Below are 144,179 nucleotides of genomic sequence, written 5' to 3'. Positions count from 1 at the left end.
TTTGTATGAGTAACAGGAGCATAAGGGGGGAACCCCACAGCCCTGTGTAAGTAGCCAACTACGCCACCCTGGGAATTGCACCCAGAGAATATTTAAACTAAATGTTCTAATAGGCACCTCAGCCCTTACACACGCCACACAAGAGTCGTGAATTCAAGAAGATGTTTATTTATTATAAAGATATGTAATAACCTGTCTAAAACCCTCTCAGGTTTTTCTACAATAGAAGGAATCCCTTACTGATAGAAACACTTCTAAATTTGCTAGATTTCAGTTTTATCCATTTCACACTGTCAATCAACTTGGCTAACAGCTAACGGATACCCCCATAGAAAGATAGGAGTTTGGGAGTAACCAGTTGCCATCCTGCAGCCTTTCAGTCTCTGCCTTCTCTCCTTGCTTCCTGAATTTGATGCAAACTCATGTTTCAAGCACCCAGAAAAAACAGGAATTCCTGCCTTCTGCACCGAAATATCTATCAAGCTATTTGCCATCGGATAGGAGACCAACATCCCTGCTACTATACGATTGTAGCCTGTGCACCAGGCTAGGACTAGGTTCCTTTGGTCTCTCTCTCCTCTGCGCGCTCTTTTTCCAGTGCCAATCATGTCACTAATTGGGGGGTGGAGTGGGCATTTAGTACAGCACCTAAAGGGTGTAGAGGTAGGCATATACAGCCGCGGAAAAAATTAAGAGACCACTTCAAAATTATCAGTTTCTCTGGTTTTACTATTTATTGGTATGTGTTAAAGTAAAATGTACATTTTTGTTTTATTCTATAACCTACTTGCAACATTCCTACCAAATTTCAAATAAAAATATTGTCATTTAGATCATTTATTTGCAGAAAAATGACAATTGGTCAAAATAGCAAAAAAGATGCAGTGTCTTCAGATCTTGAATAATGCAAAGAAAACAAGCTCATATTCATTTTTAAGCTACACAATACTAATGCTTTAACTTAGGAAGAGTTCAGAAATCAATATTTGGTGGAATAACCTTGATTTAAAATCACAACTTTCATGTGTCTTGGCATGCTCTCCACCAGTCTTTCACATTGCCGTTGGGTGACTTTATGCTACTCCTGGCGCAAGAATTCAAGCAGCTCGGCTTCTTTTCATGGCTTGTGACCATCCATCTTCCTCTTGATCACATTTCAGAGTTTTTTTTATGGGATTCAGGTCTCGAAATTGGGCTGGCCATGACAGGGTCCTGATCTGGTGATACTCCATCCACACCTTTACTGGCCTGGCTGTGTGGCATGGAGCATTGCCCTGCTGGAAAAAACACTTCTCAGAGTTGGGGAACATTGTCAGAGCAAAAGGAAGCAAGTTTTTCTTCCGGGAAAACGTTGTACTTTGCCTGGCTGAGGTTTGTAAAAGACCATAAGGATTGAACCAAAGCGGACTGGACGGTCTCCTAGTTCGTCTTCTCTGATGAGTCCAATTTCACAGTAGGTGCAAGACTCTGTGGCTTGTAGGCCTCTCCAGGTCTCCGTCTAACCATCAGACGACCATGTGTTGGGCAAAGCTGAAAATTGGACTCATCAGAGAAGACGAACTAGGAGACCCCCCAGTCCGCTTTGGTTCAATCCTTATGGTCTTTTACAAACCTCAGCCAGGCAAAGTACAACGTTGTCCCGGAAGAAAAACTTGCTTCCTTTTGCTCTGACAATGTTCCCCAACTCTGAGAAGTGTTTTTTTCAGCAGGGCAATGCTCCATGCCACACAGCCAGGCCAGTAAAGGTGTGGATGGAGTATCACCAGATCAGGACCCTGTCATGGCCAGCCCAATTTCGAGACCTGAATCCCATAAAAAAAACTCTGAAATGTGATCAAGAGGAAGATGGATGGTCACAAGCCATGAAAAGAAGCCGAGCTGCTTGAATTCTTGCGCCAGGAGTAGCATAAAGTCACCCAACGGCAATGTGAAAGACTGGTGGAGAGCATGCCAAGACACATGAAAGTTGTGATTTTAAATCAAGGTTATTCCACCAAATATTGATTTCTGAACTCTTCCTAAGTTAAAGCATTAGTATTGTGTAGTTTAAAAATTAATATGAGCTTGTTTTCTTTGCATTATTCGAGATCTGAAGACACTGCATCTTTTTTGCTATTTTGACCAATTGTCATTTTTCTGCAAATAAATGATCTAAATGACAATATTTTTATTTGAAATTTGGTAGGAATGTTGCCAGTAGGTTATAGAATAAAACAAAAATGTACATTTTACCTTAACACATACCAATAAATAGTAAAACCAGAGAAACTGATAATTTTGAAGTGGTCTCTTAATTTTTTCCGCGGCTGTATATAGACACCTTGGGTCTTTACACCGGGATGTGGTCAATCTGCTGATTGCACTGGTGTGATGAAGCCAGGTGGTGGGTGCTGACGTGAAGTGCCAAGGTATGTCGAGGCGTTTGCCTTCCCAATGCTGATTTCCCTTTGATTCGCGTTCTAAGGAATGTTTGTTTTAATAGTGTGTGTGCGGGAGCAGACGCGGATCGAACTGTGGTGTACCAGTGTTTGCGTGGCCGTCAAGGTACAATGTAACGCCAAGCACAACTGTTGTCGTAGACTGTCTTTAACTGACTGATTGTAATGTGTATTTATGTTCCACCAGCACCCGTTGGGTATTGTGGCTGGTTTAGGTTACCTGCTACAAATGTAATGCTTTGAAAACGGTAACGTGAGCGGCAGGTACGTCTTTTGAGTTGTGCTTAATTTCTCTGTGCTTAATTGTCTATGTTTTTTTAGAGTTGTTCAACTGCAACCAGCATTGCTAGGTTGCTGTTCTCTACATGTGTGATTGTGGTGTTTATAGTCTGACTATCCTTTGTTACCTCCGCCAAGGAGGTTATGTTTTCGCCCCTGTATGTTTGTTTGTCTGTCTGTCAGCAGGATTACGCAGAAACGCATGGACCGATTTCCATCAAACTTTGTGGGGCGATTGGGTAATATAATGGCAATAATTTATTAGATTTTCAGATGCCAAGGTCAAAGGTCAAGGTCACAAGGCGGAGGTTTGCATTCTCTGAATGCTCCCATTCTTATGTTTTGTTTTTCTTTAGCTGTTGATATGATTGGTAGTGAGTGCATTAAGTGTACATCACAGGCTAGAGTGGTTTCTTTATTTTCTTTATTCTTTCGTTTGTCCCCCCTCCCTCTCGTGTAGCCAGCCTCGGTGGTGGTGGAGCCAGGGTAGCAGATGGGACCCTTTTGAGAAGGCAATCTCCATAGTTCCCCCTCTTGCACTCGAGGAGTAGCCTAGACATTGGAAGTTGCGGTGAAGTGTCCTTATATCAAGTTTATCAGAGCGGCATTATTTTGCAGTGTGTCTATTGACCGTGAGCACGTGTGTTATTGGGACCCTTACCCTTCCATGGGTGTCTCTCATTGGACTTCTGTCTCCTGTGCCGTTCGCTTGGCGATTTTTTATTTTTTTATTTTTTTTTTTTTTTTTCCCTGTATTAAGTTGTTTATTTATTTTACTGTTACCTGTTGACCAACCAAACCAACACATCTCATATGCATTAATAACGCTTGTATTTTTATACTTTCATAAGAACCTGTGTTTGTACAGATTATTGAGACAGAGTTCCCCTTGCTCTGGCATTAGCACAGATCAATTTAGATCAAGGGGTGGCGAAGTCCGCTGTGTACTAGGGGGCGCTACACTAAAGATCTTTCCTTCCTCATTAAGAAGACTGATAGGTTGGAATTGGCTTATGTTCATGGCATTCTTATCCTTTGGAATGAAAATACCACCTGCCAGACACCACATCCTAGAGATTATAATTTTTTTCCATACAATCACCAAGCGCTTCTGCAGATATTTCAAAACATCATGTGCTCCTTTATAGACATGATGGGGCCGGGAGAGGATGCAGCCTTTGCACAACCTCTTGTGCCTCTCCACCTTGGCGGCCCATCAGCCATCAATGAACCAATCTCCAGTTGGAGGAATGTATGCCACATGAGCTCCACATGCCTCTGATTGTCATTTAATGTAGCTGTGAAAATACTCAACTACTTGAGTGAAGAAAGACTCAATGCAAGCCTAGCTTGTTCTTCCTCCTTGGTATGAGAAGCTCCGCCCTCCTTAACGTAGCCAGTCTACTCTTCACATCTGCTAAGAGCGGGTTGAATTCTCTAAAGGTTTATGTAAGCTGCTTCAATTCTTCCTTTAATACATCCTTTAGCATAGGGTACACTGGAGCATCATTTACGAAAGAAAAGGAGAAAACTGCTCCACATTGCCTTGGGCCAGCAACAACCCAAGATTCTCTGAGCACGGCTGTTGGCTTTTCCTGAATAAACTTCCTATGGGGGAGCCCGGACCGTAACATCTTAGTGAGGTAGACCTAGTCTCTGGCAGGGCAACATGCATGAAACACCCTTTTTGTGCCATGGTGGAAAGGGGGGATTTCACCTTTTCACAGCTTGCATAAGTATTCAACTTCTATAAGTAAATACTTGATAGAAAACGCTTTTGCTGCAATAGCAGCCTTAAGACTTCGGAAGTGAGACTGTACCAGCTTTGCACATCGTTCTGCAATTTTGTAGAAAATCTAGGTTGATGGAATGGCGGTCCTGGACTGTAGTCTTCCATCTCTTCAAATCAAACTATAGGCAAACTATATACAGTTGAAATGTCACATGTCAAATAATCATCATATTAGTCCATGGTACACTTTTGGTACACATGGTACACACGTGCAAATAAATTTATAAGTTAAGTCTGAATGAGTATTGTCACCAAAAAAACATCTATGTAAGTCCCTGATTTAACATGGCTGTTTAAGGCTAGACTGGATACGCTAGTGAACATTGCTTAAGTTGACGTAATGTCATTTTGTTATTCTAACTACAAAAATCACCAGAAATGCAGTTGTGAATGAACAAGCTTTTGTGGGTTTGAATATTTTGAATTAAACTATTTAAAAAATGAAAATTTACAATCATGTTTAACATTACTGTAGAAACTGAATCATATCCATTATAAACAGCATATGAGGCACCTATACTGACCCAAAAATAACAACTGTGGATCACTTAGCAATAATATAATGTCTTCTCAGAATAAGCAACTCAGAAGTTTTTACGACAGGGTTTTGCAATACAGGCTTCATTCCTTACAAAAAAAAAACCTCTTGACTTATGAAACTGATGTAGTTGTAGGCCTGTGGGTTGTAACCTACCACATAATCGCATTTCTGTGTGGTTTATCTCCCCCAAAAAGAAGCTCTACCTACATCACATATGGTGTCAGAAATAGGATGCAGCACTAAGCCCACTGGTGGTATGACCAGTGAACAGCATAGATCTAACGGGATAAGTGAACCCCTGTGCAAGGGACTCCAGTGATGGGTGGAGCTATGGGTGTATGTAGGGTGTCTGGTGCATCACTTTGAAAAAAGTGTGTCAGTGATATTATGGGGTGTGAGAAGCATAACTGGGACTCCTCAAGAAGGGGAGGGCAGTGTGACAGAGGGTCTGACTGTGTATTTGAGTATGTGCTCACTGCTTTGACGGCGATACCAGTGAGGTCTGCCAAGGCTTTATGCTAGTGCCTGGCGAAAGAGGTCCCCACGTAGCAGGTGGACAGGTTCACAGCTCCCATTTGATCTGGTAGGTTCGTTGCAGCTACAATATTTACACCCCAATCATACACAGACCATTTAACGCATGTAAAAACAATCATGCACACCCACCCACAAGTAATTTTTTAAAGTACAATATCCACCCTACTCATATTTGCCTGATCTCTCAGACAATCTGTTTGTTAGTCTGCGAGTCCATTTGTCTGTGTATCTTTAAAACATTTGTTTGCTTATTCGATGTCAAATTTGTGAACACAAGAAGAGTGTGTTTCTCTCTTCACACCTCCTCTTTCTATCTTTAACTCATCCATGTCTCTCTCCAGATCTCACACACAGAATCCCCCCCATCATCATAGTCATTATGGCTTTTTCTAGACATCCCCATCATCATTATGATCATCACACATTCACCACCCTAAGGACATATTCCATTGCTCTGAGACCATAATCTACATGATTGCGTGCAAATGGGTTCCCACGCACACACTGTCCTTATTTCACAGTACATTACATCTGCAGGTGCGTAGGGTTTTTCTTCTGTTAACAGGTGTGGAGGACACTCCCATCTGTATTTTGTTATTCAAGCTCCTGGCCATATATGCACCTTGTTTTTTCCCCATTCAACTCTGGTGGTTCAACCTAATCGAAAGGTGCAATGTTGACTTTTGTTAAAAATATGTGGGCTTTAAAATTAAACAAGAATTGTAAGATTCACATTTATTTTCTGGTACACAAATCGACATAACTACCAGGGTTTAGAGGAGTAATGACAATCTTATTGTCAGTGCCTGGCATGAGGATTTTACATTTTTACACTTAAAAATATGAAGATGCAGTACAGAATACACAGAACAATCAGTTTAAACAACCCATTTTATTAATTCCCACAGGCTGCTTTCAATCATGCGGACGTATGGCCAATCTTCATAGGATCCATATGATTACCATTTGTGTTGAACATCAGCATATATACTGACATCAATCAGTTTCTGTTTTCATATTCCCATCCTTTGCAGGAGAGCTTCAGAAGATGGTGTTTCAGGATTCACTTTAATTTGCTTGAGCTCTCGTTTCTTCAAGTAGTCTGTGTAGTGTTATATTTAAGCAATAAGGTTCGAGAGTCAGTACTGTATCGTCAATAATGTACTTGTTCGAGGGTGTTGTTAGGCCCGACGCGCAAGGGGGTTTTTAGGCCCTCGAACAAGTACATTATTGACGATACAGTACTGACTCAATTACCTTATTGCTTTTATAACACGGTTGCCAGCGACTTTATAAATATTAAGTAAAATTAAATTATAAACAGTAAGCTGCCTTTCAGCACAAAAAAGTTCTAACCACCAAACATTGTGTATCGCATTTCAGTAGCCTAGAGAAAATAGTCCCCCTTTTTGTGGCTGTTGCTATGCAACAGACAAACAGCATTGGGAACGTCTGTCGGCCTAGAACCAAGTTTGTTGATTTTTAGGTAGGAGATCGACATAAAATAACAAAAACTACAATGGGACACTTTCAACTTTGTTAATATTTGTTTATATTGATTTGGATATCGCCACTAACTCGCGTGTGAGAGCTACGTTATACTTATTAGCAGCGAGGCTAGCTAGCTACTATGTATTTCAATGGATGTTTGGTCTAAGCGTTAGCAGCCACCTAAAATTCATATTCGAGACTTTCAGTTAAGACTTACAATACTCTGCAACATTCGTGTAGCACAGAAACAACTAACCGAGTCAATGTAGACATATAAAAAGTCGTGTAGATAGCTTAATTCACATGAAACTTTTCCCACTAACAGGCTCTCAACAAGCCGCCATCTTGGTTCGATTTTTTTTTTTGAGTGCGCACTGATATGGAATGCTCAGGTAGATGTAAACAGGTCGTACAGTTACTATATCGCTGATTAAAGCTCACCCCGGAACTCACTCTCAGAATGCTTGATTTCATCTACCCGTGTTATTAACTGGGGTGTTCTATTAGTGATTCTCCTTTGTACTGTGGCTGTACAGAGAAAGAGCCTCATTTGCTGGTTAAGGGCCTGAGGAGGAAGAGATTTTTATAGTAGAAGATCAGGGGATCTGAGCAAAGACGTGACTAATGCTCACGTTGTACAGTTGGAGAGCAATTGCCAAGGTACCAAACCATAAACTACTATTTTTCCCATTCGTGGTCTCTGTGCTTATACCCCTCTACACATCCACCCTTTCACCCTTATCAGTGAATAAAATCAGAATTGACCCAATGAATACATCATTGCTACAAATCTGTTACTGCCTGTATGAACTTTCATTGTGCTATGTTTTAAACGCTTGACAGAAATAAATGTATTCAGTGTCTTAGAAAGTCTCCAGCACTTTCAGGCTGGGGAACATTAACCTGAAACAAATGCCATTTATAAAAGCTTGAAAACATAGATAGACACAGCAGGACATGAATATGTATGAGCTCACATACTGTAGATTATCAAACTTAATATGAATTTTTAATTTGCAGTCCAGACAACACGGCCACTGATGGCTGCATCTGTTCAGTATTTGCTGACAGATTGTTTTCAGACGTGTGATCTGACAAAAAATTATCACGCACAATATTGCAAACTACATCTTCACTGTGTGTGAGCTCTCTAACTTGGGGAACAAGTTGTGAAAAAGTGGATCTGTCACAGCCTGCCGAGGCCAAACGCAAAACTCCCACACAACAGATGTTGAAAAGTAAATGAAATTAAATGAAAGCCACTCAACAAGCCGATAGGCAGAACTCGAGGTCAAAAACAGTCCAAAGTTTGTTACACAAAAATCCATCAGAAAAGAGGAACGAAGAAGTAAACAAAATCCAAAATGAAGACACGCCAGTGGTCAGATACCAGGGGTTGCGACAATTTCACAGGGTACAGGGAAGAACATGGACTAGGATGTGGAGGTACTGGGCTGAAGCTTGAAACTCCTTCAGAGTAGTCATAGGTCTATTGGTGGCCTCTCTTACTAGTCTCCTTCTTGCACGGTCACTCAGTTTGTGAGGACGGCCTGATCTAGGCAGATTTACACATGTGCCACAATCCATCAATTTCTTGATGATGGATGTAACATAATTCCAGGGGATGTTTAGTGACTTCAACATTTTTTTGTATCCTTCCCCTGAGTTATACTTTTCAATAACCTTTTCTCTGAAATTGCGCCTGGCAATTTGTTATTGTTTAGCCTAAATGCACTTATCGTAGCCTGCTGTTGTTTATCTGTAACGTTTTAGTTGGCTAGGTTACTTTTTCCAGAAGGGATCATAAAGCAGTAGACTATTAGCCTGGATACCAGACCGATCCCCGCCCACAACATTTTTTTGTATCCTTCCCCTGAGTTATACTTTTCAATAACCTTTTCTCTGAAATTGCGCCTGGCAATTTGTTATTGTTTAGCCTAAATGCACTTATCGTAGCCTGCTGTTGTTTATCTGTAACGTTTTAGTTGGCTAGGTTACTTTTTCCAGAAGGGATCATAAAGCAGTAGACTATTAGCCTGGATACCAGACCGATCCCCGCCCACAACATTTTTGGTCTGGAAGTTCGGTCTGGCACTAGTCCGTTGGGGAGAAATTATCACAGATCTGAAACTGATCTAGCCAATCAAATTGTCAGGACGGGCTTTATACGATGATGGACAGATGGCTTGAGTTGAATTAACGGTAGATTCGAAATTGTACCAAGATGGCGGCGTCTCGGGAGCCTGTTAGTGGGAAATATTTTAAGGGAATGAAGCTATCTACACGACTTTTTTATGTCTACATTGACTCGGTTAGTTGTGTATATGCAACACAAATGTTGCAGAGTATTGTAGGTCTTAACTGAAGCTCTATAGACCAGGGGTCTTCAACAGGGGGTCCGCGGAGGTACTGCAGGGGGGTCGCGAAATCTTTGGTTGATAAGACAATTTTTTTTCCACAAATTTAAATGTCTTCCGAATCAGAATTGTAATTATTCTTTTTAAATTTACATTAACATCAATCCAACATATTGTAGCGAACGTATAAATTGATCGAGAATATGTTATCGTTTAGTCCAATCGACACATTCAGCTACCCACAGGAGCTCTCTCAAGCTGGGCACCGGTTCACTCACAGCACCTTTCATGCAAATACGACAGCACAGGCACTAGCCAATCAGATCGTGTTTCTGCTCAAGTCTAAAGCACGCGAAGATCAAAAATAAAAGATGGCGGACCAAACTCCATAGCTGGTCTTGTTTGTACCTATAAATTGTTAGTTTGACATTTTTTTGCTTAGATTTAAAAAAATGAATAAAGAGAAATAGACACTGTACAAGGTCAAAAAACGTTAATTGTAACTGAAAAATAAGTCTGAGAGGATTTGCCAGGTGTATGAGCCCCCTAGCTAATGTTAGCATGCTACTACCTACAATCTTAACAACTTGCTAGCGATGTGATTGGTTTGTTGACCTGTCAATCTCACTATAACATCTATGTTGTCAACACAACTCCATGCGCCAGACTCCTCCTCCTCCGTCATCCGTTGGATCGTGTCAGTCAGGAGTTATTGAAAAGAAGATACATCTCACTAATGTGGGAGGATGTGTGCCATCGACAGATGCTTGAGGATTCACTGTCCATTTTTTATGTATGATGAAATAAAAACATATATCTGTGAATTATTTTAATAAGTTGTTATTAATTGTTAGCTCAGAGTTGGTTGCAAGATGTATGTTTAGAAATGGCAGTGGCACGGCCACCCTGTACCTTTCATGTTGTTAAATGTTAAATTAAATTCAATGTTAAAATTTTTTAAGTTAAATTCGTTGTTCAAAAATGTTAGGTTAAATTCAATGTTAAAAAATTAAAATGTTAATGAATATATTAACCTTTGTATTATTTGAATAGCTTAGTATTGAATACACAATAACAGGGTAGCTTTGCTTATTTGGCACTAGGCCCAGTATATTATTAACAAAATTTTATGCAATTTATATAGTAGGGGGTCCCTGCTCATCTCGCCATCAGTTCTGGGGTCCCTGGCCTGAAAAACGTTGAAGACCCCTGCTCTAGACCATTATTGTTAGGTTATTGCTAACGCTTAGACCAAAAATCCATTGAAACACATAGGAGCTAGCTAGGCTCGCTGCTAATTAGTATAACGTGAGCATGCATATCTCACAGATATTGACAGCGCATTCATTTTGAAAGAGGAACAGAGAAACGCGGTTCAGGCATTTGTTGATCGAAAAGATTTTTTTTGCCGTCCTTCCTATGGGATCCGGTAAAAGTTTAATGTATCAGATGGTCATACTACGTTGCTCTGATTGGTTCTAGGTATCCAATTGAGCGAAGAGGTATTTTCTTTTCTGGTTCGTTGAAACACACGCCACAATCACAGCTCAATGGAGCAGTATCAGACTCATTTCCTGACTAGAATTATGAGTATGACATCGTCAGGCTAGTAGACTATGGCACTAAGGCGAAATTTTGATATTAAATTCAAAGAGAAGGTGTATGCTGAAGAACATTTGGGAGAAAAAGCAGCAAAGCAGTTTGACCTTGACTCAAGACGAATTCAATACTGGAAGAAGCTAAATAATTAACTGAATGCAGCCAAAAAGACCAGAGCTCGACTAGCAGGTGGAGGTAGAAAAAAGGTTAGCCTGGATATGGAAACCAGCCTCGTTGAATGTACTTTTTCAGTCCACGATAAGCATAATAGAGTGTCTAGAAAAATGATTAAAAACAAAGCTTTTCCTCCGTGGCTGACAGTGGAGACCATAACTTCAATGTTTATTGTGACGTTGACACTGCACATAAAGCGCTATGTGATGTGCAGCAAGTGTTGAACGCATATGCAATGAATGATATTAGCCTACTGTAATTAACGGTATTCCCATTATTTGATTTAAATTATAAAATTCTATAACAGAAGATAAATACGAAATAAAGGCCTGCCCCAAATAAAGGCAGGTGCGCTGTGCAGCCTAAGTAAATAAAAGCCCTGGCCACAATTTGAGGATTTACGGTATACACTTACATCACCTAAATTGGCACAACTATTTTTCTACCTCCATTCAGTATAATTATAGAATTAAGCAAAAAATTGCCAGACTGACCTTTTACATTTGATTATAGGAATGCAGGTGGACTGTGCCATTTAAAATAACCCTTAATCAATAATGAATGCTGGCTCTTATTAAATCTAAGTGGTTTAACCTTAGAGTCTTACTTTGTCATCACAGTAGCACACAGAGCATAACCTTCTAGGGCTGGAAAGATAATTATTCTGCCTGCAGTCTTTTATCACTATCACTCTTTTCACTCTCTCCCTCTCTGCTCTTTTTCCTGTGCTCTGCTTGACTGTGTCAATCAAGGAACCCCTCAAAAGGTCTGACTCTGTGGCCTGCTCTTCAATATTTTTTCACATTTTTTCTGAGTTTCTTGGGGGTTTAACCCAATGGTCCGGGTGCCAGACCTGTAATGGAATGGTTGCACGTTGGAGTCTCATGTGGAAATGAAAGGAAAATCAGGTTTGAGTCTAAAGGGATGAAGGGGTGATGACTCATAGAGATGGTTGCTGTTGCTGAAGCCTCGAGAAAGCTCAAGGGTCTTCCCTATCATCCATCTTCCTACGCCATAAATCTCCTACTCCAGAGCATCATTGAAAACGACATCAGTTGGATCCTCAACTGGCCTTCTCTGCTCAGATAATGAAACAGCACACCATACTTTTATATATAATACGTTGAGAAATACTTTTTTCTCATTTGCTGCCAGGAGTCCATTAATTTTCTATACAAGACACCTATACAAGATCTGGTGAACAAAATGTAATCATTATTCTATATTGATGGTTACTATAACCACCAACCATATTAAATTAAGGTTGATTGAAAAATGCCCATCGACAGAGACTACTGCAGTGAGTGTGTAGTCAGGCAAGCTAATAAATGAAAAAAATAAACATGATGGTCTTGTTTTTAAACATATATGGAGAACTAGCAAGCTGGCAAGCTAGCAAACATATTGAATCTTTAACAATGATTTATGACAGAGAAAGCGAAAATATTGGTTGAAATCAACACAAAATTAACACAAAATTGTATTGTATTTATAGTTAAGTATTAATAGCCTACTCAACGCTGAACATGAAATCATATCACATCAATTGTGAAGTCATGCAATTGTGAGCAACAAAAAAAAATTGATACTAAATGTTCGTATCCAACATATCTTGTGTGAAGGGTTCCGTACCCAAAAGATTTCAAAAGGGTAGGAATAGCCCTGGGAAGAGTCCAAAATCGCACACTTCACGGACCATCACATCCCCATGTGTTTCTACCTGAAAGTAAGCACCTGTTGTAAAATGATGTGTGATGTTTAGGTGTTTAAAGTGAGGGCATCCAGAGAAAGACAGAAGGGAAGCGGAATGCAATCTTGACCATCAAGGTTAATTGTATTTACCTACTAAAGAATAGGATACACTCCTTTGTTCATCCCAAAGACATCCATCTGAATCACATATCTCAAGAGCATAATTCTATATCTGTAATTAGGAGTTCACATGCATGTCAACTTGACTTTGAAGAGGGGCTTTATGACATTGCTTGAATATCAATTGATTGTTTTGAATGATTTTTTTTTAATAATTTCACATAATAACATATGAAAAGTGTAGTGAGTAAATGTTCCCTTCATATCACTCTGAGATCATGCAGCACCCCTCAATGAATATTAAGGGGTCTTTGATTTAGAAACTAATTTCTTAATATATTTTCTGCTTCTTCATCTGGAAAATAAGTTGCAGGCAATCCATTCAATCATCACTGAATGTATGCAGAAATCAATTTCATTCTGCCTTTAAATGGGGTTCTTATTCATAGATGGTATGGTACAAAACAGTATCTTCCACATTTTCTTTTTTTCAGAATGGAGATTATATACCTCATATGGTGTACAGCAATCTCTTGTGCTCGATCAAGAGGTCATCACATTGAGATAGAACTCTGATTGCTACTCCCCAAACACTGCACTTATGAGGCCTTTCCTTCTTGAGGGATTTTCCCCTCAGGATAGTTTCCATGCTCCATCTCGGAGATGTGGAGCTCATTTTGAACTCTGCACACCAGGGAAAAGGCCACATACGGCCCAGATTGACACTACCTTAAAACTCACAAACAAAGGAAAATGTGGAGAGAGCGAATCAAGACCTGCAGTATATGCCATCTGATGATGACCCTGTGCCCTCAACCTATTACCCTCTCACCCTTCCTTAATCTGTTCTCTGTGGGAATCACCAAAGTAGTCCTCCCGCAGACCTGCCTGCACTTCAGGAGCCGGCTACTCAACCCAATTTACAAGAGTTTCTGAATGGAGAGTTATCAATCATTCTTCTGTGGAATTCAGTAATTTTTTAAACACATCTGTAATCATAGTCTTTCCTTACCCTCCATGCATGTCATCATAGCATTCACAGTTCTGTCTTTCAATGGGAAAGTGTAATCATCTTTTTTGTAAGGGATGGGTCTGCTAAAAGGTCATCTTCAATGTACGTTCTGCACATTGGCTCACCTTCTCTAGGCGATTTTCTGATTTGTTATTCAGTATTCGCAAAGGTGCAAATAATATCAGCGAGATTGTCAATGGCATCTTCTGTAACCTCAAACTAAATTCTATCTCCATAGTTAAATCAGTCCTATTCAGATGAGTAGTGGTGTTTTTGCTCAGAATATTCATTAGTATGTCTTGTTTGCTGCAGAGCCAGGTCTTGTAAGAACTAATATGTGGTGCAATTAAACTGATCACAGCAAACAATTTTGCCCACTCTTTAATTCACTAATTATTAGCCTGCCAAACCCTCAGTTGATTTCATACATGCAAAAGTTACACCTGATGACATCTGCTGCCAGCAAGTTCATCCAACGGCGTAATGAGTGCTTGTCCAAAATTGCCCAGTGCCGTACTAGTCATCCCACTCATGCGTTTGGCACTTTGACAGAGGTTCATGGCCAACCCATTCGCCTGATTATGTTGCAATCAAAAGCCAAGCAGATTGCTAGTTAGCAGCAGGACACAACAAACGATTTATACATCAGAATATCTCAGTATGCATGTTTGCTTTAGGAAACACTTTCACCTCCATAGAGCTTCCAATGTTGTGCAAGCCATTTCACCCTGACAATTATCTTTTTTTCTGCGTGACATTTATGTCCTCACAGCCACTAAGGAGCACAATTACCGTGACCTGCCACTGTGCACTAATTAACATTTCCCCTTCGGTGTGATTTACTGCCCAGTGAAAGGAATGGACCCGAGCTTAAAATCAAATGGATAGTGAGTCACAGTCAAAAGTTACACCTGATGACATCTGCTGCCAGCAAGTTCATCAAACGGCGTAATAAGTGCTTGTCCAAAATTGCTCAGTGCCGTACCAGTCATCCCACTCATGGTTTGGCACTTTGACAGAGGTTCATGGCCAACCCATTCGCCTGATTCCAAGGTGAGGACAAATGCCCACTGGGTGAAGTGAGCTCTTGGTTAAAGTCATGAAGGTTCCTTCAATTAATTACAGTGTGTCTTCATATCTGTGCTGCAGTATTTTCAAAAGGCTTACAGTCAGTGGTTTCACATGGGTTGCTACTATTTTAATAGAACCCAATATGAATACTACAAAAAAACTCTCTCTCACACATTCACACACACACATCGTTGCACACAACACACACGCCAGTGTTATTATATGAAAAACGAAAAATTATGTTGTTAACTGAAATAAAATAATTCAATGGAACATGAACTTAAATGAAATAGAATTGCAGGTAAAAGAAAATGTATTTCCCCCTTGATTTGCACTTTTTGGTTGCTTGTCCTGATCTGTTTCACTAACTAAAACTCAAGTGAAATCAAACACCAACCTAAAGAACTAAACAAAAATATAGAGAAAATGTCAAAACTACAATAATAATGAGTCATGAATCAGTTTGATCGATGAAATACTGTGTTCATTGGTGTTTTCATGACAACATATTGTAGCAACCCCTAATGTGTATTGTACATCATGTACATTGGCCTGCATCTCGCTAAATTGCATTATCATTGTTTTCACCTGACATTACAACGGTAAGGGGGCCTATTAACATAGTTTGCACTCGGGCCCGTCAAGTCACTGTTACGCCGCTGGCTGATGCTCAGTACCTCGTTTCTTTCGTACCCCCTTCACAGTCTGGCATTTGTCTGGTAAACTTTGTTGATGTCAAGAGAAGTGTTAAATTGCCAACACTGTTCTATGTCCTATGTGTATTAGTATTGCATATCCCGAGCCAATACCCTGGTGTTTCCAACGCCGTTTTGCAAAACAAGCCAAAACACAATTTGTGGTTTTCAACTTTTATTATTCGAATGGGATTTTCAACACCTGACAATACACTGCACAGCATATTGTAATGCAACGTTGAATGGATGAATATCTTACATAAGGGTACCCAGCACTTTTCAAACCACACTCAAGCTTATGGTTATTGTCCCCACCACTTCTAAAAACGAACTGACACCCTTGATTATGACACACAAACAACTCTAAAGAATTGCAATTTCATAAACTAAGCACATTCATCTATTCATTTTGAGTTTTTGTGACTCTTGAGTGCCATATCTTTATATCCAGACTCTCGCAGGTACACAGTAATACGTCACTTCAGTTGAAAGACTCCTTCTCATGGTTGCCAGGGCACCAGCCAGGTATTATAGGCAGGGAAATGGAAGAGTCTGAACACACAATCTTACAGAAAGTGCCGAAATTCTTAAAATGATCAGAGCATTATACCATCACCACAAGTAAAAAAAGCCTCACTCTGCATGCCGTAGATACAGTATGTATTACCAATAGATAACTACTGAGGACAATGTACTAATCAGGCTTTATCATCTTCAGCTTTAGGACACAGTGTGTTGGATTTAGAGCGATATAGCAGAAATGGAATGTAGTATTCATAATTATGTTTTCAATAGTGCTTGATCACCTGTAATTTGGAATCGTTGTGGTTTCCTTAGCTTCAAATGAGCCATTCATTTCCACATAGGGAGCAGGTCCTCTTTCATGAAGCCATGTTGCACCACAATGTTTCTACAGTAGCTCACAACATACAACCATAAGACTGGCTCTATAGACTATAGAGGGGGGGGGGGGGGACGGAGGGTATTCATTTGGATGCAATCTGCAACCTCGCCACTAGATGACAATAAATCCTACACAATTCACCTTTAAATATTTCAAATAAACTAATACAAATGTTTAAATATCACAAACATTAACATAAACACTGCACTTAAAATCATCAACTCCATTATTTGTCCAGTGATTTCTGGCATCAGTAAGACAATGACCAAAAGGGTTTTGACTGATTACATTCATTAAATCCTTGTGCTAAAATTACTATCTAAATGGAATTTGAGGGATACCAAAACAATCGTCAGAATAACAAATGGTACAAGAGGCTTGACAAAGTAACAGATGTGGTCCCACCATTAGCCAATCAGCCTAGAGTGATTTGTTGCAATCATCGTAATTGGGACCTTTGTTATTGTGTGAGATGCTGGAGACTCTTGTGCTATCAAGTCCATTGTGATTGGCGCGCAGGTCTATAATCTGACAGGCTGTTGCGTAGGTACAGCGGAGGTGATAGCAAGAGGGAAGAAGTGATGGATGACACAGGCAGGGTGATGCCGCCAAGGACACTGCACCTCACTGCTCTTTGAAGAGCCTCATCTCTTGAACAGTAACACCAGAGAGACGGAACAGTGAGAAAAATAAGAAAGCTTTAGGAATTCATCATAAACTAAATATAAAATACAGGTTCACTTCAGCAACAAACACTAAATGGACTGTATGTTTAAGAAATATAAAAAAAATACTAAAATAAGTGCGTGTATTGTATGTGTGCTGATGGTACACTCAAAGTATGCGATGAATGCTGTGAATGCAATGGATGCGATGAATGCTGTGGATGTGATGAATAGGGATGGGAATCGATACGATTTTAACGATTACAATTCCATTTTCGATTCTGCTTATCGATCCGATTCTCTTATCAATTATCATTAGGCAAGGGGGGAAAAAAGAGTACAAACGGGTTTATTAAGATTCATTTTTTTTTTAATATAATATATCTCTTTATAGATGATGCACAGCATATACAGTTTGTACACATTTACATATTTTAAATAATCAAAAACAAACCTAAGAATAGTTCTATAAACTCTCAAAGTGGGGTCCAGGGACCATAGCCTAGGGATCTTTGTCCTTGATGGGGTGCCAAGGGGTCCCCAGAAAGAAAAGAATAATTAGTTTTGACTATAATTCCAACCATTAGTACATGATCATGGCAATTACAGTGATGTTTTTTTTTTTTTAAAGTGTATTCACCCTGAATGATGATGAGCTGGATACAATAAATGCGGTGAATTTTGATTACAGTGACGAATGCGGTGAATCTACAGTACTTTGAGTTTGTTTTGTAAAGATGTTTTGGGGTCATTAGAGAGATAACCCTTGTAAAATAAATAATTACATATTTGTACCATGCCTTAACAGAGAACAGTATTTTTCATGACTGTTGACATGTTTGAGCTCACCTTATCAGATCCCCAGTGAAACTCAACACTCTTATAGTTTGCTTTGTCAAAGGTGCAGCTGAATAAAAATGATAAATCGGCTAAACCTACATATAAAGCATGTCAGACCTGTAGAGAAAGTATCACTCCTGTAATTATACTCATCACTCCTGTAGTTAAACTCATCACTCCTGTAATTAAACTCATCACTCCTGTTATTATACTCCTCACTCCTGTAGTCAAGGCCCTTCGTAGTGTGGTCAAGTCTGCGGAGTTCATCATCGGCAGGGAGCTCCAAGCCCTGCAGGACACCTACCACACACGATGCCTCAGGAAAGCTGGCAAATTTTTCATGGGTGCAACCCACATATTCAGCTCTGCTTCTCATCCCACAAATTCATGTTCCTTACAAATGTGGCACCATTTAAAAGGGAACTAAACAGGCTGTGCAACGGTATAAGATTTATTGCCAAGAAGCATTGTTACAACAAAGAAATAATCTACCAAACACAAATTTCCTTTTTGTGCTATGTTTATTTCCTCAAGAAACATAACTTTCAATGTCCTTGCAGATTGCTGCTGGCTTCTTGAGTGCAGCCACGTTGCTGAAGCACTCCCCTTTAATTTCATAATTGAAATCATTCTTTACTCCTTGGTGAATGGATCCGCCAATTTTCCACTCCCAGCCAACACTTAAATATTGAGCTGGTGAGATTTGGGCACAAAGCCCCAGTTGGGCTAAAACTCTGTCAAGCTTCAGAAAGGTTGTATCTGTAATTATATACTGTTTCAAAATTTGGGGTGCTTCAATCTTTGAAATCTTTGAAATATAATTCAATAAATTAAGAGCATCCTTGAGCTACTTAAAAGCATTTTGTTGAAAAAATAAATAAATACAGGTCAGAACAAAATTAGGTGACATACTGTTTGTCATATGGCTAAACCTACATAATACAGAAGAAAACATTTTCACACAAAATCCTTTCCTTTTTTCTTTTTATTTCATCACTCTATCACAATGAAGACATGGAAAAGAAAGTTAACATTCAAAGCACAAGGAAACATTCAGAAAGTGGTCTTTGATGTCCATGCCGCTGTTACGACGCTGATGAAAGGCAAATTGTCCAGAGCAGTTTGAAACAGAGATGTCTCCGTTCATAGTTAGTTGAAATGATGGAACAACAATCTAATACATATTCCTACACACTTGCTCCATGTAAACTGTAAAAATAGGATCTGGATGTGTGCGTGTGACAACTTGGCAGAGCCTCCGAGATGTCCCTCACCTGGTGGCTGGGTAGCGCACCCTACAACACCTATAAATACAACACTGTATGCATTATGCAGAGTCATCAAAAACAACTGCACTGTTGACTGATAGACTTGTGATTTCAGCTGGCAGCAATGAAGTTTGATGAGGAAACCATGGCTAATATCTCATCAAAGTCATGAAACACTGTCCTCACACACTACAAATACAGTAACACATTGTAATGACAATAGGCACAAGATATTTTATTAAGCAATATTAACCACTTTAAAGCGTAGCATTTCACTGTCCCACAAGCAAGATAAATAGTAAGTCTAATGGAAACCCAATCTGAAATTGAAGGAATTAACTCTGAATTAACTGACTGAAAGCAAAGCCTAATTTATTTAGACAAGATGTTTTTATCCCAAAACAAAACGTTGATCTTAAGTGTCACTCAGTACCTTGTATTGGGTGCTCTAGGGACATTCAGAACATGAGACATTTTTTGAATGAATCTGATGCAGAATTCACCCACGTACCTGCCTGTAATTAGTTGAAGTCCCTGAAGTGATGAAGACAGAGACAAGGACTAGGAGATTGTCAGAGCATCTTCAGGTGTTGCCGTTGGAAAGAAACCAGGTGCATTATAAAACATCTCCTTGAAGACTTTCAAGCTTCAATTTTTATAATCAGTGTAGCGTTAACAATGAGTCACATCTAGCTAAGAACATATTCTAAGAGTGATTTACAGGACTCATTCATGCAGTGGTCAGAATCATAAAACACCACACACGTTCCATGGAGATTACACTTGTACACCAAGTTCAAAAATATTCTACTCTTTGCGTAACACAGCATAATCACGGTCATCATAGCAAACGGTTACACTCATTACCATAATTGTTATTTTATAGCATGGTTTCTTCCAATCAGTGCAGGAATATAGTACATAGCCCAGTCTGTTGAAGAAAAAAGGATTGTACAGATGGAAAATGTGCTGACAAAACAGCATTTCTCCTCTTCAGTAAACTGCCCTGCTCTTCTCTTGTACATGTCACCCAACTCCAGCTAAACATGAAACCTGACACAACTATACAACTACCTAAGATAGAAGCTTGCCTGAAAGATGTAAAATCATGGGTAGCTAACAATTTCCTAAACCTTAACACTGCTAAAACTGATGTTATGATTTTAGGCCCTGGACACTTTAGAATGACACTGTCCAGTCATTTACTCACACTTGATGGCATCTCACTAACATCCACCACAAAGGTACACAATCTTGATGTAACTATTGACCAAGACTTCATTCGACTCACACATTAAACAGTTCTCAAAGGAATAGTTTTTCATCTACGCAATAATGCCAAAATCAGAAAAATCCTATCCCTTCAAGATGCTGAAAAGCGATTCCACGCATGTATTACTTTGCCACTACAGTACACTACTGCAATGCACTCCGACTGGATTTAGCAACAACTTACTAAAGAGCTTCGAACTCATCAAGAACGCTGCCGCTCGTACACTTACTACATGCCTCACCTGTACTGGCCTCTTTACTCTGACTCCCTGTCAAAAGTATTATTGATGTTAATGTACTCCTTCTAACGCACAGTACAATGCTCTAAATGGCTTTGCTCCAAATTACTTCAAGGAATGAATTGTCCACACCTGCCCACAAAGACATCGTTTGTCCCAATGTGCAAGTCTTCTTAGAGTTTCACAAGTACCAAAAAGCACAATTGGAGGCACTACCACCCCCAGCCCCTTCCCCTCCCTACCCTAACCTGGGTCTGTATCAAATTTCTCCCCTTACCCGAATCCAGGTTTGTATCCCTGAGGGTGTTACCCTCACACCAAGCCGAAGCCAACGTTGCAGAAGCATGGGCCGGCCTTTACCCTGGATAGCCAGTGGAATGGTGTACTGAGATTGATGTTTAGATAATAAGGTTGTTGTGTATGTATAATAATATTCTGTTTACTAACATGTCTCTGCTCTCTACTATATAGCAGGACCTTTGCCAGCAAATGCTGATGACTGTGATTACATTACTCCTCATCACCATAACCTGTAATTATACACATATAAGGCAACCTAGCTCTGTCCACTCACTTTGTCTCTTCTCATCCCCTACTGCTCTAGACCATCTCCACTGTGGGATGCTGCTGCGGTCTTTTCTACCTGATCCACTTACAGAAACCCTCTGCTTACAGCTACTTAATGCTATTCACAATTTCTCCCCTGTTTATGATACATCTTATATACATATTGTTTGCCAGCCTATTTACCCTTAATACAATGAAATGCCATCATTGACATACTGTAATTTTCTGCTTCACAGCTTTTGGTAGATCCTGATGTCTGGTCACAACATCTGTGTTGACAAAGAGTTGACCTACGGTGTTAAATTCATTGCCGTAAGAACAGGAGCAAAACTATGTATGTACTATGTAAAACTATGCAATTACTAGAATGACAAACTGAATTCGTCTTCAACTAACAACTTTTTTTCAAAGAAGTGACACCATTGTTGGGTTGGAGGTTAAACTGGAGGTGTGTACTCTGTTAAATTCAGCCCTAAGGGTCTGCGGTTGAATTGCTGTAGTGAGTGCCACAACCCCCAAGTATTCCTGGAATAGGTGCCAATGCAATACGTGTTGTGAAGCACAAGGCTGATGTATAGGGCATTGGGATGAGATTCACACCTCCACCTTAAAATACGCGTACATTTCATAATAAACTGCCTACATATTTTTTCTGTCACATGCCACAATATTGGCATGCGACCCAGAAATAACAAGACTCGCAGAACACAGGAAAAAAACACCACGCATATAATGTAATTACAATATGCCCACACACAGACACTCAATGCACATACACACAGCCAGAAACTGGCATGCACACACTCATGCACACACCCGAGGTTCACACAAAAAACAGCAACCCAAAAACCCACCCATACACTCTACTTGTAAACACACCATAACATTGTTTTGATCCATGCCCTCACCCAAGGCTATGCGTTGCTTCCTTTGTTTTAACAACAACTCTAGCATCACCTTTAAACAGGCATTTTGCAGACTGAACCCATTTTATGTCCCAAAGTGCTTTTTGGAGAAAATTATATTAATTTTTTACATTTCTGAAAGGCTGAATTGTTCTTCACCTAATGGCTCATTGTCCTCTCATACACTTAGTACTTTTCTTCATGTGCTTGTTCTCAGTAGTTTGAACGGGGAGAATATGACAAGATATAATAATTCCTTAAGCTGCAAACAACAATACTGCACTGGTCGAGGTGTGTATATTTCATCTCAATGACACTTTGTCTTTGTGCTTCTACACACTTCATCAGTCCTTAATGGTCCCAGGCCTGACTTATTCTGGCACTGTTTGGGCTCATCATCTCTACATTCTCAGTCTGAGGACCTTTTTTATTGTTCGTGTCACTGGCTCGAGAGCTGTCCCCTGGCACTGTTTCCGACTCGCCATTCTCAGCGTATCTCCAGGGTTTCTTTTGTGGCTCCAGCTCGATGTGCACCGACTCCTGCAGGTCCTTGCCGGTGTGCACTCGGTTTCTCGCTGCGAAGTTCAGGGCGTTGGTGTTAGTCGGCATGTTTCTCAGGCTGTAAGCTTTGTTGGCTTGGCCCCCCTCTCTGCTGTCTCTGGGCCTGAGCCCACTCTGCAGGGGGCAGCAGCAGGAGAAGTTCTGGCAGATGGCCTGGAAACCTCTTTTGAAGTTCTCGTTGTAGTAGCCATAAATAATAGGGTTGACACTGGAGTTGGAGAAGGCCAGCCAGTGAGCGAATGGGAAGAAGTAGCTGGTCAGCAGCTCTAGCTGGTCCTTGTTCAGGTCGCCGTAGTCGATCAGAAGCAGCAGAGTCCACAGCGGAAGCCATGACAGCATGAAGAGCAGGGCCACCATGCTAAGCATCTTGATGACTTTGATCTTCTTGTTGGACACCAGTGGCCTGGCCCCGTGTGGCTGAGCGGGGGGATCGGCCGGCGTCTCGTGAGGATCCCCGCTTGACACCACGGTGGTGGTGTACAGCTTCACCCCGATGCAGCTGTACATCAGGATGATCAGACTGAGCGGCACCAGGTAAATGTGAGCAAACAGCACCATGGTGTAGATTTTGTGCATCTCGGGATCGGGCCAGTTCTCAAAGCACCTGTACATGGGGTAAGTGTGGTTGTAGTCTTGATTGTGGACCATGTAGTGGTCCTCCATTCGCTCCACAGTCAGCATCACCGCGGATGGACTGATTATCACTATGGCCAGGACCCATATCATTCCTATGGTTGCCTTGGCAACAAGCAGAGTTAGTTTAGGCTGGAAAGGGTACACAATACAGCGGAACCTAAGGGAGGGATTGGAAAAGATTGAAAATAAATCAATGGGGATTTCCTCAGCATATATATCAAACTCTAGAGCCAAGAACATGTAAGTCAATGCTGTTAACATATGTATGCTGTGTCCTGAGAAGTAAAGTGAAAAGTACTTGGAAAATACAAATAGCAGGCAAGTGTTTCAGAATAGCCCTTGATCCAAATCAGCATTCCAGCATGTTCAGGGTTGAATTTAGAACGCTTATAACTTGGCCTTCAGAAGCTTTAAAACACCTGGAAGAAGTCTTTGTGTCTTGGCTAATCAGCACAGCTAAGCAAAGTATCTAAGGCAGCAAGCTCAGCAGCAAACCTTTGCATCCCCATCTCAGACCTGAAACTCCGGGGCTCATTCAGAGAGTTGAGGTCCTCCCTTCATTTCCGTCAACCATCTACACGACTACATTACATTTTTGAATCAGGAGATAGAGGCAATGAGCTAAAGGGGCTTGCTCAGTACAAATGTGAAGCAGACTGCACAGTTATAACACACATAATGTCCTCCTCTACTGAATTACCTGCTTTCCAGCTGGAGGGGATGATGTAGTATGATAATGATAAAAAACTAAAAGGCCAGGTTTGGTATTCCTATGCCTTGGCTCACAAAATATGAACTGATCTTGTCTTTGTTCAAGATTCTAATACGTCTCTGTTAATCTTCCCAGTTCCCATGTGTGCACACACCTTTACCCATGTAATCTTTACACAATTCCATCTCCACAAACCTGTCGACAGCGATGGCCACGAGGGTAAACACAGACGCTGCCACAGACATCCCCTGCACCAGGCCACTTATCTTGCACACCATGTTGGAAAACGGCCAGCCTAGAGTAGAGGTAATGTAAATATCACTGATAAAGTTTTCATTGGAACAAAGCCTGTCTCATAGAAAGATGAGATGAGAGTTATAACAGCAATTTCTAGTGGACTGAAATGGTACAATAGATAGATTGTTTGCGAGGGCCTATTGTTTTCTGTGCTTGTTTTAAAACATGTCATTGATCACTGGGCCTTTTCTATTATAGTTGAAGATATGCTGTATACTATGTCTGTCTAAATCTTGTCTCACAAAACATAGGAAAATTGCTTTACGGAACTCAAAAAATTCCACTGGGTGAAAAAAAACTGTTGCCGTGCTTCCCTAAATCTTTATCCTTTCAGCTAAACAACTAAAATGATAATGAGTTTGTCATTCTCTGTTTATTATTAAATGTTTCTCTAGACCCAGTATTCTTTTTCAACAATGGACAATGAACACTGCAAACAGGACATGTAATCTCTGTCTACCTTTATAGAGTCTAACTCTGTCCCTCATGTGTAGCTTTTTCCAAAAGTATGTGATTAACTAACTTAGCTAACTTCCCTCGTCCAGCACCATGGGCCAATGCTAAATCCTGGCCATAATTATGGCAATTTGCTAGTTTTCCCTTCATATTAGTGTTTAATGTATCTCTACAGGATTTTGATTTTGTTAATCTACATTTGTTCACATGTAGACCACAAAAACAAAAGCTCTGCTAAGAATTCTTGAAGGTCAAAGTACCTTTTTACATGCTGTGCTTCAAAGGAGAAAGGTTTATTGGTTAATTGAGTCTGGGCTCCATTGTATTACAAGGAGGAAAGGTAAAGGCTTAACGTGTTCAAAGTATTTCCCAAGTTGGGAGGAAATTTTCTAGCCTTTAGACTGAATGCAAAGTGTTTCACTTTTCAATTCTTCCCATTAGGCACATTTGCAGATCAAATAAATTATAACTTCACAAATAGTGAAAAACAATAACACATGTAGATATGCTGAAGGTGGAAGTTTATTTAAAAAAAAGGCAGTTATTGGCATGACCTCTCATAGTGGCCTCTCATGGTGACCTCTCCATATTGTATAAGCAAACATTGGGAAGCTGTGTTTTATTCTTAGGTATAACTGTTTTTGCCTTTTTCTGTGCTATACAACTATTGTTACATGTCAATTGTTTCATGCTTAGCAAAGGCAAAGTCATGTTTTGGTCTAAGTTTATATGTTTTGGACCACATGTTTGAAGGTTGATTTGTGTGAGGTACAGTTCCATACAGTTCTCCTCACATCCAGGAAATGGCAGCTTATGTGAAAGTTCTACCAGGAAGAATTTGTTGTTTGTGTCCGTCCTTCCTTATTTCTGACCAATTTCAATTCCTTCCCTTAAAACTCCTGCCCAACAGGCCTCTTTGCTGTTTTCACAATGCCGTGCTCATTGTCCTGATAACTGGAGTTCGGCTTTTCACAGCTGACGGCAGGCTTTCATAGAATGGTGTAACCTCTCATGTGGAACCAAGGACAGGGCCCACATAAAGCACACATATCTGTTTTTTTTATATTTTGTAACATCCTCTTTCAGATTAAACATTCAAATCAATCAAATCTGCCTCCTGAGTCTTTATGGTAGAGTTGGGCTGAAACAAAGCAGCTGGATTTGGATTGTGGGATTTCTCTCACATGGTTTTCTGATGAGTGCCAGACATCCCTTCATCTCCACAGTCTATTTTCCAAATTCAGGCGGCAAAGGGCCTGATTCAAGGTCTGCGAGTCCATTATCTGAGTAAGTGGGTTGAAAGTGTTCCCCCTGGCAGAACTAAACATGTTTTAAATGTCTCATATCTGAGCTGCACCTGCACTGAATGGCCAGGATGCTTTTTCATCCATACAAGCGTTAAATGTGCCCTTGCTGGGATCTCTCAGACAAGACATGAGTGTGGTTCGCTCAGCATTAAGGTACCATTTATGCATACAAATACTAATCTTCTGCAGAGCTAAAATTCCTGGTATTGGCACTCACATAAATTGTGCCAAAATGTACTGGGGGCCCTATCTACTTCTCACAAGCATCAGGTGGCTTTTTCTGAGAGGTTGAAACAATGTGACAGGGACTGAGTGGGTGGTTGCAATGTGCCTCCAGTCATCTTAACAGAGGAAGGTGACTTTTTTCATTATTAGCTTTTAAAAAATGACCCTCATGATTACCTGTGATGAGGTTGTCCACAAGGGTGGTGGGTATGCAGAAGATTCCCACGAGCAGATCGCTGACAGCCAGGTTAAGGATGAAGAGGTTTGTGACGGTTCTCATGCGCCGGTTCTTCACCACGATCAAGCACACCAGGCCGTTTCCCACCATACACAGTAGAAAGATGAAGAGATAGACCAGGATCAAACTGGCTGCCACAGGAGGGGAATGCTGATAGTAAGGGTATGGGTGATCGGAGCTGTTGCCAGCGGAGATGTTGCTCATTGAGCCATTGGTAACGTTCCCAATCCAGGAGAAATGTATATCAATAAGGGGCACCGCAGGGTCTAACCAGGCATCCATCTCCAATGCTACTTCATTCATGTTGTCCCCAACTTTGAGAGTTTCTCAGGGTGGAATAGAGAGATGGCACCGCCTGTGCATGACGAAGAGAAAGATCAATCAGATTCCTCAGGCAAAAGACATACGCACTATAGTAAAACAAGCTAGTGTTGCTGTTTATTTCAGTTATAATGTCATTAGCATTTGTATACGTTTTATAATAGCACTGTGACAAATCTAGCGAACCAACTAAACAATAATCAAACAACTAAACAAGTCATCCATCTGCCTATCAACCAGTTTAGAAAGCATTAAGATAGCAATGATCTGGACAGGCATTTAATGCATGATATGGCTTCCTCCTCAGTATAAGTTCTTTCCTTCTATGTCTTTTAAAATAAGTTGTTTTCACAGAAACTTTGGTGTGCATATATTTTTCTCAAAATCATGATTAGAATGACTTATTGTTGGGAAGAAGAGTTGCTTTGGTTGATCACACATAAATACATATCCAAACCATCTCATAATTATTTTTAAGATTTTGCCCCAACGCAGCACTGGTGTTAAAATCAAATTATCAGATCTTTCTGGGATGTTCTTATTTGTCATCCCAGTGCCAGTTCAAGTTGACAACAATTTAGATTCACAATACACAGAAGCCTCTGCACCGACAGCTTCTTTGGAGAAAACTTCGCAATTGATTATACAGAATCGGGAACAATACCAAAATTGTACTGTTGCAACTACCAAACATCATTTTGTCCCCCATATACCAGCTAACAACCATTATATTAAAGCTAATGACCATACTATAAGTTTACAACATGTGCAGAAAACATCACTGTGTTATTGATTTCCAGTTTCAAAATAAGACATTCACATACTTTGATTGATTTGTATGCAAGCAGGGACAGGTGAGAGATTGATTGAAGTTGATTGTTGTCATTAATGTTAGTATCCCCTATGCTGGGCCAAGGGACTCCGGCTGCCATGTGCTTCTTGTGTTTGGTTGTTATACCATGTGCTCTTGTGTTTTTGTTGTTATGCTATGTGCATTCTTGTTTTGCCCTGAATTCCTCCCCCACCTGCCTTCTGCCACTTCCTGGATTTTCCCGTCACCCTCTACCGCACCTGGGGGGTATTCAGCGTAAGGGGCTTAAGTTAAGTTGATTAATTGTCCTGTTAGCCAGTTTGAATTACCAAGATGATTAAAAAGTGGATATTTTGGGACATTGACAGCTTATCCGCGGTCTAACCATGTAGTTAATTTGAACCAGACTAAATGTATGTATCAAGTGCGCGTGCCCGTCCTACTTCAAAAGGGGGCAGGCTCGATCACCAGAACCATGTTTTTTTAAATGGTGCAATGGCTTCTAAAGAGCCTCTTTTTTTTCTCCGCTGGCGAGCAGGAGATGATCATGAACACTAATGAAGAATATAAGACCATAATCATGGCAAAATCCAACACCGCCACCGCTGCAAGAGCGAGACAAGAAGCTGAGTATGGGTCTGTGTATGCAGGCATGTCTATGTATGTATACATTGTTGCAAATGTGATATTGTACAGTGGGTATTGCTGTTGGTTAGTAGTTGCAAGGTTGCTAGTTTGATTCCCCTCATCTCTTTACCAAATACATTTTTACATTTCCTTGTAAGTCGCTTTGAATAAAAGTGTCTGTTAAATGACTTAATGTAAGTTTATTAAAAAGAAATTCAAAAAAATTGAAGCAGTGAAAAGAAATTGTGTGTATTTCTCTCTTTTCTTATCATGAGTCCACCTTAATCATTTTCTACAATAATGACATGCTATGTTGTACTAATACACTGTCATATAATAATGAGTGCTTTGTTCTCCACATCGCAGACATTAAAAACATGTATCCTACTACTCGCATAAAGCGCAAGACAGTCAATGTTCAGCTGTGGTGTTTGCAATAAATGTCTCGAGAAGGTCCACAAAGGAGGCTCTATTTTCATAGTTTGAATGTTTGTCTGTCCGCAAATATTTCGCAATAACTACCAGGCCGATTTTCATGAAATTGGGAGGGGTGAAGCATGGACCAAGGACCAAGGGGAAAAAAACACCAAACTAAGTAGCCAATGCAGATCAAGGGGACAACTATTTTCACTTTTGTAAACTTTGGACAACATTTGGCCTTGGTGGAGCTCTGCGCTCTCCGAGTTTCTTTCCAGTTTCAGCTGAGGAAACATGCCAAAGCAGCTGCTGTGACTACCAAACATATGGTCACCAAAATCTTCCAAATGGTAATCTTGTCATGGTAACAAAGAAAAAAGGTTCCCACTCTGTAATGTATTGTTCTGCCACTAAATTCAGTGACTTTCAGTATCTTACACACTCTGGAATTGCTCAGACACCTGGGGCTCAGGAAGAAAAACTGAGGTATGAGCGACAGCCACAAATTGTAGTATGGGAATGGAAGTAGGCAATTGAGAATCATCCTAGACGGAGGGTCAGAGAAGCTCAATTATCAAACAGAACCACAAAATGTTGCCAGAACTGATTGCATTAGAAGCATACAGTAGGTAATTTATGTTCACATTCCAGGAAGTATCTAAAACTGTATGGCTAGAGTTTGGGAGGTTTGTATTTCAGACCTACACAGCTGAATCCAAAGTATGTTCCACGTGCTTCACTGCTGCTCTTTATTGGAATGAAGACAACCACAAGAGAAATGTCCTCTTTTCTTACAGCTACACTGATGTGAAGATGTTGAGAGAAGCTTTGAAATGAAAGTAATTTTCTGTACCAAGGAAGCTACAATTAGACAGTCAAGTTCAAGTTTCCGTCATACTTCTCCCAGAAGAAAATTAATTCAAAGAGCTCACTGGAGCTCAGACATTTTTGATCAAGAGGAGGCGTTCGTTTTTTTTAATTTTCAGGTGCCTTGCACTTAACCATGTCAGCATCTGAAACATGAACAAAAAGAGTTTTCACTTTGAACTTAAATTCTGCAGTATCATCATTTACCATGAGCCTTTGCTCTTAGTCGTGACAGTGAACAACAAAGCCTCCTTTTTAATGGAAACTACTGAAAAGGCACTAGATCCCTTCTCCAAAGGAGACACATCTCAGTACACAATTTCAATCATTCAGAATTTGAATTAATATCTCTGCGTGGTGTTAATCTACAGCACTTTTTAATAGGCCTATAGTTTCATCTGCTCCTTCATAACTGTTTACTTCTCTATCTAAACAGCAATCCCTACCTACCTTAAAATACTGTCATATTACGTGGGTCTTCCTTAGTTTTATTACTAAGGAGCAAAAATACTAATACAAATGTGCATCTGTGCTAAATGATACATAGCCTAAATAGATCTAGTTTTGTCTTTACCCTGATCCAGTGCTTGAAAACTTGCAAGCACATGCACAGTCTGCGCTGACTCAAAACTCTGCTGAAGATGAAATTTGCGTCAGAACGAGTCTGCAGGAGTATACCAGCCACCTTTAGCAGTAACTATTTAATGGTTTTCTTCAGGAAGACAACAAAAGTGATGGTTGGAGTTGCACATGTCTGTTCCATTTGGCGCTCCATACACATGAGACCTGAAATGCTAAAAGGTGCATTGGAATATTGATTTGATCTCCTGATGCTGAAATCTGAATGCAGATGATTTCTGACTTGACTTTAGGCCCTTACAACCCTGGTTTCTCATTACAGTAAGGAAACAATCAGTAATACATTCAGCCAAAGTCATAATGCTGCATTGCATACAACCTTATAATAACACCTATCGTTACTCATTCAGACACAGAAAGTCTTCTACTACAGACAATATAAAACTATCATGTAAGATTGATGACTACTAAGAGCACACTTGATTTTATTAACATCTTTCGATGACAAACGCTCATACAATAGCTTTAAAGAGGAAGTCTAGGTTCACATCAAACCGTCCAGAGTATAGCCCCCTTCAATCAGTCATCTAGCTACTAATAACGTGACACAGCTCACGTGCTAAACCACAGTTTTGAGGAACACTGCTGAAAAACCATGAGTTTCAGTTGGAGCTAAGGACACGTTTTTACAATTGCATTGTTTTGGAGCTTTATCAATAAAATTGAATTGAATTGAATTAAGTGCATTACATTTAGTCATTTGGCAGACGCCTTTATCCATAGCGACGTACAAAGGAGAGGACAATCAAGTATTGGAATACTTTTCCCTTCAGTTGATAGAGACATGGGTCATAGACTCAACAGAGGCCCCCTTTATGCCATTCCCTGTGAGCAGATAGCACTTGATCATACTGTTCACATTTGACCACATTCATCCAAATTACCCTTGCAAATTTGTTTTCTGTGTTTGAACCGATGAATTACATGGGTAGAAAGAGTTTTTGCGCTGGTCAACACAAGAAAATGTCAGTGAATCGTCTAACCGCTACTAATATTAAAACAGCTATATGGCATTTCTCTCCTTCATCATTTAAGAATGGTGCCCTAAAAGTTTAATCAGAAACGACATGCACTCAATGTATACTAAAGATGTTTTAAATGTGTCTAAAATCACTAAACGACATTTCTGATTGCACTATTTCTAGCTGTAATTGATATTCAGCTTAAGTATACCCAGATACAAAGGCCTTGTGCTAAGGGGGTCAGAAATGAGATTGGCAGAGAAAGAATTGGAGAAATGTGGAATAAAGGGCAAAACTGTATAGCACTTTAAATGGTTTCAACACATCTTACCACAAACTTGTGTTGACTACCTTGGCCTCTATGTCTGAATTGCAGTGGCTTTTGTGTTGCTCATTCTTCATTATTCATAATTGTAACAACTCCCCAGTTCGATTCTTTACAACAACAGGAATACCTCTTTTGTCTGAAACAAACAAATAAGTATGATAAGATTGAATGCGCTTGACCGCCTTGATATCCTGAAATAATTTTTAAAAACACCAACAAATCCATGGACTTGGAGGTCAAACAATTACTTTTGTAAAAATGTTCCACTCAGCCATCCTTTCACACAAGACAGTCACAGTCAAGGCCTTTTCCACTGTATCTTGGTTTCTGTACCTCACCTGGATAAAAGTGTCTGCCAAATGGATGAACGTAAATGTTAATGTGTATAGTTTATGGGGACTGAAATTAATTCATGATTTTGTGAAACTAGGCTCTAGCCTTTTTGCCAGAGAAACACACAGACTGACAAAAATGACATCCAAACGTCTGACAAATGTGAAGGTGCGCTAAATGGATAATTGATTAAGTAAATTAACGACGTGATTGCTATTAAATGTGTTGCTATACAGCCAAACTTACGAATGGACACAGGACGAGACCATGACTTACTTGAGAGACCTTCAGTTACATAATTGAAACAAGAGCAACATACTTCAAATTACTTTCTCAAAAATCTCCTAGCAAATTTTGGTAAAGCATACAGTCTGAAATGCAACATCCCTGTTAGTGAGGTATTTGTTCAGACAGATAATAACTGTGGTATTCCTACATCATTAAACTGATGAGTTTCCTGCTGACTAATTAAGATCTTGGCCCTCATTGGGAAATTTTTTGTCAAACATGTCAGTTTTGTTTTTCGTGGGACAGTTTTTGAAACACCATGTTAATTTACACACTAATTACACACAAGCTGTATGCATAGTAGGCTCAGAATCTCAATATGTACACTACAATATTTGCTCTCTCGCTCTCTCTCTCTCTCTCTCTCTCTCTCTCTCTCTCTCTCTCTCTCTCTCTCTCTCTCTCTCTCTCTCTCTCTCTCTCATATATACTGTATGTGTGTGAAGTTAAAACTCAAATAAGCTTTAATGAACGTACATCTGTCTGTCAAGGGCAAAGCCTAAAACTATTTTAATGACTACCTGTCCACAAGTATGTGGTCTCTCAGCATGGGCTTAGTCAATATCTTCCTCTGCTTTGTATCTTCGACCAAGATCATAAACGTTGCACTTTAATATTTATTTTGCTGATTTCAGCTCTTTAAAGTTCCAAATATTATTTCCCCTTCTAAAGTAGGCCTACCTAATAAGGACAGACCATTCTATTTCATGCATTTAGATCAGTATCTATATGCCATCCCCTGAAATGTCAAGTGTTCGAATTTAGAACCATGACTCAAAAAAACACTATCCAACATGGGACAGATACAAAAATATCCCCCTGAAAATATTTCAGTTGGTTCAACATTATAATACTGAGTTACCAACTGCCTGCAACAGCAGGGTCTGGGCCTCGTTTCCCGATAACGACGTATCTTAACGGCCTACGTGGACTTTCGCGACATCGTACACTAAGTAACACTTTCTATTTACGTGCGTTTCCCAACCATCAACTTAAAGTCAGGTGCACGAGCGCAACGTGCACGAGTTCTTAAGTAGCTCTTAGGAGCTGTTTACGTCAGGTTAACCTGTTTACGTTAATTGCTGTGAAATTAGCTAGCCTATGCGTGCATCGAACATGCAATGTGCACTGAATTCGGGGCAGGGATAGTAACGCCATCTCCAGCAGAGTAGCCTATTTAAACTGTGTTCCCATTGTAAGGACATTTATTACGATCTGTCTGAGAGTGGGCTGTCAAAGCTAGCATCATCGAAGTCATACAGTACAGTAGGCTACATACATTCAATAAAATTAACCTACATTTGAGTCCAACTGCATGACCATTCTTACCCTAACAATAAAGAAGTGATCCTATTTCAACCATAACTTCATTTTAAATAATGTCTTTCTTTATGACATTTAGTTTATAGTTTAGACAGCAACGTTGACATCTACAGTATATTCAACTGCATCCACTACATAATCTCAAACTTTATTTGTTGGTAACTCTCCAAAAAGGCTAGCATTAACACATTTCTTAATGAAAAGGAAACATGCATCACAATAATACTTCAGTGTAACCTGTACCTATGTGGAGTGCAAATATGTCTTGCCATTACACTACCCAACAGCCCTACGTCTGCTAACACTACAGAATGCATAATTCCTACGGGCACTGCACTAGTTTTGTATAGCCTAATCTTTATTTTCAAATACTCAATATTCTTTATTTCTGTTTTGATGGGAATAGGCAGGTGAAACAATGACATTCTCATGATGTGCTATACACAGAAACATCGTTTGGATTTCTTCTACAATAGGCCGAACGACACCCCTGGATAAGGTGTCGAGGGGTTTGAAGCGTACGTCATGCGTGACTGTATGAGCTATGAAACTAGCGATTTAAAAAAAGTTTCAATGAAGAACATTGCAAATATATATGTATACAACCATCTAGCTAGACAGCTACCATATAAGCCAATGGAGTGGTGGCATAAGCACTAATTGTGCCATAAAACTACTGTTTGAAAGCTTCAGTTAAGACCTACATACTCTCCATTGGTCGCGTAGCACATTTCAGATCAAACCGAGTCATTATAAACATATAAAAAGTTGTGTAGATAGCTTTATTAATGTAAAATATTCCTCGCTTCAAGTAGCCATGTTTTTTTTTTTTAATTCCCCTTTCTTCCGAACGACGGTCGAACGACGCCCCTGGTGGATTAAATCGCTAAGTGTGAAGTTACTACTGGTCCTGACCACACGTAGAATTCTTCTCAACGAAAGATACACTTAAGCTAAGTGCGTCGTTGGGAAACCCGTCTGCAACGTAGGATTCCTCTTACTACGTCTTAGCTTTTTTTTCCCTCTTACTACGTCTTAACTTAGCTTTTTAGGCTAAGTGCGCGTTCGGGAAACGAGGCCCTGGTTTCAGTCAGGAAGAAAGGATATTGAAAGAGCTGAAATCAGCTAAATAAATATTAAAGTGCAACGTTTGTGATCTTGGTCGAAGATACAAAGCAGAGGAAGATATTGACTAAGCCCATGCTGAGAGATCACATACTTGTGGACAGGTAGTCATTAAAAAATAGTTTTAGGCTTTGCCCTTGAAGCACCTGTAAATACATTATTTCCCTCTTGTGGCAATATCATGAACTGACATGAACTATCATTAAGGAATATTTGGCTGTATACTGATCATACATGTCCAATGAGAGAAAAAAAGCGGATATAAAGTCACAGTTGAGAGAAATTAAAGTGACAAACTATTGTTTGCAACAGCTTTTTCATGGATTTAAGAGTCCATGCTGACACGTTTCATGATGTATCTGTACAACTAAAGCAATTTAATCGCGTACTCCACTAATAGACTAAAAGCAGCCAAACTCTATTTTAATAAAGGTGAGCGTTTATATGAGACCAAGCACACAAAGCCTACCCGACAACCACCCCTCCCGAAGAACAGCCTTAAATGCTTATTAATTAAGTCCAAAACGTTCCTAGCGCATGGATTCATAAAAAAAGTCATCTCGACTCTAAATACAGGAGAGGTGTAGGCTACATATGTTTTAACAGGAATTTGTTGAATATCAATAATACGCTAAAGTCGGCGCTGCCGAAAGCTCCAAGTAATAAGTGCCAGGAGAACAATAAAAATAATTAGCAACTAGAACTGACAATAACGACCACAAATAAATGTGTCAAATGAATTAACTCGAGGTGCACACATTCCATACAGATGTTGTCCAAGCTAAACCAAACTTACCCACAATTATAAACGTAGCAGTCAGTATTATGTGTAAAACTATCAAAATAAAAAAGTGCCTAAATTCAAGTCCAGACGAAGATTTTGGCTCATTCTGCGTTTCTTCTTGACTGAATTCGTAGAGTCGATCCAATTATCGCCCATGTCATCCAATGGACCGATGATTTTTCCTTCTGTCCTCCTCATATTCTCCCCCTCTCCAAGTGTTTTGCGTCACACCGGACCATGCGCTACCTTTCGCCCCCTGCACCCTAGCAATTTCCTCAGAAAACCGAGACACATGCACATGAATCTATAGGCTACTGATATTTCCCCCACATAAGCTACTTCAGAGACTTGTCGGAGCTTCTTCTCAAGTCATTTATTTTGCGTGCATTCTGAGTAAGCTTCAACGTCAATCTTGCATCATATCAAAATACACATCAACGTAATTACATTTTAATGTGAACAAGAAGGCGAACTGTCTGCCGTTAACTTTGTTAGAACATCAAACTGAACATTCAACTTGGGATGAGCAACTGTTCTTTCTTGAATAGTCAGTATTGGATATATTTTTGGAAATCTAATTCCCCTCATATATTTACTAAATGAGGAACAAGATCTGAGTTAAACCCAGCAAAAGGGATTTCCAAAAGGGAAGTCCATCAATTACAAACGTTATCCCCACAGGAAAGACAAACGAAACCAAACATATAGTTGAATCACAGATATTTAACAAAAGTGTTCCCTTTGTGTGTCCTGTTGACATAGACTTTACTGTTCGGAATGCTTTAATCCCATCCCTATACCTTGAATGACTTTAATGCTCTGAATTCCATTGCTGTTTCTTTGACAGAGGACGTAACCATGCTGTGGAATCAAGTTAATCCATGATGAGGACTCATTTCAGAGGAACATATCCGACAATTAAACTAGTTATCAAAGCCATAACAAGGACAGTGCCCTGGCTCAACACTGAAAACCAAGGGCTTCAAAGCTAAATAGACTTAGTTATGACATGAAAGCAAAATAATTAAAATGAATGCAACTGGTTAACTAAAACTAGAGGAAGCATACTTTAAAATTTAAAATGTGAATAGCAACTATTCTGTGGTGTGGGCCATCCTAAAAACAGTTTCACAAAAAACAGCGAACGAAGACTTTATTTTTTTTTCAAATAACCTTTTGGATCCAAAACTCAGAGATGTTGTCAGAGATGCACTGAATCATTTTCAAGTCTTCTCAATGATGGCTTTGTGTAGTACAGTAATTTCATCGCATAATCATCCAAACACTCATGCAGGTTTGCCAACCAAAGCTCTGACTGTTTCAACCTCTGACTAAAGGTGTTGTCTATAAATAACAGTTACAGGTTTATCCCTATAGACATGAACAGCCATTATCGAGAGCCTTTGTTAGCCTCCATCTATACTGCCCAGTGGGGTGCTCTTACACAGTGTGAAGTCTCTTCTTCACGAGAATGAAAGGCAAGGAGATTTGAAATGTACTCCCAGCTGAAAACACCTGGAATTGCAACTCAGGGTTTGTATGTTGTATGTTAGTGCAACATACTTTACATTAAACCCAATGCTCTTCTGTTTTGAGATAACTTAACCTGAGCTGCCAACAGTGGAGCTATCATTTTCTCTGCATGCAAGGTCCCCAAAGGATGTGGGTTGAGACTAATTAGGCCTATTTGCTTCTGCATGCAGCGTGCTCCCTGTAGTGGTGGAAGGAACGCTCCATATGGGTGGAAGTCGTCTATCAGTGTTTCAGTTGCTAGGATGAGATGATGGCAGACAGAGACCCTCCTGTCCAGAGAGCAAATGGATAAAAACACCACCGCTTTTGAAATTTGATGTGAAGCATACCCACTCAGGGCTCAGATACACATACGCGTTTTTGTAAAAACGGGACGCGAGCAAATGCATTGATTCCTATGGTACGGCGCGTTTAAAGCGTGCGCCCCTTCTCCACCACGCGTTGCGTCTTTGAAGCGTTTTTTAGGTGCGCTTAAAAGTTTAACTATTCTCAACTTTCCAGCGCAAGGCAGGGAAGCGCACCGCTTCTGTTTTGGCCGCTGCACTTTGCCAAGGCGTTACTGAAGCGTTTCTGCCTGAAAAAAGACGCGTATGTGTATCTGAGCCCTCAGGGTCCTTGCGGTTTGGACAGTGGAAGGTTATTTGAATCTGAATCTGAAAATGTTATTCTCCAGAGAACTCACTGAATGCCACTTAAGGTTATTGCAATACGTGTTTACAGTTTGTCCCCCTCTCTACCATCGTGATAAACCATTTGCTCAAGGATACATTGCTGTTGAGTGGCACAGAAAAACATATGAACTCTCAATACAGAAGAAGCTTCTACCATAACAACTAAATGTCCATTATTGTGTTTGTTGCTTGCATTTTAGACTTTATATTCTTTTAACAGTAGCTTTGAAGAGGAAAAAGAAATATACTAACAAGAGACAATGAGAAGCACCTGTTTAAGCAATGCTAATGGTAAAAATAATACCAACACTAATACAACGTCTCTGGTGAAGAACCATGAAACTTATACTAAGAACTCATTTGATGAGGCATCTGCAGAATACATCAGAAGGCTTTAAAATTGTGTGGTTAGACCAATAATCAGCTTTGTTCAAATTTTCATATGAATGGAAATGTCTTCAAACCATGAGAGAAACCCAAGACTGTTTCAGGTGGACTACGAAAATGTGACAAATCTGTAAGGCTTCTCCTTATATTATAAGTGAAGGCAATTTTTGGGCCCTGTTACACTTGGCTAATGAGCCCATAGAGAACCAGACACGAGGCAAGCACCTGGCTGACCCTGGTACCAAGAGCTCTAGCCGATGGAGAATGGGGTGACAAGTCTTAATAACATGCAAAAAAAGATTTGCCTGGTGTTAGGGAAAGTGATATGAGACAGAGAGAGACACGAACCAGGGTGACTTTTTGCTCAGATCTCAGTCAGGGGAATGAGAAGGGGCCAGAGTGTGAGATGAGGTGACTCCCTCGTGCAGCTGGGACGAAGAAGGCAGGTCATGTCTGGAAGAGCATCTGAGTTTTGTTCGCACAGTCTGCAAGAGAACTCGATTCAGTGGGTAAACCCTTACACATTGCCTTATGATGAGCTTGCTAAAGCTATACAGTTTAGTCCAAGGCTAAGTTACTGAATCCGCTGAAGTTGATTAAAGATGTTCAGTGGTTTCCAATTCAGTGTGCAAGGTTTTCCTATTTCATTTCTTACTGGACAGACTATTCACAAGGTCAAATGTCATCACAAGATGTCAGAAGACTTCATAACTACTCATCTAGTCACTACTCTTTAGAACACATAGAGTCGTGGTTCATGGGCATGCAAATTTTGTCATTCAACAAAGGCTACCTTTACACTATTTCCTGTGACCAGATAGCACCTTCATTCACCACATTCATCTAAATTACACTTGTAAATGTGTTTTGTGAGGAATGACATGTGTAGAAATAGTTTTTGTGTTGCTGTGCATAGTGAATCTAGACACAATTCTTCCGCAATCTCCCTCGAACTGCATATATCTCTTGTTTACATACAACTTTTAACCACTACTAATATGAAAACTAAAGCTATATGGCATTTCGCTCCTCCACCATTTAAGACCAGTCAATTAAGAATGTAATCACTAAATGTATGGCTTGGAAACTATTTCTGCAAGGGGTAAATGCTATTCAGCTTAAGTATACCCAGATACAAAGGCCTTGTAGTGTAACCATTACAGATGGTCCAGAACAGGGCGGCGCGTCTGGTATTCAACCAACCGAAAAGGGCACACTTCACCCAGCTACTTATTGAGTTCCACTGGCTGCCTATAGTTGGTCGCATTAAGTTCAAGTCACTTATGCTTGCTTACAGAGTGATTGCTAGTTCTGCTCCCACTTACTTAAATGCTCTTGTAATGGCAAATGTTACCATCCCCCCAGTTCTCTCCTTTGAACGTCACTTATGATATCAGCATCTTCTAAATCCTTGGCCTCTATGTCTGAATTGCAGTGGCTTTTGTGTGTCTTATTCTTCATTCTTCATAAATTTAACAACTCCCCAGGTTGTTTCTATACAAGAACAGGAATGCCTCTTTTGTCTGAAACAAGACAAGTATGACGAGGATGAATGCCCTTGATTGCCTTATCAACCTGAAGTCATTTTTTAAACACCAACAATTCCATGGACTTGGAGGTCAAACAATTATTTTTGTAAGAATGTTCCACTCCGCCATCCTTTCACACAAGTCAATCACAGTCCAAAGACAAGTTTGTATATCCTCAGGAAGGTGTGCTGGCATTTAAATGGATAGTTGATTAAGTGATTTAATGCTGTGATTTCTATTAAAAGTGTTGCTATACAACCAAACTTAGGAATGGACACAGGCCAAGGCCATGACTTACTTGAGACCTTCAGTTACATAATTGAAACAAGAGCAACATACTTAAAAGGACTTTCTCCAAAATCTCCAAGCAAATTTAGGTAAAGCATACAGTCTGAAAGGCAACATCACTGTTAGTGGAAGGAGAACACAGACATATAACAAAGTGAGGTATTCCTTCAGACAGATAATAACTGTGGTATTCCTACATCATTAAACTGATTGGTTTCCTGACTAATTAAGATCTTGGCCCATATTGGTCAAACTAGTCAAACACGTCAGGCAAACATATTTGTTTTTGTATTTTGGAACTCAATGTTAATTTAGACACTAATTACACAAAATAACTGTATGCATAGTCTGTAGGCTCAGAATCAATATGTACGCTCTCTCTCTCTCTCTCTCTCTCTCTCGTTAAAATTCATAAGTTTTTAATGAAGGTACGTCTACATGGCTAAGTCTGTTAAGGGCAAAGCCTTAAGCCTATGCAACAATAATTATTGACTTTATTCAGTATCAGTCTGTTTTGCACTGAATGAGAAGGTACTCCTGCATTCTCATGTCTGTCACCGGCCAAAATATTCCTTACTCTTTTAGCAAACTCTTTTTGTGACTATCTGTTTCCACAACAAGTCTGTGGTCTTCCTTTGCTTTGTATCTTTGACTAACATCATATACTTTGCACTTCGATATTCTCTATAAAGGGCCAGGTAACTGTTCTCTTTTCTGTCCTTTGCTGCTTTTAGCTATCCAAATATAATGTTCTATTTCTGTAGTAATTGTCAGATTTTTTTTTTAGTAGGTCGACCTAAATGTGAAGTGTTCAAATTTGGACCAACAATTCCATTATCCATACATCATTAGACAGAATGACAAAAACCGTCCTCTGAATATATTTCAGTTGGTTTAGCTTGATTATAGCACTGAGTTACCAGCTGATTTTAACAGCCGCGTATGCTTTCAATCAGGATGACAAGCTATCATACTGCTCATGACATGGAAATAAATTCCATATTGCTGTTACATTGCTTAGACTGATCCGTAGCTCTATGTATTTTAATTTAAGACTGTATTATAATATGGTGGGGCTGAGGATGACAAGGCGTAAAGTGTTTCCATACCCATTTAGTAGGGTCAGAAACCTCAGTTCCGTGACCATCCTCTGGCTAAGATGTTTTGACGACTGATTTTACTTCTATAAACCCATTATAAAAAATGTAGCCCCCATGTCCCTCACAAAAATGTCGGCATTTTTTGCTAGAGGGCCAAATCAAAAATGGCAGCAGGGCCTATCTTGTAAAAGAAACTTTTTTTACCAGAGCATCTAGATATGCCAAGTAGTTGGCACGGAGGCAGTGTTGGCGTAAGCTATCTTCATCTGGGGGTAGACGGATGAATGATTTATTTGTCATGCTCTTCCACTTCACTGCACGGGCCTTAACCATGGTGCTACTCTTGTGGTCACCATAGAAGACATGTCTTGTGAACTTGAATAGATCCTGTAACACCTCCTCCTCAAGGTCAAGGCTATCTCCGCACTGTGAGAGCTGTTGTCGTGCCACTGTGCTCTTCGCCACCTGGTCATACACTGACTTCTGACCGTTGCCATAGAATCCAGAGTTAGCATCACATCCTGTCATAGAGTGAAGCTGCACAATGCAGTCTGCCATCTCGTCAGTTACCAGATCACTGCAGACTACCGTCTCCTGCTTTCTCTTGATGTAGAGCATACCAGGCAGTTGCTTTGAGATTAACGCTGCTGCGACATACATACATACATTTAACATTAGCACGCTGGCCTACGTCAGATAGCCTAACGTTTCAGCTTCACACGTAAGATGTCTCAAGGCAGACACCTGTCTTAACGAGATATCAAGGATTAAGACAGCTATTAAGACAGCTACAGTTTTACGAACACAGCCCATGTTTTCGCTCTACCAGATGGCGGCCATCTTGGATTTTGGGGTCAAGATGATGTCTAATATCAAAATGATGTCAGAATCACAAACCTTATGTATAATTTACCACAAAAAGTGTATTCATAGCCTACATTATTGTAGGTGTTCTGGTAAAAAAGTTACTTTTACAAGATAGGCCCTGCTGCCATTTTTGATTTGGCCCTCTAGCAAACAATGCTGTCATTTTTGCGAGCAACATGGGGGCAATTTTTTTTATAAAAGGTTTATAGAAGTCAAATCAGTCGTCAAAACATCTAAGCCAGAGGATGGTCACGGAACTGAGGTTTCTGACCCTACTAATTAATTCTCTCTCTTGTGGCAATAAAGCAAACTGACATGGACTATCAGTAAGGAATGTCTAGTCTTTGGCTGTAGACTTATCATTAAAATATGAAATGAGAGAACAGTTCAGATGCAATGTGATGCAGTTGAGAGAAATTATAACGACGCCCAATTGGTTGCAACGTATTTGGCACGTATTTGAGAGTCAGTGCTGATGAGGCTTATTATGCATAATTCAAGCAATTGAATCCTCAACATTACTCTTGGTCGAAAAGGCTAAACTAAAAGTATCTGAACAAACTCTATTTTAAGAAGCAAAAGGTAATACATTTGAGCGTTTATATGACACCAAACACTCAAAGCCTACCCGACCACACCAGTGTCTTGTCTCACATCGTGACCACGAGTCGCGAGCGCACCTGTCGCCCCCGGCGCCCCAGTCATTTTATCAGAAAACCTGGAAACAGGCACACACACACACATAGTATACAGGTGCATTAAAAAAAAATATCACTTTCATATATTCCACAATCATTACACATAAAGTGGCATGTTTCAAGCCTTTTTATTTTAATTTGGATGATTACGGATTTCAGTTTATGGAAATCAAACATCTTATATCTCAAAATATTTGAATAACACATTTAAAATACAGAAAGGTCGAACTGAGAAGAGCTTTAATCAGCTTTTTAACTCAAAACAAAAAAAAGTATGTTAATGTATTCACTCTTGGTCAGGTCTCCTAAGGTGCTATGGAAGCCAAGGTTGCTTTGATAGCGGCCTTTAGCACGTCTGCATTGTTTGCTCTGGGGAATCAAAACATTTTCTTGATAATACCTCATATTCTGTATGGGGTTGAGGTCAGGCCAATTGACTGGCCAATCAAGCACAATAATACATGGGCAGAAAACCAGTTACCAGTCGTTTTGGCACTATGGGCAGCAGGGACGTGCAAAGGAATTTTTAAGGGCAGTTGCTCTGCCCTGGAAAAAAGGGGCACACATTATATTTTGTCACAGCCGCTGCCACGCCCCCGTCATCTGATCGCAAATTTTGCCAATATCATTTTAAACCCTCACTAACCGCAGCTGCCACGCCCCGTCCCCTGATCGCAAATATATATATATTTCCTTCGGAGGGGCAACTTCAGTTGAGGAGGGCAAACGGGCAGTTGCCCAAGCAACCTAAGCCCACTCCTGTGCACGTCCCTGATGGGCAGGTGCCAAGTCCTGCTGCCTAAACTCCGCTCGGCCAAGGAGACTGCTATCCTTATGATTGCGCATGTTTACAAGAACCATGGCTTGCCTGTGGATGTCAATTCTGACCGTGGCCCCCAGTTCACATCCCACTTCACATCCCACTTCTCAAAGACCTTCTGTTCTCTCATTGGTGCTCCTGTCAGTTTGTCCTCAGGCTTTCGTCCTCAAAGTCATGGCCAGACGGAGAGGGCAAACCAACAGCTTGAGACAACTTTGCGGTCCCTGGCGTCTGAGAGACCAACCTCCTGGAGTCTCCATCTACCCTGGGTTGAGTACTCCATTAAATCCCTCCCGTGTGCCTCCACAGGACTCCCCCCTTTGAATGCTGTCTTGGCTAACCCCCCCCCCCCCCCCCCCCCCCCCCCCCCCCGTTGCCGTCATACCTGGAGGAGGACACGGACAGCGCTGCTGTGTGCCTCAGCCAGGATGGCGCGTCAAGCTGAGGGTCATCGCTCCAAGGCCCCCCCTTATCGCGAGGGTCAGCGTGTTTGGCTGGCAACCTGGGGCATTCCACTCAAGGTGGGGTCTCGGAAACTGGCTCCCCGCTTCATCGACCCTTTCACAATTTTGAAAGTCATCGGCCCTGCTGCTGTCCGACTCAAACTCCCCCCCACCCTCTGCCAGGGTTAAGCCCTTCATCTGCAACCATCTCTGCCCTGCTCCCAAGCCCCTTCCTCCACCACAGGTCATTGATGGCTCAGAGACTTTCACAGTTCATCAACTCCTTGACGTTCGCCATCGGGGTCGTGGCCTTCAGTTCTTTGTGGACTGGAGGGTTATGGCCCAAAGGAGAGATGCTGGGTCCTATCTGGGTACGTTGTGGACAGCACCCTCGTTAGAGACTTTCTAAAGACTCATCCTGTTGCCCCAGTTAAGGTGCAAGGAAGAGCCGTAAAATGGGGATACTGTTAGTAACTGTGCTATTTGAGTTCCTGTTTTTTGGGCAACATTTGCTTTTTGTTTACATTCTGATTATGTGGTGGTGTCAGGTGCTTTCTGTTTTTGCTTTGAAAAGCCATGTGGCTCTGACTCCACCCAGTCCTTTGGTTGTTTTCCCACCATTTTGTGTGCACACCTGATTCCAGTGTGTTGCAATTGGTTTGTGGGTATTTAAGCCCAGTGTGCCTTTCAGTCTCTGCCAGATCGTGCCAGTTTTTACCTGTGCCTTTCTAGCTTTATCCTGTCTGACTGAGTTTTTGTCCTTTTGCCTGTTTCTTGACCCGACCCTGATTCTGTTTTTGTATACTTCTGCTTTGGACCCTGTTTTGATTATAGGATCTTTGACCTTTGCCTGCCTGTTGACTACGAGACTGCCTTTTCCATTTGATTGTTGCCTGAGAACTTTATTAAAACTCTGACACTTGAGCTGTGTTGTTTGCAAGTGGGTCCTTCACTACTGAGAGTCGTAACACAATGGGTGCAGTGACAAGAAGTAGTGGAACAGTGGGTGTTCTTTTTAGGCACACAGTTTTAGATACCTGAAAGGCTACTATAGAATATGTGTTTGCACACTGACTTATGCTATTTTCAGCTTATACAGATGTCCTAATTAAAGGACCAATATGTAAAACATTTCCTGTACTCAATCATAAAATGACCATGATATGTCATCAGAGATTTAGGAAACATGCAAAACTAAAATACTTGCTTCTTCAACAACAATGCTACAGCCAGCATATTCTCCTTTTAGCTAAAGCAACACTGGAGTGGCTCAAAAACAATGAAGAGAATATTGTAGAATGGCTCAAAGTCCTGATCAAATTCCTATTGAGAACTGTGGCACTAAAGTCCATGACGGCCATCCCATCAACCTAGATGTTATATTTCAATTCAAAAATGATATTTATTTACGAAAAAGGATGGGGGAAAACACTCCTGGACAATGTGCAAAGCTGGTACTGTCTCACTTAAGAAGACTTAAGGCTTCCCCCTTTCAAGACTTTTTCGATCTGCGCAGAGGGAAATTGGATATATTTTGGATGAAAAAAAGATGAGAATGTTAGATGATACGCTGTGTCCTTTGCAAGAACAAATTTGACACACTTTTATATACATTATTTGAGATATTGTATTGATAAAACATCTGTGGAAATACTTGTCTGCCTAGTCAGAAATAGAGGTGGGGTGCATATGAGTGCCTGTGCCTCTGATCTTAAAACCAAGCACCTGTGCAGTTCCTGAAGTTCTGCTGATCAGATTCCATTGACTTTGCCTACTTTGTGTGCAAGTGCAATATGGTAAGATATTCTCAACACATTTAAGCATTGTGTTAGGTGTGGCAGTGACACAAGGAAAAATAGTTCATTCACTACATTTTAGGCAAGGAGGTAGTGTATATATAAGGGGAAAGTTAACATATTTAGAAGGGCAGACATTTGACACAGGTCACGTCACTACATAACTTCTGGCATGTCTGTGGCTCCACCATGTGGACACACACGTGCATGTCTGTAAACTCAGATAACTGCAACTGCTCAAATATGTCATGGTCTTTCTTATTATTGTGGCAGAGCACATAATCGTGTTTTGTATAAATTGGATTATTTTTACCGTAAGGAAAGATCTGCATTTGGCCCAAATGCAATGTGTCACTGAAATTGTGTACATGAGAGCTCAAAATGGATGCTAGAAAGAATATCAGAAATGTGTTCATTTTGATTCCCTGTTCCTACTCTAACTTCACAATAAAAAAAGACGACAAAGGTTAAAGGAGGGTGTACATACAGTACATATATCTAATTGCACATATTTTCAAGACAAGACTTAAAAGCTTTAAACATTTCCTGCTGGATTTGTGGAAGGATTTTGTAGGTCTGATGGACATGAACCACATGCATACCCACCTAAGGAATTCCAACTGCCTGCTGGTTCTCTCTCCTTCCCCATATGAACACTCATGCCTATTCATCTGATCTGGTTGTCATGGAACATTGTCCACTCAGTCCGGTGGAACTACATTTTCTTGAACTTTTTCTGCACATGGCAAACATTTCTAACATGCATAATATTCACTATTTAGGTTTATTAAATGTTTTCACCTTTAGATCGCCTCTTTCTTTTGTTTTATGCTATTCTATCTTAAGTTCACTGGTTTCTCCTATATGTGGTTTGTAGTAACTGCAGTACTGAGTTCTACAACAAGAGGGCATCAGCGGGTTGGGTGCTAAACAGCTCCCTTGAGAACGGCAGCTATTTACTGTAATAACTATACAACTAGTTGAAATGCTGATATTTCTGACCATAAAAGCTGCCTGTTTCTGTTTTAGAATGAAATAATGTCAAATATATATGTATGTATACTCGCATTCTTTAAATTGATTATTGTTTGGACAGAAAACTATATAAATCACGTATTTCTTTTTAAATTTTCATTTTTATTCTTTTTTTTACTCATTATCGCAGAACATAAAACAATACTGTGGGTTTAACCACATACACTATATATTCACTTAATACACCACACAGCTACAATGAGAGAGACCGAACAAAAAGAAAACACTTTTATACATACTGCATACTTGGCATTAAATAATAATAATAAAAAAACAAAAACAGAATCAAGAACAATCTTTAACCCATAAAGGAATGTAGCTGCCAGTTTTCTTATGTATATTTGTTTATAGGTTATGATCATAGCTCCGACCATGACTCCGCTAAGAATTTCGAGAGGGAGGGGGGGGGGCACACTACATAATTGAGGAGAAAGTGTGACAGTGTATGTGTGAGTGCTTGTGGATTCATAATAACATAAACAGTTAAGGGTAACACGCTAAAAACAATTGTCATGTCAATTTCTGTATCTAATTCACTAGAACATGTTTTTGTTTAACAGTCTGTTCTCTTCAATAGTATAAGAATCTTTATGTCTACCTGCCAAATGTAATCAGGCATTCAAAGTCTTCTTCAAGTACCATATTAAGTAAATTAAGGACAGACTGTATCTTGGAAAGAGTGCTTTTTATAATGATGAGTATTTTTTGATTCACATGTGATAAACAGTTTCCATTACTTTCCTTAGAAATAAGATCAGCACCAAAGACATTTCCTACAGCACACTGAAGGATGGAAACAATGGTTCACCATTTGTAAGAGCTCAAAAACAAACTTATGAAAAAAAGAAATGGCTTCTTGTTCTTTCCCATTATTCCACAGTGAACTCCAGGGTTAGCACCATAGTACTGGGCCTCTGCAGCCATGTTTTTTGGGAGAGACCTTTCTGTGGCATGATCCCATGTTTTTTACCATTCTATCTTCGATCTCCACATTTCATGGAGAGGAATACAAAAATGGGTGTTAACTGGAGAATGCCAAAAAGAGGGGGATGCTCATGCACAAACGAGTTTAAACAGCGGTCAGAATATCTGATGCTGACAAAATGTCCACTGAGTTCTACTGTTGCTGTTAATGTTTACATCAAACTCTAGAAAAAAAGGTTTAATGATTTAAAAACCTGGTGGAGAGTGAGAGTGCTGGAAACCTGCCATGAAAAGTGCTGCAATGGGACGGGGGGATTGATTTGGGTATGTGATGGGAAATAAAAACACATGGCTGCACAGCCATATTGACTTATGGGGAAGGGCTGTTCGTCTGTTTATACAATTTATGGTTCATGATTCCAACATAACCGCTGTGGATTTTCTTTTTTTTTTAAAGAATGAGCAGTTCTTCACTGTGTACATTTATTTTTCGTTTTTCACTATCATCCTAAAACAGTCTTGAGTTTTAAACGGGTGTTTTGTAACCTGGTTCATAGAGAGGGTTGTTGAGGAGAGGGAGCGGTTTGTGTTAGAGGTATTGGTGTAGTACAGTACATATGAAGAGCAGGACAGCAGTATAAGGTATACATGTTACAAACCAAACACATCAGGTTGTCTTTATCTGTTGTTTTAAGGGCTTGACGTACTGACAATTGTTGACTAGAAATCACGGAATCATTCATGGTGTAGTCATGACACCGCACCAGTTAAATAATCTTACCTAAATATTTAAATATTTACATTTCTATCTCTCCCAATAAACTTCCATTAAAAGAAAAACTTTGTTTCAAGTTATCCATAATCCGCTTTTTTTCTCAATTAAAATCAGGATTAAAAGTGCTTTTATAAAATCTTTTTCTTCTCTATGTACAATTTGTCTTAGTTAAAATGAAACATTAAAAACAAAATGGAAAAAACAACCACAATAAGAATAATCATTATTATTATATAATAAATAATAATAATAAAAAAAGATCACAACGTGTATGTAGGCAGCAAGCACTCACTCTGAGGCCTCTGCATGTTTGTAGCATGCTATGACTAGTGACCAGTGACTCTACAACATGAGGTATAGAGAACTTCTCACTACCGAAAAAGCACCAAGGTCCCTATTAACGGTAAGCACCATGCAATGTCCAGCCCTCCGTAAACCAGCTGTAGCCCTCGCCATACTCCTGACAGATGTGGTCAAACACACTCCCTCCCACACAAACAGAAAGCCTCAGGCACTCGGTCATACACACACACAAACACGCACACACACTTATCTAAAACAAACGCAAACACACGGACAGACAGACACACGCACAGGCTAAAAGCTAAGAGCTGAGATGTCATGGTTTGCTGATGTGTGGTAACTGGAGGGCTTCACCCGTCTAAACCTCTGCCCAAATCTCCAGTGAAAGAGTCCGAGGAGTGGGGACATAATGCCACCCTCTCTGATGACAAAGTAAAGAAAACAACCCTTTAGTCTCAATAGCTGGAGAAGACTGAGCAGAAAATGAGAACTCCTACAATTCCACGTGCAGAGTGCTCAGAAGGGAGTGCCTGATGGTGTGTGTGTGTGTGTGTCTGTGACTGAGTGTGTGTTTATGTGTGTCGTGATTGACAGTAGGCCATCAACAGTCGCTGCAGCACCGATGAGAGAACTATATGAGCACCATTTCACTGGAGAGACATGAGACTCTTGCTCATTCCCTCACTCCATTTAAGACCCTTGCGGCTGCCGGAAGGATGTGCCTGATTGAAATCTGCTGTTAGAGAGAGAGAGAGAGCACCGTTGATGTAGCTTCAGCTGTAGGCCAGTGCAGCAAGTAGGAGACACAAGTGGGACTCGTGTGCCCTTTTGGAAAACACGATGAAGAAGCACCGGAGAGGAGAGGGGAGCCGATTTTTGAGGCCTTCCTCATTAGGCCAGCTGAGGCACAGAAAAAGTGCTCCTCCGGTGGCGTGCGTCAGGACTTCTCCCGGTTTTGGTCACATGCTCCTTTTCTGTTTGTTTGTTTCACCTTGAAGTCTTTTTATCCTTTTAAGCAAAGAAGGTCTACATCGTTCTCTCTCAGTTTCGTTGCAGTTGCACCTGTGTCTAGCCATTGTGAAAAAAAAAATCCTCTACTGTTCCAGAGGTGGACCGATGGAAAGAGGCCAAAAAGAAAAGCAATAGAAACTCATGAGACGTGACAGAGAGGTCACTCATACATGACCGTTTAAAAAAGGGTCTAAAATATTAATATCAACATGAGTGAAAACAATAATATTAAAATAAAAAACAATCATCTTCATTATGTAACAACAATACCTGCAATATCGACGTTTACAGTAACAATAGCAATCGTAATATTGATAATTATAGTCATAATAATAATTAGGGGATCATTCAATGAAGGTGAAGGAACAATGAGATCCTCTCACGAAAGAGAGGAGAAGAGCACCATGGGCAGCGTGTCTGTTGAGAAGATACCCCAACTGCCACCAAATATGAGGTAAAAAAAAACAAGAGCAAACAAGTCAATTTCCCCTTCCCATCAGCCACCTGTTTGGGTGTGCTGGAAGGGGATAGAAGAGCTGGGACAAGAAGCAGAAGGAGGTACAGGGTTACAGCAAGACCTGTATATCTTCCCAGCACTCCTTTATGCCATCCTTGACCACGTCCAAAAGTCCCAGAAAGCCTCCAGCAGCTGGGCTCAGACCAGTCGGCTGTATGGCCCCGTGAGCTGTGTGTAGGCGTAGGATGACACGGTGATCAGCGAGGAGGTGTTCATTGTGGGAGCGAGTCGCGTTGCGACCCCCCCCCTCATGTCCTTGGCTGGCCCGGGGCTGGGACTGGCTGCTCCCGAGGCCCACTTGCGCTTCTTGCCGAAAGCCTTAATGTCCTCTGGGGGCAGGCCGAGCAAGACAGCCTCCTGCTGCCGCTGAAGTGCCCTCTCAGCCAACAGCTTCATCTTGGCCTCCCACAGCGCCAGGCCGTGGGCGGGCTGGTTGAGGTTCTTGTGCTGGTAGAAGACGAGGGAGATGCGCGACGGGTGGGAGCGGTTGGGCCGCCTGAGCGGGGTGGTGGCGTGCAGCTCGCGCCGGGCACATTCGATCAGCACCGAGCCGTGGGCAGGAGCCACTGCCACACCACCGATGTTTGGGTCCAGGAAGTTGTGCTCGCTGTCTGAAAACACCCCATCGTCATCCTGCTCACGCTCTCCCTGGCTCTCTGCCTCGCTCTCTGCCTTACAGGGCATCCAGCTGCCTTGGGCATCTGGCCGCTGCAGCATGTCAGGGAACAGGCGTCCCTCTGGGGTTGGGGATGGGGTGCTTCCGGCAACGGAACCGCCGCTGGTCCTCCAGGCTTTCTCCTGGAGCCCAAGTGGAGTGGAGCCCCGACTCTCGCCTACCCGAGAAAGCATCTTATCTGGGAAACCTCCGGCGGGGTTCTCAAGTTTTACAGCTGGGCTGAAGCCGGCAGATCCTGCAGGCCAAGCTTTGGGCTGACCACTTGGTGATGGACTTTCCCAGTGCCGTGGGGTGGAGGGATGAGGAGATGGTGCTGGAGAGAAGCCCTGCGTGAGTGACGGTGATGGAGAAGGGGCTGGAGAGGCCATAGGGGTATTACGGCCATGGAAATTGTTCCACTGCTGTTGTTGTTGCTGCTGGGGGTAAGGGTATTGAGGGTGATGGCTGGGATTCTGCTGGAGCATCTGCTTGTCTGGGGTGAAGGGAGAGTTTGCAGCACCTGGTCTGTGTGGCATCAGGCCATTGGGCTTTTGGCTGGGCCAACTCTCGGAAGGCTGCGGGGTGGTGCTGGGAGTGCCTGGACAGCTCTGGGAGCCATAAACCGGGACATCCATGGGCTCCTGCTTAATGATTGGTGTGGCTCTGCGAGACTCTGCTGGGGAAGTGGGAGTGTGGCTTGCGCGGCCATGGGGATGTGGGGTGTTGGAGGAAGTAACGTACCCACGGGCAGCTGGGTCTTCTGTTTGCTGATCGGGGTAGGCATGTCCCAGCCTGGCTTGCAGGCTTTGAATGTCTGGCTTCTGGTCGATGGATGTGGCTGCTGCTGCCACTCCTTTGGGCCATGATCCACCACGGCCCTCATAGCCCATGAGCTCCGGAGGGAATAGTGCTTTAGGGGGGTAGTTGCCATAACCGTAGGGCAGTGCAGGAAGATTCGGGTGAAAGCCGTTGATGGGCGCTGCTGCAGGAGTCTGGCTGTTGGAAGGGAGGCCTCCTCTTGCATAGTATCCAGGGAAGGAGTAGGCGTTGTTCATGCCCCCGTAGGGCTCAGCTGTCTGGCCGTTCCCTGGTGCTGGGTAGCCTGGTGGCAGGGCACCATTAAAGGAATGGTATCGATCTACAGGCTCTTTTTTGATGATGGGCTTCATTTCTTGTTTTGGGATTGCTGGGATAAAGAAGGGATGAGAGGTTAATTATCAGGGCTCCATTCTGATTTTCCAAACTAAAAGGCATATTTTGGTGTGTTTTGCTTTCAATTTTTCTCTAGAACAAAAATATATACATTTTGTTTTGGTGGTGAGCTTGAGAATTATTACAGGTCCTACAATCCAATATCAACTAGCACATTGCAATTCTTATACCATCCCCTAGGGGGACAGATTGATCCTTACTTTTCTTGTTTTAGGCCTTTTTGCGGGATTTTGGCAACTGGCAGTCAAACACTGCCCACACAGTTGCCCCTTTAGAATACTTCCATTCCTACCTTTATTGCCTTGCTGGGGGTGTGGGGATCCGCTTTGGATCGTCTTAGTTTTGACGGTCTTCTCTGGTGTCTCTGAGGGCATCTTCTGCCCCTTCTTCTTCTCCATCGCCGCCTTTTTGGCATCCAGCCGGCGCTGGCGGCAAGACTTGGCCGGCTCAGGGAGCTTCCGGACCTCCCGTCGAAAGTTGTTTAGCACCTGGATGGCCCCGGTCTGCATCTTAAGGCGCTGGTTCTCCACGCTGCCGAACTCGTCGGCATTGGAAACCTTGTAGAGCGGAAGCACGTGCAGCTGCTCGTCTTCTGGGAGCTCACACACCGTCCGATTGTCCTCTCTTGTCAGAGTGCATACCTGTGATGAGTTACAAGGCATGTGAGGACATGACCAGAGGCTACCTTACAGCTATGCTTGACTGTTGTGGACAGAGGGACTTTTACCTAAAGTAAACTAGGCAGCTAAGCATGGACATTTTCTTGGGGTCTTATAGCTGAAGATGATTGCAACTACAGATGGCCTACCACAGTGCAGCCGTTGTGCAGGTTGTGCTGGTCTTTGTGGGCGTGGGCACAGAAGTCCATGCAGGCCGTGACTCCAGAGAAAGGCCTCCCTTCCTTCAAACCGAGTCGACAATCTGAACCCTCACTCTCATGCAGACACTGAAGGATAAAAAAGCAAAGAAAACTATTACTTGCATGAAATATTTAGGTATGCACTGCTTTAATTGGCAAAAACATTCGCCATGATAGTAGGAAATACATCTTACAGAAGACAACATGAGCACATTTAACAAGGTTGATATTGATGTCATCAACTCTTCCATCCTCTGTTTTTATATTGTGTTACATAGGTCTGAGATAATGTTGCCTTTTTAATAACCCATCTGTCTATCTAAAATCCAATACAAGAAATGAGAAGGGAACATAATGAAAAACAAAAACCTTTGCCATGTCTCTGCCATTGCCATTCTAGGCAAACACATTTTCCTGCGAATACTGGGTGGTCATTCAAGAAATACACCTTTGCAATGACATATTTAGCTTGTGCAAGAACATTTTATTTCAATATTATCAAGAAATGATGGTCATCTTGACACAAGAAAACAGCCCGTGACTGGGTTATTGGAGAATGTGAGGTTGTGTTTTGGCATTAACTTTCAGATACAGAATACTAACAGTCACCAGCTTGCATTTCAGCACCCAGTATGCACGTCAGCCTAACACTGATTTAATTTGCATTACTTTACTTACTACATGCATTAAACTATTGTAATGTTGTTGTGTTGTATGTTGTCCCTCATGCACCAACAGGAGTAGCACTCCAAATTATGTTGTATGCAAAAACAATGACAATAAAGGCTTTTCATTTTTCAATTTCATTTCATGAGTAATCATTGGGGTGGCAGTGGCTAGCTGCACTGTCTCTCAATGAGCTGTTTCCAGGTTTAAAGATCACAATTTCCACATCACAGTCTCCATATTAGCTGTGCACCTCATGCCAAACACAAGCAGGAAAGAAGGCCAGAGAAAGCAGGATGATTGAACTACAGCTCCCCAGCCACACCCATATCTCGAAAATCAGGTAAAGACAACATCTAGAGGTCCTCCCTTAAACCCACACTAGCATGTAACGTTATGGTAGCATATTTACACATATACACATTTGTTGCCAGTGCCGTGCGTGTGACATGACTCACCTGGTTGCTGTACGCCTTGGGGGCCAGCTGCTTGTACAGGGGAGCCATTTGTGTGGCCAGATCCTGGAAGTTCTCCCCGAGATTCCCTTCCTGCACAAAAAGGAGCACATTATCAAACCATACAGACACATCATACTTCATTTTTCTTCATTAACTGTTTTGCTGATGTTTGTATACCTCATCGGGACGGTCTCCCTGCAGTCTGAACTTGCGGGGAATCTTGCTGCGGGCATACTTGCACCCATTAAAATACATGCTCCAGGAACACCCAAAGGAGAAGGAGGCACCGCAGGTATCAGGGTCCTTCCCCTGGCATGCACAGGTGCGACTGGGGGGAGAGAGATAAGCCACTCACTTCAGTAAGCACTTTGGGTTTAGCCCAAACATTGTTATGAGGATTCTGACACTTTAATAGCTAACCTCAAGACCCAACAACACGGTACTGGACATATCTTTAATCCAACAACTTGACAACTGCAGTTCTGTCTAAACAATAATGAACCTATAATAATTTGGCTACCATGAAATAAACCAATGAAGCAAAAAAGCAAAACATCTGTGCACAGATCAGGAATTGTCACTCACTCATCATTGAGTCCACAGCGTCGGCTGGTGGGGTTGCCAAACTTGGTTATTGTCTCAGTGAGCTCTTGGTAGAGCTTGTCGGCGAGAAAACGGGGCACACCATCCCATGCCATGATGAGGATGATGATGACGGCGTTGGCGCAGTGGTGCCCTGCCCGGTGGCGCACCAGACACATCAGCTTCTCTTTCTCTCCGCTCCGCCGGATCACCTGAGAGAGACAGATGTAAGGAGACGGGTAAGGAGGAGGGCGAGAAAGAGAGGGAGGGAAAGAGCATGAGAACAGGAGAAGAAGAAAGTTTGATCAAAGTGATGGAAAAATAGGGAGAGGCGGAGACATAGAGAAAGAGGAAAACAAAGAGAGATGCAGATAATTAAAAGGGGAGGATCACTTTAAGCATAGTTTCCTAGTAACACGACCTTGTTGCAACATTGTCTTCATGCATGCTTGCTTTTCCCTGCAATGTAATCGTGAATCCTCCCGGGCACCAACACAGCAGGCAAGGTGAGTGAGTAAGTGAGTAAAAGGCATTTGTCACAGCACACTTTCTAGTCAAAGCGATGCCACCCACAGCGCTGTTAGCTGTGACACTGCAAGCAGGGGCCATAAATCAATTAGCGGAGTGTGAGTGAAGTGGAGAGTGCAGGACTGCTGGGTCAGCACACTCTCCTCCCATGGCCCCCTGCGGCTTTACAGTCAGGGGGGTAACGACGATCGCACCCTGCCTGGCAGCTCCATGTGTCATCCACCTCCGACACCCCTACCCACTTCTCACAACCCGCCACTTGGAAACGTCTACACTTCACTGAGGCTGGGAGCTGTTAGGAGACACTGCACTAACAGACCTCTCTCTCTCTCTGCCTCCCTCCCTCCCACCCCACTTTTAACAGACTTCATTTAAAAAATATGTCTGTGCTTTTCCTCCCTCCTGCCTCTCACACTTCCATTCTCTTTCTCCCCCTCACACATAACTACTCATGCAGACACACAAACACCTACACTACCACTGACCTTGGGGCCATTATTCACACTCACACTTCCTTTACAGTGCAGTCACAGTGCACCGAGCGCAAGCGATGATGAACATACATTACAGAGGTTGCAATCACAGACCCAGCACACATTATACGTCTCCATCCGAGGTTCATCAGGTGGGATGCACTCAAACATGTGATGGCACATCACTTTTGAACCACTGCACCAAATGTTTAAAAAAAAATCACAGAATAACCACCATACTTTTTTTGGTATCTTGTGTAAAAGTGTAATCTCAACTTACCCATTTTGCAATTGGGCATCCCTGAGAACTCTTCCCCTCCCTCCCAGTGTAAACCACTTTCTCGATGCGGATGGCCTCTCCCTTTTCTCCATACCTGTGCGTGGGCAAAGAGACAGACGTCACAAAATGGCAAGCAGTCATCCAAAAAATGCAGTCATCACAAAAATTGTGCTTTGTTATAGTTTTACACATTCATGGTTATCACTGCTCTCAAAAAAAAAACCGAGCTTGAGTAGGAACCTAAGAGATCAGTTTTTGTTAGAGTGATGGTTGGATTAAAGATGTTTTCTAGATACAGTAAGCGTCTCCTCGGCCTTTGGAGCCCGGGGCTGTTCACAGGCTACTGCAGAGAGTCACACCAGTGTGGAGGTGAGGGCCTGCTGAGTTCATCCCAAACAAACTGTAAAACTAAACACTATCTCAAATACGTGTTTCCATGTATGCCTCTGTGCCTCTGTCAGTGTGTGTGAGTGTGTGTGTGTGTGTGTGTGTGATTGTGTGTGTGTGTAGGCATATTTATCTGTGTTTATGTGGGTGAAGGTTTGTTTGCATGGGGGAGGGAGTGGAGGTGGGGGTTTGCGGAGCGGGGGCTGGATCTAAATTAAAGTACTCTCTGAGCCCTGACCCCTCCTCTCCTCTGCGCTCCTGTCTCCCCAGAGCGTACCTGTCATTACGATAATGTCACCCCCTAGCGTGGGCCAAGCGTGGTGACCACATGGGGCTCCTATGAATACAAGAAGCCTCAACAATAATCTCTGAGGCCAGGGGGAGACGGGCGGGTATCCACAGGGGTGGGCCGGCGGGGTCAGAGGGCGTGCCAGGGTCGGGTCAGGCTTTGGCTCTTATGTCATCCAGCCAGCACACAAACAAAAGGGGCGACCCTTCCTCCTGACCCCCGCCCCCACTCCACTCCCTTTCTGGGGGGAATGATGAGTCATTCCTCCTTTGGAGGCTTTTGAAATGCAGGCACAATGCAGTCAAGCGCCCTCCACTCAGAAAGGCCACGTGAAGACTGCGAGAGCGGCAAACATAAGATTACTCAGCATCTGCTGAGACATGCCTAGTGTGTGAGATGACTCAGACCCCACCATTCACTTTCAGGTACATGGATTCATAGTTTGGGACTAGAAAAATAAAGATTAAGGGCCAGACATGCATAAGATTTACGAAAACCCCAAAACTTCAGCTGCTGTTAAAAGGTGACTGTTGTGAATTAGCATTTTAGCGCATTTTATCTCATCATATAAGACAGGCATTCTCTTGTTGTTTAGATTTTAGTTGTAAAACACAAAGACTATGGGAAGATAACAGAAAAAAATGCTCTGATCTGATAAACCTTGAGTTGTTTAAGTAAAATAATTGTTGTTGCATTATTTTGTGCATGTAAAAGTGTGCTCAGTCACTCAAACAGTGACACTTAGACAGCACAAAGTGAGGCGAGAGAGCAGAGGCCCACATGTTGCTTTGTTTAAACTTCACAGTCACGTACTCTCTACCTGGCTTCAAAGCAAGGCTGCTGTGTTGTAACACACACCAATCCAACATGATAAGCATAAACATGTTGTACATGGTGCACACCAACTTAGCTTGAGTCTGAACATTGCTAAAAATGTCCATGGCTTGCAAGAAGTTCAACCGTCATTGTTTTTGAAAGTAACAGGAAGGTAAGTTTATTTCCATGCGGATGTTATGGCGCTTTGAGACAACTCGGAATTTGAAACATCCAACGTGATATTTCCCAGCCTTGACTTTAATGGGTTCAAGCCATCTTCATTTTGACACACTGCCTCTTCATGCATCTTCTCTACTCGTTATAAACGCTATGTTTAACGCCACGCCTCAGGTTCCGGCATAATGAGGGGTCTTCTTAATGGCAGTATAGCGGGATCTCTGTTTAAAAAGTACTCTAGTCTACACAACATACTTTCTAAGTTCAAAAGAAACACAAGACGAAAACAGTTGCTCATATTACACAGGCCATATTCTAATTAAATAAGCAGTGCCTGTTATAGTGATTATAAAATACTTTACATTCTGATCACATAACCTGCTTTTTCCATGTCTGCCCCTAAAGTTTAACACATCAGCAACACCGGTATTACATCTCTCTGATTCTAAAATGGTGAAATGGTAGGATTTTGCGGTTTCTCTCGGGATGGGGTACTAGTGGCTGCTGTAATAGGATGAGTGGACACTTCCAAACAGAGCAGAAGAGAAGGGGACAAAAAAGAACAGAGGACAGCCATAAGCCAATGACCACTCTCTACTCTCTCTCTGTCCTTTCCTCCACCCCTCACTGTCTTTCCCTCCCTTCCTCCCTCTCTCTACTCTCCACACGTCTCTGTGGCTGGCTGTGGGCGTGGATGTGCTGATGCTGTTATTTCCTGTTGGTGCGGCTGGATTCTGGGTCAGGGATTCCCTGGGGGGGAAGGGAGGGATCACAGAGAGGCAGGACATGAGGGAGGAGGGGTGGGGTAGGGAGAGGGGTGTGGCACGGTACACATGGGAGGGAGGAACGGAGCCAGGGAACAGAGAAGCAGGGAGATGCTCCATCACAGCTGGGAGCCAGAGGGACTGGCCTTAATATCTAAAGCCCTTCTGCCATCAGAGGGCTCATAGAACTTTACTGATGGAGACATACTTACAGAGTCAGAGTTCAACAATACAAGTGCTGTTGAATATGCAGAGTATCTAGTATTGATAGTTGAGATGGTTTGCATAAAGGATCTATATTTTGTCTAGTGCAGTGTTTCTCAACCACTGGGCCGCAAAAATGTTTCAAGCTGAAGCTATTTTCTCCACGAAGAACTGATTTTTAGTTGAGAACAATATTAATAGAATGTATGATTGAAATTTGATGTTTTAAACACAATATAAAATGTACAAATAGGAATAACAGACAGATCTTGGAAATAATATCAACTTAACTTAACAGCATCATCAAGTTAAGGCGCTCAGTTAAGGTAACGTTCTACTCTGTGGCGATATTAGCGGAAAAATTGAGAAGTTTCTCAAGCGAAAGAATGACAGCACTGGTAATGTCATACCACCGAAAACTACTCAAATTCAGCATCAATACAACCCTTATTTTATTAGATTTGGTTTTGTGAATGGAGGTGACGACGTTGAGCCTAGAGCGCAGTGAGTCCTTTTTTACCACGGCGCTCAACCCTTCAAATCTGAAATCTCGCTGAAAAGCCGGTGGAATATTTCAAAAGGAAAGAGTGCTTTTGAAGGCAAGTTACTTGTTTGCTAGACGTGTGGCACAGACCAAGAAGGCCTTTACGATTTCAGAGATGGCCTCGGACATACAGAATCAGGTCCTGGAAATGATGTAAGGTAGCCCATTCTTTTCAATAAAGTTAGACGAGTTATTGCTGGTTTTTATGCGTTATCGTTGGAGCGGTATTATACAACAGGACATGCTTTTCTGTGGAGTGTAACCAACTCGAACCACTGCCCAGGAATGCTTGGTGTCATTTGTGGTGATGATAGATTGCAGCAACAGATTTAAATCATAATTTGAACATTATTTGTTGGTCTCCCCTGCCTGAATGGTTGGGTCAGGGTTCCCCCACCCCTGTGGAGGGGTCCAATTACCTTTTTTTGGACCAATTAAGCCCAATGGTGCCCTCATTGCTGAATGAGGGAAGGACAGACTGAACAACCTGGATTAACGCTGTGAGAAGGTACTAGACAAAACCTGTGAGCACAGAGGGGTACCTTGTCTGTTTCAGGGCTTTAGTTTGTTCAGTTTGGGTTTATATGTTTTGGGTTTTTGGAATTACCCTGTAAATGAATATAGCTATTTTTCAGAAAGCCACTGTCTCCTGCTCCGTGTGTGCTTCCTACCTGCAACCCGTTTCCAGCAGCCTACATCCCACATCGTGGGGTGGCCGACTCAGGCCATTCTCACAGTCACCTTTATGACAAGATGACAAATATGAAATGTCTTTGACATCACATGGTTTGTTTTAAAACCTCATTTTGTTCTTCCTGGGGTTCAAGTGGTATAGTGTAATGCTGGGCCATAGCTCCACTAATGTCATGGCTGCATAAGTGTCTTTTCACAAAACTGCTGACTTTGGATAAAAGCAAGACACAGACAGAAGGAATATGTGAATAGGTGAGTATCTTGAGCAAATGTGCAACAGGCATTAGTTTGTAAAGTTTGTAGATGTCTATTGACTTGATTGGCCTTTTCACAGAATCAGAAGGCTAGGTCGCTCACCTGGCCTCCATAAGTTCTCTGATTGAGGCCACGGTGGGTCCAGACCCCAGGTGGTTGTAGTACGGCCCCTCGTCCTTCTCCAGGATCTGTTCTGTGGGAAAAATGTAGAAATAAAAGTAAGAAAAAAAAGTTGCAAAATTTTGAGTGGGAATGTCATCCAGTATCAGACTATGCTTCCCCCCCAAAAAATACCAGAGTCTGTCAGCCAATTCAGACCACATGTGTCTTGTGCAGCTTTCAACATCTGAGCATGAAAATAAACCAGGCACACCCTGAGGCATTTGGCTACAACATTTTCATAAGGTCTCCAGACAGTGAGTATTCCAGAGAAGAAGAAAAAAACATACAAAAGGGATTTAAGTGACTTTGTGTGCATGTGCGTGAGAATATTGGAGTCTCTGTGATGTGTGTGTGTGAGAGAGTGTGAGGCAAAAAGAATGAGAGAAGTGGGGGGGGAGAGAGCGACAGGGCAAGAAATGGAAGGCTCGCCGAGCTTCAAGGCAATCTAAGGTCACATTCTACAAGGAAAGCTGAAGGCGGAGCCAAAGCAGGAAATGACTCGTGGGAGTGTCCTCCATAAATTCCTGTGTGAAAATGAAGGAAAGGCTTGTAGTGGATGCCTCTTTGCTTGCTCAGCAGAACGGTGCACTGAGAAAGCCAGTGACATAGGGGGAGAGAGAGGGAGACAAATACTGTGCTAAAGAGCGATAGAGTGACAAGGAGGGGAGGGAGGAGAGAGGGTTAGAAATAGCATGTGTGTGATTGGAGTCGGCTTACACACACTGTTTTTCGTGCTCTGTTGACAGTGGGGCGTGTAGCTAGGGCTTCACTATGGAGACCTCTTGTCTGGTGGCCTCTCCCTTGACAACAGGAGAGCGCCAACAAGTGTCCTCAGCAGCCGGCTAACGGCAGGTGAGCACACACCGCAGTGTTTGGAAATAAAATACTAGTATTCTAGAAAAGTTCCTTGAGATGTTTATGTTATGTTGTTTTGTGTGTTAAACTGTGTACAATGCATATGAAAATAAAAAATAAATATCTATATAAAGGCCCTACAGTTGTTGATTTGTGGTAAAGCTGCCATCTGTATGAGCACTGAAGAGTTCAGGCAATTTACAGACAAATGCCAGTGCTCTTTGTTCTTTAGAGCAAGTAACAACCCCTCTTCCATCATGCTACTGTGTGTGCGTGTGCGTGTGTGTGTGTGTGTGTGTGTGTGTGTGTGTGTCTGTGTGTGTGTCTGTGTGTGTGTCTGTGTGTGCATGTGTGTGAGGCAGATCTCCCAGAGGAGCCTCCTGTCAGCCTTGGAGATTGTCTGACTGTAAAATAAAGACAGAGTGCTCCATTCTGCGGCCCCTGTCTGACTGCCTGGCCCACAGGATACAATGGAGTCCTTCTGTTGGGCCTATTGTTCCCCATGTCCTCCCCTCAGCGCCTTGCACTGTGAGCTGACTGCAGACCAGGCTGCAGGCCCCGGCAGAGCACATACATTCTCAGACACACACGCCTGACTGCCTGGACAAATGTGCTGGAGCAGAAGTGATCCGCTGTGGTAAACGCGAAACACTTGTGGCTCGCATGAAAGGTAACCATACCTTGGGGCTTTTCAGTGAAATGGGATATTAATCAGTATTGTGATAATGGTTGGCCACATGGAGCATTTATAAAATGACTTTCAGATAAAAATGAGATTGTGTGCATGGGTGTGCTTTATCTCAACTTGGGTGTTACACAAACAGAGACTGCATCTGGTATGGGCTGGTGATATATTTTGCTCAGAGTGATGTAGGCAGGATGGCTGCTTGAGTACAAAGCACCTGCAATTAAAAATCACTCTTGGTAAAAGAACACTGAGTTGCAGTCCAATGATCCACCTCAACTACTCTGCCCAGAAAGATCAATTGACCCAAAATTGACACTTAAAAAATAAAATTTTAAAAAGCTGTGTGTGTAATAATGAGTTGTAAGAAAATTAATGTATGTTTATTTAATTTATTCGAAGACCCATCACTTACCAACACAGTCACAAATGGGAAACTCATCCTGGGCAGCCTTGGCAGGGGTGTCCAGTAGATTTTTTGTAGGGGTGTCAAGGTAGCGCAGCGGTGACTCCAGGAAGCCGTTGAGTGAGGGTGTCATGGGGAGGCCATCCTTCGTGGGGGTGTCGTCCTCCCAATTGGGGGTGAAACAACTGGTGGTTGTAGAGAGCACCGTCACCCCCCCGGATGACTCGATCTTCATGCGTTTGGATGCTGGAGAGCCAGGTGTGGCAAATGGATCCTGCAGCATTTGGCACTGCTGCTGCTCCAGAAGAGCTTCATGGGAAATGGACACCGGAGGACCTGTGGACAAGGAAAGCTCACCCTGCAGACTTATCTGGCTCACAGCAGAGGGCTGGGTGGAAGCTGGAGGAGCTCCTTCACTTGCAACACTAGCTTCTGTCTGCTTTCCCACCTCCATGGCCGTTTGGCCATCCAAAGGGGCCCCCGGGCAGATGTTTGGCTGCCCTGCAGGGGGTGACGTGGGTTTAGCTTGCCCTGAGTTAGCATCTTGTTGGGATTCCATCGGCTCTGGCTGACCAGAACCTTGCGGTTGGGTCTGGCCGTGAGGAGCATTGGGGGTGGTGGCCGATGGGGCGTCTGAGGCAGGAGCGGAAGAGGATGAGGTGGTCTCCCCGAACTCTTCCTCAAACTGGCGGATTAGATCCTCAAACTTGGGGTCGAGCGAACTGAGACCTGTGAGGAGAGGTGTGGGCTGAGCTGAAGAGGTCTGAGGTGTACAGGTGCTGGAGGTGAGCGCACCTGATGCGGGCCCACCGGAGGAGCCTGAAGTCGCCGAATCTTCTTGTGGTGCAGGCAGGGCGACAGGAAGCGGGACGGACACGGGTGGGGTGTTTCCAGGGACACTGGAAGCAGAGGAGGGAACACTACTGTTCAAAATGGATTCCTGAGATTGAGCTGAGGGCGGGGTAGCCACAACAGCCTGAGAAGCGTTATAGAAGGGCAGAGACGGGACAGACCCTGCCTCCTTGCCAGGCAAAAACTGAGCTGCCTGGGCTTGGGCCTTTGCCATAGCCTTTTGTAAGACTATCTGGTTCTGTGGCAGGAAGGTGGGCTGTGAAGCTTTCTGCTTTACCTTCTTAATGACAATCGGTTTGGGTTTGGGCAAGGGGGGACCCAACTTGAGGTGCGGGGAGCTCTGCGGGGTCTTCTTCTTAGGCTCTTTTGGCTCCTGCTTGATGGGCATCATGGGCATGTCGGGCCCCATCTGAGGCCACCACTTGCGCAGATTCTGGCCCATCATGGGGGGCCCCTGGCTGGGAGACAGGGGGTTGGAGAAGAGGTTTCGCTTGTGGTGAAGGTGCTGTTGAAGTGCTGCCTGAGTTGAGTGCCTGATGGACAGGGGGTTGGGGGAAAGAGGGGACGGGGGGTACTGCTGCTGGAGCTGCTGGAACTGCTGGCCGTTCATCATTCCATACCGCCCCATGGCCGAGCTCATATACTCGCCATTGTCCACTTCCTGCTTGATATTGGGTGCTCTCACATGTGGGCCACCTTTTTCGTTGGACAGGAGCTGGGGGGGAGGGAACCTGAAGCCAGCATTGGTGTACTTCCCACTGGCATCTCCCAGCAGCTGCTTCAGCTCGGACATGGGGTCACCGCTGCCATGGGGTGGATGAGGGTATCGAGGCTGGGAGTCGACATTCATCCCCATCCAAGGGGTCATGGGGGAACTCTTCCCGCAACTTCCCAGAGGACCCTGCTGCCACTGCTGGGGTAGAGGGCTTCTGGTGCCGTCCTGGGGATGTGGACCAGGGAAGGGCGAGACTGAGGGCGAGTACGGGGAGGGATGGTGAGGCATCATGCGGGGCGCAGGGGCCTCCCCCTGGGGCCTGTGTTGCTCCCAGGATTGGGAGTCCTGATGGGGGTCCCCTCCAGGAGGGACAGACTGCTGTGGCATCGGAGAGGAGGAGGAAGAAGACATGTGTGCTGGAGATGATAGCACTAGACTGTTCCCATGCTGTGGATGCGAGGACAGGTGGTGGGGTGTGTAATGCTGGGGGTGATTTGTGGCGGATGCTTCTGCAGGAGGGATCACTGTTTGCGGGATGGTGGCAGACAGCTGCGTGAGAGCCTCCAGGGCAATGGCCGTCTCCAGGCTGATGTTCTTCTCCTTAGCAATGGACAGCACACTGGGGGAACATGGGATAGGAGCAGGGGAGAACTGAATTGGGACTGGAGGCTTTTCACTGTGGGCCTGTGGAGGAGGACCCTGCTCACAGTTGGAGCTCGCACCGTTGGGTTGGTGAGGATGCTGGGAAGGCTGGTGGGGCTGAGGGTGCAAGTGGAGTGCTTCAGACATTTTGAAATGCGTCGTCCCCTGGCTGTTGCCTGCTATCTTCTTCTCTAGCCACTCCAGGTAGTCTGGGCAGTCGGGCCCATCGCAGTCACAGTTCGGGGGCTTACGGCCGTGCCTGGCCTGGCTCAGGGCTGTCTGGAGAGTGTTTACGTCTTCGGGAGGGCAGCGCTCACTCTTGGCGCCCCAACCGGGAGGCCCGGCCTTGCCCACTCTGCCGGCAATCTCCTGGTTGAACTTCTCGTACAGCAGTGCAGTGCAGGGCTGGGGCTCGGGGTGGGCAGATGGTGGAGGGGGTCCAGCGCTGGCGGAGAGGGCCACCAGGTTCCTGGCATCCTCCATGTCCACGGTGCTAAGTGCTCCTCCACTCCAACAGCCCTGCTGCTGCTGCTGCTGCTGTTGAGCCTGCTGCTGGGTCAGGGTCAGCGACTGGGGCTGAGGGTAGGAGGCTTTATCATGGCTTGTGACTCCAGCTCCCCAGGTCTGAGGCAGCTCACCTCCGGGCTTCCCTACTCCGCTCACATCTCCCTCCTCGCAGGAGAGGTGTCTGCTCACACCATTGGTCGGTTCCTGGCTCAACACGCCTTCCACCAGGCGGTCATGGGACCCGATTTCCATCTGGCCACTTCCTCTGAGGCCATGCACTGGAGCCACCCTCGAAACAGTCTGCAAAATTCAGAGAGAGACATGTGGATCAACAAACAGACATTAGGACATTGCTTTCATTCCAGTGTCCAGATAACACACTGCATTAACTGAACAGCCATCTCTACTCTGATGTAACATTGGTTTGGCTCACCACACCCACTCAGATGACTAATTCTGAAATAAAACAGCAGTTATTTAAATCATTCAGTGAGTTGTTCCTCGGCACCGTAAGCAAGCTACTGTGTGGTCTGCCAGTTAAAACAAAATACATGTAGGCTATTAGGCCATATTGTACTGTATGCTGTGGTTTACAATGGGGCACTGTTACAATGTTCTACACTACGAATATGCTGCAGTCAAACATGCAAATCCTCTTTAAAGCTTTGACTATGCTGTATTTCCTGATTACCAAATAGTGGTGTCTATAAGTTTAAACACAGAACCAGTTTTTCTGGTTGCTGGTGCCTACTGCATACATTTGCACACAGCAATCTGTTAAGGTTACCCTTTGGCGAAAGTAAAACTAAAGGTTCTAACTAACTAAAGTATATGAGTGACAGTTTGGTACATGCATGCATTGTCAAATGTATGTTCTGAACATGTATGCATTGAACCAGCCACTAATTTAGATGCAACACGTTAACACAGAGAGGTTTTTTTGTGTATCAGCAATGTTGTCAGTTTCAGCGCTGTCATGAAGTTCATCCACTTCAGTTCAGGTACTATAAATCAAAAGGGTGTGGCCAAAGATTATGGTGTAGTAGACCGACTAAAAACCAACTCTCCTTTATACATTGCGAAAACATCTGTGCTATCAAGCAATTCTGCATTGCTCTGTGCCTCTATACAACTCATATCTCGATAGATGCACAGTGTTTGTCTGTGTGACTCATGAGTTACCAATGGTAAAAGGGTCACTTCTCTCTCTCTCCCCTCTTCTGCTTCCTTATTTGAATGATAAACAGAGCTGCTTCTGCATGCAGGTGTTTGTGTGACACTGCAGCCATTTGCAAAGAGATCACTTCAAGCAGACATTCATTAGTACCATTCCCACAGATATACAGTATATTTGTAGAGTGTGTCGCAAGTAGGCAAAATGTGTATATGTATATCTTCATATGTGCGTAAATATCTACAGCCTACTTTGAGCTGTCTACAGCTGTGGTTTAAACTAGTGGGTTGCAGAATCATTCTAAATAAGTCATAAAGATATATGCAGTTTTGTGTGTGGAAAAGAATTAAACTTGCAACAAGCTAATTTGATGAAGAATGTAATGTGAAGATTGAATCCTTAAGGCATAAAGTGATACAAATAGTCCCCCGATAACAGTGTATTAATAAATACAATAAATTCTATGTTATGGCTAATGTGCTATGAATGCAGGGCTAAAAGTAGGCTCTAAGTTTATTTATATTTTTATGTTTAAAATTTGTGTCGCAACTTAATGACCGTGGGAAACTGTGGGTCTCAAGGCCAGGACAGTGGAGAACCACTAGTCTACTGATTACTATGAATGTAGAACAGGCTACGCTAGGAGGTACCTGTTCCAACTGATAATTATTAAGCCTAAAACCTTTGTGGTTCAAACTGCCATGGCCATAATGGTCCTACATACAAAACTGCACACTTCAAAACTACCCAGCATGGCAACCTGTGACACGGTTCGTCCATGTTTGTGACCAAACCCTAATTAGCAGACTGTGAGAAATGGTCTGGGGAGGAGGTCTCCTCTCTCTTCTTGTGAAACACATCTAGTGAAGTGACTAATTATTGGATGAGCTATTGGCTCAGACTGTCTGAGTTCGCCTCCTGTGCCTGGTCTCATGGGGCTTTTAAAGGGGGCCGGTAGAAAACTTCAGAGGTTTGTGAGAATGTCCCCATTGTGGGTGTGAGAGTTGCCAACATCAAGTCACGGGAACTGCAATTTTGAAAGAGCCTGACCACAAAACATGTCATACTAGTCTCCTTTCCTCTTTTTTCTTGTCAAAGATGACACCCATGGCTTTGTGAAAAATGAAAGCGCACAGTACACGCGCATGGCACAGCACTCACGTACACACAAATATGACACACACGCTGACATTCCAATGACACTCGCACATCGGCACAGGAAGTTAAACAATAGGAATCCTCAACAGCAAACTCCCTACTCGACTGTAACATTTGGCAAACACCTGCCTGGCAGCCAGTGGCGAGCGTCTGTCTCCCTCCCCTCTCTCTACGTTCATTGCGTCCAGTCACACCTGCACGTACCTCAGCTCTGACAGGGGGTAGAGCACGTGCTCCGGCAACTATTTACGGCGTGCCAGCGCGCGCCGGTGTCTGCCAGGAGCGCATTCCCCACTCTTGTACCCTCCCTCCCTCACTACAACCAAAACATCAACACAACACGCCCAAACTGAACAGGCTCCCCGACCTGTTTGACACACACACACACACACACACACACACACACACACACACACACACACACACACACACACACACACACACACAGACTCACTTCCACAAACATACACACGGCGAGAGAGTTGTATGGCCCTTTAAGCGGTGTGCCCGGCACTTTAAATAAATGCTCCAAGATTATCTGCTCCCTTATCTTAGCTCTTTTGCCCCCAGTTTGGTCGAGCCAGTATCGGCGTTGTCACTGCCGGCGGAGCGCGGCAGATGCCCCCCCGGAGGCTGACAGCACAAAGCACGGTAGAAAGAATTAGAGGAAGAAAGAGAGAAAAAGACAGGGAGGGAGACAAGGGTGCATAAAGCCTGAGAGTAGACAGCTGAAGACAAATCCACACTTAGGCACACAACAATCCCCCCCAAACACCCCCCCCCCCCCTCCCCCCACCTAACACACACACACACACGCACACACACTAACATACAGACACACGCACACTACCCCTCCCCTTCCCGTTCACTACGCTTCCCTAGTGCTCACCGGCAAACACACGTACACACACACACACACACAATAAGAGAAAGAGTCACATGAGACAATAAAAAGAAAACAGCTTGATCGTTGGAAACAAAAAAGGCACAGCCATGGTTACTTACATTAGCGTCCTGATACAGCTACTGGTAAGACAGGAGTAGGAAGGACACAAAGAGAAGTACATGGAACACCGGTTCGGGTTAGCGGAGGAAACAGAGCCACTGGCAATCTGGTGTGTGTGTTTTTTTTTCCTCTCTCTGTCTTTCAGTGCGGCACACAAGCGTAGACGCGCACGCACGCACGCACACACGCACACGCTCACACATACCTCCCCCCACGCACACTTTGCTCTTCGTCTCCTCTCTCGGCTGTCGGTCTCTGCTCTCTCCTTGTTTCCTCCCTCATTATGTGTCTCTGCTCCTCCCTTCTCTCTTTTCTATATTCCTTTTCTCTCCCCTACTCATACGCTCTCAGTCTAGCTCTCCTTTCAGCCCCCACCGCTCCCTCCCTCTCCCTCTCTCTCTGCCTGGTTCATTCGTGCTCCCTCCCCCTCTCCCTCGCTCTCATTCCCCCTCCTCCTCCCACCTCTTCTCTGTGTGCAGAGCGAGAGAGGCCATTATGTGAGGCACAGTGGGCACGTACAGCGGAATGGAGGAGTGTGCAGTGAGTCAACGAGAGAGCTGGGAGAGCTGGGGGATGGACGCAAGCTGCAACCGCGGCGACGCAGCTTTCGCTGCAGCACGGGCTCCTGCTGTTTCTCTCTCTCTTTCTCTCTCTCCTTTTGCTCTCTCTCGCTCTTTCTCATAGAAAGTACATCTGATAAAGAGCTCCTTCATTTTTTTTTTCTTCCAAAATGTGCTGTTTGTTTCATTCTCCATTTAAAGGGGATTCTGTGCTGCCAGGAAGGAGCAGCTGTGGCTGAAAGACAGCTAAACGCACTGAGAATCTCCCCCCAGTGAAAACAGGAAAAACAGACAGATGGAAAGAAAAGTCGAAGGAAAAAAAGAAAGTGTCCTCAAAAAAATAAAAGCAATGTTCACTTGCGGCTTGATAGCACTCATTTTAGAAGAAATGTTTGGTTTCGTTTTAGAACATCTGTTTGACTTAAGGCTGCGACCATGTCGATGTTTTATCGCCAGCCTAGTCACTTCACTCTTTCGATAACACATACAAAAACTAAATTCATATTAAGGATTTATGTAGTTCTCTTAATTCCGTTAAGACACAGGGAATCTGAGGATACAGACCTCTCACTGCACGGTATGACTGAGGGGTTTTGGGACACCAAGGGCGACTGTGTAGCATCATCAAGCTACAGATACACTTGTTATTTGTTCGCGCTGACAGCTCAGCTCTTGGCACAGTTAGGACTAAGTAAGTAAGAGGACTAAACCTGAACGACAATGAATCTCAACACTGTGTGTCGGACTTGATTGGGTTACTTTAGTAAATAGGGGTAGTGGGTACACGCACAACACAGCGGCGAGGATAGACATGTACTTCGCGGAGGAAAAACGGCGGAGACGGGGGAGAGATAATAAGGGATAGAACGGTGATAATCACAGCCATTTGGAGACGTAACAACGTCACCCCCTATTCTGAATTATTCTGTTTCTTTAGGCAGCCAGGGAGACAGGCAGAAGCTAGCGAGCCAGACGGCGGGCGAGACAGAGGAAAGGCAAGGGTAGCGGCTCATTGCTCTAGAGCTGAGAGGCGAGGAGCTTGGAGAGAGGGGGATCGTGGAAAGGAAATGACCGACGAGCGAGCTTTCGGACTTGGAGGGGGTTGTTGCGGCTTTTCCAGACTCTTTTCAATCTTTCCACCGCCTGGCGGTTTTTCTCCGCCTTCATTCTGTCTTGTTTCTCTCCGTTCCGTCTCTCCCTCACGGGCTCCATCCTCCCAGGTTCTGCTCATCTTCTGCTACGTTGTCCTCACACCCTTGCGCTACTTTTCCCACCGTTTCTCTCTCTCCTTGCCACCCCCAAGCCAGTGGTCAAGTGCGGCTCCTGCCTCCTGACCCTCTCTTTCCCCGGCAGCAGTGCTGTTGTTTTTGGATCCGACCCGCTCCACTCCGCGGTGGAGGAGAGATGGGGGAAGCATGGCGCTGGCTGCTCTGAGCCGATCGCTCTCTTATTATAACTGCTTGCTCAACAAGCGCCCGTTGCTTCCCGTTGCCTGGATTAACCTGAATAACCCCTCACATCTCCTTGTTTTTCTCCCTCTCTCTCGCTATCTTCATCTCTGTCTCACTCTCTGCTTTTGTCTTTTACAGATCTTTGTTGGTTTCGCTGGCCGCCGTTGACGCTGGCGTCTCCGGTCCCTTCAGACCACAAGAAGCTGTGACGAGGCAGAGAGAGCATAGCAAAGCGGCAACGCAGTGACAGCGACAGCCCAAAGACAAAACAAGCCTTGCACGACAGGCTGAGAGATGCTCCGTCACAGACCGAGAAGGCGCCGGCAAGCGAGAGAGAGGGAAGTACGAGAGAAAAAAAGGCTGAGAGAGGGAGAGAGACGGGGAGAAGGGGAGACAGTGGTTATGACATCTCTGTTACATCATCGGCGTCCTATACGAAAGCCGAAGCCGCGTGACTTGCTTGTCTTTTAAAAAGGTGGGCAGATGTGCCACACGGAAGTGTGTGAGTTCTCCCACACTCGCATACGCATGTTTATGCTGTCCACGCACACACACACGCACTCACAAAGACACGCGCACACACACACAAACTCATTCATTCACCCTCTGAGCTCTCGCTTGCGCGCCCTCCCTCTTTAGTGACACAGCGATTCTTACTCAGCGAGCTTACTTAACCCTTTCATAGGCTGGCGCTACCCAATGCTGAGACTCTTGGAAAGGCGAGCAGCAGTTCGAGGGAACTGACTTGCAAAACTGACAATGCCTTTAAAGCCACGTTGACCTACAAATCGCTAGCATGTTTCCACTGTACATGAAGATAATGTCATACAATACAAAAAGTCCATAGACAAAGACACAGTCTCATATATCCCACATCCCACACGACATCTAGACATGTTAAAAGATATTACTTTGGAATTCAACTCAGGTGGTTAGGTTCTTCAATTACTGGTGTTAAATTTGTATTCACAGCATTTGTACATTTGTTACAACAGCAGTAGGACACTTGGAATTATAAAAGACAACACAAGCTGGTTACCTTGATACGCATCCCATTAGATGAAGAGAATGTCATCTAGCACAATTCATTGTAATTACTAATTACTATTTGACAGAATGTCAGAGAGGACAGATGTTTGACCAGAAATCGAGCATTAACGAGAACTTAACCTGCATCAGTGGCAGAACACGCACACATCATCATTATTTCCGATACAAGATCACATAGAATATCAAAGGATCTCCACCACGAATGGGACTCTTGAATGTGCAATCACAGTAATTGCAGTGGTGTGTCGTCTTGTGTAACCCAAACCACAAAGTAAGCAAACTAAAGTGTGACAATCGTGTTCATTCAATGACACTACTCTGCTGTCTGTTTTGAATACAAAGAATTACACGTCCACACAGTATTTCTCGGAGCTGTGTGACAACATGCAATATCGTGAGATAGATATAGCCCACAACAGCACTGAGTCATCTGAGCGCTGGAGAATTAGTCAGTCCCTCCTTACTCTCCCACGCTGACACAGCAAAGAACGGTGTGGGTTTCAGAGTGAGCTGAGGTAACTTTCAGCACCAAGGCGAGCACTCATGCATGCCCGCAACCCAAAACACAAACAAGTAAGTATGGATATATAAGATGATACTGTAGAATACAGTGCAGTCTGTTTGTAGGGTAGTATGTCATATACACTACCCTAGCAAACCTTAAGGTTATATCCGCCTTAAGGTTAAGTGCTTGCATTTTAAACTTTGTCATCCGATAGATCTTTATCAGTGGATTTTCACGATCTGACGATTTCGAGGATGACTGAGTTGGGAAGTTGGGGAGTTTTGCAGTGACAGCAATGAGCGGAGGTGCGGGGGAGGGGAGCTACACACATGCAATCCAATTTGATGGGTCTTGCCTGTAAATCCAGATCAGAGAAGACTGGAAACACTGCAGCTAATCAGATCTGATCCCCCTGGAAGCCTTCTGTCCATACCCCCAACCCCCCCAGCCCATCTCTGTCCACCCCCCTTCCCGTCTGACCACTAACTCACACACATACACAGAGAAAAAAAAACATGAAACCATATGATCTGACTGGCTGCTCTGTAGTTAGTCTGGCTGAAACACACACACACACTCACTCACTCACACACACCGCACACACACACACACACACACACACAGACAGACACACACACACACACACACACACACACACACACACACACAGACACACACACACACACACACACACACACACACACACACTTACATGCCAGAGCTGTCTTAGGATAGGATCATGCTTATGCACATGCACAGGCTGTACAGACGGACAGCTACTACGGCTGCGTGGCACGCAAGGCTGTTCCAATTGGCTGGCACGGCAGCCACAGCCGTGGCCTCACACGCTCGCACACAGATGCTGGCAGGATTAGGGTCAGCAGGTGCCTCTTTGAGTCTGAGGGCAGATTATGAATGAGTCGCCCACTCAAAGGAATTTTTCGAAGGCATTTATTTTGTTGTGATTTGTGTTCCTAGATGAAATCCTATTTGATCTTTCCCTGTCATTTCCTTCCATTGTGTGTTTAATGATATGATTCATAGCCTGACGAGGATATTTATAATTTGTGCATGCCAATACATCTATGGGTACTTATTTAAAGAAGTCACTATAAACAGTCACTTTGCATCTGTTTCCCTTGTCCCTGATAAACTCTATCTTTTAATCTTTCTTCTTCTTTGTCCTTCCCTCTTTCTTCCCTTCTCTTTCCTTGTCATCCTTGTCTGCTGTCCCCTCTGACCCCTCGAGGTTCCTCCTTTATCAGGATGTGGGTGTCGGGTATCGCACTGTGTCTTCAACTCTTCGCCCCGTCTTTTTTTCTGACACATGGCACGTGCAAGTCAGCACGCATGGCCCCCTCCTCAGACATCCCTCACAAAAGACGGTGGGAGGGGGGAGCTCAGGATAGATTCAGCAAGATGGAGAGCGGGAGAGACGGCGAGAGAGGGAGAGAGTGATGGGGGGGGAGAGAAAGACAGAAAAAAAGGGAGAAGAGGTGGGGTGGAGCAGGGTGGAGCCACCCTCATCATTCAATAAGGAGGCGCGTGAAAGGAAGGGAAGGGGGGAGGAGAAGGGGGGAAAAAAAACATCTAAACCCCCCATTCCACCCACCCCTACCCTAAAGGAGTGCTGGTCTTTGTGAGAGGAGTCGAAAAAGAGGGAGAGCGAAAAGAAGAAATAAGAGTAGAGGGGAATGAGTTCATTGGGGGGGGGGAGAGTCGGGGGTAGGCGCACAAGAGAGGGGAGGAAAAGGGAAAAAAGAGGAAAAGGAGAGAGGGAGAGAGAAAGCTACCAAGAACAATGGGGTGACGTGACGTCTAAAAACAGAGGCAAGATTTAGGATGACGGTGCACGAGCCAAGGTCAGATGTCACTGTCGCTTGTGCGGCACTCAATCTGATTCAGGGGCGGACATTTTGAAATGGCACTCTGATCAACTTGCACCTTGGTGCCACTAAAAAAACTGGACAGTGGCCGTCATCTATCGGTGTATCCTACTGTGGCTTAGTCCATGACAGATAGCGAGAGATAGAAAGAGAGAAAGGAGAGAGAGAAAGAAAGAAAGAGATAAAGAAAGAGTGCGTGTCTGAGAGGTAGAGAGAGGCTCTGCACAGTGGCTTGTTGCCAGCGTTGTCTCTCCCAGGAGTCAGGCTAAGATTAGCTCCCCATATGTTCAGCTGAAGCACAGCCATTCTTAAAGGGCCAGCGCACATCTTTAGAGACTGCAACGGGCAACTGCACTGCAATGACACAACGCTCCCGTCTCTCTACTTGGGGGCACTTGGTCCACACACCTCACATATTATCAATTAACGCTGGCCTACGTAATGACTCAGGGAAAGAGAGAGCGTCGTGATGGATGACAACACAGCAGCCGGCTCCATCTGGCTGCTTTCTCCAGGGCTGTCTCTGTGGACTGTGCCTCTTAGTCCATGGCCAGGTTTTCGGTCAGTTGCGCACCAGATGTGACAGGAGAGGGGCTCTGTTTGAGTCAGAAAGAGAGCTGCGAGCCGGTGAGTGGGGAGATGGCGGTGCCGGACTACATGGCACAGAACCGAGGAGGTCTGGTCTGCGCTGTGGTGCGGTGGGTCGAGGCACGATAGTGGAAGTGAACGTGAGGGGTTGCTATCGACTGCTGTCGTGCAGTGCAATGCAAGCTGGGAAGTTGCAAGTGCTGGCTAGGCTAAGCACTGCTCATTAGGGGGCCGGCATCGGGAGCTGCTGTGGCTTGGCGGGTGGGGGCTTCCTTCATTCATTTTTCATTAACTGCGGCAGCACCGCCGGCACCTACAGCTCGCTCATGGTATGGAGCTCAGGTATATGGTAATGCACCAGGAGCCAAGGACCATACGGCGTTCGTCAAGTGGAGCTGAGACATCACAAGTAGTGGTAGGATGAGACATGACTGTCTGAAATGTGATGTTCATTAAAATGCAGACATGACAACAATGCTGGAGTTGTCAGGCACACAAACACTCAAGAACAAACGAACACAAACATCCTCCATGAAATTCATTTTTCAGAAGTTAAGTGAAAAGGTCCTTTCACTTCAATGAACACAAGTTAAAAATAACCCAACTAGAGAAAAACAATTCATGTCACAAATGTTACATTGCACAGATGTAATGAATGAACAGACTCACTCACACTTTTGAAACCATGAACTCATTACAGTACAGTACGTGTATTGCTATGGACGCAATAGTTAAATGTACAATCTCAGTGCCCTTATCAGGTCACAAGTAGTCTATGCTATCTTCACACTATCATAACTTACACATAGGCCTGTATCTATGTAGGACAGGAGACTCAAAGCATAAGTGGAAAGTAAAATGTCTACCATTCACTTTGGCCACACAACATATAGCTCTTTAACTGACCAGAGTGTTTGCTTGTCCTTGCACATAAGAACACGGGGGTGATAAAACATAAATGAGATTTGGCAGTTATGTTTGGGGGTGGAAGCTGAAACCTTGACATGGTTACTCTTTAACAAGTGGACAGAATGTGCATAGCTTTGCAACACCAAGAAAAACAGGATGCAATTTTATCTCACAAGTTAACCCTGTCATTTCTCCTGGGTCCTAATTTTCTTAAGTTCCTTCTCTTTAAAACAGCACTTTGGTCAGCATGAGTTGTTTTTAAATGTGCTTTATAAATAGATTTGACTTGACTTGACTTCATATTATTTAACATTTGGGCCTATAATAAACACACATTAAAATAAGATACATGAGATTACTAAGGAAGTTATTTATATAGAATATAGAAGTAATTTTCTTTAAAGTAATAACGTCCCTTTACTGCAGTGGAGAAAAGAACGCGCTGTAACCTATATGTGCTTATCGATCTATAAACCTTCCCTGAAGTACGGTAATATTCAATATCCAGTTAAGTAAATAATCCCAAATGGCAAATAAACTAAGCAAAGATTAAAATAATATTAGGAAACTTTGGAAACGTCTGTGTCTCTCTTGATTCATTTGATTAATTTTGCACTTCCAAGTTCAACGCAAGGTCACCAGCAAGCCATAGAACAGAGAGAGGAGATGTGTGATGGTTTAAAGTGAACGATAGGGAAGGAACTTTATCATCTCCCTTGGTTGATCTCTCTGTAACAAAAAGGATGCATTCTTAATTTGCTTTAAAAACATCGTTTTACACAGAACATCTAGGCTAATGAGATAGATTTGATTGTTAGACGACTTATTGTAAATGTATACTGAGCATCTGTGGAGGCGTTCTATGTGCTCCTTTAGAGTAACTTCATGTGGTACTTTAGGCCTATCTTCACTGCCACTATACAGAGAGACATTAGGTAAATGGGAGAACGACGCATTGATCAGTGGTCTAAATTGAATGAGTAATATGTATGCTGTAAAGTACATTTAAAATACAAAAGTATTACTTTTTGTTGTGCATTATGGCCCCAATAAATGATAGGCTACTGGATTACTTTATTTACTGTCTGTGTGACGGTAGAGAGCATAGTTGCATAGCTTAAGTAGCCATTTGGTAACATATTTTGATGAGTTAAATGATCAGTCAATTAAGTAACTCAGTGGCCAATGTTATGCTGTCCAACTGTGTAGAGATTAGATTAGATGTGCCTGCCAGACGTTGAAAACCAAGATGCAGGTCACATTTCAGAGACAGAAGTGGTAGAACGCCTTCCTCCATGAAAAACCTACCTGTTTGATCAGACACACCCAAATGAGACATGGGTCAAACCTCAAAGGCCTGCATGCACGTTATGAAATCAACAAATGAATGTGCACTTGTAATCAAAATAGCTTTATGCAATACCCTTCTTTGTTCTTTGTAAGACCACGTAGTGCACATCTATTAGATTATTGCCCCCTGTTCAGTAACGGCATTAGTCTTAGTGTGCTTCCTGGTCAAAGGTGTGAGAGTCATCATTTTCCCTGACCAAAAAGAGAACACTCTGATAATCTATTGAGGCATGTTTTTTCATGTTCAAGCATTTTCTGGTTGCGTCTGATGTCTTTTGACATCTTTTACAGAGTTGGGTTAAGGCCATACTTGTTTTACTGGAGGCAAGAAAAGTTAATAAAAACTTAAAACGAGTCATAACTGAATTCTGTGTGTATATTGATGAAGAAAACAAGAGGCTATATTATACACGCTCCATACCTAAATACATCCGCCCTCTGCTCACACATGCACACGGCCAGCACATCACATGACCAACCTTGAGGGTGGACCGGAGCTATAATTACAGTGATGATGTCATCTGCCATTCAGTGTTACTACAGAAACTAGGTCATGGTTAACCCCTTCTCTCCCAGGTAAAGGAACCATTTTACTACTGAACTATGTTTTTAGCCAGTGCAGTTTTTTCGTTTTCTATGCTGTTGTGTGTGTCTTTATGAAGTAGACATTCTACAAATGGGGTTGTTAAAGAAAATACCTGCATGTTATAACGGATATTCTTCATATTAAGGACAACAATTTGTCATTCATCCATACTAAATGTTAAGACACAACGTAGTAAAAAACAAGGCCAGAAACTGACCCAGCACTATAAATAACACCATAGGAACAGAGACTAAAGAACTGACAACAAGAGATACAATTACATGTCTTATCAAAAGCATACAATGTTGCATTGCGGTAAGGCTCTAGGGGGTGAATGTAGCTCAGACGACAACATTCTTTCTCCTGAGACTTCTTGCACGAACTCCAACCAAATGTTTAGTCTGTCCTGAAGATGAATGTGGGCTAGAAGCTTCTCTCAAGTCTCAAACCACATAGGCCTGGTATTTTGCAGAAGGTTGAGTAGAGAAAGTACTGCACTGCATAAACAGAAGATGATGTAGGCTTCCTGGACGACCACAAACACCACCAACATTTCACATCTACCTCTTTAGCAAACCCATGGCATAAACAGCAGAACCGTGCACAGAGCTGTAACATGCTTGCTAATCTCTCTTTTGGTGGCTCCCTGCCTTTTACTACAATATATCGAATTTCCATGACAACAAATGATTGACAGGAACACTTGGTGGAAGAAACAATGACAATGGGAAGCGGTGTAGGGGAGGTCGAGGTTTAGGTTTGACAGCAACTTGAGAAAGCATAAGTTTGAGAATGGAAACTTACACAAAAACCACAACCCAATTAGAACTGCACAAAAACACTCTGGTGAGAGCTTGAGATATGTTTGACTGATTCCCTCTATTGCCACAGAACAATATTGCCTTAGATGACGAAGTAAGATGCGGCAAATGTTGCCTTGTAAAACTGCACACAACATACACAATCCAATTTTCTGCACAGAATCTCTGTGTCTCCGGTAGAAACAGAAAGAAACAGAGAAAGCTGTCACACCGACACCACATGGCGGAACACAACATTTCATCAAGGATAATTTCCACCTCCACTCACATCTGACAGTAAGTAGCCCAAGTGTCTCAGTGTTTTGGTGGCTTTGCCAGCCTGTGACCAGTTAAGAACTTGCGCTTAAGACGGCGACAAAGTCAATGCTAAAGCCACCTGGAAAGCAGGTAAAGAACTAAGCAGCGAAACAACCAAGGGGCCAAACGCAAGCCTTTGACGATCGACGGCCATCGGACTAGACGCATCGTGCCGACAGGAGACTATTACAGCTCGGCTTGGGCTATATTTATTCCGGCAGGCGAGCCCGGGCTGTGTGATGTGCCTGGCGCATTGTTAGCGCGCGTGTGCCGTGAGAGAGTGCCGCCGCCGCCGCACCACTGTTTTGCAAAGAGGGGGGAAGTGAGAAACAGCTCTTCTGCTAAGCCAGTCGAGCGCTACAGGTTACTCCAGTCCATACGCCCGCCACCACGTGCTTTCTCACATAGACACAAACAGACACACACACTCAGGCACGTGCTCACTCTCACAGACACAAACATTGCTGTCTGCGCATGCGCCCGTGACCCACTAACTTTTACTCCCTTTACCTCATCTGACTTGGAAACTTTGTTGGCAGGACTGCCCTGCTATCCACAACCCGCCCCCCCTCCACATCCACCCAATCCCCACCCCCCTCTCCAGCAGCACCTCCACCTCTGCCTCCCCCCCACCCCCGCCCCTCCTGAGTCAGAGCTGTGTGAGTGAGTGAGTGAGAGAATGAGCGAGCGTCAGCCCTGCTCCTCCCGCCTCAGCCTCAGAACACATGCTTCACGCCTGCCAATAGGCGATGAGCCCGGGACTCTTTAAACCAGGGGCCTGTCCTCGGCGCCGCTCTGCTGCAAACACTAGCGCACCGTAGCCTACTGAGACAGAGCACAGGGCGGCATTAGCGTAGCGCAGTGCGAAACGCCACACTGCTCTATCAACCGCCAGTTATAAAACACCATCGGCAAGGAAGCCACACACACAAACAAACACCTCGTGCAAGTGTGTATGTAACAGGTGAGACGACAGCACACATTCCGCGTCAACCACAGATGCAAAAAAATACCTCTGGTGGACCTGCTTGATTCAATATCTAAGGACCACTTGTACCTCTTACAAGTTTACTAGCTTCATCTTAATTGACATCCTTTCCAGGGCTAATGACTGCCAACGCTCGAACACACAAACAAAAATGTCCATGTGAACAGCTTGAGTCCAGACAGACACACACACACACACACACAGGTGGCGATAGTCATTCAGTAGCTTCAAAGCCTTTCACCAACTGACCTGTCTTCACACATTCTCCCCAGCCTACGGACACACACCAGGAGCAGATGACAGGCAGGCTGTCTGACTGGCACCCCACAGAATGACTACAGGGACCACAGACGTGCCCACCTCATTTTCTCATCTTTATCTCTCTTTCTTTCACAAGTCTCTCTCAATGCAGTATTCCCTTAGCCCAGCTGAATTCACTCTCACCTTTTCTGCCAGATTCTGGATTAGAGGCCGGGCTTTTATGTCCTCTTCAAAATATCCCACCTTAGCAGCCGTTCAGGGGATAGATAGAAAGAAAGAATAAAAATCAATAAACTGGCCAGTGACAGCAGCCTGGTCAAATCCAGACAGCAAAGAAAAATGCAGTGAAATGACTCTATATTTTAATTCTAGTCACACAACAGATCAGTGTAAAAATACATTTGTGAACAAATGACAAATAACCTTCATAAAATTAGAGATTAAGTGACTGTGTTTCTCTTGTGCAGGATGAGACAGAGAGAGTCACACTCACAAACTGACACGTATTCTCTCTAAATTATGTAATGTTTTACCATGAACATTCAGGTCTCATCAGTATCAAGTTTAGGGCTTTCATCATAAAATACAGATGAAGCTCAACTAAGCCTCTTGTTTGGATCAAACAGTCTCAGCTTCCACAACACCCTCTGCACTAAAGCCATATTTTACATCACTATTCAAAAATTCAAAAGGTAAACACAGTTATGTCAAAATAATTACAAAACAGAAATACTTCAATAATTAGCAGGGTAGCTGTTAAAGGCACCCCCCTCTCCGCTGTCTGGCTGTTTAATGTGCCGGTTCTGTTTTGTCTCTGACTCACTCCCTCCCTCCCCCCAAAAGAAAAGCTTGCCCCCCAACTGCCACCCCTGCCATAGCTGTCCCTGTCCGTCAGTCCCTAGTAATTAATATTTACCCACGGAGACAATCTGCCTTCTTGTGCTTTGCGACGGATGGCGGTATCCCCATCAGAAGAAGACGGGTCGGTCTTCCTCTCGTCTCTTTAAGGTCCACTATCGCTCTCTCTCTCTCACTTTCTCTCTCCTTTCTTCTCTCTCTCGCCCTCTGTTCTTCACTCTTTTGCTCTCTGTAGTCTTTCGGTCCATTCAGGAAGCCATCTTGTGTTTTTTATTCGTGTTTTACATTGGTGAGCTTGCACGCTCTCTCTTTCTCGCTCCCTCCCTCCCCTCTCTCTCTCTCTCTCTCTCTCTCTCTCTCTTTCTCTCTCTCACTCGCTCTCTCACTTCCTCCCCTTCACCAATAGGTCTACCACATACACACGGGGGAGTTTTTTTTTTTTTTAAAGCCCGTGTGATCGCTATCACTGCTGTGCTACGGAGATCTCCTCCCACTCTCTCTCTTTTTTCACTTAACCCCCCTCCCTCCTCTCTCTCTCAGTCTTTCCAGCAAGCAAAGAAGCTAACTGCATACGTGATGTGAATGCCCCCCCCACCCCGCGCGTGCACTCACTCACTCACTCTCTCTCTCCACACACACACACGCACACACACACACACACACACACACACATGACGCAACGTCACGCTACAGATAGCACACAAAGAGAGCCAAGCCACCAATCAGGGGCCAGGATGAGCTCTGCTGCTAGGGTGAAATACAGACAAGGAGAAAGAGAGAGAGAGAGAGAGAGAGAGAGAGAGAGAGAGAGAGAGAGAGAGAGAAAACCATAAAGCAGAACTGAGCTAGAGAGGTGTTGGAAAAAGAGAAGGGGGGGGGGGTTGGTTACACGGTGTGTGAGTGCGTGCGTCCATGAAAGAGTGACAGAGATGGAGAGAGAGAGAAAGAGAAAAGGAGAAGAAAGAGGAAGAGAATGAGGAAAATGGAAGGTGGACTGGGGGGAAGGGACTCTCTACGGCTGTCAATTATCTCCTTGGGCTCGGCTTCCCTAAACAATGCCTCTGGTATGTGGTATCGCTGAACACCATCTGTGTCACGGCTGCCTGCAACAACCGGACTGGACTGCACAGTGTGGTGCAGCACAGCATAGCACGGCACAGCATAGCACAGCACCACACGGTTTAGCCCGCACACTGTCCGTGTGTGCACCGCAGCACAACCGATCAATGTCACCAGCACTGAAACACACACGCGCTCTTACACCAGGATCTGACAACAACATTCCATGTTGCAGACAAAGACTAGAGATCAAGGACACAAACACAGTTCTGATATCAACATAAGCAGAACCATATGCTAAATGCAATGACTGACTGAATCATTTAAAAATTTTGAGATGAAATAATGTTGAAATGCTATATGGTATTTTTGGTTTTGACAGATCAGTACCAAACAGAAAGATTATAAACAACACATGCTTTGAAGAAACATGCCAAGACACAATTTGGGTTTGAATCAACATAAATAATAATATTTATAAATGGATAATGACATCCTTTCCAATCAACACACTTAAAACTCAACACTCTTTCTGTTACCACTGAACCATTATGGCTTTTCAGTGGGCAGACTTCTGGGAGCACAAGACTACATACCAGACATATTTTTTAAAGTTTAGACGGCTGAGGTCTGAGATTATTCTTTCATGTCTTTTGTTGTTGTTTAAGTTGCTGGTCTGGTTGGGTTAAGAATATGAGTAAGATAAATTGGCCACTTTGTGAGAACATGTGAAAGTGAAATGTGCAAGCCATCGGCAAACAAGCCCAGCCCGGGCTGAAAGGCAGCAGATTATCAGTCAGCTGCTATTGGACGCCACTCACCGGCTGCCAGGCAACAGCAGCTATTGAGATTCCACCCACACCTGCCAACATTGTCCTTGATTATAATCTTCAGGGGGGGTGCACGTCACTTTTTACTCAAACCTCTCATTGAGGAAACTCGCACAACACGTCTGAGAAACAAACAAAAATGCGAAGAAAAAAGCTTTTCCACGCGTTCACTTGTTTATTCCGACAGTAAGTCGCTGTCACAGTTCACAGAGGAATGAAACAACTTCAGAGTAGTTTAGTGAATTAAAACAAGAATTACAACACAAACCCCACAAAAACACAAGTCAGCTCTTTTTCAGGCAAAACTTGGGACTACATCATGTGCAGCACAAAGAAAACGGTGTAAAACTGAAATATCATGTGAGCGAGTTTAAACATTTACTGATCGAGGAAATTCAAACACGTGGGGAATGCTACGAGAGAATAACGTTTTTCCTTTTTTTTGGGACTGTGGGGACCGGTGAGAAAAAGAGAGAGAGAGAGAGCGGTGAGAGAGTGGGGACGCACGTGGGGAGGGAGGGCAGCAGTTTCTGTGACACAGCAGTCAGGATGCCTCTGAGCGTGGGAACTCCCGAGCGCTCACGTCACACACCGTGCCAAAGTGTGCCGGGGCCGTGCGGACGTGTGCGCGCTTACAGCCAGCCAGCCGTCGAGGAGAGTGTGAGAGAAAAAGAAAAGCAAGCGCCTGCGTGCGTGCGTCCGCCAGGGGAAGACCAGCGGTGGCAGTCAGCGTAGTCAATCCTAAACAACGCTGGGCCACTGCAATCTCAGAAATTGCCTATTGCGCTTATTGCGGCTTATAAATGACCGTTTCCAAGCCTCAACATACTCTCCCTTGCTTCGTATTACCATCTACACACACACCTAGCTGGTGGTGGAGACATGTCTGAAAATATCTGACTTGCATTGCAAATGCAATAAATGATCTGCCTACGTATACCAGCACACATAGTTAATCCCATTTGCACATCCCTGTGTTCTACTCTTATGTGTAGACAAACGACCGATTAATGCTTGATGACAAAACCCAGACAGACCTTCAGCACTTAGCCTTGCTTTGCCTAGCTTACTGATTACACCCTTCCCCCTCTACTGCAAACACACACACATACACACACACATACACTCTTGCACATTCACAAACACACAATCAAATCAACAGTCCTAAGAAAAGGCCGAAAAGAACATGCTTGAACTCGTCACGATAACGAGCTGAAAGAAAATCTGCATCCTTGAGTGTGCGTCCAAGCACAGAGAAAGGGCCGGAGTGCCGCTATAATTAAAGCTGAATAACGAGCCTTCATTAAGACGCTCCACCCCCCATTTTCACACACCTCCCTTCTAAGCCACAGTCTGTTACCTCCTACACCTTCCCTAAACATCTCCCATGCCCCCCAACACACGCACACACACACACACACACACACACAAAAGGCTAAAACACAAACTCAACCCGTCTGCTTCTCCTGTGTGTCTGACACCCCTACAAGCCCACCACACTCCAACAGCGCTGGCACAAGTAAGTTATTGTTAAGGACCAGCTGGCCTTAGACTATTGAGTTACACCACAAGGTTATTGCTATATAATATCTGTGCAGTGGTGTATTTAAGTCTGTTTGAAAAGGGTAATATTTGTGATCCATTACAGAGACGGAAAAAATAAGTGCTATGAAAAAAAACATTGATTACAAAATCCTTATGACTTAAAGATGCAGTCTGTAATTCTAGTGAAAGGTTGTTGATATTTGAGCAGAACACTAGCTAGGGGATCGTGAGGAGCAATTCACTGAGTTTGACAAAAAGTGTATTGGATAAGAATCGCGGACTTTCCCTTTAAACATAATTAAAGTCAGCGCAGTTTTTTATTGGTCTATATGAATGATTAATGCCAGTGAAACACCTCAACAACCATTAAGTTGTCTGTTAAGATGTCTACAAAGAGCACAAATTTGTCATGCACGCTTCCTGCATGCCTCTCGAGCAACCTACATAACTGGCCTACCATGCCCCCACTGGGCAAATGTGGAATAATTAGACGTGGTTGCCAAGCGATGGCAAGTCGGCTGCTGCTGCTCCCACACAGGGGTCACGTCAAGGGGAGGAATGAAACCCGGTCACACTGATGAGTACAGTTAGCGCTCCAAGCTAGCTTATTGTCCCTCCTGCCAGTCACTCATGTGTGCTTATACCACCAATATAAATCACTGCTCCATATAACACATGAAGAGGCCAAATCTAATCTGTTTAAATTCATATATGTTTTCTGTGTGTGCTCGGAGTGTTTGTGTGTGTTTGTGTGTGTGTATACTCTGGTCCCTGCTGCTGAAGGATATGGGGTCATTGTGTGGGAGGGATAGAGCGGGGGATGGGTCGTTCCATTTGTAAAGCACCAGAGGCAATAGAGCCACGCACCAACACAACCTGACCTGGTAGCACAGATCCAGTGAGTGGGTTTAGGTCCTCTGCAAAATAGGTTGAGCAGCTTTCAGCCAACCAATCAGAAAAATGAACAAGAAGTGATCTGTTGAATGCATGGTTATAAGGCATCGACAATATTTGGTCTAGGTTAATATAAAAACCTCTGATGGATGATAAGAGATTATGTTTTTATAGAGGGAGTAGGAATCTAAAATTTAAACCAAGGTCTCGCACAGACACACAGCTTTGCAGGGACACCAAATCCAGTCATTCTCTCTCATTAAAATAGCCCAAATACCTTGAGCGTGCCTCTGGTGAGACGCCTGACCAGATAAATGCCTGTGAAATTAGCCATGTTTTCAGCTATAACTAAGGCAGCCTGTCTTTAATTAGGCGTGTCATGCATTCAGCTGTGACATTCAACCTGAATAATTCACAGTGTCCACAGCGAGTGAACAGAAACATGGGGCAGAAAGCTCCTCAGGAAGAAAGCAAAGGGGCTCTGAGGGAAGAGGAGGCTTCTTCAGGCTGCCTGTCTTATCACCCTGTTCCTCCTTATCTACTCCAAGAGGGGTAAAAGTGGGTTCCTTCCCCCTGACCTCCCCTCTCTTTTATCCAGAAATCACTTTTCTCCTTCCAGCCTAAGAAACACCTCACCACAGACTATATTTACAGTCTTCCTGTCCTCTTTAAACCCCCACCTTTCTCCTCGTCTGTTTCTCTCTTTCAATCTGCCCTTCCTTCCCTCCCTCCCTGGCCCCAGGTCAGTCTCCGCCTCCTGTCTGTCCTTGTAGGGCCCCAGGGGTCAGAGGAAAGCAAGAGAGAGAGAGAGAGAGAGAGAGAGAGAGAGAGAAAGAGAGAGAGAGAGAGAGGGAGAGGAGGGTATAGAGTAGGCTAAAATGGAACTCTGCACAGATCAGGATACCAGTGTGTGTGTATGTGTGTGAGTGTGTGTCTGAATCCAGCACCTGAGATCCCTGTGAAAGGAGTGACCCATTGTACACAGTGGGATCAAAAGCTAAGCTATTTGAATGTCTATTCCCAGACAAAATACTGCTTTCAAGTCTGAGGCCTTGTTTTGAATAAACAAAAAACTGCTTTGTCTGGCAACATCCATGAAAGAACACAAACTACATTCAAATCAATATCCATGTGCAAGCGAAAATACCCAAGAAATAATCATTTTGTGAAGGCATGAGCCAACAGGCTGGATAAACTTGCTGAGAGGTTATTACTCAAACTGGTTTACAACTGCTGAGCTAAATACAGACCCTCTTCTCAGCTCACCCACAACAGGCATAAATGCCCCTACACTAAACATGCCTTCCACTTTAACCTTAGTTGACCAATCCTGCAATATTCAGATGTATTGATCAATTGACAGAGTGCACCACTATGGTATAACAAAGAAAGCAGCAGACAGAGAGCCAGCAGAACAAAGAGTCAATAAATATACTAAAAAAGGCACATGAAGGGAGATACAACAACAAAAAACAGGAAATACAGAACAGGAAGTAGGCAGCAGCAGAAAATAAGTAAATACTAGTTGAGAAAAAACTGATGAGTGTTGAATGGGACTGCAGCCGTGTTAAATTAGTTCCTCCAACGAGGTTATGTTTTCATTGTGGTATGTTTGTCTGTCTGTAAGCAGGATTACGCAAAAACTGTCAGCCCAATTTTCATGAAACTCAGTGGAAAAGTGTAACATTGGGCAATGGCATTTGTCCTTGGTAGAGGCGCTCTTCTAGTTTATTAATTTGACATTACTTCTCGCTTAATATGTAGAGCTGAAAGAGTTAAGGGATTTAAAAATACACATATTAAGCTATTTCTGCATGGCATTCTAGCTTGTCTGTTAATGTTGCTATGATGATGGTGTGGCCATGAGGATTGGTTGCAATCACAAACATAATGGCTACTTGTTACATGTTACATGTTTTATGTCATATTCACATCAATTTGAATGCAATATTTAACATGTGTTTTCCATGAATGGTTAGTCGACGGTTGACGAAGATGGTTACATTGACGTGATGCACTCACTAAATGATAATGCTCAGTGCAGAGGTCTGGGCAATTTAGCATGGATTTGTCATTATTGTGAGGAGTGAGAGAAAAACGTGTGCGCTGTGGACATCATCCTTTTCAAAAAACTGATGGAACATTTTTAGAATATCCAGACACGAGTAGACCACAGACCAAGACACAAGCTACATGAGGATAATGATAAGGGGGGGAAAAACTTGTTATGATGGCGATGGATTCACCACTGCGTTACACTTAGTACCTAGTTCTACGGTATGGTGGGTACTATTGCAGCCCTAGTGTTGAAACTATGGTGATTGTAGTAAGGAAGGCGGACCTGCTGCTATTTCACTCTTCAAGAGTGGTAATGAGTCAGCTCTGGTGGAAGCTTCAGTCTTTACCAAACCAACAGTTTAATCAAAACAATACTCATTACTGTTAACACTAAAAATACAAATCTGTGCACCATAAATCAAGCGTTACAACAGCATTGCTTTGGTTCTTACTTTCCAGAAAAGATCTGTTACAGTTAATGAGTAGGCCTACATTAGCTCTGGCATTGTACAATATGATGTTTTATTAGTTCATATTGTGAGGGACTCAGTACATTGGTTGCATACAATACTTTCCCACATCTTTCCCCCAAAGGGTTATTTGTCTTCTTGACTGCAATAACTTAGAAAACGCTGCAGACACCTGATTTAATAACATTGTACAAGAGCATTGAACATGTCTGAAAACTTGATTGTCAATAATCATAAACCATTCATGACAAGTCAAGTTGACAATGTGTAATGATTGTATGGAAGTAGTGGCTAGAAAGTGACATCCAGCTTATCTTAAGAGCGAGTCGACACCTTGACAAATATTGGTCTGATATCCCTGCATACTACTCATCCCAGATTGTGAGAGTTGTCACACAAAGGCAACACTTGGATCCACCAGAGACGTGTTGAGACCTGACATACAAGGAATGTCAAGGGTGGACCCCGGCACAAGGGACGACATAGTAGGTAGCGATTGGATGCAAATAATGTACCACTCTTCCTAAACAGCAACCCATGTTGCATCTTCCCACACCCATCAAAGAAGCGGTTAGTTTGATGCTAATCTTAGCGCTAAAAGTTTCATCTTAAAAGGCCCAATTACTGGGCAGCAGCAATCATTCAGGCCTTGGCTGGGATACACAGCAGTAGCAGAGCTAGTACAAGTTGTCCCACTCTCATACATTGTAGAGGCTCTACCATCCAGAAGCCCAGTCTCTTTGCCCACTACATTCAGTACACTACAGTTGTCATGAAAGACAAACTTTGGAATAATGAACATGCATTGCAAAATACACCCTGCTTACAAATAGCTAAACTTTTCACTTATTTTGAGCATGAATTGAGCATGTGTGGAAGGAACAAAATGACGAGTACAGACATGTTGATTTGGCAGATATCATATTGGTCCTGAAAACAATATAAATCCTGGGTTTGTGTGCTAAGAGCTAAATGTATAATAATGTGCTGACATTCTGATAAAACATACTTTCACTGTACCACCTAGAGAGAGAGAGAGAGAGACGTCTGATTCAGTTTACTTATTCTCTAACAAGTCTCACCATAACCTTTGTAAACAAGTTATAATGTGATTATTACTTGATTTGTGCACTATTGTTTTGGTGAATGGTGCTTGTGAATTGTTACAGAGAAAAATATTAGCCACTCACCTCCCAGCTGTTGGCTTTCTTCTTCAGCTGGTCGCACTTGCGCAACCTGCATATCTGGTGGCCGGTCTTGCGGTTCAGGCAGTTGCTGCAATTGCCACAGTTCTCCTTGCGCAGACAGGGGTCGCACGTGCCACACCGCTTACGCTTCTTCCTCTGCTGGGCTGCTGCCCCGCCTGAGTCGTGGGACTGAGGCTGGACACCTGGGAAAAAGCCCCCGTGGTGGTGCTCGCTCTGGATGTACTCGGCCAAGGGAGACACCGTGCCCATGGCTTTGCCCCGCAGAAGGATCTTGGCATCTTCTTCATCCAGGGAGAACTCATAGATGTCCTGTGGTGGGGGGCCTGGGCCCCCCCTGGGCCTGTCCATGCTGTTGTCCAAGCCCTGGTGGGCTGTGCCAGTGGGAGAGACTTGACTGCACTTTAAAGACTCAGTCCAAGTATTGTCCACTAGGATGGAAGATGGAGAGACAGCTAATGGGCTACGGCTGACTTGGGTCAATGCGGAGCTGAGAGGGGGACTTTGGTTTGATGTCGAACTGTCAGCTTCTAAAGGCCAGTCCTACCCATGCTATCAATCACCCGGATGTCCAGGTGGATTGAAGAGGATCAGGTGACTGGAAATGCACAGCATCTTCATACTAGGTCACCTAGAGGGGTGTACAAAGGTCCATCTTAACTTTGATGAGGGTGTCATGACTGAAGTCACTCTGCTCTTCAAAAACAAGGGACTGTACATGGGAGGGGGAAACAAAGGGGAAGAGGGCAACAAGGAAAAATAGATACATTAATTCCAAATGTATGCCTATTCCCAAAGTTGTAAGGAAAACCAAGTACCAATGCCCATTTTAAAAGACTGAAAACTTTTAGATTCATAAATATATCTCAAGTGACAGAATAATTATATGGCATGAGTTCCATTATTCAGCAATAACCATAAAAATAAAGCGTCTTTTGAATAACCCTTGAATAGTATTGCCCTCTAAAGAGATTGGCTAATGCAACTGAACACCAGACAGTGGACAGATGTCGGCGCACTGAATCGATGGCTAACGCTACGTGCAATATGTGAGAAAATGTCAGGTTATAATGGCGAATCCCCACGAGGAGGTCTTTGTTTGCCCTCTTTGCATGAGAAAGGGCTTTCGTTCAGACCGGCGACGGCGCTCTTTGTGCCGTGCAAGGAAGCTCCAATCAACCGTCAATAAGCCGAAATATTTTAACTGTGTCTATAAAAGCCCGCCGTTACTAGGCCTGTACGGGTTCCGCACTACGTGACATAACAAAACTCTCTAGAAGATAGTTGCAACGTTAGTCCCACCCTTATCGTTAACTTCACCGTTTCCTGAAACTAGATGATTAGACGTGTAAATGCACCCTACTATAAATAATTTCCAACGACTGGTCGGCTCGGTGGAGGAGCAGCTTAATTGTGTAAATTAGAGTAGGCTACTTGTTAAATTCTAACTTATTGCACACAATCCAGTATGATGCAGAACATCTGAAACTACAGTCATATCTGTCAAATGTTTGTTGTCTAAAATGCGTCACCACATAGGCTATAAAGGAACAATAACGTAGACGATAACAGATAGCTGTGTCAACGATAATTCCCGTGTTAGTTTTCTAAAAACAAACAAGCTTCCATAAAATTGCATAAACATAAATGCTTAAAACTATACCTAAACTATCATTATCATAAAATAGCAAAGGAACTTTCTTAATTGCGCACATTGCCAATAATGGTAACCACATTAACACGAGTCTGTTAAATACATACCTATTAAAAACACTAACGTTACAACGTAGTAACATACTTGTCACAAGTGTAACTTTACACTGATCTCTTAAAAGGTAGTCAATGCGCTACTTGCTAGACTGTGGAGATTCGTTGGTGTAACAGAAGCATGCGCTTGGCGCCCCAACCACGTGGCTTATTCAGCACTTTACCGGCTCTTTAACCGGCGACAAACACAGGGATGAAAAAGACAGCTAACGTTAGCGTTGTAATGTGACTAGCAATAACGTTAATAGAAACTACTGTCACACTCACTAACGGATACATGTTTATACATAGGTGATCATTTTGTCGATGTTTGTTTGTTTTCTGCCCAGGGGGAGAGAAATCCGACACATCAGCAGAGCCCCCTCCCCTACTTTGAGACAACACCACCCCAGGGTAGCAAGCCCACCGCAGTAATGATCAGGAAACAATACCCTAACATAAAATATGTTAAGCAATGATAATAGGCCAATTACTTTAGTCCACATCTTCCTAAGTACGCTACTGTATTTACAATCCACATAGCTGTAAACAGACGAGTAATAATCGTCATCGGCTATGCTAAGGAACTCACCATGAGCTTTATCAGATAACACTAACTGAAGCTACCGATGTGTATTGCGCTAATTGTTTACTAGTAGGGAGCTACGTAATCACTTTCACTGAATACACATCATGTTTTCTTTTAGCAGGCAGACCATATCTGCAATAAATAATGCACAGAAGAGAAGCAAACATATTTAACTCCGCTGAACTCTATATTCTAAATACATCCAAATGAATAAATATTCGCTACTGTTATACATACCAAGGATTGACAATTTGTTATACCATGATGATCTATGAAGAGAAGTTGGGAAGACAACTTCGTCTGATGAAGCAGAAAAACTCGACCCCAACAAGTGTCCCGATCAAAGTAACTGAGGGTGAAAAATACTTGTGGAGTCTTTGTAGATTGTTAAAAGTCTCAGCTCATGGGCACTTAATTCCTTGTGAGAAAAAAATATATCCGCAAAAAAAAAGAGCGATTTAAGTAGAAAAAGTTCATGCTCTTTCAGGTCGTGTTAGTCCACAGTCATCTTAGAGTTAAAAGACGATGAAGAGCAGGAGGAAAAGGAGAAGAAAACGTTTTAAGTGATCAGTAAATTGCGGAGTGGAGTTCAATGGGTGCACTGAAAGGAGGGGGTTAAATATTTGGGGCATTACGTCATCACCAAAAACTATACGTCATGTATGATGATATTTTGGCTTTCTCTTGAAAAGATTTTTTGGTTAGGCTTGATTCCAGATGCAATGTTTAAACACGTCAATATTGTAATCGATTAAGATATTGAGAACTAGTTAAACTTATGAGAACTTCAAGCCTATACATTGTTTGACAGCAGTGCTGTCTATGGCTACACCTACTCATTTAGTTGACAAGTTCATAGGAAATACTTATGTAAAACTACATGATCATACAAAGTCTTATAAGACAAGGATCACTCTCTGGGTAGGGGAATCGTTGTTCCCTTAATCTAAATTCTGACATACTTTTTAGAAGTACTGCAACATTCTGATTAAGGACTGAATTCACACATTTCATTACATGTTTTTTCAGGACAAAGTTGCTGTAGGCAGAGTTGCACTGATAACTCAAACAATCTGTATCAGTATCATCCTATAAACCAAACCTGCTGGCATAAGGCAGTGACAGTCATTTCATGTTCTTTATTACATTTGTGTAACTATAAATACCACTATACATGTTAAGAGGTTAATACCTCAGTAGTAGTGAAAGAAAGAGAGGATGGGAACACTGCATCGGTTTTAAGTCTTTTATTTCATAGCACTGTAAAACCATCTGTATTCATTTGACAAAATAAAAGGAAAAAAAAACACCTCATAAACACAAAACACAAAAGGTACAGCATTAATGTCTAGGCATCCTGCCACTGATTTGGAAGCAGGCACCCTTCAGTGCATTGCTACACAGAGTCAGAGGGACAAACAGTTCACTGGCAATAAAATAAAGGTCCTCTGAAAGTCAGTATGAATAAATATAATGCACATTACTGTTCTCCACCTGTCCACATTGAGAGGCGGACGGAGGCAGTGAAATGGAGATGTCTCTTGCACTCAACCCTAAACTGCATTTTAAAGTGATGACAATAACTGGAATGTACATTGAACATTCTAGTCCTTTTAGTCGGACTATGGATGGATTTAAAAACAAACTTTGTCGTGTATGACAAAATCAATCAAGGTCATTAAGAGAGTTTGTATAACAACAATGCTAATTCAATGAATCTAAACTGCTTTCAGGTGGCATGGTTCAGAATAATTCCAAGGTCTGTAAATCCTTATATGGACCTTCTGAATAGCTGTATAATAGGATAATGCAGTGAGAAAATACCCAAACCCACCCCTCCACCAGAAGAAAAAGGATATCATTCGAAAGGCTGATAAGTGGCAGCAGTGAAAATCAAAATCAAGCAAGATGAGAATAAAACCAGATGCAATTATGCTGATGTAATGCAAATGAAAGAAACAAGACGCCTTGGATTGAAATGATCATTCAGGGGCAAAACACAACTAGCAGGGATGGGAGGAGAAGACCCAACCTCACGAGAGATCATAATGAAACAAATGGTTGTTCTCGAGAGAAAAGATTTGTTAATAAACTTTTCATTTTTTCTCTGTGACAGAATTCAGATGGAACTCCTAGAAACGGGTTACGGATTAGGAAACAGGTAAAGAGAACCCAATTTCAGGCTTTGACACCGAAACTCCAGACCCTGTTGCGCTGAGAGTGGAGAGCCTGCTGATGCGTGTTTCTGATCATCGCAAATTCCCTCGACTGCTTTCCCATATGCTCTTATACATTTTCTCAGCGTGACATCAGGGTCTGGAGTTCGCATTAGAAATCCTGAGGTGCATTTTGCACGAGGAACGTACTCATTCCAATCCTCTCTTATTTTGTTTCACTGCCTGTCTACCTCCCGCAAACCCTTATCCCCATCAAGGAAGTGGCCTGGAAATGTATCGGGATCTATGTCCGGACCTGGAATTTGCCAGCTTTGGTCATGTACTTGATGCCTTTGAACGGTTTGTACTTTTCTCCATACATGTCCAATCGATTAACTTTCAGTCCTTTGAAGAAAAAAAAGGGAACACAAACATTTTACAATACAGCTGAAAGAACAGCAATGTTCTGCTAATTATATTGCATTTTGTCAAATGCTCTGTAATAAAAGTAATCTGTTCAGCATTCTTTAAATACATATTTAGTTATATTTAATATACTAAATGACATATTATGTAACATTATTGCGATGGATAAATATCTTGTTTTGTGTTGTGATATATATATTGTGTAATATGTGTAAGCACACTGAGAGCTACTGTACCAAGACAAATTCCTTGTTTGTGCAAACTTGCTTGGCCAATAAAACCTGATTCTGATTCTTAGGCATCATGTTGATGAAGTGGGAAAAGTGAGAATGAGCGCCACTGTGTGGTTAAAAGTTGGAATTGCAACCAGGGCTCCTGTGTGTCATGTGACTTACAGTGTGACATCTTGAGTGAAGATATACAGTATATCACTGTGGGATAATGACCAAGCCGTGCTGGTGGATTAACTGTCAGTGCAGTGCTACCTGATATGGCCAGCTGCTGGATCTTGCACTGGATGTTGAAGGTGGGGTTCTCGTCTGGTTTGGAGGCACCAGTTTGCATGCTCATGGAACCCTTAAGACTGGGGAGCTTCTGGGGGTTGATCTTACCAACATCCCACGATAAGAGCTGGAGAAAACAAAAGTCATATATTACAATATGTACCCATATTGGACCCATGTCAACTTCACAAACTATTCCATAAATGTAATACAATATTTCTATAAGAACAGACAGTGAAATAACACAGTATTGCAAGTAATTACAATGCCAATACATTATCACTGAAAAACAGTTACACGGTTATGTTTCATTCAACAAAAACACCAAATTACATGAAAAGAAAAAAATGTAACTTTAAGAATCTAAATGTGAAGTTTGTGAAGTTGGGAAGTTTACGTTCCCAATGCCCGACAGTTCCCGAATCCGTTCCCCATGTGAAGTTCATTAATAAGTTGTCATTAATGACATTTCCACACTTGTGAGACACTTCAGAAAGAGAGATGTACCTTGGTGACTGGGTCAAAGGTGTAAGTGCCCTGTGAGGCATTGAGGTTGGCGTTGAGGACGCCCCGGGGCAGCTGGCTGCTCACCACCACGGACTCCACTGCCTTGCCCATGGTCTGCTTGGGCCCCAGCGTCATCTCGAAGCGGCCCTGGGAGCTGTTCTCCCTGAAGGTGATGTTGTGCTTCACGTACAATGGGATCGCCACCAGGCTGCAGGAGGAAGACGCCGGAACACACATGCAAAAATGAATGAGTTACTGAATAACTGAGTCATGGAGTTAAGTGTTAAACTCAAATGAGGTAACGAGGGTTGTGTTGCTTTTTTCAATGACAACACCAAGGTTCATCTCTTTTGATCCTGACCGATGACGGTCTGTGGTTGTCATAAGAGACCAAAGAGCAAGCCCCCACACTCAAGGAGGGCTATGACAATCATAGTAGTTTCGATATCTATCAGAAGATTCTTGAGTCACAGAGGCTTTACAGCTCTAGCAGTGCAATGTGAAGAAAGTTTTTAGGTTTCCATGAGTGAGAAGGTAAGTCATGAAACAGTGTTTCTACACATGGCATATGACATGACCTATGACTTCACAGGGGAAACTCCTGCCGCCGCAAAAACTTTGAATAGTCATTTTACTTACCGTAACAACACTGTGTGTATGTGTGTGTGGAAGAGAGAGTGAGTGTGATCAGAGACTAAACACAGGGCTTACTTCTGCGAGCTGACATGGTACGAGAGCAGCCGGAAGTTTCCATCTGGAGGAATGAAAGAGAGAATTCGCTCGGCCTCCCAGCGCTTAAACCGCACACACGGATGGAAACTGACATCATCCAGCAGCCGGGGGTTCTGAGAAGAAGCAGGGAGAGTACAGCTGGTAGTGAACACAACTGCATCCATTTTCAGGAATACCAAGTTTCTCAGAATACATTTTCAACTTGAATATATGAGCGACATTAGGTAGGGGGTCATATAATGCATGAAAACATCAACAGTTAAAGGGAGAATTACGGTAATCTTGAACCTGGGCCCTATTTAAGGTAATTTTCTACAATAGTTGAGGTAAACAGACACAGGTCCATGTTGTCAGACACATATAATAACAGAATTTTATCGTATAACCATTTTGCATTTGCTGGTTATAGTGTACTAACTCAGCACTGGACCAGTTTCACTTGTTTTTGACCCTAGTAAGAGCCCAGTTAAAAACACAAAATACCAGAGTTCTCCGTTAATAAACTGACCATCAGAAAAAAACATTATCACTTATGACGTATTACAGCCAGGAGGTGCCACTAGATGTAATGGAAATATAAAAAATATAAAAATATTATCCAGGTATAGAATCAACAACATGGATTATTGTTTGATCAATTCTGTAATGGTAATAGTTTGATCAATCCTATCATATGTTTATACCTCATTCTGGCAGTTGTGTTATAACTGCAAACTGGTGAGAGAGTTCAATGTACAAAGGGGTGTAGAGTTTTTATCTGAAATTAATCATTTCTGTGCAACCAGATACACAGTTTTTATGTCTACACTTCTACAAATCTACACTTGATTTGGGCTGAGGTAACCATACTTTAGATTCTTTCCCACAACCAAAAAAAATATTTGTCTTTATTTTGTTTTCAAACCATCTTTCCTATACCCACCATGACTGTGAAAATGTGCCCCATTTCACACTCTGGTCAAACAAACAAAGAAAAAGTCCACGGAAATGATTAATGTGTACATGTTATCTTATTCTAATGAAATTGTGTCTTTATCTTTTGGGAGGGTGAGACAGGAATATAGACAGCCCAGAGGACCCAGATCTCACCATGAATGAGAGAGTGAGGTCAGGCATGCCCGTCAGCTTCACACAGGCATCAATCACTCCCTGGATCTCTGCAGTAATAGTGGAACCTATGTAACATGCAAGGAAAAATGTGGGATATTCCATTAACAGAACAGCCATCATAACGGTGTAATGTAAGTTATGAAATAAAATAAAGTAGCTGCAATTACATGGCACAAAAATACCCTACCTGACTTGTCAATGATAGCATCAATCTCTTCCACCACATCAAAATATGCCTCATTGTTAGTGTATTTCACTCCTGTGCGACGCCAGGGTACAACAGAGAGCTGGCCGGTTGGAAGCTGCTCCCCTACATTAGTGCTTCCTGTTGATGAAAAGGACATGATTAGCTATAACAAATAACTCCATAACATGAGACATCAGTCTATGAAATCCTTATTTGTGTGGACAAAACAGAATGATTTGCTTTCAACAGGGCTTGGGTGTTCAAGCTGAAAAGATATAGTCATATTTAAGATCTTCATCAGCTGAGTACCTCTTTGAGTGCTGCACCAACAGCAGTTACTATTACCGCTATCGCTCCCTTGCTGTTGCTAACTTTGCAACTTTATGTAGCATTACAGTTAAATGCCATTATTAGATACACAAACAAAACCACACTTGCTAACTAACTGCAAATATATTTGTTCATTGAGGATAACTATGAACAAACCTGTGATAGTGTTGACCACTGTGCGAAGGATGGTGGGAGGCTTGATAAGTTCTTTGAGGATGTTGGACTCGGTGGCCAGAGGGAAACCGTTGTCAAGCATCTCCTCCAGCAGCTCGTACACAACAACTACATTGTCTTTAATGGCAGCTTCACTACAAACTCCAAAATAATCCTGAAAGAAAGTGGACGGAGAGAGAGACAGACATAGAGAGTAAGGCAAGGCTACAAGGATACATCCACTGATATGTAGCAAATGCATGCACAGGTGCAAAAGATCAAATGCCTCAATACACACACCTGGAATGTGTCCACCACTCGGTGAAGGAACTCGATGACAAAGAGCGGAGGCACCTCTGTCTGAATGACAGCTACAAAGAATATCTTGTGTCTGAGCACATTGATGAGGTAGTGGTGAGGAGTCGGAATGACCGGGGGAACGTTCTCGGGCTCAGTGGCGCGTTCCTGAGCCTCGAAGAAGTAATCACACACGGAACGGCTCACAACACTCTTCCAGTGTTTCTCCAGGAAGATGTCCCCCGAAGAGTTCACCAGGAATAGGCTGTGGATCATCTTGACTCTGCTTAGAAGAACAAGCGTGTATGCAATGAACTCTGATCGTAATTACACAATGTATTAACATCTAACAAACTATTTAGAAATGTTATAAATGCATGCAAGGTCCTGCCAATACTAGCACTTTGTACTCTAATGCAGAAAGTGGCCGTTCTGAAGCACCAAGGCTGGGTGGAAAGAGGATAGCTGATATGGGTTCATTTAATATTCTTAAACTGGTGACGATCAAGTTACCATAGCATAGAGGGTCCGATTAGGAACGTTGATCACAGAACAGGGCCTAAATACACCAAAGGAGTAGGCTAGCCCGTCTATCTTATGATATCGGCAGCGCATCCTGATTCTGCATCCCTACATATTTGCATCCGTGTTTTTTCCTCTATCACAGGACTGTCTTGTGACAACGAGCTCCGTCATGCAGCGAGAAAAGATACCAGGCTACTTCCTACTTAACATTTCCTAAAATATCTACCCGTATCCTGCCCATGTGTGCGCTACGAAAGGTGTTAGAAAAGATACTCACCGTTTTGGTTTTCCTATCTGAAATTTCAGTTTATATCTTGTACTAATAGATGAAAGATGAAATAATGTTGCTAAGCCAGTCTTCCCCGTTATTCGTCCCGCCTAGTGTGAGCGACTGACGTAAGGCTGGACCAACCAGAGAACACAGATAACAGGAATGCCCGCCCAACTAAAATAGTTATTGGCTTCCGCTGCGGAAGTGAGACAAGATGTGTACTTAATTATCATTGGAAACTGACCAATAAACGTCATAAGTCCATGGCTATTGATTGGCTTAAGAACGTAGGCCTACTTAGGTCTGACATTTTGTATCACGGCAAAGAAGCATGTCAATGAATCCTAGACTTGTTTATATCCAGTGAGTGACTACCTTGTCCAGGTAAGAATATACGTTTTGTTTGCTAAGAAAGTGTCAGATGTGCTTCTGACCCTGAACATTAAGAAAATACATACAGTGTGCGCTAGGTTAGATCCAGTGAGCAGTAAATATGATATTAAATAAGCCTCCCAGGTAATGGCTTTTCCGCATACCTAACAATTTTATCTATATTTCTGAGGCAATATTAGTTTTTGTTTAGTTATTTTTTGAAAAGGCCATATGATATATCACTAGGCCTAGTGTATACATTATTTCTCAGGATACGTGCTCAACAAATACAGTCACAACTGAAATGGCTCAACATAATTTATTTTTGTTTCATGTTAAAATGTACAGAGTTCTTTGAAAGTACTTGCTAAAAAGAAAAAAACGAATAAATGGAAATACATACAGGGACGAAACAGAGAGGAGAGGAAGTCGGACGCAATCGACCCTCTATGAGCGCCAGGCCCTCCTCGCTCCCTGTCTATCGTGCTCTCTCTTAGCTTACAACTCACCATGTACAATTACAAAGGATACAAAAAGGGGAAGCAATATAAACAGACAGAAATATACTGAGCTCATTTTTACATGCCTCTTAGATGTAAGGAAGTCGTCCTATACACACACGAAAAGTCCAAAACAAAAAGAAAAAAGAACGCTAAGTGACCTTTAGATATTTATTTTTTCCTTTTGTTTTAAAATAGCATTAATATACTACACAAAGATAGAAAACTCTAAAGATGAGATGGAATGAAGAGGTTAAAGGCATCTTAAAGTCACTAAAAGTGAGTTGTATTTTTTTAGTTTTGAATTTCTTAATAATATTACCCCAAGAGTCAATCTAAAAAATATGTAGTTTTTCCTGAAACAGAAGTGAAAAAAATGACAGTACCAATATCAATGTCAGAATTTTTCTTTTTTATATTATAGAAAAAACATTGTTCTCTACAATACGTTTCTAAAGTCAAAAAGAGTCAGCTCGTGTCATAAAAGAAAGCTGCCCAGTCTGATAAAATTCAGAAAATTAAAACAAAACGAAAACAATACACACAAATAATATATGAAACATCAGATTTGTAAGAAAAAAAAATCCTCAATTGACATTGAATACTGGAACATGAAGGGTACTCTCCCCCTCGTCCCGAAACAGGGGATGACCCCCAGACAACATGCACACCAACAAACATCCTGGTGTGTGTGTGTGTGTGTTTGTGTGTGTTGATGTGCCTAATGGGCACATGTTGAGTTATTGTCCATCTCTCCTCACGGTTAATGGTGTGAACCCCTCTAGGCATATGGTGGGCAACCGTATTGCCAGATGTGTGTTACTGGTACACCGGTGTAGCCTGTTCTTCATGGCCCTGTTAGTCAAAGAGTGAAGACACATATTGTTGTAGTCTCAAACAGGTTTATTCTCTGTAAAGCAGTAACCGTTCCATCATGGGATATCCAACTCCTTGTCTTCATGTTTGGAAGATGGTGTACTGCGGGGGGGTGTGTGGACACCCTATTTCAGCAAGGCCAAGCTCTCTGCTCTTGTGCATGGAGTGTGTTGGAAAAAGTGTGTGAGAGTTGCAGGTCTCAAGTCTGCCACCGAGGGGAGACTGTGCTGTGAACTAGGAAGTACCAGAATATTTACATCTCATTTCTTCTTTTTTTTCCACAGGCAATTCTGCTGTCCAGTCTAAACGTAACCAATAACGCTACTTGTTCATATATTAAAAAAATGGACATAAGACTACATTACAGTGGCAGATGCGTCCTCATTGGGGCCTGCTCCACCTGCTGGGACCTGACGCAACACCATCCTACAGCGGGAAGACAAAGATTCCAAACGCGGTGAACGGCCCACTAGACTTTCCACTAGTCAACACCAACATATCCAACCCGCCCCCCCCCACCCCATTCCCTCCTCCGATTCAAACACAGAAGTGCTTCCACCATGGGTCTCAAAGTGGCAATAGAGATGTGTGCATGTGTGTTTGTACTCAAGTGCGTGGATGTGTTAGAGCAGATGGGTGCCACCTTGAGCCACGCACACACCCACACACTCACCTGAACTAAGTAAAAAAAATAATACATACAAAGCATGAGGTTGGACTGAACATGAGAAAGTCAATGGTCGTCAAAAGAGACAAAAACAAGATAAATGTATTAAAAAATTATAAACCAATAGAAAAGAACAAAAGCAAAATGTCCATCTAACTTCCACCTCTTGTCTTTTTCCCATTCTGAAGGTAAGGCTTCCTATGACAATGAAATGATTGTGTGAATGGTCAGATTAACATATTTGAAAACGTCTTTTTCTTCTTTTTTTCCCCCATCTAGCTCAGTGAAGTCCTCGCATCCCACATGGGAAAGTTCTTCCTTTCTTCCTCTCCTCCAATGTCTTCGTGGGATGGAGGGGGCAGCGCGCCTCAGGGCTTAAGTGTGTGGTGAGCAGAAGGGGCTCAGTGCCCTAGAGTCCCTGTGAGTCATTGGTCCCCACTGAAGGTCCATTTACACAGCATCTAACCAATCCCACCAGCCGTATCCCCCAACACAGCCCGTGCAGGGTCACAGACGTGTCTGCAGAAAGGATTGGGGAGGGGACAAAAAACAAAAAACAGAACAAAAAAAAGACTGACAACATACAAAATAATGGGGAAATAAACAAACAAACAAACAAACACGGTCCCTTTTGTTTGATTCCCCTCCCTGCGTCTGCTCCGTCCGTTACTGCTGCTGCCGTCTTCTGCTGTGTGCAGAGCTCCCCATCTTCTACGTTCACTCAGGCTGGCTTTGGAGGATAGGCGAAACATACGAGACAGTAGAGAGATGCCTGGTCCTGAGCAGAGGAGAGGGGTGATGTGGGGTAATGTCTCCTTTACCCCCCGCTGCTCATCTGCTCATGTAGGGCGACTGTTTGGGGACACCGGCATAGCTGTGATGGGTGGGGCCTGTGTACATCATGTTACCATGGTGATTGGGCTGCATAGGCTGCTGTGGGTAGGCCTGGCCACCCATCATGCCCATCTGCATCTGCATGGGGTACTGTGCCGGCTGGTTCATGTATGGGGGGTTGCCATGGTAGCCGCTGTTCATCATGGGCTGAGCCATGCGGTAGCCAGCTGACATGGCGGCGTTGAGCGGGTTCATGTTCATGGAGTTGTAGGCGGCCGGTGTGGGCATGAGGTTGGGCATCATGCTGCGTTGCACGGTCAGGGGCCGCGGCGAGCCCTGCATGGTCACGGGCCCCGAGCTGCGGCTATAGAGCTGCTGCTGGTGCGGGGAGCCGGCGGGAAGCTGCGAGGCCTTGGAGCGGATGGAAATGTGGCTCTTTACGGAGGCCATCTGGCCCTGCAGCCGTTGCGTGTGGGGCGGGGGAGCCAGGCTGATGTTGGCGCCGGCCATGTTACACTGGAGCAGGTTCATGGAGCCAGAGCTCAGGTTGGGCGGCGCCGTCATGCTGGCTTGGGCCTGGTGAGAGGTGGAGGTAAGGCCGGCTAGGCCCGAGTTAGACAAGGACACGCTGGGCGCGTAGGAGGTGACGGCCGCCGAGTGCGAGTAAGGCATGGCGTGCGGGTCCATGATGGTGTTGGTGAGCTGCTGCAGCTTGGCCAAGCTGAAGGTGGCCGAGGGCTGCCCGTAACCGCCCGCGCCAAAGTCCTGGCCCATGTACAGGCTGCGGCCTCCGCCACCACCCCCTGCGCTCTCAGGAATCTCCATGATCATGGGCGTGGAGGCAAAACCGTTCCCCATGCTGCACTGTGAAAGCAGCTGCTGCTGTTGCTGTTGCGGAGTGGGTGGCGGAGCTGAGGGCGGGGGCTGGGTGTTTGGTGGGTTTGGTGCCTGCTGTTGTTGTTGCTGTTGCTGTTGTTGTTGTTGTTGTTGTTGCTGCTGCTGCTGCTGCTGCTGCTGCTGTTGGGACACCTTTTTCTGGGATTGCTGGTTGGTGCTGGGCGGCCTCTCGATGACACAGCTCTGCGGGGACTTGATCCCACAGCTGGGCGTGTTGGCTGATGGGGGTGGAGGCGGAGGCGGTGGCTGAGGTACCCCTCCAGAGCCGCTGTTAGGGGCACTGCTGCTGTTGGGCCCTGGGCCAGCCTGCTGGATGAGGCTGCAGCTACCCATGCCCAGCTGGGAGCCTACAGGGGCAGTGGTGGAGGTCAGGCCTGGAGACCTGGAGACAAACGAGCAGCTGTTAGCCTGTGAGGATGAGGAAGATGGGGTGGCTGAGCTGGAGGACGTCGACGAGGAAGATGAAGTTGCCGACGAAGAGGCGGCTGCCACAGCGGCGGCGGCAGAGAGGCCACCCCCGTTGCCGCTTCCATTGCCACCGCCCATCGTCGAGTCGTAGCTGCTGGGGTTGTCATAGTTCTCGGTGGTGCTTTCAATGCTGCCTAAGTCACTGAAGCCACTGTCCACCACTTGCTGGGAGTGGTCCGACACTGAAGGCACGTCCATCATGGGCGACGTCTCCATGTTCTGCAGCGACGGGGCAGACAGGGTGCCAGGGTGCTCAGGGGTGATCTGGGTGTAGCCACTGCCTCCCCCTGCTCCAGCCGGGGCCCCGGGCGCTCCCCCCTGCGGCCCTGACTCCAGAGGGCCAGGGGTCATGCTGGGGCTGTTGACGGAGCGCACAGACTGGCCAGGCAGCGGGGGCATGGGCAGCGGGCTGCTGTGCTGGGAGGAGGGTGCGGTGGCTTGGGCAGCCGCGGTGCTGCAGTCCTCCACCAGACCCAGTGGGTCATCCTCGGCCTCACCGTGGCCATAGTCCTGCAGCGTGCGGCAGGCGGCTAGCGTCTCCTCGCAGTCCTGGTAGGAGGCGGTGGGGGCAGCGGCAGCAGTTTGTGGCTCAGCCTCCTCGTCCTGGGCCTCGCCCTGCGTGAGCGACTGTACAGCCTGCATGGTCTCCAGGTCCAGCTCACTGCTGTGCTGGGGTGGATGTGTGTGGTGGTGGTGGCTGTGGCTCAGCTCGTCTTTGTAGTCGGCATGTGGGTGCTGGTGGGGGAGGGTGTGGGGTTGCGGGCGGGAGTGCTGGTGTTCGGCCTGAAGCATCAGCACCGCTTTGTCCTCAGCGTGCAGTGGCTGTAGCTCCGGCGGCTCGTCCGGGGCAGAGATGGCCGTCACCGTCTCTACTGCGGCGGCAGTGGCAGCAGAGGATTCCTCCTGCTCGCGCCGCCTGCGCTCTTCCTGCGAATCGGACGATCGGCCTTTTAACTCCTGCTCCTCATCGGCCTCTTCCTCCTCCTCGTCCTCCTCTTCTTCCTCTTGCTCCTGCTCCTCCTGCTTGCTCACATACTCCTTGGCCCCCACGCTCCCCTGTATGCCTAAAAAAGTGTCTCCGCTCTGAGGTTCCTCCTTCACCGACGGCGACCGCGCAGGCGATGCCGGCTCCTCATCTTCCTCTTCTTCATCGTCTTCCTCTGAGTCTGGCTCCTTCCGCCTCTTGCTGCTGCTGCCACTGTCGCTCTTCTCCTCCAGGTGGCCGTCCCCCTCATCGTCTGCATCATGGTCGTCGCTACGGCGACTCCCCGAGCCAGGGGTTACGGCAGGCCTCCGCTCACAGTCTTCGTCCTCCCGCTCCTCCTCTTCGTCACCGCCCCCCATGTCCACGTCGGGTCGTGCCGGGGCTAGTCGAGAGTTGGTGGAGGACACAGGTAACATGTTGCGCGAGGGCGGTCGGATGGGCTTGTCCTGTCTCCAGCCCCTATCCTCATCGTCTTCCTCATCTTCCTCCTCCTCGGGCTCAGAGATGGGGGGCTTTGGTGGTGGTGGCGGGGGCAGGCGAGCAGCGGGGTTCTTGGGCGGCCGGCCCCTCCTCCTGGGCTTGGGCGGCTCAACAGGCTTGAAGTCGTCATCATCGGACTCCTTGCGCTTGTCGTGCCCCAGATCGGAGGTCAGACTCCGCCGCCTGACATCGGGCTGCTGTGGTTGCTGCTGCTGCTGCTGTCCCAGCATGCTCCTCTCCAGTTCTAACCGGGCTGCCTCCTCTCGAGCACGCTGCTCGTACCAGCTGCGGGGCTTCCTGCCCGGCTTCATCTTGATCTTGGGTGGCGGGGGGTCCCCAGACTGGGCGGAGAGAGTTGCGTCTGCGACTTGCTGGTTGCCGCTGCCGGGCTTCCTCCCGGGCCGTTTCTTCCAGTGTAACGGCTTGCGGCTCTTGCCCTTGGGCCAGCCTTTCTTCTTCTTCACCGGGACCTCAGGGGTTGGGGGTCGTGGCGGCTCTCCCCTGTCAGCTGGGTCAGACGACTCTGGCTTCCTCAGGCCAGGCACAGGCTTCAGCACAGGAGTGGGATCTGACACAAAGCAGAAAAACAACCCTTAAATACTGTAGTGAACAGAATATGTCTCTATATTCAGATTTATTTTCTGAAGTATTCAGTCTGCATCATCGAAATGTAGGTGGTCAACCAATAATGACTCACAGAGGCAGAATTGTGATTGTGACAAGGTATAATAAGCATTTATAGCAGAGAGTGTCTGTGAATTACATTTTCAAAGGGATAACTATAGATAACCGCAACAGTTTGAAACCACTACAGAATTCAAACAACACCATAACGGTTCCTTTTGTGGAAAAGGTTTCCAGACTCACCATCGTCATCTGACTCATCAGAAAGGTGCGGTCGGCTCCTCTTGGGCACAGGGTCGCCGTGATTGAGGGCTGACCGGGCAGCTGGGTAACGGCGGAGCGGCGTCTCCTCCTCGAGGCGGGGCATTGGTCGCTCAGTGTCTGAGTCAACAAACGGCTCGTCAAGGACCTCGGTCGTCTCCGAAATGGTCTCAGTCACCACGCTACTTTGTGGATGGCTCTGCTGCCGCATCCGACGTTTCCTCAAAGGCTTCTGGGAAAAAAATGACATGCCATTAGTTAAGGATAACATCATGTTTACTTAACACAGTATTTCTGCTCCTTGGAACCAGTTCTACTGAAGCCATTACTGTCGCCATTACTGTCACCAAAGGCACGAGACCAATTCCAAATTTATACCATTTTATGCTTATAACTGATAAATAGAATTTGTTTTCTCTATACATTGCACACTAATGCTGATCCAAGTTGTGATGCCCTTAATGGGCTGACATGAACACATGAAAGAAAGAGGCGTTACTCGTCAAAAAAGAATTTCAACAATCAAAACCAAACACATGTTTCAGGTTGGAGCTGTAAAAGTATGCATCATACTCAAGTTGAGTAACTCAACCATACAAAAACTGCAGCAGTCTAACTAACGTTTATGATGATGATGTGAAGTCACCGGGGACATATTGGCAATGCACACTCTGAAGCACTAAGCAGTGACAGGCCAAAACATCTCACCTTGCACTTGAGGCCAAGAGTGGGTTTTGTAAGGATTGGAGGCGAACAGGCTTGCATCTCATCATCATCATCATCATCCTCATCCTCATCCTCGCTGCTCTCGCTGAAGCGAGGCCTGTGCACGGGTGGCAGCTCACACGGCCTGGGAGGCGGGGGCAGTAGCGGCAAGGGCTCAAAGGCCTCTCCAGGGCCCTCGAGCATCCTGGGCTTGGGACCGCGCTTCTTCCGTGGGGGACGCCCCCTGCTGCGGGGGGGAGGCGCCTGAGGAAGCCGGGGGAGCTCCACCGGCCGGCTCATCCCCGAGTTAGCATCCCCCAACTGACCGAAGAGTCCCATGGGCAAGCTGGAGGCGGCCCCCGGGGCTTTCTGGCTCTTGGTCCTGTCGTCATGGTAGTTGTCTTCTTCAGGCCGATGCTTTCTGGGCCTGCCGGGCCGGCCTGGCCGGTCCTTTAACTTCCCCCAGGGCCAGTTCTTGGGGGGTCGGCCACGGCCCCGGCGCTCCCCATTGGCGGGGGCAGGGGGTCGCACCGGGCTGGGAGGAGTGCGGCGGACCGGGGAGGAGGCTGGAGGGCTCGGCCTGCTGGGGAAGGATAATGGGAAGAACTTTCTCTCTTCTTCCTCTTCTTCTTCTTCCTCCTCCTCATCTTCCTCTTCCTCCCGGTCTGTTCGCCTGTGCCAAGAGAGTGGGGAGGTCTTGTGGATCGGCTTGATCTGTATGATGACAATAACAAAACAAACAAGAAAAAAATATATATGTTATAAATGGAGCTACAAGCAGCAATGATGGGGTCAAGAATAAATACATTTGGCCGACATGATCGGTTGTCAGGTCCTGTCCTTGAGACATCACCGGAAACAAAAAAACACTTTTATAAGGCCATAATCTTTGCTTATTGCAGCACCCAAAAGGAATAAAATTGTGCAATTTGTTTTAAGACAACCTCAGGAAGAGATCCTGAGTGCATCTACCAAGTTTGGTGTCAATACAAAAAACTGTTGCGGAGCTATGACCTTGCTTCCTGTTTGGCGACTTGCCACAGATTCCAATTGACTGTATCCAACAACCGCTTTTGCAAATTGAAAAGCCAACAAATAACTTTAGCAAGAATCTGTGCCAATTTGGTTAAATAACAAAAAACCTATCATTTTCATAAAATCCAATATAGTGTTGAATGCAGCTTGATCCAAGGAATCCAACAGTACCTTTTTTTGAAAATGACGTATATAAACGCACCTCCAATTCTGTCCCACTGGGGGTACTAAAGCACTTGGTGGAAAGAATCAGGGGACTGTCCCAAATTTCTAAACTTACGATACGGTTCTAGGGGCTACCATGGACACCTTAACCAGAAGATAATAAATAAGAAAAAGTAGAAACCTGCTTAGCCCCTGAATATTTCAAATATTTTTTGAATTCCTAAATGCTTTCACCATTTTACTTAGACTAGACTACATAAATTATGTAACTCAATTCACACAGTTTTATATTCCCTTCTGAGCCCATTCCTTTAGTCCTATGTAAAAGATGGACCTTTCCTTTGTCTAGGAGTAAAAATGGTTTCACCTCTTTGCCATTCTCTTCCTCTCCATCCTCTGCCTCTTCGTCCTCGTCATCTTCTCCCTCCCCCTCGGACACCACGATGTTGCTCACAACGACTGGGGTCCAGCGCAGAGAGTCGGGGTCTACGTCCAGCTGCCGAGGCCTGGCCTGCAGACGGCTCATGTGTATCGAGATCAGCTTCTCCCGACGTACCAGCACCAACCTGCAGAGGACACACACACACACGCATGCAGAGATTAGTCTTTCCATCTACATAACCACTGATTTTACAACAATTGAACATACAAAGGTTCTCTTGCTGCAGCCGAGCTATCTTGTGGACACTTCAAAAGGGCTTTTGAAATACAAACCATCACAAGTGTCATAAGAAGAACCATAAGAAGTTGGAAAACTTGAAAGTGTGATTGGCCATGCAGCTATGCACGTCAGTGTCAAAAGCAAAGCAAAATTGCTTTCTGAATATGTGAATGGACCTGTGTGTGTGTGTGTGTGTGTGTGTGTGTTAGTACACCATTCTTTGGAGAGCATCAAAGCACTGAGGTCGTACTGTGCGGCAGCAGTGATGTCCTCTGTGTGTCTACGTTTGAGTATGTGTGTGCATAGGTGTGTGAAAGTCACACTGGTCTGTGTGTGTGTGTGTGCGTGTGTGTGTGTATTTGACCTGATGTGAGTCTCCCTGCACGTTCATATGACAGTAACCGTGGTGGCATGCATGTCTCACCGGCTTCCGCGTTGCTCCAGCATGTTGAGATGGAGGAGGGTGGAGGTGATGTCCTGCGGGCAAATGCCTGTGATCTTGCTGAGGTGGCGGATGGTGAGCTGCTGGTCGCTGAGCTCGTGCAGGCACTCCACCACCACGCTGCGCCAGTAGGCCATGTAGGACAGTCGGCCCAGGTCCGACAGAGGCTTCTCAGGTGAGCCCGGCTGGCCCTCGCGCTTCGACAGCAGGTAGCCTGGCGGAAAGGGCACAAAGTTAGCAACAAGCTTCAGGCATTCACCACTGTCATTTCGCAGGGAACCTACATTGGGTTTTGCACCCACTTTGCTGTAGTAAGCAACACTGCTAGAATGCCTAATTTTAATGGCTATTTTAGCGTTTTAACTGTTCGGTTTGGGTGCTGTATTTGTATATTTTAGCTTATATCACTACACTGCCTGGGGTTATGATGAATGTGTTAAAAACGCACCTGTCCCTGTAAAACCAATTTCCCTTGAAGGTGCAATAATTGAGTCGAACATCATTTGTCATAGAAGTGTCTCTGTACAAACTGGATGACCACAACAACCAACCAGAGAAAACAAACAACGCCTTGAAAACAGAGTGGGTAGTAGGTCCTTACTGAAGTCGATGAGAAAGCGGCCATAGCCCTTGCGCTGGTATTGTGGAAGAATCATGATGCAGGACACATTATACTTCTGCTGACAGTGCTTCTCCTGCGAGACAGACACAGAGAGACAAAAAAAACAAATCAGGTTAATTGCATTGCATGCCTGATGGTGGAATAAATATGTGTGTGCATGTGTTGGCGTGTGTAGGCCTCTCCGTACCTTGGAGAAGTATCCCACGACGTGGCAGCCCTTGCTGTCGTTCTGTGTGAGCACGTAGAAAAGGAAGGGTTCCACGTCGTAGTAAAGCGTCTTGTGGTCCAGGAAGAGCTTGGCCAGTAAGCAGAGGTTCTGACAGTATATCGTGCTGACATTGCCGTCCACCTGTGGAGCACACACACAAACAGCCAACTCAATTATCACTCACTGAGAGAGCAACAATGAAACCTGTCCAGACCCACAAAACACCCCGTGCGTGTTGCATAACCACTTCTGGAAAATGACTTTGGCTCCATCCCATCTCCCTGGCCAGTCAATGCTCTGTTCTTTGCTTCTCTACTGGTATGGATTCCTGGCTGTGCGGATAATGATTCGGCATGAATCAACTCCATATCTCTGGCCAGGCCTTCTACAAGCAGCTTAGGAAAATAAGGGAACCAATTACGGGGCGATTAGATTATGGCGGCTGACCCGGTTTTTTTTGGCGTAGGTGTGTGACTTTCAATTCCTGAGAGTGTGCAGGCGCCCGGTGGGGTTCTTAAGAAGCAGGGCGCACCATGCTGTCATGGTCACAGGTGGTGATCTCTGATCTTGAAATACAGAACTGCTTCACGGGAGGAGGGGAATGAAAAGAGACAGAGAGCGCGAGAGAGAGAGAGAGAGAGCTGGCACAGTGCCAATCATGCTCGCTATGTTCTGCTCCAACTGATTCAGGCTTCACTGAAGGAAGAGCGGCGTGTCAAAGTGTGTGTTTGCGCACACGTGTGCATGTATGTGTGTGTCTGCAGGTAGTGGTGAAAGCAAACCAGACTGCAGACACTAGACTTCACACAGGCGCCTGTGAACCTTCCGCCCACACACGGCTCGTGACACTTTGGTCCCTACCGTACAGTCAGGAGACAGGGAACCGGTTTGACGTGACGCCAACATTGAAACAATTTAACATGACCCTAATCTGTATTACAACAGATTAAGATCACTGATTACGCAAATCAAATTAAGACGACTGATTTTTCTGTGTCACACTTCCTAGAGAGCACGCTTTCCAACATTTCCAGATGTCAACCTAGCGTGTTCCTGGAGTGTCAGAGACCCATTAACCCATAACTCTTGACAGTCTGTGCAATTGGCAAACAGCTGGCGGGGGGTTTGTGGGCGGATGAGAGGCACACATCAGGCCCACAAAGCAGGAAGTGGAGGAAGTGACGGTGTGTGTGGGTGGGGGCCCGGTCCCTGTGTGGCATGTGTGGCGGGGCCCCCCCCCAGGCCTCCCCCTGCTTCCTCACCTCAAACACAGAGACGTCATCCTTCCGGTAGATCTCATTGGCTGGGGGGTGGAACCAGCCACACTTGCGCATGTGCTGGTACAGGATGCTGCGGCTCTTCATGTAGCGCAGGCAAAACTCACACAAGTACAGCTTGGGCAGTCTGAAATGGAAAATAGATAAAAAGTGTTAAATACGGATAAACAGCAATAAATGCGATAAACTGGATCAATAGCAATAAATACTGTAAAAAGCGATACAGTAGATAAATGGAAATAAAATACATAAATAGGGTTAAATGGTGTGAAAATTGCATTTTTGAAATTATTAGCAGGAAGACAGGATCCAAGACAGAATTTAACAATAAGGTCAGTTGAAGTTACTCGTCCCTCTGTGACATAATGCAAGCTTTCTGCACACAAATGGAAAGGCCAGGGCCCATAACAACTAGTGTGAGTGCGGTAGTTACCTGCTGAACTCCTGTGGGTAGGGAGACGAGTACCACGTCTGGATCTCGAACTTCCCAAATTCGATGACAGAAGGGCAGCGCATGTGCGGATCAGGGGGTCCCCTCACCCCAACTTTCTGCACAGACACAAGAAGATGGAGGAGGAGGAGGAGGAGGAAGAAGAAGGTGGGGGAGGAGGAAGAGGAGATATCAGGCTGAGCTCAGGTTTGCCACGGGGGATTAAGAAAACCAAGTGTGGAGCAGACAGACAGATTACAGAGCAGGGATTACACCCTCCACACCTCCCCCTCCCCTCTCGCCTGCCAGGACCCCAAACTCTGCCAAAGCACACTGGGACTTGGCAGGCACGCTGCAGGGTGTACACTTGTGTCACACACACCCACACACTCCCACACACACACCTCTGCCACAGCTCCTGGGCTGCTGCTGAGGAGATTATTATTAGCTCACTGTGCTGTTTGGGGTAAACTGCAGGCAGCTGCCACTCAGAGCTGACTGCCTGGCTCACTGCCTCTGCTGCTATGCAATGGTGACCACATGCTTCCTGTAGCAGCCAAGCCAGGAGGCCCCTCAACCCTGCCCCCACTTTTACACACACACACACACACACACACACACACACACACGGCATCAGTTAACACATACCAAAGATTAAGAACATTTCAGAAAAAGTGCTTACTTCAGAGACACCTTTGGCATGCTTTAGCACATCTCCATTAAAAAGCAGAAGTAACCACTGAAACTAAACCCTAACCACCAAGCCATAATCAACCCAGATAACTCAACATGAGACCATTCAAATGTTTAATTGGGCATCACATTCACCGAGGAAATCTCTGGAAGTATGTCCAAGTACATTGCATAGATGCAATCATTAAACGAGCAGTTGCACTCCCATCGCCATGAAATAAATCTCCGTCATGGCCCAATAGTGATGAGCTCCCTCTGCTCCTCACTGCAGCGAGAGGTCAGACCTTCACAACCCATCATCCCAGCCCCACCGGCCAAATCTCCTCACAGGGGCACTGAGTATCTAAAGACACATCCCTCCACCACTAGTCATTTGGCTTCGCGGGAGGTCCAAACACTCTGACAAACATCTACTATTGTGAGTGCATCACAGTGGGAGATTTGCCCAAAAGCACTATTTTTAGTGGCACAGGCCGGTGTGCTAGATTTCAAAGCACTTGCGAAAGCCAAGTAAAAGCAGGAGGATGGTTACAGCTGTTAAAGAACTGATTTCCACTCCACCTGTATCAGAGTCTAGACCTTCAACTAAACATTTTACACCGCTAAAGTGAACTGTAAATCTAACAGGGAAAATAGCAGAAATACAGCGCTCCTTTCTCCATACCTGTAGTGCCACTTGCTGAATGTGTCTGAAGAGCTCAACATCTTTCTCAGTCATGTTCTCGTGGCCGGGCGGTTTCTCCTCTTCCTCATGCCAGTCATCGCCATCCTGATTGTCTGTGAGATGGACAACAATTGGGACAAACAGTCAGGTTTTTTCTTACCTAGATCAAGACAATTTACTGTGCAGACCAAGTTCAAAACCTTACATACATATATACATATCATAATCTCAAAAGACTATATAGCATTGCTTCTTTTACAGCATTGTTCCACATGCTTGGGATGAAGGATTAATCTTGCCCTGTTCACCAGAATGACTTTAAAGGCTGGTCGCACTACCTGAGCGGTCATCGTCGCCTTTGCGGCAGCTCTTCTTGCGCATGCGGCACTGCGAGTAGTCCACCATCTCTGAGCGCGCCTTGCGCCCATCTGGCGAGGGTGTGAAGAACTTGCTGAGCGCGTCGATGAGGCCCTTGGTCTTCTTGTTGAAGTGCAGGCCAGAATCCATGTCGTCATGCCGCATGGGGAAAAGCAGCTGGTCGTCGCCCGGGTAGCCCTCGCACGAGGAGCTGGACGAGGAGTGTGGCGAAGAGGAGCCCTGCGAGCGCCGGTCAGCTGCCGAAGGCCGCCCCCGCCCTCGCCGACGGCCCCGACCACCTTTGCCCCCACGAAGCTTCTTAAAGGCCCGTTTAGACCTAGACATACACACACACACAATCATGATGGGTGAGGGGTGCTGGTTGTTAAATTAACATTTGCATACAGAGACAGCTCTGGGGCGTTCAGAAAACAAATATGGTTCTGTGAAGTCAAACAAGTCCAAGACCAATCTCAAATTAAGACTCTAATCAAACCTCATTATTTATAATACTTATTTATTCCAATGGATGCTTATATGAACACCTCATAACTTAGCAATCACGCTAAGCAATTTGTCTATGCAGGAAGCTATGTGCGACTTCCAACAAATGGAGAGAAACACAGGTTGTGTCTATAGCCAAGAGTTTGACACATTTCTGACATTTAATCAATGACATGTCTCTCAAAGCAGTACTCTGAGTGGACAACTGTGTTTAAAGTCTAAAGGAAGGTTGTAAAGCAAGTGAAAACTCATGAGGCTCCATTTATGTGCTTTATGAGTGTGTTGCATTCCACAGGCTGACAGCTGTCCTACCTGTTCTTGGGCCTCCCCAGCGGGTTGTTGTAGCGCCGCTTGATTTGTGCTGCTTTCTCGTGTAAGAGCCGTCGTCCCTTTTCCCTCGGCCGGCAGATCTGACAGATCCACATGCCTGGCAAGCCAAAGGTGGCAGGGTTAGCCACCGAATACCACAATCACACACCCAAAGATGGATTTTGACAAGGAGCTATTTTTAGGGGAGAGGGTGGGGAAAACAGGGGTGCAGGGGTGGGGATGGCACACGTACCTTTTGGCATCCGCAACAGTGGGGGGTCACAGCACTCCATGTGGAAACCCCGGTCACAGGAATCACAAAACAACATATTCTCCTGTAAAGAGGCACACAAAGAGAGAGAGGGAGAGGGAGAGAGCGAGAGAGGCAAAAGGAGGGAAAGAAATAGGATCTGTCAAAAAATATTCTTCCCATCTTCCAACATTTTCTCTCAGCTCCTGCACACCAGGCTTGAGGCTGAGAGGGGGTTTGACTGACAGCTGAGCAGAAGGGGGAAATGACCACGGCGCCGCTGTCCAAACCTGCCACGCATCACAAGTCCGATGAGAGGCCAGCTCAGACCCAGCGACCCGCCGCCAGTGCAACCGCTTGCCCTGCCCCTTCTATGCACACCAGAACAAAAACAATCCATGTATATGTGTGTGTGTGCGTGTGTGCGTGTGTGTGTTCTTACCGCATTCTTGCCCTGGTCCTGGCAGTTGCTGCAGGTCTTGCACTCGATACACTGCCACCACAGAGCTTTGACCCGCTCCGTCAGCTCAGGGGAGAACTTCAGACAGGATGGGTGTCCTGGGGAAGACAGAGAGAGAGAACCTTACAATGGGTCAGCTGAGCAGTCCAACACCCACAGTTAGCACACTTGGGATGGGGGGTGGGAGGGAAGACTGGAAGCTCAGTGCTTCTCCTACAGCTAATCTAAACAGTGTGTGTGTTGTTATAGGAGTGTGTGTGTGTGTGTGTGTGTGTGTGTGTGTGTGTGTGTGTGTGTGTGTGTGTGTGTGTGTGTGTGTGTGTGTGTGTGTGTGTGTGTGTGTGTGTGGACTTGGGGGGGTGGCAGGGTGGTGGAGGCTGATACTCACCGCTGTTGCCACAGTCTGCGCAGGAGATGAGTTCCTCCGGCTTCTTGTCGCGGTTCTGCTCCTTGGTCCCCAGACAGAAGCTACAGATAGGAATGGGCTCAGCCACAGGCTGGAAGATGGAAGGAGTGAGAGAACGAGAGATAAAGAATAAGCAGAGGAGAAAAGAGGGGGATGTGGGAGAGAGAGGGAGAGATAGAAAGAGAAAAAGAGATACGGTCACTCACTTCTCCCTGAAACAGAGGCATTGTATGGCAGTGACCACAATGAAGCCATCCTGTTGGTCCATATAGTCACACTTCTGTTTATCTGGCCTGCGCTTTGCTCGTCACGGAGAGAGTGCGCCGCCAGTTTTAATCACAATTCATTCGGCGCGTCATATGGCACGCCAGAGCCGTGTCAGTGTGCACGCCACAGCGACGCTCGCCATCGCACCCAATCACCAGACACCAACGCATGACACGGCTCTGATGATGTTAAAATCTGCACACACCAGATCTTGTCTTTCAAACGCTCATAAGTGTGTGTGTGTGGGTGTGTCCGTGTGTGTATGGAAAAGAGTGCTACGGAAGAACCAAAGCTGGAGGAATTGTTTTTCTTCCGCCACTGGTTGGCCAGAGAGGAGAAATCATTTCTCTGTGGAGGATATGCTTAGGGTTCCTCTTAAAAGGGAGCCACAGAGACCTGTTTTGATGCTTATTCTGTAGCCCGCCATCTGACATACAGCTCCTGGATGCCATTAATCTTTCAACACGTGCGACGGAGAGAGAGAGAGGCAAAGAGGGAGAGAGAAGGAGGGAGGGAGGGAGAGAGAGAGAGAAGGAGGAGATCAAGCATGCACCACCCAAGATGAGCTTCTCTCTCTCACACTCACACACACTCACACACACACACACACACACACACACACACACACACAAACAACTACCACAGACACATAAGAAAGAAGGAGTAAAGCAGGGACAGAGAGGAGCCTGAAACGTGAGAAAATGGATTCCAGACAGTGGTCGGGAAAGCCTTAAGCCCTGTCTGTCCAGATCTTAAAGCTAATACGAGAGACAAACGGAGGTGTTGCGGAGAATAGTAAAGGAGAAGACAAGAGGAAAAACAAAGAGGCAGAGAACGGGAGGAGGAAAGAGAGACGAAAAAAAGAAACTGACAGATTGAGAGAGATGGTCTGCTTAAGCATGGGGCCAGGGCCGGTGGTGGTGGGTGGGGTGAGCAAGCAAGCAAGACAGTGAGTGAGTGAGAGAGTGGGGGAGAGAGAGAAGGAGAGAGGAGAGAAGAGAGAGAGAGAGGAGAGAAGAGAGAAGAGAGAGAGGAGAGAGAGCAGGTCCAGGCAGAGGAGAGACAGGGAAGAGAAGGTGATTTATTGGGTTCATTTCCCTCTGACTCAGGCTCTCGGCTCAACGCAGGACCACGTCTCGCCCCAAGGAAGGGTGGAGGGGGGTGAAAGGGAGAGAAGAGAGAGACTGAGAGGGAGAAAGAAAGAAAGAGAGGGAAAGATAGAATACTTCTGCACAAAAACAGTCCAGATGCTTCAATCACCTCAACTGCTTACCTACAGCTAGCCTAATCGGGGCTTGGTCATCATGCAGACTCCATCCCTGTTTCTTTCCAAAGACACTTTCTTTCTCCCTCCCCTTGATTTGCTGCACTCTTTTTGAATTCTCTTTTCAAAGGAAAAAAAAACATTCCTTCACTGCCACACCATCCTGGCTTCAAAAGCCATTCACTTGTGTGCAGACATAAACGTCCCTTGGGGCAATTATGGTTTGAGTGACACTGTGCAGATTGCTGGGTGAAAGAGATTTTTTTATTCACCGTTCTCCTGCAAACACACAGATACCACTCCACCCCCACCCCCCCACACACACACACACACACACACACACACACACACACAGAGAGAAAGAGAGAGAGAGCGAGAGAGATACACAACCACCTACACGCAAACAATCTTTTTGCGTTTTCCAAACTTTAGCACACTGAAATCTCACTAGCTTTTCAAAATACTCTTAACTTGACTGCCCGTCGTTACCGTCTGTTCTTGTACAGATTTGTTTACTATAATAAGCTCCTTTTCTTCTGCCAAAATGCTTTGAGCTGTACAATCAGAACTCTCCTCTCACTTCTGGGCTCTGTTTGGGTGTGTGACCACAGAATCCCAGTTAGTGTGTCTCGAACTGCTACCAGCGTAAGCCGTTGAGTTGAGTGTCTACAGTACACTCAAACCCTAATCCAGCTGGTTAAACCAGACCCATGGAACTGTAAGGATGTTTTAGCAAGGAATACTGTGGGCAATTATATGAGCTGCCACCACCAGGCTTGAACTCTCAGGCCAAAACACTGGGGCTCGTGCTACCATTAACCTGCTCAACCTGTACAACGGCCTCATCTCACAAACAATCATAGGGCGACGGGGTTAACAGACTCAACCATGGAGAAGAGTTCAGCAAACCCAGGCACGCGCACGGGCGGGCGGGCACACACACACACACACACACACACAGGCACGCACGCACTCACTCACTCACTCAACACATGTCAACCTAAGAACAAAGAGGAACTGCAGAAATTCCACCAGGTAGTAGGACTATAAGCTGAATATGAAGTGCTCTTTAGGCTACCTGATTTGTCAGTCACAAGAACATTTTCTTATTTTGATCTTCAACACACGAACTATGACCAGCTCTCTGGCAGAATGGAGCAAAAGGGAGATTAAAGGGAGATGGTGGTGAGAGGGTAAAAAGTGCCCCAAGGAAGGAGAGAGAGAGCACTAATTATGGCACACGATAAAGAGCTAGAAAAGGGGAGAGGCAGAGGAGATGAGGAAAAGAGAAACCAGTGCGTGAGAGAAAGAGGCTCGCCCTTGCCCTCCTTGTCTCCATTCTAGTCAAGGTTCTCATTAACATGTGAAGCCGATCTCACTCCTCAGCCTCTGACTAAAAACACACACACCTTGAAACTTAGGCTAAGGCCTGTCCCTTCAACACCCGCTCATTGGTCATGGAACAGGATACACATCAAACCTAAAACTGTGACTAGTCATTCCAAAGCTGCGACCAGATGTCTGCAAGGAACACACTGCCTTTCCCTACAAACGCCCACACAGGTTACACACAGTGTTCGTTCGTGTGTATGAAAAGGATAGGCAGGCTCTGGAGATCCCTGTGTGAATTTGTGACCTCAATCCATTTTCCCTGACTTCACACCTTTCTTTTTCTGTTGATCCCTCACGCCAATGGTTAGATGTAACTTTAAACTACTAAGCTGTTCTTAAGTCTGAGGCAGAAAAACTGTACATCCACTCATTCATCTCTGTTGCTTCTGTTGGCACTTCACATCCTGCTGGCAAGTAGTGGCCTGGAGAGGCAGTGTTGTGCCCACATGGCACTGACACATGGCGGATAATCTCTATTGATAAACCAAGCTCAAGCCGTCTGATTATGGATTTACTGCAATCTGCTCAATTCATGATACCCCTGACCACAAGACATTAGGCAAGAGGGAGTACACTACCCAGTCATTATACACACAGGTTGGCTTGGCACAGGAGAGGATGCTTTGTGATCTAAATGTGCGTGCGAGCGTGCGTGCGAGCGTGCGTGCGTGCGTGCGTGCGTGCGTGCGTGCGTGCGTGCGTGCGTGCGTGCGTGCATGCGTGTGCGCACGCGTGTGTGTGTGTGTGTCCTATGACCACTACTGCAACTACTTTAATGTCCGATGAGTGGCCAGTTGGCCTGAGGCCACAACTCATTCTCATTGTTTTGGTTGTTGTTTGGCTCGTCCAGTTACAATGGTAGGCCACGGGTTTGAGCTATGCTGCTCTTATGATGTAGCCTATGAAAAGATGAGTAGCAGAAATATAATAAGAGCTTATTGGTCATTTGGCTGCTCGGGGCAAACACTAACAAACATTAATGGTGCATTTCCACTCAGGGGTAAAGCCCTGGTGCCTAGGGTTTCTTTTGTTTCCATCTCTGAGGCTGGACCGGGGCCATGGCCCAAACGGCCTCCGTTTGGTTCTGCAGTTGGGCCTTTGGAGAGGAATAAAATACAATGAAACCAGAGAAATTCTAGAACAGACAGGTCGCATTCGTTTAGGCTGTTTAGCAACGGATAGGAAAAAAAAAGTCTATCTATGAATAAATCGAAACTTCGCAAAAGAATCAAGGACACCGTTTTCAACAATTTGTTGTTTTCCTTTCTTTTACGTATATTAAAAGGTTTCTAGCGTTGTTGTTCTCTGTTTGTGAATGTCCCCAATATTACAACTGATGAAAACAGAAGGCAATTCACCAGCCCTTATGCCTAAGGAAAAGCCTGGGACTGGCATGATGCTAAACGGAAAAAGGCCATAACAGAACCAGCTGGGTGGTTATGACTTCCCTCAAAAAGCCCACACGGCAACTGACTGCTGTCTTGTCTGATATATTGACATGGCCATGAGAGATGAGTGTTTATTGACCTCTGTGTGTGTGTGTGTGTGTGTGTGTGTGTGTGTGTGTGTGTGTTGGCTGGGGGGTGGGCAGCTGAAGGAAGGGATTGCTCATTCCTCTATGTGTGCAAAATGTGTGTGCATACAAAGTGCTACTGCTTCACTGACAACGTCCGGATTGCATGTGTGTGTGTGTGTGTGTATGTGTGTGTCTGTGTGTGTGTGAGTGTGTGTGTTTGTTCAAGCATGTACGTGTGTGTGTGTGTGTGTGTGTGTGTGTGTGTGTGTGTGTGTGTGTGTGTGTTCATGCTTGTGTGTGCGAACGTGTATGTGTCTGCAGGTCCTGAAGATGACATGAGCGGCAGGTAATCAATGCTAAGCGGTCTTCTGTATTCTAGTCGGCTTCCGTTGCTCCCTTTCACCTTGAGCCAAAACACCAACCGAAAAATAAATAAAACAAAGCATGTGCTCCGAGCTCGGCTTCTAGAAGGCCACACATGCACAGCAGACCACTGGCGACGTCTACAGTTCTACGCCGCTGGTGGCCTCTGCATCAATGCCAGGGAAATATAGAAAAAAAGACAGAGAGAGACAGACAGAGAAAGAGGATGGTGGCGTCACTCTCCACATGACACACACTGTCAAGCATGTGCACGAAGCATCAGGGGGGTCAACTAGAGGTTGGGACGGTGTGGCTTTCACACGTCCTCATGGTGACCGGGCCTAGGGTTGGGGGTGGATGTGTTTTGGGGGGTGGACATATACAGGTTTAACCCTGCTGTGTAAGTGCATCTAACACACACACACACACACACACACACACACACACACACACACACACACACACACACACACACATTAAGGCCCATCCCACCTAATGGCTTTTCAGATTCACACGGCCGTCATCGGCGCTTGCTGCAGCTCCCAAAAGAAATGAGCATTTGCTATCTATATATCCATGACCCTGATTTGACTCCCACCTCCCCACCCCCCCCCCCCCCCTCATGGCCTGGCAATGACCCCCTATTAGCGGGCAGAATGAGTGAGCGAGTCTGGCCGTAGCTGTTTGAATAGAGCGGTGTGTGACACAGTCATTCTGGTGTAGAGTACACAAATCCACCCCCTCCTCCTCATCCACCCCCTGCAATGGGGTCAGAGCTAGTGCTTAGCCATTTGTTTTGCTTTTTTTCCCCCTCCCCTCTCCCTCTTCATCTTGCTCTCTCTCTCCCTCTTACTAAATCACAACCCAGAGAATGCTAATACTAGCCAGTAATGAGCTCTCTCTCTCCTCTCCCCTCCCGTGTCCAAACACAGCAAGTGTGGCAGGCTGTCGCTGAGAGGAGATGAGCAAACACAGGTAACTACATGCCTTAAAAAAAAAATGGAGCCAACTAGCCGAAAAAACATTCTCTTATTCAGCACGTGTCACAGATTAGATCCCGAATGCTGTGGTGCTCTCTTCCCCCCTCTTCCTCTTCCTCTTCCTCATGCTGCTTTACCAAGTGCCCCATTTAGGTGCAAGAAACAGCTCACGCCCACTTCTTATCAGAACTCTGTTTGAATTGGCGAGGTGTGGTATAACACATTCATCGCCTGCCAAGCGCTCATTCAGCTCCACCACTGCTTCTATCCTAGCCTACTGTAAATATGCTAAACTACATTTTGAATGCCATTATACCGATACTGTTCCTTGATGTTTTCACACTAGCAGCGGTGTAAGTCAGTGTCTCTGCTACCTGTCTGGTTTCCTCTTGCATGCTGGGCTATGAAGGCAGCGAGCAGCTGCTGGAGCTGGGAGAGTCGCAGAGGCTGAAGTGCCTCCAGAGAGAAAGGAGATCCAGAGCTATGGTTCATCCCCTATCCGTCACAGGGCTTTAGGGTAAGATAAACCACAGTGGATGTCTTAATACCATAAGGTGTGATCATGCAAAACTAGAAGCCCAGCAGCTAAACTACACACCCATGCAGGTTTAAGAGCGGGCAAAAGCACTGTCTGACAGCAGTGAGTCGTAGTGTCAGACGACGTGTACTATTAGCTCTTTAATGGCACGTTATAGCAGTCGCCCAAGTATCTCTTTCTATATTGTCCAAATCTTTTGACTGCCCGTCAGACATGGCTGGCACACAACACATGTATAACTGATACGACTCAAAAGGTCTACTGAATGGGCACCTCTTGAGTCATGTGTGTGTCTGTATCTGTGTGTGTGTGTGTGTGTGTTTGTGTGTTATTGAGAGAGAGTGTGTGTGTGTGTGTGTGTGTGTGTGTGTGTGCGGCGCGCCATGGGCATACATATGGAGACAGTGGCAGGGGTACTTGTGTTTGTGCTGTATGTACTCTGAGTATGCATACAGGTGGAAGTGCGTGAGTCCTGTGTATGTGGTGGGCATGTGTGAGTGTACTGTGAGCGTGCATGGGTGTGTTTGCTCTGCGTGCACGCATGTGGGTGTGCGCTGTGCCTCTAGGGAGCAAACTCTGAGGCTTGGATGGCTGTTGTCTATCGGGTTACAGCAGTGGGTGTGTTCCCTGGCTCCTGTCGCCTGCATGTCTGCTGTTCTGCCTCTTGTCTCATGCTGCGGAGCCAGCTGAGAGAGAAAAAGAGACAGACAGAGAGAGAGAGAGACAGAGACGCACAGAGCAAGCGTCTGCCCAGCCTCTTCCTCTGCCACTAGCTGTGACGCTACCGGCCTCTTTTTTTCCTGGCCTCCCTCTGTCTCCTTCCCTCTTCCTCCCGCTCTTTTTCTACTAGCTTCTACTCCCCTCCCTCCCACTGCTCACTCTTTCTAACCCTCCCTCTCTGCTTCACGCTTGCACTCCCTCTCTGCCTGCCTGCTTGCTTCCTTCCCTCCCTCCCTCCCTCCTTCTCTCTTTCGCTCATCTCCTGACAACTCCTGACAGGGAGCAGCCTTGCAGCTGGTCGCCAGCTTCGGCAGGATACAGAACCCACGTGACCCCCCCCACACACACAAACACCCCCAACCCCATTCCCTCTTCTCTGACCTCTTCTCATCTTTTCTCCTCCCCTCCTCTTCACTCTCCTCCACTGCACTCCTCCTTTCCTCTCCATTGGTTCTGTTCACTCTTCTTCTCTATACCCCTTTCATCTCTTCTCCATGGCTCTCCTCCTACCGCCTCTCTCTCACCGTTTACCTTCCTCTTCTCTTTTTGCTCCTCCTTCAGCCTGGCGATCTGCTCTTGAGGCTGCGCCATAGGCGGAGCCACGGGTGTTCCAAAGGGTTCCGGGAACACCCAGTTTCATAGCTGGAACACCCCCCCAAAAAATTGCCGTCACCTGGCAACCGATTGTAAACGCAAGCTACGCGAGTGCAACATAGTGTGCTTAAAAATATGCCACGATGAAACAGAGTTCTCTTCAAAATTATTTTAAAAAGCCACGGCTTGAGGGCCAACAGGACTCAGGTTCTAGAATCAAAGGTGTTCTCCCCTCAACAAGCAGGCCCACGACACCACCAAGTGAGCCCACAGCTACCCACACCATCTGAGAAGATTATGCAGCTAACGCTGCTGTAGATGAACCCAATACAGCTAGCTCGGGGATCCCAGATCTCTCTTCTGTAGACGAGCCTGCATGCCAGCCCAATCTGCAAGCTTTCCCTGTCACCGAAGCGGTCAGTGGAAAGAAAAGGAATATTTCTACCAAGTGGTATGCCCGATACAGTTGGTTGGAGCACAGTATTAAATTAGATGCAGTGTTTTGTCAGTCATGCCGTCACTTCAGCAGAAACGACAAGGCGGACAGGTTCACAAACACAGGAATGAGAGACCGGGGGCATCTCAGTCAGACCTGTATACACCACGAATTAAGTAAAGCTCAGTTGCAGCGCAAATATAGCAGCAAATACGTTACATTCTTAACCCAGCAGCGGTGTTGTTCAGATACTGATTAAATGGGTTTGTTAACCATGCGTAATAGTATGCGTAATAGTATGGCTCCATGAGTATGCGCACACGTTCTATGTGTTCTTCATCTCTGGGCACTGCGTCCCTTTATGTTTTGCAGCGGTTGCATTTGTTCTCTGTTAAAATACATGGTTAATGTATTATTTTGGAGTTAATAAATTTGAAAAAAAAAAAAGGAACACCAGTATTTTCTTGGGAACACCTAGTATTTTTATTCTGGCTACGCCACTGGGCTGCGCACAGCTCAACTAAACATTGGTGAAGGGAAAGCAGACCCTTCACCACTCGGCACCCTTCCTATATCTCCATCCCTCTAGAAGGTGGGTTGGGAGCCTTGCTGTCGTCATGGTCGCTACCTGCCTGATCCTCGCTCAAACAACTGCAGCAGCGGGGGCGGATGGACAGACGATGGTCGCTCTTCCCCGACCCACAGCGCTGATGCACCATGGGAGATTAACTCTTTCCGAGGCCCCCTGCCGACTGCGTGTGTAAATTTGACCTTGTGCTGCCAGCCCGTAATCTTCACGCACTCCCTTCAAACGCAGGTTGATGTCTGCACCATGGTGCAGCAGGATTAGAAGACACAGTTCATATTCTCATCAAGGACTGGCGGCGACAACCAAACTTTAAACTGTGCCCGTTTAAAATAGATCCTGTCCCAATGAGGACTGTTAGTAAAGTCTATGCAAGGTGTGTGCAGTGAGTCCTGTCATGGAGAAAACTACGGGGATCCACAGCCACATAGGCATGATTTCAGTCGCACTCGAAAATGCACCTAGACCAACATCACAAAACTACAAAAGAGCCTCCTTCGCGATAAGTCAAGTTTCTAGCCATACAAGAATCAGCAAGTCACATGATATAAAATCAGTAAAGCAGCAAAACCACAAGGCAAGAAACGGTTCCTCTTGTAGGCTTCGGACAGTAAACGGCAAGTCCTGGTAAACTTCAGGTGGGAGTGGGCCAGTACACATTATTGTACATAAATATGGACCCACAAGCAACATTCGAATTCACATTCAATTTATATCAAGGTCCGCAAGGGAGTGTAACTGAACCCTAGGATGACCATTTTGCACACCTATCTTGGGCAAGGTTAGTGATGCTAACTGAGCGATTATCAATGAAGAACAATAAACAAATAAACAAGAGCCCCTGACTGAGATGTTACACACAATCCATCCAGTCACCTGTGGATGCTGCCACCCGCACCAAAAGGTTGGACTGACTGAAGGTCTGCTGGCAAGCCAACTCTGGTGCACTCTGGTTTGAAGTGCTAACACGATAGTGAGAAATCAAAGTGTGTGTGAATCCCCTGCTACACGTGATGTGGAATAGAGAAATAGTGAAAAAGGGCACCCCCCTACAGTACAGATAAACAATTGTAATCAGGGATTTGATCCCATGACCAAGGTAATTCTGGCAAACCTGGGTACATTAACTCAGAGTAAGTGATAAACCTCCTAATAGAAGAACCCTATGGCTTTTCCTAAGCAAAACAAAGCCATGCGGCTGTTCTACTACCACTTACTCCGAGTTAACGGCTTTGTCATTAAAGCGCATACTTGGAATAACCCCCAGTAAATGGAATAACCCCCAGAGGTCACAATTGTAGGGCAGGACAACAAATGCACCCCATTATTTGAATGAATGTTCTGTTTTTACTGTGTTTGTCCTGCCGTGATCAAATAACGTTGCGTTTTACATAAGTGCAGTATACTTCAGCATTAGATTGTCACCTTGAACATCACTGTGTTCTAGCGTGCATTTGCAATCATCTGGAATAATTTGGGGGGCCAGCGTTGTTGTGCAACAACTGTTTTAACAAGGGAGAATGCATAAAATGTAACAGCGTTCGGTACACAAAAATGTTTTCAGGAGAAGCACTCCTGGATAGGCTTGGGATTTGTCCAACACTGGACCCCCAATCAGGTAGACATCTATCTGTTTTCACAATCTCGACCGGTCTCACTCATGGTCCCGTAACAAAACAAACATTGGAGATGGCCGTTTCTGGGGCTCTTACCTTGTCCTTCTCGTGAGCAAGCAGGCGGACGGGCGGCAGCGTCTCGAGCGCGACACTGCCCGTGCCGTCGTTCGGATGCGAGGATGAGCTGCGGCTGGCCAGTCGGAAGAGCGGGCCTTGCTTGAACACGCGGCCGTGTGCCATGGCCCGCTTCAGCGCGAGACGCAGGTGCTGGTGGAACAGACCCGGTGCCAACGCGCTGCTGCCTGAAAGGTAGGCCGCCACGTCGGCCTGGCACTTGAGGAAGCGCTCGATGCCCTTGATGGAGGAGCCACCAGGCTCGTGTAGACCATCCAGCGCACGCTTGATCAGCTTATTCCAGTCCAGCCCAGGCTTCTTATGAAACCCAGAGCTGCTGCTGCCGCCGCCTCCACCACCACTATAACCACCACCACCACCACTACTACTACTACTACCACCACCCCCTCCTCCACCACCACCTGATCCTCCCCCACCCCGAGGCTTAGGCAGGGCCAGTCGCCCAGGGTTGTCGGGGTCCTTGTAGGAATTGAGCCCCTTGTTGGACACCTTGAGGATAGCACCATCCTTGACGCTAAGCTCCAGCTGTTCCAGCACCGTCTTGCGGTCGAGGCCATGTGACATGGATACAGCATTGCAGATGCGCTCCTCGGACGGCCGCTGCTTCTGCTTCTTCACCTTCTTGATGGCCTCTAGGATCCAGGAGGTGTACATCGGGTTGGCCAGCTTCACCATGGCTGCGGTTGTCAGCGGGGCCTGCGGCCGGACCCCCAACCTATACACCTGCACAGGTAAAGAGCTGGGCCTGAGCCCCCTCGCACCTCCCCACTCTCGGCAAGGAGGCTATCCTTTGTCCTGTGGCCGAACAGAGAATTCTTCAGAGAATGAGCACAAGCAGGCAGACGGGGAGCAGCTCACCATAGCATAGGCTACTCCCCACCGACCCCCCACACCAAAAAAAAAACGCCCCCCCGTCCCGGCCCTCTCCCTTCTCCCGGCAATGGCGGGATGGGCAGAGCTCGGTGCAGATGTGGAGGCAGGTGGAGCAAGGCAGTGAGCGCTTGCCTCCCGCCAAGCTCAATCACCCACAGCAGTAGTCACACACACACACACACCCCCACCCACACAAGTCCCCAGGGCACACTTGAGGCTTAAGTCCCCTCCTTGTCACTGTGGTTGCCCCTCAAAGGGGTCCGTCTGCCGGACCATCGTGCTTGAAAAAGATCAACTGTAGTGTCAGGAACAGGTCAGAGACCTTTTTTTTTGCAACTGAACCTTGAATGTCAAAGCTGTAGATTTTGGTGGGCAGTAACTCTCCAGTATTCCTTTCTGCTGTCTCCTCTCTCTTGATTCCTCCTTGTCCTTCCTGGTTGCAGAGTTGTATCGTGGCAGGATCAAAGCAGCAGATCTCACCCCTGAAAGCAGCAGGAACTGGCCGTCTTCATACAAATCGTATCTCAGCAGCCAACGTAACCTGTGGGTAACAAAGCAAATCAAAAGGTCAGCAATGGAGGACACAGGTCAAGACACTAATCTTTTGCCTCTGTGACGCTCTACAGACCGGCATAGGCCATGTTCTAAAACCCCACAGACAAACAAGGAAATGAATATGAACCATCATGTTATAAAACATGTATATCCACCATATGAAACATGGCATACCTGCATCACAATAACAGAGGCCCATGAAAACTGAATAGACGTATGAAAAGTCACACAGATGCCTTGCGTGGACGCATGATGCACACAAGCTTTGCTGTTTGGGCACACATGTAATTATGGAATAACCCCTCCCTGCAGGATCCTGTTCTGCCACACAAACCCCAGCTACTTCACAAAATTCTCCAACTTTTTGACCTTGTGTAACCAACAAGCACTTCTGCACATATTAGACTAACTAACATAAGTTGCTCAGCGGTTTTTTCCTAATGGTCTTAAAGAAGGTCTGAATGGGATTACAACACCTGTAAGTTTCACCACCCCCAAGTTACCATAACTGACTCATATTGAAGTCAGATTTTCTTGACAGAATTAACGTCTTATAGTATAACATATTTGGCAGAAATAGTTCTGTGGGAACGACCACCATGCACGTGAGATGTAAACACTTACACTTAGATAGTGTCGGTTAAAACCGTTTCAACCTCTAAACCACTGTCCAAATTATGACTGCAAAGACAAACTTTTTGGGGAAAGTGAATATAGATTTAACTGTTATGTTCATTCATTTGTCAATTTACACAAGTTATCTGACGAGATAAAATAACACATAGTAGTAAGCTAAGTTAGAGCAGCTAACTAGCTAACGTTGGTGTTTACACTGCACAGCTGAATGACAGAGCCCAACTAAAGGATTTATCAAACACTTATTTACATACTACGACTGCCACTTGGCGCGAGTCTGTTTACATTGGTCGTGTTAGCTTGTAGCAAACTCAACTTACAACACATCTTCCCGCGAACTGATGTTGTTATTAGCCTCGGAGTGCTTCAATATAGCAACAACGTGTGATTTGGACTGGGGAAATTGTCCATAGATACGATCAACAATGACGTGATTCCTCCAACGACCGCGGTTTCAAACAATAACAGACAACAAGCACTTGGAGTTTTTACATTTCTAATGGCTGGACTGAAATCCTGCTGAGAAACCGCGGCCTACAAAGACACAATGCAAGTTAGCGTACTAGTCGCCACCATGGCTAGCGAGTCAAGGCGAAAAATAAAGATTCCTGGTGGAGCGTTGCGACTTAGCGCTACATTTGACATGGCCGCACGGCCTGCTTCAGCCTCGGCCAATAGTAAAAATCCTTCCCCCGCAAGATCCGTCCTTACACAAGCCTCTCAGCTCCCCCTTTTCCCCACTTCCTTCCTCACTATCACCCACCCTCCCACGTAGTGCCTGCGGTGCGGTGAAGACAAGGCCGTTGAAGAGAAGTAGGCCTCGGCTCACTCACCCCCCACCCTCACTACCAACCCCCCCTTGCCCCCCCTCGCGGTCTTCATCTCTCCGTACCCCTTTCCCTCTACCTCTCGCGGTTCCCAGAAAGGCAGGACGGGTCCAGTTCGCCTTTCAAAGAAAAATACCAAAAGCCTTCATATATCCATCCCCTGATTAGCCGCTACTCACCAGAATTTCTTGTCGAGTTGCCGGGCAGAATGTGCCAGAAATCATTCGAAACACAGACAACAACAAGCCCAAAAATGCAGCCAGAGACCAATGGCTCCGGAGCTGACGCCATCTTTGAGTGAAACAGGAGCTTGGCTGGTGGGGGAGGGGGGAAACAGCCAGACCAAGGGACCGTCTGCATATTTCAAACTCGAATCTGGAAGAACGGGAAGAAGGTTGCGACGGAGGGAGACAGGGAACGTCTCTGTTGTAGATGTGAAGGGTGAATATCCGTTGTTCATGTGAAATGGAAGAAAGGGACAGATGGTGAAGAGGAGAAAAGGGTAGGTGCGCTCGTTTGTGAGCTCACATCACATTTAAGGGAGCGTCTGTTTTTATTTGTTTTCGTTTTCGTTGCTACTCGGTCATGGCACAAGACAAAATCAAAGGAACGGAGTGTGGTTTCAATGTTAGAGGGTATTTAACAACTGAGAGGACCCCCCACCCCCAAATACACACACCCGCACTGCCCTCTTGATTCTGCGTTGAAATGTAGTTGTCCTGTTTTACAGTTCCTGCCGCGGAGAATGAGCCAGTAGCACATTCCCTTTTTCTAGTGATGAAAGAAAAACATGGCACAGTTGCCAGAGGAAGTATTCATAGCAAAACAGACTTGTTTATATTTGGCACCGATCGGTTACAACCAGACCGAGGTGTTTCCCCTACAGAAACATACGGTGACCCATACAAACGTAGATTGTAACACGGACATGTTCAATATGATTAGTTGGATGACAGGTGATCCACACCTTTCCCGCCAGTATTCTACTTTACAGAGATAGAGATGTGTAGCAGTCAGGCTGAAAAACAGGCTAAGTGGGAAACATTTAGAAGTGCCATCCACGAATTGTCGCTGCATAGGCAATACAAAATCATGAAGGTTATTGGCGAAGCAATTTGTATAAAGTAGCCCACTTTGCATCATGATATCGGAATGAATGATGCGTAAATGGCAACAGTTAGCTTACAATTTGAGAGTGATGTTAATTTTAGACAAGGAGCCTTCAAACACTGTGGAGGTTATTTTGATTCAATAGGATACATATTATCTATAAAGAAGGCTACCCTATTTATTAATAACGAACATTGCATGTGTCTATCATTTTATTTATAGTATATATCGTGAACGTAAGTAGGCCTCTTGCAGTATTCGATTTTCCTAACAAGAGATTTTTTTACATTTTCATATTGTCACATTCATGTTAGACCAAGGCTACATTCTCTGACAGAGCTGAGATGTTTTTCTTTTCCAAAAAACTGGTAGGCATATACAAAATGGACATGTGCCCAAAACCTGAGAATGTTCAGCATCTTTAGTCACATTGTTTAGTCAGTTATTCTGTATCCAAGGCAGGGAGTTAATTGGGTAAACTACATTATAGCCCACGTGGGAAATTCATTTTGATGTGTAAAACATAAAACAACGAATTGTAATCGCATTCATTGGTGTGTTTTGTGTGTGACAAGGTCTATACTCATGATCTTTTTCTGATCTGAAGTGAGGTGAATTATGACAGAAATACAAAATCAGTTCATCAATACAAATTACCTTTCTGTTACAACTGCCAACAGTCCTTAGCTGTTACAACTTCAGTATTGGCTTACCTGATTAACAGCTTTCAAACAATTGGTCAGTGCTCAATGTCTAGCATAGCTGATGTATTTCAATAACCATAACATGCTGCTTATTTTGAAGTTTGATAAGGCTGCTAAGGCAATATACCATGTAAAAAAAAACAAAACCTAACTTATACAATTACTTATCACCACCAAATCAGAAATATGTCTGAAGATGCCAGCTTCACTCAGTGGCACATGTTTCCGTGTTGTAATGCAAGCAGTCCTCTTTAACTTTTAACTCTGACTGTTTTAGATTGTGTACTGTAAAATTAATTTAACACATTTCCTTTTATTGTTTTTTTTTGTGAAGACCTTTTTAGTAAGTTGGTAGTTACTTACTAGTACTCAGACAGACACACATGCTGACTGGAGTAACAACTGTTGTAAAACTCCATGTCGGATCTCATGATTGTAAATGTATGTGGAAAACACCTGCTGAATTTGACATGCTTGTGAAGATCACATCATGGGGTGTATATATTTCTGTCATGCAACTCCACCACGACAAACTAAATGTTGTGTGATGTCAAATAAATAGTCAAACAAAAAAAACAAAAGTAGAGAAAAAAAAAACAATAAGAAATGTCTTCACCAAAAGACGCCTGTTAGCATGTTAGCCAGCTTTGATCAACCGGGCTGTTGGTGGTGCTTGCAAGATTTTGGCATGCTTTTTAGGTAGGTAGCTCGCTAGTGTTAAACTCCATAATGCTTCTTTAAACAACATTAGTCTAAATGAAGGACTCAAGTAAGTCAGAGAAATACATAATGACTCCTACATTTTTGCTGCAGTCACCCTGTGGATGTTTCTACTGCACGTTTTAGTGACCTGTCAAACTGTGTTCTCAGTTACAGATGTGAGCATACTGTGAACATGGTCTTGTGACAGCTGGCATAACACGGGAAATGCAAATTGACTTAATGGCTCTCTGTGATGACCTCATGATACCACCCTGATGGGACTTGGGAGTTTTATCGGCATGCTTATCCTCTGGGTTGTTAAGTGGGGGAGTATTTACTGATCCTTGCTCTTTATAATGAAATGTACACAATTCTGAAATAAGGGAGGGTATAGGTCTGCTGGAATTATTGTTCCGTTCAATAACATTGCACTGTGTAATGTCTTAACAATTGCTTTATGATCAAATAAATAGTAATAAAACTGTTATTATATCAAATATAGCCTTTATTTGTGATTGGAAAAACTCTCTTTATGATTTGTCTGTTTACACACACTAAAATATGTTTCTTTTGTGAATTTGCAATCAAGACACCTGCATGGTTTCAGATAACACTGGCCAGATGTTTCATTAGCTCATCGCTGTGTTGTCAACATCAAAGAGGCTCTTCGGACTATTTATTGTTCACCTCAGGGTGTTAACAAGAGTGTCTGCTGTTGGTCAGACCACTGACAGGGATTGTGTTCCGTAGACAAAAGACAGAGGGGACGGTTTGAAGTTGTAATCCTTTGACCACAACTACCAGGTAAGGCTTCTGTCAGTCCTCAAATGAGTTTGCCCACAACATCTGGTGTTTTTCTGTTACTGTTAGTCCAGATGTCTACATAGATGCACAGCTGATGTGAATATTGTCTACATTGCGGTAATGATGAAATCTACACCCCACACTGTTGTTATTAATAATCAATAGGCTATGTAATAACAGTGATTAATATTGTATACATAGAACTAATAAATCACAATAGAAATAAATGCTTGAGGACTACTCAGTGCAGGAAGTACAGTCTTGGGTCAATAGCGAATAGCACAAGTCAACACCTGGGGTAATTTCAATACTATGCATGTTCAAAATCTATAATTCAAATAAAGTCATATAAGTAACAAGTGAAACATTATTTTAAGTAAAAAGTTGAAAAGTTTTCAATGCAGTGTGCTGTTATAAATACATATTTGTTCTAAACAACATATTTCACAACAGAAGGTAAGAGATGATTGGTTGCTTGCTTTTGGTGTCACTATACCAACACATTGAGACATGAATAAATTATGTTGTGTCTTCCATAAGTATGACATCTGCTGTATCCTGGTTGTCACACACCAGCTTTCTCCTCAGCATCATACCACAGCTCCTGTGTATTTTCCTCATCAGTAGGGAATAGGTGACACCTCATTGATGACATGTAATGGGTGTTTCCATGGAGAACACATGCTGGCTCCTTACAATGTTTTATTTTTAAACATTTATTTTCGTTCACAGAGGCATGGTTTCCTCCAGTATATCAAGGAACATAACTACACATTTCTTTTTTGACCCAGATGATTTTAGAGACTATTACAGATTTGCAGTAGGTGGTGTCAGGTTTAAGGTATTTCAACAGAGTATGTCCAGGTAGGATGTGTTGTGCTTACAGGTTACTTCCTCCTTTAATAGTCAAGTACTGGTGTGAGCAAATGAGAAACAAGATGCTGAACCCACTAAAAAGGCTAGTAGGGTCTGAAGATGTAGACTGATTAAGGAGCAAGCAATCCAGTGGGAAATGTATTTGTTGGATTTGCGGAGCCTGGACACAGCCTCGCAACCCCAAGTTGTATTTTCACAATATGGCATGGATATTGATTCTGTAAGGCTAACAGCTAAACTGCTCTTTGGCTTTGTGTTCTGGTGCATCTGGGACTTTGTCCAAGAACTGGATCCAGTAGAAAAAAATGTTGTTGTTGCAAATTTTTGCTCACACAGTGGACAGTTCATGGCTAGGCTCAGTCAAAGTTTCAGTTACCAGAAGTGACTATTGTACTTCTGTTACATGTTTCATCACTAGAACACCTGTATTCAGCAAAACTGTCACAAAGCCAAAACAGACATAAAGACAAGACTCTTAACAACTGCAAAAAAGCCAATTAAAAGTTGTATATTTTGAGGAGGTTCAAAACGATCAGTTGCTTTATTTGGAAAGTAGTTACATGCATTGAAAATTGGATCTATATGCAAACAGTGATATCAACAAAACACCAAATCAAATTGGAATGTATTTGTGTGTGGTTTGAGAGGTTTCATCAAAGAACAAAACGTTATACTAACCTCTACTCAAAAACCATAACATTACATCATGTTGTGAAGGGTCATGCTAAAAAGTTTAAAATATCATTATGCACTTTATCTTACCTTCTGGTATCTTGTAGAAATATTACATTTGATTTATAGATAGTATTTAACCATATCACCATACTTATATTTAAAAGTGCTTACTTAATTTTCTTCATCCCTATTAATCCCTATACATGTGCCTTTTCTGACAGTTTTATTTTGTTCTCATATACCAACCGCTCCTTCCAGACAATGTGATAAGCTCCTAATTCTTTCAACATAATGACTATGATCAACCTGTAGTTATGAAGGCAAGTTTGCCGTTTTAGGGGGTATGAGAGTTATTGAACCCACAACAGATAGTCAGCACCAACAACAGCCAGCCAGCCCATAGTTGCTTTTGTCCGTGTGAACCAGCAAGCTTCCTGCTGTGGCTGGCCCATTGCCAAGTCCCAAACCACAGCCCCTCAGCCCACACCCCTCCCATCCTGGAATGGGCTGAAACACACAACGGAAATTTCCAGGCCTCTCCGGCCCAGCGCATGCCCCCACCCCAGACAGACCCCGCAAGCCCTGTTCCCTCCCCTCCCTGACTCAACAGGGATGGAGAGCAGCTGGAGGGTGAAGAAGAGCAGAGTGGAGAGCCCAACCCAAAAACCATCTGGGCTCAGGGTCAAGCTCTCTCTCTCTCTCTCTCTCTCTCTCTCTCTCTCTCTCTCTCTCTCTCTCTCTCTCTCTCTCTCTCTCTCTCTCTCTCTCTCTCTCTCTCTCTCTCTCTCTCTCTCTCTCTCTCTCTCTCTCTCTCTCTCACACACACACACACACACACACACACACACACACACACACACACACACACACACACACACACACACACACACACACACACACACACACACACACACACACACACACACACACACACACACACACACACACACACACACACACACACACACACACACACACACACACACACACACACACACACACACACACACACCTGAAGTGTGTGTAGAGAAAAGGATGTCCTTCAGGAGGTACCTGGTTACAACCTTCCTCAGTTTATAGCCTTCTGAGCCCAGGAGTGCTCTCAAACACACTTGTATGTCAAACAAGCTTGCCACACAGAGAGGTAGATGAATGAATACTGATTCTAACAAATGTATTGTCTTATGTGGATTATCATGGATTTGTTTGCACTCATAGTGTATTTAGACCTGACAAGTCACCTATAGAAAAAGCAGAAAGGGAAGGTTAAACATGCCGCTGTAATGCTCTTTTTAAATTGGTGAAAGAAACTAATACAAATGGTCACCTCTTACATTATGTAATGAACACTACACCTTAGAAAAGTCATTTGTCCTCAATGTATTGAAGAAATCAAGTGTGTAATACTTCTGTTTTCAGTAGGTTGGCATCAAATCTTTGGTCAGAGTTAAACTGGCACCTTTGTGACTTTTTTATATTTGTACTAAGAACTATGATGTCTAGTCTAAGACTTATAATAATTTCCAAGAAACTCACTGGACAAATCATGTCCAAGTGGTACTGCACCATTTGTTTGTGCCTACGACTCAGAGTAGCTTTCCCTTCTCTGATGTTTACATATAGCAGGACGCACTTCAGACAACAATACAACCTCCGAGGCCCTCTCACATTCCTCCAGGGCTAATGGCGGGGATTTATCCTGTGGAACTCGGCAGTCATTGTCTGCTCGTCTCCCGCTCTGTGTCACTGGGTGATAGACTCACCCCCCACCCCCCCAGCCCCTCTGCTTACTCTCTCTAGTTTACTGCACACCCCCCTCACACAGGCCTCTCAAGGAGTTGCCCTGATTTGCCAGTGCTCCTGTGTGTGTGTACCCTCTAGCCTCTCAATGGAGATTGATAACTATTAGGGCCAGAGGGTTCACACGACATGCCTACTCTTTCCTCTGAGGCCTGTTCACAATATCCACCCATCAACACACACGCCAAAGGTTACTTAACCATCATTTGAGGTCTTAAGACAGTCAAATTAAATATATTTAAGAATTTAAAAAATAAATATGTAATTTTCTTCATGCCTTTTTCTCGAGTTCAGAGGTCAGTCATAAATGAGCTAATCCAGGAAAGCTCCCTCCAACAAGTGATGGGAGAGCAATCTGGAGTCGAAAGTTTAAATGGGGGAAATAAGACAGACAGACTGTCCTGTACATTGTCTCCCCCCTGTGCCAGCAGGAGGTAATAAGGCTGGCGAGCGTCAGTAAAGGATGGCGAATCTGCAGAAAATGAATTAAGTTCCTAATTGAAAGTGCTGAAGGAGGGTAATTATATCCTGTATGTCTACCGGTGCATCTTAACACCAGAGTATAGCACTGTTTGGCGATGGGAATGGTCGTCACGTTTTATCTGAAACCTGCCAGCTGAACCGTGTCATTTTATCATTCCCACGAAGTAGTCAGTGATTCCACATGACGAGAGGAGTTGTCAGTCAGACGAAGATTAATTATTCAGAAACTGAAGTGAGGGGGTTGAAGAGCACCCTCTAATTTAATTTGGCTAATTCAAAAATGGATTAGATCCCGACAGCAATTGGTAAAGGAAATTACGCCATAATTGTGGTCTCGTTTTGATCACGTCGTCACTAACAACAAATTGACATTAAAACACTTTTGGAAATGATAATGGTTTTCCTTAATGTAAAAATGATTAAGCATCAAGCAATACGCAGGGGCTGTCTAGCTGAACTCTACAATAGGGGCAGACATAATTCAAGCATGTAATTACCGTTACATTTTCGACCAATGTCCATTATTGCCAATATTACATTTTGGATTATAACATGGACCCAGACATCCTATGCCGCCTTCATTTATAAACCTTGACCTTAACCTTTATCTGTAACATGCGGACCTTCAGGGGATGTCACTCCTGACCTTTAAAAATGACGTCTGTTGATACTGCCTGACCATCTCACTGTTAAGCAGCACACGTTTTAAGTCTAGGGTTCAGAAAAGAGAAATAATGAATAAATACAGAGATGTAGTCCTCATTTCATACCATATAATGTAGTGACATTTATGGCACTGTACGGTTACACTTATTAAATGCAGTTTAACAATCTGTCGGCACCTGACCTTAATCCTACAATATTTAAACATTAGTCTACTCCAGCATACAGTATTGTTAGCATTGCCCAAGGGTTGCCTCCTCCTCCCCTATATAAATCACATCAGCTTTCTTACCTGCATGTCCTGTAAGTCTGAATTTGCTTGAAAAATGACACACTAACACTGTGACTGAAAACATGTAGAAGAGCGCAATCCAGCAGTCAAGCAAATGCCTGCAGAAATGTGTGGTAGAAATTTAAGGAAAATCTTCAATTTACATCCACAGGCAGTGGGCACAGGAGTAAGCCTGTTTCCCAGACATAGGCTATCTAAAAAAGACACACTTACACTTCAGCTTTTTTTATCCCCAATTCCGTTCCTCTGTCTGACTGCACTCTCCATAATCAGGTTAGTCTGAGACCACTTAACTGCAAGACTAACTGGACCGCTGAAATGGCTTTAACTGCTTTGTGTGGTCAGTGTTGATTGTTGAGAAGACAAAACCACTCATCTTTCACCCAAACTAACTGTAAGTAAAGTTGTGTTTAGAGGCGCACCACAGACCCAGACACTGGCACTCATACCCATTGGGGATACTACAATACACCCCTTTATACAGTCCTGGCTGTGGTTCCTTGAGCGACAGCGTAGATAATTAACAATGAATCACAGAGCACAGGTTACAGACACAGCAATAAAACAGTCTCAGAGAAAAGGACTTGTTAAACACACCTCTGAATTGTCCAAAAAGAGAATCACCTCTCCTAGGGAAGTTACATGTAGTAAAATAAATGTTGAGTAATTCAATTCTGAAATTGCTAGAAAAGCTATGAAAAAAACATTTATAGATAAGCATGCCGAGTGAGAAACATAAATAAACAGGGTTGGGTTTCATAATACCTTAGCTGACATGGGAAAAAAAAGATTACAACAAAGAAAATAAATGAAAATGACTGTCAAGTGTTCAGCAGCTCCAGTGATTATTATTCAGTGATTGTGAATGTAAACGAGTTATCAAGCGAAGAACTGAATCTCTACCTCCCAAGAAGGACAATGACTGATAAGCGTACACAAGAAGTGGAGGTTGAACTGAAAGAAGTGGACTCCATTTTTGTAACTCTCCACTCCAGCTGTCAGCTCACTCGCGATCCCATGGGGGGGCAGGGGAGGTTGCCACGGTGACAGGAGGCCACATGTCTTGAGGGCCTCATTTTGGTCAAAGGACTCCATTGTTCTTGTGCTAAGCTGCCCTCAGTGCGCCTGTCTGCCTGGAAGAGGGGCTTTGGTACCTTGCACACAAGGCAAAAAAACACTTGCCCTGAGATTTAAACACTAGCAGTGGGGCAAATACAAACACAGCACTGAGGGGCTTCACTGATGAAACGGTCTCCTTGTTTTAATGTCATACACCTGCGTAGGCTGTCTCTCTATGGTTTTGGGAGGGGAAAAAGTGGAACTATATGCGCATGTTGGAGAAATTAATGACATTTAGAAACAAATAATTAAATTACCTACCAGGAGCTGACTACAAAGTAAATCATCTGCAAAGCAAAAATAAATTAACTGTTGTTGTACACTACCTCCCCCAGGGGAAGGAGGAGAAAAAAGAAGCGGTCAATTAGTTACAAGAAATAGATGATGTAACTATAGTAACCAAAAATGTATGCTAGATCTAAATCATGTCCTACATTTCTTGTCCACTAGATGGCAATGTGGAACTACAATAACAGGAGACAATTGAACTTGAAGGCGTTTAAGTCTCTTAAAATATATCTCCTGCTGAGAGGTGACAATTTAACACCTTTTCTGTAAAGTGTTCAGACTATGGTGTTTTAATAAAATGTTAGCCATGTTTGATGTTTATGCTCCTAAAAGCTTTACTAATCTCCTTTCATGAAAATATTTGCACAAATGAATTACTGTCATGGAAAGAAACTACTGAACGACTATAACTTTCCATTAAGAAACAATTTCTTCGATTTAGTACCTGTGTATTGAGACCTTCAAAGAGAGGAATTTAAACTGAGAAATGCTGCTGCTCTTTTTGACAGCTTCTCCTTGATCTGATGTTATTCTGGTTTAAATCGACCTCACATTGCTTGGAATAAAAGCAGGTGCTAAATGAAAAATATACTTGACATCTTTGGTACCAGTGAATTGCTCATCGATGGACACTGCAAATCTCCCCAAATGTTCCACTGTTTAATAATGGATGTCATTTATTTAGAGGCAGAAGCAGAGGACCTGTAACAATTTAACCTTTCAATGATTACATGACTACCAAGCAGGCACTTAACCAGAGACTGGCGGCCACCACAGGTTATATTAAGGTGCTTATGAATCATAAAAAAAAACACTCCACGACTTTAAGTCCCTCACAGGGAAGTGATGTTTGGACATCCCTACAAACACAAATTACAGCAATTTCCAGTTAATGATCATCGTTTGTTTAGATGGTGAGTCATACCAACGTGCAAAGTGCTCTCTGTGAAATGATGATCAATCAGCATGTCATTCAGTGGTTTTAATGGCCAATAACATGGGCATATTTACAGGGGTCATACTGCATGCCACAAAGAGCTTCCTTTAAAACAGAGCTGAGATGTTTAAGAACACAATAAATACGTTAAGTATATTAAAGTAATACACTGTGATGCATCCAGCGACCTAAGAAACGGCATTGTCACAGATAACCAGTTGAATGACTAGATTAAAAGATGAACCAGCAAAAAGGTTCAGAAATAAAACCAATCTCCTCTAATAACAAAACTCAAAGAGTGTCTTCTTCCACAGTTGAGTAAACTCATATTGTCCACTGTGCCATCATTCGTCTGCTGGCTCAGGCTCATCTTGGGGTTCAGGTTCCTCAGGCAGGCTTTGGGGCTGGAGAGTGATGCTTAGACGAGAGCGGGTTTTTCTGCGGCCAGCCCGGCCCCCTGTGGCACTCGTGGTGATGTCGGGGGATGTGTGCGCCACCCACGCCAGGCCAGAGGCTCCAGACTCGGATCCCTGCTCGCTCCGGTTCCTCAGGCTGCGCCGCACCGAGCCCCTGCGCGCAGCAGCCACAGGCCTGAGCACATCCTCGATGCTAAACTCTGTCTGCTGCCATGGTGCCAGAGTAGTGTTGTCTGTGTGTGGGGTCACTTGCTGTTGCTGCGGTGCCCCATTCTTCAGCCAATCTCTGTCTGTGTCTTTGCTGGACACATTGGCACTGCCAGAGTCATCCTCCAACCCAGAGGGAGCTCGGTGTTCAGACTCCCTCTCCTCAGTCACCTCCCTCTCCTCATCCAGCCCGAGAGCCTTCACCGCCGCAGTGCTGGGCTGCCGTAGGGAGCTCTTCCTTCTGGCTCTGCCTCTGTGTTTGATGGTTTGCTGCTGCTTGTCTGCCTGCACTGGCTCCAGGTGCTGCCGAGTAGCTTCATCACATCCATCTCCCTCCACTGTAAGGGTGTGTCTGCAATCAGTGCTTGTCTCTGTCTGATCTTCCGTCTCCTCGCAGGGCTCTTGGGACCGCAGCGCTTCAACCTCATGGGTGCCCTCAGAGGAGTGGTGAGGGCTCAGCTCCGGTCTATCCCTCTCACGATGGAGCGTTGATTCTGCCTCGGTATGGATCTGTCCTCTTCTCTGCCCAAATTCATTCTCATGTTCCTCAACAGCAGACTGGGCCTCGGACACATGAGTAGCAGCATCAATGTGCAGGGCGCCACTTCTCCGGCCCCTGCTTCGTCTGACTGTGGGCTTGGCCGAAGCAGCTCCAGCTTTAGGGGTCTTGGGTTTAGGCTTGGGCCCTGGGCGGCCTTTGCCTCTGGGTGTGGTGCTGGAGGCAGTCTGAGAGGGCAAGCAACTCACCTCTGATACAGCTGCAGGAATTTCAGGTGAAGGCATGGTTTCAGTGAGGTTGTTTGAGATTTCCTGAATGGACTCGGGGCAGAAGCGTTGGCGCCACCTGGTGGCTGCAGTGATGATATCACTCGCAACTTCACTCTCGTTTTTCTGAGTAGACTCCTGGGAGTCGCGACTTGCTTTTACTGTAAGATATGGAAATAAAATAATTAAAATAATTTCTGCCCACCTTCATCACTCCTCATAGGGGCTCCAACCACTCTTGATCCAATCCCCAATTGAAGCTTCCTTTGTTGGTGTGTACCAATTATTGTAAAAACAATGGACAGCCTACGCTCAGTCAAAAATGTAGCTACCTGAGGAAATGCCATACATTTTTTACTCAAATCTTGTGTTTACTCTTGCGTAAACCCTTACACTACGCATGCTCTAGCTCCAAAAAGCACTTACTGCACAGTCTCTCTCTCTCTCTCTCTTTACAGTCATTGGTGTGTACTAAACAATCATTTGGCTATACTCAGACAATTCTATTTTCTTTTTTTTTTTTTACATTAATACAGATATTGAAAACATGCAATTCAAGCACTGATTAAGGCTAGGCAGGACAGACCATTCTAGTGGCCCTCTCGGGAGAATTGGGGGGCTAAAGGAATGCTGCAAATGCTGTCAAATCTCAAGCACTTTCCATGACTCCTGTTCAATTTTACTTATTTCTGTGTCCTTGACTTAAATTCAAGTACACTCAATTATTTATCAAAGAGTGTGAGACTAAGAGTGTTAGCTGTGTTGTCAAATGTAAAAAGTATCGCTGAGATCATGGCTAATGACTCATTCAGACATTGAATGATACATCAAGAGATTTCACTGATATTGATCTATTCAGCTGCAACATCCATACCCTGATACAAGTGTGTAACTGGCCATATGTTTCTCCAGGCAGTTCATCATTCATTGAAGCTAAGGTACAGTATATTTTTTTAGATTACTTCCAGACAAGAGCAGCTTTCTTCACCTACATTGTCTTCTTCTGTAAATGGCTAGGCTATTTCAATTAGTATTTTAGGTTTTATATTGCTTTATACAGTCTATTTATTTACTGAATCTTTGTTTACTCAGTTATATATTTCATGACATTTTGTCAAGCCCTTTGGATAACCAATGACTATGAAATGTACTGTTCAAATACATTTGCCTTCCCTGGCCTAAAAAATGAACAAAATGTAATCCCTGAAAGAAACACCATGGCAGCAGGACTGAAGGTCTCTTCTTTGAATTCTAAATACAAGCAATTTGTGCTCGGAAAGTTAATTGCTCCCTATTAACATCAAGGACATGAAGACTGGCTTTATAGTCTCCACTCCAGCCCAGATCTGTCAATGGATAACAAACAAACAAGAAATGAAGCAAAGGTCTCTCTCTGACTCATTCTCATGGTGACATTTCCAATACCAGACCCAAATAGAAAAGAACATTGTCCACCATTACCGCCGCCACAGGCAGCCTGGTGTATTCATTATGTTGTATTACCTGTGGATATTTCAGAGTGGTTAGCTGGAGTAACGCGGACACCATTGGACAGCTGGGGTTCAAAGATGGGGCTGAGCAGAGGGTTCTTGGAGGCGTACGCTCTCTTTCCGTACAGTGAGCGGTCCACATCCTTACCTCCGAAACGCCGCTTTCCTGTAGAGTCCTTCAGATACCCCAGACCCCAAAGGAACATTAAAAAAACATAAAATACAAGCTTACACAAAAGCGGTTGTGCATTCTGTTTGTAAAAAAGCATTTGCCCTAATTTAAATTGAAAAGCAGGAGCACATGCCTGTCAATGTGAATAGCCTTGAGGCAGGTTTCTATTCAAGAATAAAATTGAAATGCTGCCCACCAACCTCTCTCAAACACTTTTTGTCTCAGTTTTTTTCCTGTGCCAGTTGTGTCTATTCCATTCTATTTTCTCCCCGAGTAGTTCTGTTTTTTTTTTGTATGGGTTAGAGAGACTTATATAGAGAGAACTTATGTAGCTAGTTGTTCTGTGAAAGACATACATCTATACCCGTTCACTTGAGTAATCCACACCTATAACCATTGCAGCACACTGTAGCACAAAGTATTCAGTGTTTTTTTTTTGTTTTTTTTCAGTGTTCTTTTTTCAATTATTTCTGTATTTAAGTGTGCTTGAGACTTTTCTGGGTTGAGTAAACCATTTCTATACGCAACACGCAAATGTGTCCTGGATACATTCAAGTACTGCCAACTCAACTGAAATCATCTACTTAAGCAGAAGTACATACTGAAAGCTGGCTTTCACATCGTTGGAATTTCGAAAAGCCCATAAAGATATATTACGAGTGCGAAAAACATCTTTGGGAAAACATAAAAGTACATTTCAAGAACCATTAAGGCACCAAGTATGCCTAATGTCCAACGAATTCACCTGACTCGCCCCCTTCCTTCCCTCTAGATTAAGAGTTTTCTAAAGCCATTAGCTGCAAATAGTGAGTACCCCCTCAAACACTATTAGGTTGATAAAGCCCAGCTAGCTAACAAAGTCATTCACAAGCCACTGTTTAGGTGCAGCTGCTGTTCTATTCGATTCCTGCTTTGTATTCAATTATTTTGGTTTTTGGTTTTATTTTCAAAAAGTAAGGGGCAGTGAATACAGGGGGGGGGGGGGGGGGGGGTATTTAGTTTGTGGAAACGGAAATGAAGTACGTGTCTATTTGCATATAGAGACTGGAAGTGAGATCTGATCATTCTAATGCCTGGTATGACCTGACGTACTTAAAACTGTCCACTTCAGGTCGGATCACCTAAGGCACATGTTCCTTCCAAAACAAACATTCACTGTCAAGAGAATGTTGCATTTATCTGTTGCTTTGGGGACTTCTTCACTGCATCACTGATGTACCTACTTCACACAGCATGTTCACTTTGGTGTCTCATGAGGACTTTGACTGCACTAGGAGAGCTTCAGTCAAAACACAAAGCAAAACTCATTTGTGAAAAGACTGATCCAACTGGAGCTTTTGACACACCTTCATCTTCCCTGAGGCTGAGTGAGCAGCTGAGCGGCTGGAAGTCCTCCTCTCTGGCTGGGGCTCACTCTCAGCTGCTGCTGCCGCCGCCACCATTGGCTGGAGGTAAGAAACAGGCAACACGTCAACACTGTTAGTGCACAGGAATGCCCAATAAAGCCAGGGCCTGAGTTTAAAATACAGTGAGGGAAGCATTGGTTTGAACAGAAGCAACTCTGAAACCTTACTTTTCTCTTCCTGCCGCGGGGTCTGGCTGGGCTGCTGGAAGTGGCGGAGTCCTGCTGTTCCTGCTGCTGGAGAGGAGGAGGAGGAGGAGGCGACTGCTGCTGCTGCTGTGGGTAGGAGAGGAGCTCCAGCTCAGCTTCTGTGGGAGAAAAGCACACAGCTCACACTCAGCCTTTAATCTGACATCCACACAAACCCTTGCCATGACAGCAGGGAGCAGGAGGAGGGCACACACATACATGAGAGGGAATCTGAGATGATGAGAGAATTAGAGAAGACTGTGGGAATGAGCGAGGAAGAGAGAGAGATCACAGAATATGTACCTGTCTGCTCCTCTAAGAGAGGTTCCACTTGGCTAGGCGAGTTCATGTTAGGTGCCTGGGAGTCAGCAATCTTGTCTGAGGAGGCATCTTTGGGAATACCTGAGAGGTCAGATAGGCCTTAGAATGGGAGATCAGTGCAGGAGGCAATTATTTTCTCCTCCAAGTAACACAATTTATATTACCTGCAGTGTTCACCTCCGGTTCAACCTCATCATCTTCCTCAAGAAGAAGTCTGGGAATCTGAGAAGACATTTCTTTTTTTACTTAAAAAAATGAAAAAGCTCTCAGAACAGACACTGGCTATGTCAAATGTCTCATGGTGGGATACCAATCTAACAAATAAAGCTGCAGCAGTAAAAGTGACAATGTTGGCAACAGGCGCTCTGTGTAAATATTAAAGGATCAAATGTCAGCAGAAGACAAAACAATAAAACAGAGCTTTCTGTTAAGCCTCTGCTTAACAAAGTTGTGACATTTTCCCAAGACACATTTCTCCTTGACCACAAGCTATGCCAAGCCCCTGAAGTAATATTTAGTTTAATATTGTTCTCGAATGCCAAAGGTGAGTTTGAAACAAACACACAGTGGAATTCAGTTATTTTTCAAGGTAAGTGAAAAATGTCATTTGTTGTTTACTGTTTTTTTAAAGGTGCAAATTTACAGAAAACAAATGGTTGGACAGAGCCACCTCTGGTCACCATTGACTCCTCATAACACTGTGAATGATTGGAAAAGCAGCAGCTTAAACTTTAACTGTGGTGTTAGGTGGATGCCTTTATTTGCTCGTAATCCTTTCGGTGCTGATATAGCATCATCACTCTCCCTCATTTCCTGTTTTAATCAAGTTGAACGCATAAACCCACAATATATTTCCCCACTCTTTTGCTCAGGGAGGAGAAATACAGTACCATTTTTAGCATCCATTAGTTAATTAATTGAGAGTGCAATTCCACTATTCTGTAAGAGAGGCAAAGACAGATTTATACTACAACCATTTTATAAGATTATTATGTAACTATACTTGTCTAAATTACTGACTAAATACCTGCTTCAAATATTGATTATCAGCCCAAGGCTTGACAGTGTGAGTATTTCATTCACTTTTCCTAAGAGTGCACAGTAGTAGATTCAAACACAAGCATATTAGTATATCTTAGGATTCACACTGTAAACACTGAATTTTTTAGGGTATGTAAGTATGTAAAGTATTTAG

At 44.3% G+C, this 144,179-nt stretch overlaps 4 protein-coding genes across 8 annotated transcripts; all 4 read right to left on the bottom strand.

Annotated features, from left to right (window-relative positions):
• Positions 1 to 22,809: 22,809 nt before the first annotated feature.
• npffr1l2 (neuropeptide FF receptor 1 like 2) lies at positions 22,810 to 27,193 on the bottom strand (the record flags this gene model as incomplete). Its single annotated transcript, XM_080852616.1, has 3 exons — positions 22,810 to 23,812; positions 24,563 to 24,662; positions 26,830 to 27,193. 3 exons carry the CDS (start codon positions 27,191 to 27,193, stop codon positions 22,810 to 22,812), a joined length of 1,467 nt encoding a protein of 488 aa, XP_080708742.1.
• A 19,803-nt stretch (positions 27,194 to 46,996) lies between these two features.
• On the bottom strand, positions 46,997 to 80,771 carry tet3 (tet methylcytosine dioxygenase 3). Of its 4 annotated transcripts, none has more exons than XM_080853017.1 (11): positions 80,585 to 80,771; positions 79,852 to 79,911; positions 62,372 to 65,378; positions 60,357 to 60,447; positions 56,126 to 56,219; positions 54,848 to 55,056; positions 54,440 to 54,590; positions 54,263 to 54,352; positions 53,088 to 53,225; positions 52,572 to 52,920; positions 46,997 to 52,253 (listed from the first exon to the last, which is right to left on the bottom strand). In XM_080853017.1, the coding sequence occupies exons 3-11, from the start codon at positions 65,328 to 65,330 to the stop codon at positions 50,551 to 50,553; spliced, it is 5,784 nt and encodes a 1,927-aa protein (XP_080709143.1). In that variant the 5' UTR covers positions 65,331 to 65,378; positions 79,852 to 79,911; positions 80,585 to 80,771; the 3' UTR covers positions 46,997 to 50,550. The 4 variants fall into 4 exon arrangements, with proteins under 4 accessions (XP_080709143.1, XP_080709142.1, XP_080709141.1 ...); XM_080853016.1 differs by having other exon boundaries at positions 80,589 to 80,771; XM_080853015.1 differs by lacking the exons at positions 79,852 to 79,911; positions 80,585 to 80,771 and adding an exon at positions 68,416 to 68,683.
• Positions 80,772 to 93,372: 12,601 nt separating this feature from the next.
• ap3m2 (adaptor related protein complex 3 subunit mu 2) lies at positions 93,373 to 97,599 on the bottom strand (the record flags this gene model as incomplete). Of its 2 annotated transcripts, XM_080853023.1 has the most annotated exons (8): positions 93,373 to 93,483; positions 93,990 to 94,134; positions 94,515 to 94,722; positions 95,226 to 95,359; positions 96,336 to 96,421; positions 96,544 to 96,681; positions 97,030 to 97,201; positions 97,327 to 97,599. In XM_080853023.1, 8 exons carry the CDS (start codon positions 97,597 to 97,599, stop codon positions 93,383 to 93,385), a joined length of 1,257 nt encoding a protein of 418 aa, XP_080709149.1. In that variant the 3' UTR covers positions 93,373 to 93,382. The 2 variants fall into 2 exon arrangements, with proteins under 2 accessions (XP_080709149.1, XP_080709150.1); XM_080853024.1 differs by lacking the exon at positions 97,030 to 97,201 and having other exon boundaries at positions 96,544 to 96,691.
• A 2,840-nt stretch (positions 97,600 to 100,439) lies between these two features.
• On the bottom strand, positions 100,440 to 125,470 carry kat6a (K(lysine) acetyltransferase 6A). The gene is made up of 16 exons (XM_080853014.1): positions 124,640 to 125,470; positions 114,254 to 114,362; positions 113,848 to 113,963; positions 113,409 to 113,490; positions 113,159 to 113,273; positions 112,324 to 112,679; positions 111,986 to 112,098; positions 110,632 to 110,747; positions 110,184 to 110,325; positions 108,901 to 109,062; positions 108,693 to 108,786; positions 108,074 to 108,305; positions 107,356 to 107,554; positions 105,792 to 106,502; positions 105,066 to 105,315; positions 100,440 to 104,766 (listed from the first exon to the last, which is right to left on the bottom strand). The coding sequence occupies exons 1-16, from the start codon at positions 125,351 to 125,353 to the stop codon at positions 101,366 to 101,368; spliced, it is 6,912 nt and encodes a 2,303-aa protein (XP_080709140.1). The 5' UTR covers positions 125,354 to 125,470; the 3' UTR covers positions 100,440 to 101,365.
• Positions 125,471 to 144,179: the final 18,709 nt, after the last annotated feature.

Source organism: Sprattus sprattus (assembly GCF_963457725.1).
Source record: "Sprattus sprattus genome assembly, chromosome: 15".
Lineage (NCBI taxonomy): Eukaryota > Metazoa > Chordata > Actinopteri > Clupeiformes > Clupeidae > Sprattus > Sprattus sprattus.
Note: the sequence above shows the minus strand (reverse complement) of the source record. Positions and strands in the feature narration are given on the sequence as shown.

Excerpts from the sequence above, each read along its gene's own strand:
- tet3 (XM_080853017.1), bottom strand. The coding sequence starts at position 65,330 with ATGGAAATCGGGTCCCATGACCGCCTGGTGGAAGGCGTGTTGAGCCAG. Across the intron at positions 56,220-60,356 it reads AGAGAACTTATGGAGGCCAG|GTATGGAGAAAAGGGAGAGG; the intron begins GTGAGCGACCTA and ends GCCCACGCACAG. Across the intron at positions 52,921-53,087 it reads TGCACAACGGCTGCACTGTG|GTATGCACTCTGACAAGAGA; the intron begins GTAGGCCATCTG and ends AACTCATCACAG.
- kat6a (XM_080853014.1), bottom strand. The coding sequence starts at position 125,353 with ATGGTGAAGCTGGCCAACCCGATGTACACCTCCTGGATCCTAGAGGCC. Across the intron at positions 107,555-108,073 it reads CTGGAGCAACGCGGAAGCCG|GTTGGTGCTGGTACGTCGGG; the intron begins GTGAGACATGCA and ends TGTCCTCTGCAG. Across the intron at positions 106,503-107,355 it reads AGGAAGAGAATGGCAAAGAG|ATCAAGCCGATCCACAAGAC; the intron begins GTGAAACCATTT and ends GTCATCATACAG.